The following is a 144,179-nucleotide window of genomic DNA, read 5'->3' on the forward strand; positions in this document are numbered from 1 at the left end:
GCAGGTCATCGTACGGCAGTTGTATATGCTAATGTCTGGGCTATATTAATCTTAACTGGCGGACCTCGGAGAAGGGCTGAGCTGTCGGCTAGTGCTGGATCTGCTTTTACGCCACATCTGTTTCCACTTGGCTGTGGAGGTCTTTGCATCAAGCCTCCAAGTTCAGACGTAACACTGACTTTAAATTACAGTGACCTTAATAACAGTTGCTAAACCATTCAGCACTGGTTAGATTTGTTTCACAGATATTTGTTTTAGCAGATATCGTGTTTCGCAGAGAGAGAGAGAGAAAGCATTCGAGAGAGAATGCAAAATTGCGGCGTAACACAGTGACATACCCGTAACTGTTGAAGGCTGTGTTAGTGTTACATGTGGGAGAGTGGCATTTGTTTGTATAAGCCATTAGTTTTACAGGTCAGTTATTTGACATTTGTGTAATCCAGAAACCTGTGGTCATGAAGGAAGTAGAATGTGAACTTCCTCTGAGGCTTGGGAGTGTTCCTCCCCTTTCTCTCCTGAGTAAACAGTGAAATTGGCGAGGAGACATTTGAGGAGGGGTGGTTTTACTTGATAGCATTTTGAATTTATTTAAAATAGTTTTGGGTGTTTATTGCAACTTTTTCATCTTGTTTCTGTCAAAAGCACTTGGTTTTGTGGTCTGCGTGAATTTCACTTGATTTTAAAACATGGAAAAAAAATTATCATTTTTTTTTCCCCCCACGGAGACAGAAACGGAGGATGGCGCAGAGAACACATTTGATGAGAAATGTTTGAGCTTATTTTGAAATCTCTGACTTTGGGATTTTGGCAAACCCGAGACATGTGCGTGATTTCAACCCGATCTCACGACCAAGTCGTACGAATTCGACGAATGATTAAAAAGTGGCTAATTCGTAACAATTCATACGACCTCACTCGTACGAATTAATACGATTTTGCTAAATCGTACATATTTTACGAATTGGCCAATTCGTATGAATTCGTACGAATGACCTACCCCTTACCCCGCCCCTAAACCTAACCATCACGTGGGTTTAGACAAATCGTACGAATTAGTACGAGTGAGGTCGTACGAATTAGTACGAATTAGCCACTTTTTAATCATGCGTCGAATTCGTACGAATTGGTCGTGAGATAGTGTTGGTGATTTTCATGTCCGAAGCAATTGTTCATAGTTTTATACATCTTAAATTGAATGCCTGCCAACCTCTCTAAAATCATAACGCTCCAAAACAACATCTAATTGTAGTTATAAACATTTCTAAATGGTTTATGCATCTATCTCTCTCTTTCACACACACACACATACAAACACTCTCTCTCTGTAGGCTATCCTGAGGGATAATGCATAAATGACCAAGTTTAACAGACAGTGATCTGGACATGTGCAAAGTCCTGCGAACAGTTGCTTTCTGCTGGTATTGTGAATGTCAAATGAGGCACAATATATTTACTAACATGCATTTATGGTCGCAACCCTCATGTTTACTGCAATAAAATCAGTTTGATGATGAAAAATCTGTTTCCCATATACAAAATGTAGAAACCACAGATTATAAAAACATAGAAATGAGAAAAACACAAGCACAGACCGATGTAAATAAAACATTACAAACAGAAGACTGGGAGGGTTGCTGCTTGATATTTCAGAGGAATGTTTCGAGCTTGGTCTGATGTGACATAGCAAAGACAGCTAAGCGGAGGAAAGCCGGACATTTTCTGATGATCATGATTAGAAGAGTGTTACACAGCTAATACCTGCACTAATCCTTATTTAAGCTACAATCTGCTGTGCTACATAACATAAAGTGCAACTCAAATGAATAGAATTCCTTCCTGAAACGATCAACCAGTCCTATTTTCATTAAGTCAATCCGATTACAATACACCATAGTTCAGCTGAATTCGTATTCATGTGAAAATGACAAATATCTGTCACAGGTTCTCTGCTGCACATATTCATTTTCTTTCAAATCCACATGTGCAAAATTAAGCATGACATTTTATGTTGCTTTCTAGGACGATTATCACTATTATTACTATTATTATTAGCATAATCTCTTCTGCTTTTAAGATTCAATTACATTTCATCGAGATTTAGATTTGTACTGCAACTTGTATTGTATTTTCCTTGTTTGTAAAGTCTACTGGTACTAAAAAAGTTGATTTTCTTTAGTTTAAGATTTTGTTCTGAAGAACTGAAGAAATAAATGCCCTAATGGCAAAAGCATTTAATGAGCTTTTTTTTTTTTTTTTTTTTTTTTGAGGAGACAACCCTTAAATAGATAAAATCAGTGGTGTGTAACAGAACTGATGTGTTATTATGTGTGTGTGAGAGAGAGTGTGAAGTTGTGTAAATGTGATTTTGCTAAAGCCCGTCGCCTTCCTTTGACTGCAAGAATGCAACACACATGTGGTTTTACTTCGGCAAAACTAATGCATAAACATCAGGAAAAAAAAATATCAGAATGACCTTTACCACATCTGTTTTCTCTTTTGTCCCTCAAAATGGATCTATTACTATGTAAAGTTATGCATGTGGAAATATAAGTGTGCACTCTTACACTGAGCTTCACCTGCAGTATGAGTGAAACAGAGAAATGCGCCCTCCGAGTTGCTGTATTTGACTGAAATATTGCTGTAAAGCTTTATTAAAGCCAGGTGTATGGGGGGATGTGATCCAGTTGCACGCTTCCTTACATGGCCTTTTCAACTCATTCTTTAACAGTTCTAGGATGTGCATTGCATTTAAGGGTCACTGACTGTGAGGATGGTCAACAAATGATATAATGGCACGCGGGTTGGTGAAAATGGCATGTATGCCCCTTTGTTCTGTGGATTACTGCTCCAGTTGCAGCATGGCTACAGTCACTTTCTGATTGAGGCCAAGTTGAGGGGAAAAAAAGACGAAAATCTGCACTTTTTCTTTTTGATGCAAGCTAGAATTACAGTGAGAAAACATGTACTGTCATTGGCTGAACAGGCCAGCCTGCCCACAGCATGAGAGGAATCTTTCTCTATGAGGGGCACGTAGAGCAAATCCGATGGATAACGGCCAAAAAGTTGTATATACAAAACAAATAATCTGCTTTGCATTCCTACTCAGCTCTGCGTAATCGTCTTCCACAACAGCCTTTGCTTAAGTTCTACTCACGATAATATGGTTATGCGATCATTTTCTCGCCGACTCCGTATCCGTGTGATCCATGAATCCAGTTCCAGGTTTTAAGTTCTGCCTCTCTCTCTCATCTCGGCTCAGTTCGCACAGAGAGAAATCCCTCAGCCGCGGGCCGCTCTCTCTCCGGCTGGAACGGGACTCAACAAACCCGAAGAAGACGCTCTAAGGACTGAAATAAATAAAGAGGACTGCTTTTGTTTGTTTATTTTTCTTGCGTTCTTTTTTTTGCTCTTTTTTAGTAGTTGCCTTGCGAACAGGTCCGCGTCCTCTCTGTCTCTCTCCTCCAGCAGGACAGACGCACGGAGTCTCTCCGTACTTGCATCTCTTCATCCCGGCACGGACTGCGCGCGGTTCTGCGGGAATGTGAGCGCTCACACTGAGAGAAAGGCTCGGATGAGCGGAGCATGTGTGCGGTGTGCGCTGAGACGCGCTGCTCCTATTCTAAGACCTGCTTGTAATTGCCTCAACTGATTCATTAACTTTCCGTCTGATTTTCTTCAACTCTCCGTTCACTCTCAAAAGGTAAGAAGCTTTTTGTTAAAGATCACAATGCTCGCATACTGCTAAACCCTGTTGCTCTATAATGGATGAATACTAAGTTTGGGTTGGTTAGCCTACTCAAACTTTCTGTGCAAAAATATATTAACGAGGAATTAATTATCCGGGTCATGCATGCTGTAAGGTTAGGCTGTATCAAAGTGAGTATTTTAAATATAAAGGCCTATTACATGTTACACATTAGCTATATATTATTTTATATTAATATTTTTTTCTCATATAGCCTATATATATATATATATATATATATATATATATATATATATAGGCTATATATATATATACGAGGAAAAAAAAAATTGAAAGCATTGAGTTCCAGTCATATGACTCAAAAATAACAAAACTACTCTGTTCAGAGTAATTAAAATGATGGAAAGGGGGACCATGGCTAATTGAGAAATGGTTAATCAAAACACAACCAGATGTGGATTGATTTGGTCGGCTGCCATTTCTCTCTTTGTTTTATTTCTTTCTTTCTTTCTCTCACTCTCTCTTTGAATGGAAACTATTAGTGTGGGAAATGGGGGGGGAGATCTAGGGGTCTTCAAATAAATCCCAGAGATATTTCATTCCATTGAAAATTCTTTAAAGGTGTCGGTGAAGTCTGCACACTTTAATTTATTGTCATTGCCTTTTGCTTCCTACAACAAGCATGTGGTGACCTACATCAACTGTTGAACTCACTAAAGCTTGACTTAGGTCGTTAAATTGAGGTCTTGTGTCTATAATTAAAAGCCATTTCAGGCTCTTTTTGCTGGTTTTTAACTCCTCTGGATGATTAATGTGAAAAGAATGGTTCAGAGTGCACCGACAGCAGTGATAGAGTGCTAACTAGGGGACGGTAAGAACCCAGTGCAGTTTAAATCGTCTGAACCTGACTTTCTCTAAATGTAACATCGGACACTTGTGAGCAGCCGCTGTTAAATTAGATCCTTTAACCCCACATTCATAATTAATCCGCACCCGGGCCCCTGGTGCCAACAGTGAGATGAGCAGAAATCCGGTCGGTGGCACTTCTTTGCCCAAACACACTCTGAACTGCTCTGAAACGAACATCGTCCCGGGGCAAAGAGAAACTGGCAAACTTTGCATTGCAACAGTTACATTGTAATTACACAAGTAATAATATGATAATTAATGTATTATAATTATTTACGGTGCTGATAATTACACACTATTATTGTCATTATTGTAGCAATTAAATATAATAGCATATAATATATGTAGCTGGACACTGCAATTTGAAATGTATTCAAAACACTAGGCAAATCACAATTGTTTTCGGGTAAACATTGCTGTAGTGTGTAAGACCCTACGAGTCAACGCATGAGCGCAGTGTTGCTTGAATTGCGGTGCATGACGTGAGAGACACTAAAAACTGAAGTGCGAAACATATCGAGTCACCTGAATGAAAATCTCGCCTGCTTGTTTCAAATCGGTCTAGTCCTACAGCTCTTTATGTAGATGGGAGCTGCGTTTGAAATTTGAGTTTATGATTCAGTTTTTCTTAATGGCATGTTTTCATTGTTACATTCAGAACATTGAAACATATCTTGTAAAATATATATAACTAGAAAACAAATACTAGGCTTATATTTGATCTCATAAAGCTACAAACACCCTATTTTAAATCCCCAAGTCCTCCGAATTAGAACTTTAGATGAGGATGTGGAGTTTTACCATATGGCATGTGGTTTTTGGTCTGGATTCTTGCATGTCACCATTTGTGCTTTAAATAGACATTCTCTGACCAAAAAATGTTTTGAATTTGTATAAGTGTGAATGGACTCTGTTTGAAGCCGCTCTATTAGCATTTCAAAGTGGCCTGAGCTCTATTTGAGCCCTGTGCTCTATTAGCTTCAGCACAGGGCCGGAGAACAGGAGGGGTAAGAGGGGACCAGGGCTTGTAGTTCATTTCTCCTCGTCTTTGTGTTTGTGTGTGAAAACACTATCCCATCCTTTTCATTTCAAAGGAATATTTTCCTTTGCTCTGTTTCTTTCTGGCCCCCTTCCCTGCATCAGAGAAATGAAAACAGCCAAACATGAGCAGGATTATGAGATCCACCAGAGAACTTGCCTAGGTATTTTCACTCAAAGCGGAGAAGTAGTGTTTTTCTATACATTTCCAGTAATGCAGAGATGAATGAATGCTATAACACCTACACAGAAATTATTGTGCAGCTTTATGTTTATGAGAGTTAATCTCACATAAAGCCCGGCAGAGGTATGATTATTCACGATTCACCTCGTCTTCATAATGCAAACATTTTATCCGAAATATAATGTGGATTTTTTTTTTTTAAAGTCAGCTTTAAAAGTCTGTTTCATTGTCTATCCATATATCAATCTGTTTTAAAAATGAATTTTGTTAGCGAGAATTTTGTAACCTCTATATTATGTGATATATACTGTATATAATCTTCTGTTCTCATTGAATAATATTGAGATTATTTTTTTTTATTTATATATATATATATTTTGGCAATCTATTGATATATTTATTTTTGGAAAATATGATTTGTGGTCTAGTGTGCTCACCATATATCAGACACATGCATTTGAATGGTTAAATGCATAAAATATGAGCATTTTGTCTCGTTAAACTAAGTAAAAAGGAGTGTTTTTTTATCACAGTTATGGATTTTGCTATAAAGCTTTTGTTCAAAATGTGGAATAACTTTTATTAGAGCCTTAGTACATGTTTTTGTGTGCGTGCATGCATGTGTGTGTTTGTGTGTGTGTTTTGCACAACACTGTAATTCCACTGACAGCCATTGTTCTCCGAACATCAGAGCGCTTGCACAGCCAAATCAAATAATCGCACTCACTGAACAACAGATATGCCATGCAGCTTGTAGACTTGAATAGTGTATATATAGTTTTTAATGCCAAAAAATAAATAAATAAAAAAAAAAGAATAAAAAGTTTGCGCTTAAGGATTTTGAGAAAAAAAAAAAAAAACAAAAAACAAGTAGACCACTAGACATGCCATTTGCTCCGTAAGGCAATATTGTTACTTTTGAGACACCGTGAAACTGGCCATATATGCTGTGGTTACCAAGCGTATGAAACCGAAAACACATTCAGTTGTGCAAGAATATCAAAATTTCTTTCTTTCCCTGTTTTTGATTCAGTTGTGTGTTTACAGAGCACCCTGCTGTGCCGATAAACGCTCGCCAATTTGCGGGGAATAAACAGCCCTGTTACACTTGGAGTTTTATGTAAAGTGCTCAACTGCCTTTGGTGGGTCAAATACCTGCATTTTACGGTGGTTTTTATTTTACGATCAGTAATCAGTGGAAGGCAGGGCGCCTTCTCTGCCATTTTGTCAAAGCGTTTGTTTCTGCTTGCGAAAGGTTTTGTGTGACAGTGGGACGGCAGACTTCATACACAGGCTGCCATTTTAATCAGCTGCAGACTGTGGGCAGCACACAGCACTCTGAACACACCCCGACTCCAGTGTGCTCGCTCACACATGCAGTCTCGTTCATTTCAAAATATCTGGATGTCATATAAATCAGTTTTAAACACAAACAAATGTTGATTAAAAAAGTCACTTAGTAAAAAAAAAAATAATAATAATTATAATATTTCAACAAATAATCCACTAATATTGACAGTAAGTCAACAACAAATAAAGTGGTGCCAGAGCGATACGTTCAATCACTTTTTACATCCTATCACTTGCTGAAACTAAATTAACTCTGGTATGTTTATTTTTATTTAAATGTAAATGAAATCCACAGCATGGATCGTGTTATTTCGTTTTCAAATTCAGAACTACACATATTTAGTTTGGTGTACACACAGAAGGCATGACTTACCTATCGCAGAAATGGTATTTAGGGGGAAAAAATGAAAAGAAAAATTCAATTTCTCATCAGAGAGGAGAAGGTAGGAACCCAGGTACAGGGTAAACAGTATCTATGAGCAGAGAGAGAGAGAGAGGGAGGGAGAGAGAGAGGTTTATTAGACGTCTGGTGGTAGGGAGAAGGGTTGTGTCTCGGTTGGCTTACAGGGCCACACTTGAAAGGGCTTTTTAAGCAGACACACCTGTTATTTCAGAACGCCAGGAGAGTTTAAGCTCTAGTGTCATTCTCCTTTTGTTAGTTATCTACAACAAAAACTTCTCCGAATATCAAAGATTATAAAAATGCTAACATTCTGATTTTTTTTTACATTTATTTATCATTTATTTACTTATAATATATCTAATCTCTACCAAATAATATTAATCTTTACAGTTTACTGCATGGTAAAAAAATATATATTTTCAAGATTTGTTATCACAACATTTTTTCTTTTGTCAAATCAACTTAAATCATTTATTTAGTTCAGATAACTTATTTTTTTGAGTTTCTGATGATTAAATCAATCTCCTTCGTTGTATTAACTCGCTTTTCCATTTCAATCAACTTAAAATTTTAAGACAACCAGGTTACTTAATTTTTTAAGTTAAACCAACAATATTTTTTTTACAATGAAATTGCCCATTAAAGGTTTCAAAAATGTCAATGGACATTTGGGAATTATATCTGAATCTAATATTTCGGGTTTTTTTCGGTTAAGTGTCTGAAAATTTCAGTGATGGTGTAAATTCTTATCATAAAATACTGAAATAGAATAATGGTTAAGACATTCCCTGCGGATTCCACTAATCCTCAAATAACTAATCTAATCTGGGGTCAACAGTGAGTTGTTTCTTAAAAACATTCCGGGGTCAGAGGTCAGACTTATCTTGTGTGGTTCACCGGGGCAGATGTAGCCAATCACGAGGGTATTCCTGGATCTCTTGACCTCCTGTTATAGATAATTTTGCTTTAAATTATCTTTCCACATGTTCAAAAACTGCAGCAGGTGCTGATTCAGCTGACAAATGGAGCAGATGTATCAGATGAAAGTGTGTGACAAGATCTGAAATTAAAATATTGGACTTAACAAAAAATGTTTAGCTGTCCAGACAAGAGACCAAAAAAAAACAAACAAACAAAAAAAAAAACTGTGGTCTGTAATTATGCGACGACAGCACAGTGAAGAGTGATGTTTTAGACAATAGGGACGACAGGATTTCTGTTTGGGTTGAGTTGCTGGCCTCCATTGGCTGATATTTGGCTTTTTTTCCCTCCATTGTACTGATTAAGCTCAGGAATTCAAAAAGGATACTGTTCCTAGACCAGCACTTTGGGGTCGTTCCAAATAGAGCAAGCTAGAGAACTCTTCATTACGACAAAATCAATGTTGTTGCTACCATGCATTAATCTAAATTCAGATATAGAGATTAGCAGTTTATTAAGGTGTGAAACCTTTGTGCAAGCCAGAGGTGTACACTGATAATCAGTCTGCGAGTGACACCTGACATCTCCGCTTCCATTGACTTTCCAAAAGAGGCCATTGGCCACATTGCGTAAGATGACACATAATGAGTGGAGAATTTAATTCAGATCAACAGCCAGGTTGCAGAGCTAAGTTAATTACATTATGGTAGCAGTCATTACTCTTTACTCTAGTGCTGATGTGCCCAATACAAACAGCCTTCAAGTGTCTTTCGCTCTGACACACTCACCTGGCCGCTCGGGCTCAAATGTAACTGTCAGCGGCATTGTGTTTTTGTGCTTATTTAATGCATTGCATCAGCCATGCTAGGCTGAGGAATGACAGCTGCAATATTTACTTCCCGAACAAACTGGATTCATGTATATAAATCCCTCTTTTTCTTTTTCTTTCTTTTCTTTTTTTTTTTGTTACCATGACTGACATATTAATACAATACAAGTCATCTGCTGAATGGTATCAGAGATTTTCATCCAACTAGATACTAGATATGTAAGTTGATCTGACACCTCTTCAACATAGTATAAAACCTGAACCAAGTAATTTTCAAACATTACAGATTTTATTGTGAATGTTTATCAGTTCATAATATATATATATATATATATATATATATATATATATATATATATATATATATATATATTATGAACTGATAAATTATGATCATATATATAATTATATATATATAATTTCAAATTTAATGACTTCAGAATCTTTGGGGGGTCCTTAAATGTCATAAATTTAGTTGTATGAAATTTAAGGTAATAAGTCTTACATATCTTAAATGTTTGATTAATCTTCCAAATTTTACAGTTGAATGACATAAGTAGTGCTGCACATTCAGAGTCAGAATGCGGTGCTGTTGCACATTACAGTTTCAGTTTCAGAGCAGTTCTCCATCAGTGAACACTACACGCGTCAAGCGACTGCTTATGATACTACTGTTAATGAATAATGACAATGCTCATGTAAATGGTAAATAGATGAGTGTGAATTTGATCTTTTTGAATGAGTAGTAATGCATACACATTTCAAAGTAAGAGTGCTAAGCTATTTTTGACTTATTTAAAATGAAAGTCCCACATAATGCATAAACATTTATTTTTTTATTTTTTTATTTTATTTTTTTTCTGGTTAGGCATTTTAGTGACACATTCAATGATGTATTTGTAATTTGATTCACCAAAACTGTGTCTGGGCTGCTCAATCTCTCTCTCTCTCTCTCTCTCTGTATATATATATGAAGAGTTCAGATGCAAAAGCCTCTAAATGCCATTTGAAATTTTCTTCTAAAATTATTATTTTTATCAAGCTTGTATATTTAAGTTCAGTAATTTCACTTAAATGGCAATGAAGATTACCTATTAATTGTCATTTAAGTGAAATTACTGAACTTAAATATACAAGCTTGATAAAAACGGTCATTTTAGAAGAAAATTTCAAATGGCATTTAGAGGCTTTTGCATCTGAACTCTTCATATATATATATATATATATATATATATATATATATATACACTGCTCAAAAAAATAAAGTGGACACTAAAATAACACATCATAGATCTGAATGAATGAAATAATCTTATTAAATACTTTTTTCTTGTTTTTACTTTTTAAGTGTTGTTTAAGTGTTCCCTTTATTTGTTTGAGCAGTATATATTCAAATATATTGATACATTGAATTGGTGTTGGTGCTTATATAGCAGTATTTAATTTAGTTAAGCTAAAATAATAAAGTTTTATTAAGTAAACGATTATGAGGTACGTGATTTATAGATTGTTTGGGTTTGTTTGGAATGGACATACACTATCATTTTTTATTTGTGCTGGTCTTAAAAAAAGGGTCTTAAAAAGCGATATTTGTTTCTAAAAAAACAAAAAAAACAAACAAACAAAAAAAAAAACAACAACAACAACATGCAAATACCCTGGACTTGTTTCACCTCGAAAAAGACTTTTGTTTTTGGCTGATGTTACCGAGGCTCCATCCAAAAAGCTATGAACAATTGTTTCAGTATGCTCTTGGTAATCTAACCTTAAATAAATAATAGTAATAGCAAGTAATGATAAGTTTGGTTTAAATGCTCTAAAGGGTGAATTTGACCTTCAGCCCTCATGTCCCAGTCAAAAAAAAAAAAAAAAAAAAAAAGCCTCCTCAAAAGATTTGAGTTTGTATCCGTTGCAAACTCACATTCAGGTCTGGCACCATTCTAATGTGGAACGCTCACTTTCATGCTCCAATGAAATCTCACTGGATTAAATCAAGTCCCACCCCCAATTGAAATAAAAACAAAGAACGGCAGACGAAGACATTATCTTTGAAGAAAAAAAAAAAAGAAAAAAAAACTGAACCAAACAGATTTAATATATATAGAGAAAAATTGATCGTGTTGAAATTTGGTCTTGTTTGAATTGCAATGTCTTCTTTAACATATAGTGTTTTTTATCCTGAGAGACAGGAGTACAGAAGACAGGAAATGATGCGTAAAGAGAGATAGAGTGTGACCACGTCTTCCACAATGAGCGCCAGTGCTCAGTGTGTCTTGAGCACGCGTTCCACCGGCAGGCCGAGGCTCGGATGTAAAGCGCAGGATTAAGCAGCAGACGATATAAGCTGACTTCCTTTATTGTCAGGCTGACCACAATGCATTTTCAATGTGAACTCCTTAAGGAGGGGACACAGGTCACAGACTGTTACAGGCGTAGCATGGACTGACGGAACAAGAGTAGATGAGAAGTCAAAATATATATAAACATGGACTTTTAAGAATACACACCTTATATAACACTACAGATCAAATATGTGTATACAATCTCAACATTTGCTGCCCATCAATGACATTTTAATTATTTAAATATTTTAGCCACATGGCAGTTTTGATATCTTTGGTTTGTCACACCTGCTGAAATGGCTCTGAATGCCATAAAACTGCGAAGTGTCAAACACTTCCTAAAGGCATTTGCATAACTCACACATGCCTGGTGTGAATTTCGCCCCTGTTAACACACAAACAGTGGTGGGGCGTCTTGTCTCGCGGCAAACACAAGAGAGTTATATGAGATAATCATAGATATCTAGCAGATATCTAACTGAATATCTGTAAAGAAATTATTCCAAAGAGGAGATTCAGTTTATACCGCGTTTTAAAACACGAAAAACATCAAACGTGAAACTGTTGAGCAGTGTTTAAAAAAATAATGGCTTCATTAAAAATACATTGTATATATTTTACAATGTGGGAAAAATATAGATAGATAGCACATGCACATTATACACACACACATAGACCTAATGGTTTTTATACTGTACAAACTCTATATTATGTCCTCTTACATAAACCCTAGCCCTAAATCGGGTCACACTTTATATTTAGTGGCTTTAATGTATTTACATCGGAAAAATAAGTACAATGTACTTATTATGTTCAGGTTGTATTGTAAAACACTTTTGCTGCTATTGAGTTGTGATACGGGTAAGTGTGGTGGTATGGGTAAGTTTAAGGGGTAGGTTAAGGTGTAAGTCCTTCCCTTACATCTCCACCTACCCTTCAACCTACCCATAATGTAAAATGTAATTACATAAATTAATTAATTTTCAAAATATAAGCACAATGTAAAAACATGTACACAATAAGTACATTGTATCAAATTATTAATTTCAATGTAAGTGCATAGTACTTAAAGCCACTAAATCTACTCATCACACAAAACTTGCTGCATTTTTATACATTTTCAAAAATGTCATTCTGTATGATTTATAAGCTTGTTTCCTCACGGGGACCTCAATTTAGACACACTCACACACACACATTGGTGCACATTCCATTGACGTAATGGTTTTTTTATACTGTACTAACTGTATATTCCATCCCCTAACCCTAACTGTACCCCTAAACCTACCAATCACAGAAAACTTTCAGGTTTTTTTTTATTTTTTATTATTATTATTTTTTTACATTTTCAATGAAACATTGTTCAGTATGTTTTTTTTAAGGCATTTTAATTACAAGGACTCAGGAAATGTCCTCATGAACCACATGTACGTAATTACAGTGTAACACCCATGTCATTATACAAATATATGTCCTCATAAATCATATAAACAAGCACACACACACACACACACACTTTTTTAATGATAACATATTTATTCAAAAATATTTAAATGTTAAATTCAAAAGTTACATAATGCTGACAAACCGAACAAAATAAAATAATTGCATTTGTAATTAATAGGCATATTTCTAACCGTCATTATCTCCCGGGATGGACAGCGCTGTTTAATCTTACTCTGCGAGTGTGTTTCTGTGAGCCCACGGCCCAACCGGCCCCCTGTCACCGCCATGGCTCCAGAGGCCTCTTTTGTTGTATTCTGATAAGATCTACTCAGTGTTTGCTTCACTAACCTCCAGTGGTGTGTCTGGTTACTTCACTGCAATTAAGAGAAAGGAAAACATGCCCAACCAAAGCGTGGAAACATATTTTGTGTGTGTGCATGTGTGCATGGGCTTTCATTCACAGAGTTTAATGTGATTCATAGATTATGTCACAAAATACATAAGGATGGAAGATGCCTTTTGTGGTGCAGTTGTATTTCCTATTGGACTTTCTGTCCGACGCATGCAGCGAATCGCAAGCCCCATCAAAGCAATTACCTTTGCTAAAGCCATATTAGTCTTATAATTGGATAATCTTGTATTGCTTTGGCTTAATTCATTCTGTTGCACCAAATGGTTTCCTGTCCTCAATAACATTTTAGACTCTCATGTTCTTAGAGAGAAACTCCCTTCATCTCATATTGTATTTTTTTTTTCTGAAAGCACAACAGAAAAACCAGAGAATGTGAATAAACACACTAGAGACTGTGAAATGACTATTACTCTTTTCTAAATCCTATTGTGCTGCCTTGCTATCTACTGCCTACATAGGCAGCGGTCTTCTTAGACAGCTTCTTATACAACAGAATGGAAGCTCATAAGAGCTTTTTGGTGGTGTTGAAGAGCTCACAACAAAGCATTTCTATGACGCCTACGTAGGCAGCTCACTAGGTTTCGGTACACATCTTATTAATTATTAAAGAAGCACAAAAGTTTGAGGTCAGCAATGTTTATACTTTTCAGCAAGAAATCATTAAATGGATCAAAAATGTCAGAAAATACATTTATGTTGTTAAAAACAGATTTCTATTTCATGTAATGATGTCTTTTGAATGTTCTATTCATCAAACAACCCTGAAGAAATTTCTTATGTTTTCTTATGTTAACTGTTTTCAACATTGATAATAACAAGAATTGTTTCTTGAGCATCAAATCAGCAGATTAGAATGACGTGACACTGAAGACTGGAGTCATGACTGCTGCAATTTCAGCTTTGCCATTACAGGAATGACTTTAAAATAGATATTTTAAATTGTGATCTTATTTTACAATATTACTGTTTTTACGTTACGTTTAATATTACGTTTTACGTATGTTTACGTTATTTTGGATTAAATAAATGCAGCCTTGTTGAGCATAAAATACATATTTCAAAAACATGAAACAAACCTCTCAGACACCAAACTTTTTAATTGTAGCGTACAAGTAAAAAATACCGTAGTATACATTTAAGTGAAATGTTGTTTGAGAGTATTTTTTTTTCAATTAATACATAAGCCAATTCGTAAAATTATATATATATATATATAATGTTACAATATGATGTTTATAGGGAATAGGGAAGAAAATTTAGGGAATAGGGAAGAGAATAGGGAAGAAAATTTATTTTGAAGAATTTTGAAGAAAATTTATGTTTTTTTTTTCTTCTAACACTACCCTTGCTCTCTATTAACATTAGTTGTTATCTTTCACTGAAGGGCTAAAGCAAATATATATGCACAATATATGCGCTAGATGGGTGCAAAGACACGGAGCAACACTAAGTCTGCGTGAATGATGGATAAATAATTTAATGGCATCATTTGCATACTGTATGTTCAGCTCTTATTAAAATCTAAACCTACGCCTTGATCAGAGGGAAGCGCTACTTGTTATTTTTGACCTCTTGGAGAAGTAGACTTTCTGAATTGATCCCCGCTTTCATACAGTTGCGCTGTCACCCCCAAGTGTGCTCATGATATCCTCCTTTGGACTCAGATTGTGGAAAATTACACTGAATGGCAGAGACCTTCACAACATACCAGAGCTGAAAGAACACGAATAAAGAGGCTAGCGAGATAAAAACGACAGACAGAGAGAGGTGGAAAAAGGAATTTTCTGCATCTGCAGCCCTTCCGCGGGTGGCAGAAGACAGCTGAAATACTGATAATCTATTTATATCAGGAAGATTCCTCGGGACACTAAAGGCTTTGATTTCTGGACAGGTTCGGAGTCCATTGTAGGGAGGTTGTTTCCCTGGACGCAGGTCACTTATATGACATGACTCCCAAAAGAAAAGCATTCTGGCTCCACAAAAGCCATTTGAGGATTGCATGAAACGCTGCAGGAAAAGTTAGATGACATGAAACCCATCAATGACAAATCCCAGCGCCAGTTTGCTGTCGTATGCTTTTCCGGTGCACCCCAGCTAATTTCTGAGGAATATCTTTGTTCAAGTGTGAGGGAACTTTAACACACCATTATTGAACTGAAATGAGCTTAGAAGCAGCCCTGTATTCCTGCTGGTGTTGAATGTCCTACATTATCATTGTAAGATATTTATACACTCTGTTTAAGAAATAAAAATCCCTTTGAAATACATGAGATAGATAACAGCATCTATGTGACACTGAATTTGTCACATTTGAATTGTAAATAAACAAAATGAGGTTGAGAAACCATTTCGCAACAGTATGGAAAACCTTTCCTGAAAACATTTCACAACTGGTATAAAATTCAAGCTTCAGGCCCTCCAGCAAACTGCTGTTCCCAATCCCATCATGCATTTATTACACTATAAACAGGAAGAAAATAGCAAGAAAACATGGTGTCATATTATGTCACAAATTCTCTGCATGAGTGTTGCCAGCACAGCGTTACGCGTGGGCTTGAAGGACTGACGGAGCACAAGACGACGAAGATACCGTTCATTCAGGCTTATATACTGTAGCATACAAACTCTTCAGTCACTCCAAGCTGTGTCTGATTGACTGCTGTGTTAATGTGTCGATTTAACCTGTGTGAAAAACACAACCGCCATATCTGGTGGTTACATTCTCTGATCTGCTAACTAGCTTCCAAATAAAGACAGTTTTGCTAACGATAACAAACAGCCCTAAAGCGACTTCACAAGCCTGCAAGAATAGCAATTACCAAGTGTCTGGGTTCCAAAAAAAAAAAGATATTTTAGCAACAAAACTTTGGGAAAGGACAGAATTTCTGTGACAACCACTGACATGGACAATAAAGAAGATGCATTGATTTAGGGTGTATTCACACCTGCCTTGTTTGGTTCGATTGAATCGAACTCTAGTTCGTTTGCCCCCTTGGTGCGGACCTTTTGGGCAGGTGTGAATACAGCAATCGAACTCGGGTGCGGACCAAACAACCGAACCGAGACCCAGCTGAAGAGGTGGTCTCGGTACGGTTCCAAACGAACTCTGGTACGGTTCGTTTACGGTGTGAACATGAACCGACCCAATTGCAAGAAGGCAGGGCGTCGAAAGAGAATTGCGCGTCTTTCTGCACGTCTTTCTGCGCGTCGTGTGTGAATGTCTAATCGCGCAAAGATGCAAAAAATATATAATTTGCAGTTCATAAAGCATTTGCAGTTCACCACCTTTTGGTGGTGGTTGACGAGTTTCCCCCTTAAAGCGAGTGCCGAGAAAAATTCTATATAAATGTAATGAATTATTATTATTATTAATGTAAGGATAGTTACAATACAAGGATGATGATGCGTTAATTTACGTTAAACTGGACAAACTTAATCGCAAGCGTTAACATTGACAGCACTTGTTAGTACACAATAAGAATCTCATTATTTGAATGAGTGAACATAGCTATGAATGAAAACGTTATACCTTCTCCGTCTTCTGTGCAGTGCCACTTGTAACGCAAAGTTGAGATGCCCAGAGATAAAAAAAAAAAAACAGAAGGCGGTCGAATGAAAAGATGCACGAGAGACGAGAGTTGTCGTATTTCCCCGCGTTTATAGAGCCACTCAAACGTTACACTCGTTGTCTTCTCAAAATCCGAATTACAGCTTCGTATAGATGACATTGTATCATATGATACTCATTAGTTTCTTCATATTGCGTTTGTACAGAATTAACACAAAATTAGTAAAAGAACAAATATTGCAGTATGAAATATATGGAAATATCTCCATGCTGAGCTTTTTTTGCACTTCCTTTTCCCTTGAGAATACTTGTCCAATGAATGGACGACCTTAGCACACGTGTGGTTTGGTTTACAAATTTTGGTTCACTTGCAAAAAGAGCAATGTGAAAGCGAACCGTACCAAAAAAAAAAAAATAATAATAATTTATTTGGTCCGGACCAAAGCAAGTGAACTATCGGACTTTCCTGGTGTGAATATACCCTTTGTAACATTAGCAACTAGGTACTAATCTGTGAAATATTCTAAATTCACCATGGTAATTATTATTATTATTATTATTATTATTTAGATGTGAAATAATAATTACTATAAATATTGATTATTAATTAATGCTGTCAAATCGATTAATAGCGTGCCATACGATATATTGCATGTAACATAGAAGTTTGTGTTTACATATGTTATAACTATATTTATACTGTATATTAAGTTATATAAATGTCTCTGTGTATATATATATATATATATATATATATATATATATATATATATTAAACACATAACCAACACAGTCTCATGAAAGTGCCTATCTATACCACAAATGCCATTTCTTGTGGCATTTTTACGCCAAAAATGGTTTTTGCGTGCATATGCTACGCACTGAAAACCCCTTGGGTAGGTTTAGGGGGGAGGGGAGTGGGGAGTTAGTGCGTATTATACGCCATAAAGTGCGTATCATATGCACGCGAAAAACGTGTACCATATTCACGCAAAAAAAATTATAAATGTATAAAAACGTATAAATGGCACGAGAAATGACATCCGTGCTACAGATACGTACTTTCATGAGATCGGGCTCCACATAACACACGCATGCACACACACACACACACACACATAACACTTGTCATGTAAATTGGCCTTTTCAATGTTTCGACTGAAATATCCAGAACTGACGATTAGCCCTTCAACTTCCTTTAAAAGTTTAAAAAGTGTAGAGGGTCAAATGAGTTCAGTCTCAATCTAGTGTAGGGACATCTGCGCCTCAGCTCCTCTGCTCACAGTGTTAGTTAACACATGTAAATGAGGCTAACGATCCAGACACAATCTCTCATGGCTTTCTTCTCCTGAGCCTCCAGCCTAACAGCTCAGAATGAGATATCACCAAAGAATCACCACACAAATAAACCAGAGCCATAGAGACTAGGTTTGAGGCTCCTTCCATCCACAGAATTTCCCCCATTCACTACATTTAAAATGACATAGTTTTGCTTTCATAATTATCAATTACTGAAGTTTTGAAACCATAAACCAAAAATTATGAAAAAAAGTTTATAATTTTTAACATATGGGCTAGGCAATTATATTCGCAAGTCAAATATCTTCATCTTTCCACTAGAAAAAAAAATATATAAATATACATAAATATTTTAGAGGTTTGAGAGGAAGATTGAAGTAATATAGCGCTCATTATGATCCAAACTGTAGCTGTGTCTGAAATCGCTCCCTATCCACTATATAGTGCACTATATCGGGTGTCGGCCATTTTGTAGTGGTGTCCGAATTCTGAGTGAACGACATCATTCCCTACATTCATTCACTACTTTTACCCACAATCCTCTCTGAATTCGAGTGTACATTCGATCGGAGGGCGCTCGACGACACGTCATCTGTGAACGTGAGAGTTAATGTACAATTTCAGTCGATGAAACTACAAAGCTGGCACGGAGGTATAATTACAAAATAAAGTTATTATGATTGTTATTGTTGTTAATATTATTTTATAAAGTAGGTAATGTAAGATAAAAGGAGTTTTATCAGTATGCGTGACGAAGCCTTTTCTGCGACAGCTCCAACTCTCCGACGCACAGTGTAAACGTCAGCGTCCGAATTCACTCACTTCATCTCGTTCACTCCTTGCAGATATAGTGAACTCAAATGCCATACACTATATAGGGATTAGTGAATGAGTGAACGAGTGAGCGGTTTCAGACACAGCTTGTGATAAAATGAGATACCTTAATAAGATGGTGATTATGAATGCAAAACGTGAGTTTGTCCTGTTTAATCACAGAAATGTGACTCTTTGCCAAGCATCCGACTGTTCCACTGTGCTTGTGGGAGGCGGGGGACGAAAAATGAAAGTCACTTCTTTCCTAAACGGTTTTGCTTTCTCACTCTTCCACCAAATACACACAGAAACTCGACACAAGAGACACAAATCGGCGGACGGAAGGCTCTGCAACAGTAAAAAATTAGCATTCGTTTTTTTTTTTTTTTTTTCACAAGCAAAAAGCAGCATTAATGGCATTAATTTTTCACGGGCAAAAACAGGTGCAAATTTGAAATCAAAAGTGAATGGCCTTGACGGTTTGAGGCGCCTTTGAAAAAGGTCAATATCGTAGCATCAGGTTTAGCATGAGGCTTTAACTGGTGGTTGCGTTGTCAGGAGAGATTTAGACCTGACACTTGATTTCTCTCCGGGAACAAACTCCGCCCTCCTTATCTGTCTGCCGATTTTTAAACGATTTACTGTCGAGCTTGTTCTCACCCTCACACCAGTATGCTTGTTTTTATCTGGAAGTCACACACACAAGTGTTTTTAAGTGAGGCTTTTGCTATGAATTTATATGTCCAAGAAAACCCATCTCCAGTTTTAGCTTGTTAACTTTAATTAAAGTAAGTGGTCATTAATTAAAAGAGTTTGTGGTTTGTGGAGGAATCCTGAATCATCTCTGTTAGCGTGTGAACTATCAGAGCTCAAATCCTCTACAAATAATTTCCTCTCATAAGAAATCAATCAATCAACCTGCCCAAATCAATCATCAGTAGATTTCTGCACCACCCCGCTTTTAATGTCACCCATTCAAGACGTTCTTTTAATGCCCCTCACTTTATGTTTTGTGTTCACTTCTGCCATCTTAAAAATTAATCATCCTGTTGAATAATGGCTCACGATGGAGCTGAATAATTGATGATCTAGTGCTTAATAGAGGGACAGAGGAGGCGTTACGCTCACACAACTGCTGTTGTCTGAGAGAGACAGGCGAGTTGGATTGTGTGCGTGTGTGTGTGTGTGTGTCTGCATTAAATAATCAATAATCAAATTGCAATGAAGAAAAGACACATAAAAAAACACAAATGAGTGAGAATATTTATCAAAGTTGACATCAAATCAAATTTGATAAACTTTTTTAATACGTGTTCCTGATTTTATTGAGCACCCCATCGGCAAACATTATCCTAAAAAAAAAATAATAATAATAATTTTTTTCTTTGTATTTTTTTTAAACATGATACAAATTTTAATTTTGGCTCCACCTCGTACAAAAAAAAAAAAAAAAAAAAAAAAGAATTAATTTAAAAGAATAATTTTATATCGCATTTACAGTAAACATTTCTTTTTAATAATCCAGTGATTTAAATACTTAAAAATTAAAAAGGTAGTTCATTTATTTATTATTATTTGGAGCGTTCTTAGGTGAGGTCAGTATGAATGTATCTGAACAAATCATGCTGGATGATAGAACATCTTTGTGACTGTCCCTCTGTATACACAAACACATACTGTACACAGAGAGAGAGAGAGAGAGAGAGAGAGAGAGAGAGAGAGAGAGAGAGAGAGAGAGAGATGCACACATTCCCACCTGTGCTTTTGCACCCTTTTTGACAGCACCAGTGCTTTCATTGCTTTTGCTGGGATTAAAAATGTATGCATTTTGTTGAAACTGAGATGATGAGCCTTTGAGAATAGCAGAAACCGTCTTGTTTTTTTCTCCGTCTTGTCTCTCGTGATGTTTTATGACCTCTTACATTCGGTGGCTCTCTCTTTGTAGCATGAACACATAACGTGTTTCCGTTTGCTTTCCTTGTTTCCACAGTGCTGTCACTTTCCATGAAAAATATACTAAATAAGGCCTTCAAAATTATTTTTTTTCTTCCTTTCAGCAAATAGTCAGTAAAAAGAGTACTAAATATTAAACTAAACAAAATATTACATATATAATAAATTAAACAAATTAGCCATTTTTTTGCGGTCATATACAGCCAAAAACAAGGTTGAAATTTAGCCTAACTTAGTAGGAGCTTACTAATCATGAACAAATTTTGGTTTATAGTATTGATCTTTTTATATTTATATTGAATAAAAAAGAAAACATCCTCGTTTTCAATATTTAAAACATGTATTTAACATGGTTGAATGGTGTAGCTCAACTAGTCGGCATTACAAATTGTGTAAATTGTAATGCATTAGATTATTTACATGTTTAGAAATTGCCTCATATGTGTTTATTTCATTGATGTCACAATTTTTAGTAATGTGACATTAAATGCAAAATCGGAATTGGGATTACATTTAAATTGAGATCAAATTATGTATGTCAGACATGTAGATTGCCCAATATATCTAATAGTTTTAATGAATAAATAAATAAACAAACAACCATTTGTGCCGATAATGCTTTTAAAAAGGCATGGAACTCCAAAGTGTACCGTTTTCGTGTGAAGTGCTCTCTGCATTTTGCTGCCAAAGAAAGTCTGTTTCCCTCCCGTATCCCCGTTGCTGAAGGGGAAACATGGAGTGTCAAGGACTTCTTTCTTCTGATTGGCAGGTGCAATCCGTGTAAGATACCTGTATAATGGTGGTCCTCAGAATTTTTTTGACCTTCTCAGACGTCTCCCCATATTAATGTCACTCTATTACCGTTAAAACGGAGGCTTCTCAGGAAAACACGACGGGACTGAATCCTCCTTATCGTCGGCAACCTGAAAGGAGGAATTTGGCGCTATCAGTTAATGGAAATGACATTTTTAAATTTCATTTTCAGATAATCCACTCCTTGTCCACTAAAACATCAAAATTACTGTTAACAATATGTGAAGGCCATATTAAAACTTACTTACTCATAACAGTCGAGTCCTGTTATAATCGTCTTAGAGAGACACCGTGCCGTTTTAATAGGATTCCGGATGCGTTCTGCACGTTATTACGCCAGTCTGCATGTCATTTACTGTTGGAATTAGAATTGTGCGTATCAGAATAATGACTAGATGAGTAAACTACCCCCTTCCTGCAGAGTATGAACGTGGTGTTCGGTATTCTCTTCTGAAAAGGGGCTGTTCAATCTATTTCCAGAAACTTCTCCAGAAGCTCCAGCTTGTACTGAGGAATTTGGTTCTTCACTGTTTCTGAGTCGAGTTCTCGTCTCTTGCTTGTGTGGCAGCATCATAGAGGCCTTGATTACTCTGATTAATGGATCACAAGCATCTTCTTTCAGACAAGGATGAAAAGAAGTTAAAAAGAGTGAGATTTCATTCACGAAGATTGATTACCATATTTCACCACCACTCAAAGCGTTATATACGCCTTTTTACCATGTCTGCATGCTTTCATTAAAGTAGTTATTCAGATTTGACATGGTCATAAGACAGTTTTGTCACACAGGGTTTCATGTATCTTTTCCAAGTCTTAAACACAGAGCTAAATGGCTAGTTAAGATGATACATTTGCCGTTCTTGGCTCTGGTTGTAAGGAATCAACGCAGGAATAGGAACCGCAAAATAATGAACCATTTTGTTTTCTTTCATGATTCAATTCTGATCCGATTCCGGACCATATACATGATTACATGAACAAGCCCTTCAGTCACTTCAATGGAGCTGGTTCATGATTCGTGAGTTGTTTTTGACTGTTTTACTGTTGCTCACGGTCAACTTAACTCACAATGCTTTGGAGAAACAAAGCCCTTAAGTTCATAATTCACATATCAGACTATCTATAACACTCCATGTTTGTTGTTGTGCACAATCAGCGCAAAACACAACAGAAAGCTATATCGTCTATTGATTGTCTTGTAATACTTCACATTGCCCAGGCTTTCTCTCTGATTACGTTTAATTTTGGCAGCAAACTAACAAAAAGATAAAACATAATTTCTTTTGCTGTGTCAATGCAGATTTAATGGTGACAAAGTGTTGAAAAGTGCTGCAGGATACACTGTATTTTAGTAAAGTGTTCCATTTGTATTCATGAAAGACGTTTAAGAGCTAATAACGGGTTAGTTTACCTAAAACTGAAACATCTCTCATTTTTTTATCACCTTAATTTTCCAAACTACCTCTTTCTTTCTTCTGTGTTGCAAAAACAGAGAAATTTAGAAATTGCACTGCTTGCAATTGCAATGAACGAAGACTGAAACTTTGAAGAATGCAAAAAATCCCGTTTCTGTCCCGCACACACAAGAAAGAAAGCCACATTTATTTGATTTGCTTTTCCTGTATTCTACATTCATTTCATGACATATGTTTCCTCATTCATTGCTTGCACAAAAGCATTTTGAGTTTTTTTTGTCATTTGCTCATTTAGTGTTTGACATTGTCGTCCGTCTGACCTTAATACATCCGTCACCCCTGATATTATGATGTTTGTCCTCTGGTTTTGAGATGTACACAAGCTGCAGCGTCCAGATGGCAAAGGTGAATGTGTGACAGTGGAGTCAAATGGGATGTGTTCAGAATGACTCATGTGTTGCTGTGCATTAACTGGCCCACCCCTGGACCGCTGATTGATTTCCTCTAACGTTTCTGGCTCAATGGGACACTGTCATCTGATCACTGACCTGATATTCTAGCACAAATATGCAAACATCGAAAACAAACTCTTCACTGGCAAATGTTCATGAAAGGGTATGTGTTGCTATTACGGGCCATTCTGTAAAACATTTGTAACCCTCATAAAATAATATTAATAACAACAATAAGTTACTTGCAATTCCAATATTTGATTACACTTTATTTTAAGGTTTCCTTGCAGTGAAATTATATATCTACAGAGTAATATTAATTAGGAATAGGTTTAGGGTTAGTTGCATATAATTTACTGTTATTAGTAAGACACAAGGTAAAATTAAGTGTTATCTTTCAATTGTTTTCTTTATTTATTATTAGAAAAAAAAATAGTACTTACTCCAGGTTACAGGTTACACTATTAAATATATATATAACAAATAACTCCGTTACATTAATACTGTTCTATTTTATACAATTAATATTAAAGAAGTGATTACTTTAAGGAGGTGGAGGCTCCTCTTTTATAACTTAACTAATGTTGCCCTGTTACAATGTATTTTTATTATAAACAACTGATAACTGTATACGCATTTGTAGAAATATGACTTTAAATGGTATTTTAGATAGCACCTTGTAATTTCATGGCCTTGGAATGTCACTGTCAAATTGAACTGTAAAACTGGCAACCTTGTTACTCTGTTAGATTTCTGAATACATGATCTATGCCAACATAACAAGTTAGCTAGATCATGAAATGGAAGATTGCAACTTGTTAACACTTAAATATAATCCGTCTGATGGAATGTAACCCCCGCACCCCAAAAATAATATAAAAAAAAAATCACCTTATCTAACTGGAAAAGATATGTTTCAAGAACTCCCCTTTATGAATATTTAGCTTGTCAGCTTGTGTGCTTTGTCCCGACGTTGGTGTGTTTGAGTTCTATTGTCCGAATGCGTGTCCCTGTTTATGGGCCCATTTTTTATACACTTGTCATATTCTTTGACCATCAATCTCATGGCTCTTTTTGTAGTTCATTGAAAGCTTGGGGGTTAATTCAGAGGTCAAGCGAGACTTGCAAGCTGTCAATCTCGCATTGTAAAGTTTGTAAACCCCCCTCCGCCCCCCTTCGGCCTTGCCTCTTGTGCATTATTCCTGCACCCACCCCTCTGAAAGGATGGCTCCTCCTCTATTCTCCGGTGGGTCTCACTCCCGCTTGGGAGAAAGACGGCCGCATAATTACACATCTGCCCTTTGTTTCTCTGTTTTGGCATTAACATCTCAAACTGGCCTTTCAGCTCTGATTTTAACGGCTCTCTTCGCACCCGGAGAAGTGGAATGTTCTTTCAAAGTTCCTCTTTTTATATCATGCAACTGTTTAGTCGAGGAACCCTTAGTGTTGCGGATCTGTTGAAGCAGATGTACACAGCTGTGAAAAAGCCTTCTGGGTCTAGACCTCTCCATCGATCACAGCCCTTGTATAGCTTTGCGAGTTTCTGTGTAAGCAACACGATTCAGTGAAGCTTTCGGCATAAAACGGCAGCCCGGTTTGCTCCATAATCAAAGGAAGTGGCGGTACCAAACCCGGATCCTTTGAAGATGGATAGTTGCTGTCTTAATTTGTCATGATTAGAGTTTTTAATTTGATTTGCGAATACAAAACACACATAATGGCTACAACAGGCTTTCCCGCTGTGCCGCGTCAGCGTTGGAACGGCAGTATTTGTTTGAAGCACTTAACAGGTGTGGATCGGCAGTCTTTTCTGCAGCTTAGGGAGATAAGGCCTCCTGTGGAGGGGAGAGACCTCAACACGTTTAATGAGGAGCGCGGGAGTCAGTCGGGCCGCCTTCGTCCATGGATCAGCTTCTGGAGACTGATCAGCATGTTAACCGCTCACAGCGTGAGACGGAGATATGAAAGTACGGAGCTGTTGTCGTTGATTTAGTCGAACACCCTTTGACTATGTAGGGATCAACCCTCATCCTTTATGCATTTATTTTCCTCACTGCTAACTTCTGTGAGCCGCCACCACAACGGCTTCGCTAGTTTTTGTTTTGTTTTTTTTTTACCTGTGAAAATCCCAGCACAGATGATTTCAGGGAGAATACATACTCACTTTCAGAACATAATGGGGCTCCACAGTATCATACTGTTATTTTGCTAATGCTAATGCTAATGCTGCTACGCCCACCATTTGAGTCTTTCCATGAAAGGCGTGTTGTTGTTGTAGCACAATATTTGATGCTAACCAAACACAAACATAATTTATTAAGTGTTTTGCCAGCTTATCAAAATTAATTATACACTTTCTATTAAAAATATTATTTCATTTGATGATGGTATATATCTTATAGGGCTAGCTGTGGTTGCCAGCATCATACCGTAAAAATATGGTGTGTTACTGTTTTAGAAATGAACACCTAAATAGCTACCGTATTGTCAGCTACAGTATTAAACTTTAATTTAACAGCTATATGCTCTAACACAAAAACAGTAACACACCGTGTAGTTACAGTATGATGCTGGCAACCACAGCTGCCAGTAGTTTACCGGGGTTTTTTTTACAGGATTTTTTTTTTTTTACAGTATGCATGTATATACTGGCTTTTAAAGGGAATGGGAGATGAGACTAAGATTGGTTTATTGCACATAATGCCCAAAACACACCCATTACTCATCAAGAGAATAGGGACAACCCTTTTAGACCATGCGTCGACCATTTTTCCTGTCGGGACTTATAGTGCAAGTGTACTCATGTCATGTTCAAATCCACTTAAACTAGTTTAACGACGAGAAAAATGGTTGACGCATGGTCAAAAAGGGGTCCCTTTTCTCATGATGTATTTTGGGTGTAACATGCAATAAACCAATCAGAGTCTCATCTCCCAGTCAGAACACGAAAAACTGAACTCTTCTCTAGCGAGGAAAGAATCTGTTAAAGCGCAGGGGGAGACCATTTACTAGACAAAATGTATGTGCGTTGTGGACCCGCCTATAGGCGCACATTATTAACACTCTTTTTAAATAACACACACACACAAAAGTCTTTCAACAGCAACAGTACGCCTGAACACACCTCGGTTTTAGACCATTTTGGTGCGTAATAAATGCATTTGCTATTTCAACATTGTGGCGCAGGATTTGAATATGATAACTGCGTCGCGCTGAAACTAGCAAAACATACTTGGGTCGATACATATAAAACAATACACGTGCGTGTGTGTGGTGGTGGTGGTGGGGGGGGGGGCTATTTATTACACACTACACTATTTATAGTCACATTTTTGACTCTTGAATACGAATGATAGGAGGCCTCAACCTTGATATGTTTAATACAATGCATTAGCATTTAGACATTCTTTGTCTGATCATACCGAAATGTACTATTCAGTGAATAGTTTTCTCACCTCATAACCATGTAAATGACAATCCAAGAAGCAAAAAAATCCAACTTTTGTTTAATTTGACTAGACATGAGGAAATGCTATGTAATGCAATGATGTATTAAAGGGTGCAGAGATATATTTAGTGTATCTTCAAGAAACCTAGGGGGTTGCACACACTGTTTTTAATAGGCTCCTAAGTGGCTCGTTACTGGAGTGACGATGTTTCCCATGAGGCTGTGAGTGTGTTTTATGGGAGGCCGGTGGAGGGTGTAAACATGCAGAGAAGGAAAACATTCAAAATATGAGATACTGTATGTGACAGAGTTCTCTTTAGCTGGAGAATATGCGCTGGGGGCTTTTGTGGATGAGGAACCTGCTTCCTCTCAGAAAAGGATGGTAGCGGAACAGGTTTGGGGGAAGAGAGTCAGATAAACGGTAACGACAGGCTTTGAGGTAAATGGCTTGTTTGTAATGCGGGAGGTGCTTTTTCAGGTCTCAGTCACCTTCCAATAGATGGTTTCTACAACTATGTGGAAATCTGTGTGAATTTGCAACTGGGAAAAAAAAAAAAAATCTGTGGAGGAACTGAGTCGAGTGAGACTGGAGCAGTTTAAAGGAGGACGTTTTTATGCCGGAGGCTCTTCATCGACAGCCAAACACTGACAGTCCACTGTGGTTTTCTTGCAGGCTTGGAGGTCAATGATGGTTATCTCTCAGAGTGACTTTCCTGGATCGTTGTGACTACAGTGATTTCGACCCAGACATGTGGAAAGCGGCAAGTCCAGTCAGAGCCAGCATGGGATGTTCAGAATGGAAGTCTTTGGTCCTCTGTGGCCTGGTGTTCGTCTTGACGGTTGTACAGAGTTCTGACGGTAAGACCTTTTTTCCCCCCTTCAAAATATCACATCTTTCGTAAAAGCAACATCTTCCTGTTATCATCCGAATTAGTCATCGGTTTAATGCCGTTCTTGTGTTTATGGTGCTGTTTTTTGTTCTTTTATGAGGTGGATGTTTGAAGCAGACACCAGCTCAGATAAAAAAAAAAACAAAAAAAAATGACGGTTTCCTTCCAGACAGATAGCCTGAGGTTCTTGGGAAGCTGTGTGCATTAACACAGAGATTGCCTTCGTTTTCTTTTTGGTTAAATTAAAAGAAAGACCATACAGTGTTTCCGAGTTTTCCCTCATCTCATCTCCGTCTGTTTACTCTCATGTCCTGTTCTAACTATAGGCCTAAACCCTACAACTGCTCATTATAAACAATATCCTCAAGTAAACACGCCTCATTACACTCTGTCCCTGCCGTAATATCTTTTTAATGCATTTTTATAATTGAATTAAATGGGTTACTGCCATAGCCATGGCTGGAAGTTTCTGCTTGTGCAGAAACTTTGAAAGATTGATTGCTTGAGGGTTTGCTCCCTGTTTCTCTCGAGTATATCCTAGAAACTTCAGATATCATCTTTCTGATTTCATTTCGTGGGCCGAACGCTGTCTATAAGTTCGGATGTAACTCATTTGTATTCCGTGCATCTTCTCAAACTACATTTTCTGGTATTTTATGAAGCTGAAATGCAAAGCAGTGATGAAGTATTGTGGAGCCGTTTTATTGATAGTATGTCTGCCATTGAATGCCATGAAATGTGGCATTGTGCTCTTATAGAAATGAATCAGGTTTGTATATGCTGAATGCTATATTAGTCTGAGCTCATAATGCTTATTTGATAATCGTAGCGATATTACTGCTTTACAAGAGTGAGTCATTTTATGATAAACCTTAAAACTGAAGGAAATGTCATAGTTTTTTTATTACGGGATGGATTTTAAAGGCCTGGAAACACATTGAAACTACATGTTATAAAATAAGCATAGTGATACTTTAAAAACACTGAGAATGACCAACTATCTTACATATTAATAATGTAAAAATATCTTTGCCGTTGTCTTTTCTCCGCTGATAGATATTTGTTTCATTCACATTGACAATCTTAAATTAAGCGTCAAAACATGATTATTAAGTACTGTTGCGTTCTCAAAATGAAAGTGAAATTTTGGCCAAGCATTGTGTCTGTATTTCATAGTAAAGTACTTACTATAAAATACAACAGGACTCATACTGACTCATTCATGTACAGAAATGTGGTGCAGGTTTATTGCCTGATAAATTAACATCATTATTTACCAGCAATTACAGTTTTCTTTGAACACACTGTCACTGGCTTATTTCACGATGGGGCTAAGTAGTTCTGAAAGAAAGCTTTGCTTCAAATGTCTGGACAATTTGCCGGTAAGGATTGTGAGTAATATGAGCTGTTCTTTTTTTTTTTTTAATTATGGAAAGGACTGAATAATATCCGTCCGTGTCCTACTGCCTTGGGCTCATTCAGTAGGAATAGCAGGGAACCATGGCCTCGACCGGTGGCCACCCGCCTGTATTCATAAAAACACTTCATTAACATCTTAATTCATATCAGAACAGCCTCTGTGTGACTTCCAGACAGGAAAATCACACATTTAAGTATTAACAGTATTCTTGGCAGCTGTAGCCTTTTGACAAAATAGAATTAAAGATTGAACTTTTGATTTACGCACAGCTAACTTTCACCTGCCTCTATTAGGAAAATATATAACCCAGTTTTTCTTCGAGTGAATAGTTTCCTTTCATGATGTCCTTTTTTTGTAGAAGCCAATTGAATCTTGACCTATGATGCCTCCATTTCAACTGCGGTTTTTAACTCAGAATTGGAGATTTGGTCAATCTTTTTAGATATTTAAAGGTCTTCCCTATTGATTTTTTTTCCAGATTCGAAACACGATATGCATAAATAGAGGGCATGTAGGTGATTTGCATGTCTCCAAAGCATATGAAAATGTTTGGGATGAAAATTCTCATCATTAGCGAGAGCTGAACGATATACACCGCATAATGTTCGAAATGTACATCAACTGTCTATCTGCATGCTTTTCTGTATAATTTTACAAAACTATCCTTTTATTATTGTTATTATTACTACTACTATTATTTTAAGTTTTTAGTATTGTGAAAGTTTTTTTTTAATAATTTGTTGATTTCCGTTCTAAGTTCTAAAAAATAACATTTTCAGATAATCTCATATTAAAAATATTCCCAACATATACCAAAATTTTCCGAAATAACATAAAAACAAAAACATAGGTACACACATGCACAGTAACCATATTATGAAATTACTTAGACAATGCATTTTTGTTCATGTCACCCACCACAATTCTACAAATCCTTGTTACATTTGAATCATCTCCCAAAGGTTAACACTCTTCCCCATTTAAGTGTAACCTAAAAATCTTATTTTCCACCTCAAATGGGCCCCTTATTTGGACAGCTGTTGTCCCTCTTGCCTTCAAACTCTGACTGAAATGAGCTGTCTGTCTCTCTGTCTGAAACGAGCCGTCTGTATTTCTGGCAGAAATGAGCCATCTGTCTCTCTGACTGAAATGAGCTTTCTGTCTCGACTCTTTAAACACCTCAGTTGAATGTCTGCTGATTAACAGTAAAAATATGTCACTGGGACGTCTAGAATGGCAGTTCTATATATATGTATCTGTATCTGTATATGTATCTGAATGTTTGTGTGCTTGTGTGACTCCACACATATAAGTCGCGTGTTTTTTTTTTGTTTTTTTTTTGTGTGGAAATTCTCATATCAAGGTTTGTTGAGTTGTTTCTGTTGCTGTCTCACTCTCCCGGTCTTTCTCCCACCCACGTGTCTCTCTCTCATCTCGTGTCCTTTTCTCCATTGCTCTGGGCTGTTGGTCTCTCTGAACTCACTCACAGACAGAATTAGAGCTGATCTTTCCAGGTTCTTTGATTGACGAGGTTGTGCATTTGTCTCCTCGTGTCAAGCAAGTATTTTTTATTTTTTAATTTTTTGGAAAAAAAAAGTGTTTTGTATAGTGATTGTATGTCTATTCTGATGAATGTAAGTGAAATAAAAAATAAAATAACTAGCTATTTTTTAATTATTTTCTTGATCTGGGATCTAGATCAATTTTGGTAACGTTAACCCTGCTCAAAAAAAAAAAAAAAAAAAAAAAAACTGCCTAAGGGATTTGCTGGTCTTCACTGGTTCCCAACCATGTCCAGTTAAGAAGTGGCCAAACCCTTCTTGAACCATCAAAATAGACGAGCCTAAGTTGGCTGGTACAAATACAGTGCTGGTTTATATGTAATACAAAATCAGTAAGTAATTGTAATTTATAACATGTTAAATACTCAGACTTGCGTTTTTATTGATTACATGATTACATGTTAGTCTCATAATAGGGATTACGCATTTTTTTTTTGGCTGAACCCCTTTGACGTAATATACTTACTTGAATTACCCCTTGAGATTTAAATCAATAACATAGGTCAATAATACAAGTAAGCCAATAATACGTTCACTGTAATCTGATGTAGGTTAATGGTCACTTGACATGCAGGTAAACATATATTTTTTAATATTTAGTAAGTATGTATTCAATATCCTTTTTTAGTAGTTATGTAGATTTTTTTAGTAGTTCATTTTTATTTATTTAATCAAGCTTTTCATTAAACTCACGATCGCCCAGAGAAACCCTGACATAATTTTTTTGCCTTCATTGTGAAAGGATAGTATAGAGAGGACAGGAAGCGAGATCGGGAAAGGGGCAGGTGCTGGGATTCAGACTTGGGTTGCCCAAAGCACTATAACAGCGCTATATGTCAACAGGTTATCATGCCATGAACGTAATGTAATATTTAATGCACTTCATGTTGTTGATAAAGAATAAAATACATTTTCTTTTTCTTTGTATTTTATATCAATGCAGTACAAGATTATGTGATAATTGAGTTTGGTCAAAAGTAATCTAAAAGTAATCCAAAGTTGTCAAATTACATTACTTTAAATGTGTAATATATTGGATTACAATACTAACTAAAAAAAAAAAAAACATTGTCATATAATTTGGAATAAGCAACCGACTCATTCTACCCAGTGAAAGATTCGTCACAGATTTGTTTCTTACTGAAGGGTCTGATTAAATTATGTGGATCCTGCTGTGAAAAAGCGCCATTCTCTTTAGAGACAGACAAGTGTGGACAAGCCTTTCACATGCCTCAAAATCCCATCTGTGCAGTTACTTTTTGGAAGGAAACATTTAAACTAGCGAAACTGATTATCTTTGAGCGGCTAAAGCCAATTCCCCTCAGCCTCAGCCCTGTGGCTTTTTGTTCATATCGACGTTCCGTCAATATCAATATATCTGAATTCGCCCGTATTAAGCTTCTTTATTAAGATCTTGAAACCAGATCTCGGATTCCTTTGTTTTCGGTTTTATACCTCAGACTACACAGCTCTCTTTGTGCCTTTCTTCTTCTTGTCTCCTGCTTTTTGTTTTTCCTCTTACCCAGGGGTTTTCTATCAGACTGAGGGATCAGACTTCCCATAATGCCGAGCGGCCGGGGGGTCAATATGCCCGCATTCGTCTTCACCGTCTTTCATCAGCCCTCCTCCTGATCTTTATGATAAGAAAGGAGAATAGTGGGTCGGGGGCAGACTGCTCAGCAAGGTGTGTCTGTTGTCCGACGGCCCCCTGCAGCCGAGCTCTTTAAATCCTCATTAGGATTTAACCGGGAGGAGACGCTGGTTTTAATGGATTAAGCCTCATCACAGCTGCCTCCTGATTGGTGTTTGTCATGCAAAAATCAAACAGTTTCCTGTTCTTCCCGCAAGGTTTGGATGATCCCAAACATTGTGTTGTTGGTCTCTGTTAGTGTTTGTGAGCTTGCAGCATGGTTTTGGGATAATAGACTTCTGGGTGTGGATGAATCCAGAGAGAGAAAGTGACTGAAACTCTTTCACGTTGTCAATTCATTTGCATTGTTTTGCATTTTACCCTGATCACCTGCATAAAGCAGATTAACATAAGGAAGGCCTTTTTTTAAACAGACTAAAATTCTTCGGGTGGCATTCAGTTGGGGAACACCTAACTAAAATAGGCAGCAGTAAAAACTTAACAACATTTTTTGAGTCGTGTGATAGTGATAGCTGTTTTTCTATAATAGTTCTGGGCTTTTGTTTTTTTTTAAAGCTGTTAAAACTCTGTGGTAATGTTTTCTATCATACGTTATTTTAAGCCTAAACTAAAACGTCCTACAAATGTTGCAGTTTGGGGATGCTTTTGTTTTTGTGGTAAAAATACTGCAAATGGCATTTAAAGAAAAACAAGGTGGTTGTTTGGAAGCTTGTTTCTGCCACACAATAAAAAAAAATAAAAAAAGTTTTTATCTCACAATTATGACTTTTTTCCTCGCAATTGTAAGTTCACATCTGGCAATTATTACTTTTTTTTCAAAATTGTAAGATATAAACTTGCAATTGATAAAAAAGTCATAATTGCGTAATATAAAGTCACAATTGAGTTATACAATTGTGCGATATAAAGTTGCAATTATGAGTTATAAAGTTAGAATTGACAGTTTATATCTTGCAATTCTGACTTTATAACCAACACATTCTCATCCCAAGACGTCAACTAACTGACGGTTTTGACCATACGTCAACATCCGAAGTTTTAGGGTACCCTTTAACGTGAGTTAGATGACGCTATCCTTGGGCGTCATCTAACTGACGTTTTACCTTTAGCGTCAGTTATATGACGCGGGTAGGTTTAGGTCTGGGGTAGGGTTAGGATTAGATAGCATCATCTAACTGACGTTAAAGGGTACACTAAAACGTCGGATGTTGACGTATGGTAAAAAGCATCAGTTAGATGACGTCTTGGGCTGAGAATGGGCTCTTATAACTTGTAATTGGAAGTTTATATATTGCGAAATGTAAACTTGCAATTCTGTAATTAAAAGTCACAACTATCTTTTAAAATGTTTATTCTCAGAGGCAAGCTTCCATAGTTTACAGAAGGTCTTATTGAAGTATAAGTTAGACATTCTACTAACTATAAGTAACTTTGCAGGTACATGTCAACTAACTGTCTTTAGAGGATTAGTTGACTGTCTGCTTAATATCTAAGACTTCATTTTGTTGGTCACCCCACAGATATTCTGCTGACTATAAGTAACTTGTTGACTACAAGTAAACTTATTCTACTAACCCGAACCCTAACACCTAACCTTAATCTAACAGTAACACTCTACTACAGTCTATTAATACTCTAATGAGAGTTAGTTGACATGTACGGTAGTTGCTAATAGTTGGTATAATGTCTAAAGTGGAATATCAAAATAAATTGGAACCTAAGTTTCTCAAAGTTGCAGTTTGGTACTGATCATTTTAGTAGTTCAAATATATCATTCTCATTGGTATGTTCAAGGTAAACATTGCATGAATAAAATTAGTCATCACATGTCATTTCAAGCATTTATACCTTACATTTTTAGACAACCAACACTGCAGCATTTTTTTTTTTTCAGGTAAATTAAAATTGAGCTTCATGTAATAACATTTAATTTTTTTAGTCGTATTCAAGTCCAAATTGTATCATAAAAAATTAGCAGCAAATCAGCAACAATTTCTGATTTATTCAGTGAATATTCCGTCACTATATGCAGGTAGATAATAAGCAGATTCAGTGTAGTGAGTTGCCTTTTGTTAGTTATATAGGAGAAGCTTGACTGCAAATTTAAGTACTTCAAATTATTTGCAGTTTGGCAAGCTGCAGTTTCAAAAGTTGCTTCCTCAACACTGATGGCATTAAGAGGGAAATGCCTGCTCTTTCATGGACAGTTTCAGCTGAGAAGACAACTATGCATTGCTTAATTTGACAGTGATGAAGACCATCTCTTATTACACGTTCCTGAGTGTTTGCAGGTTTTCAGTGGATGTAGCCCACATGAGTCTCTGTGTGTTATGTCTCTGGCTCTGGCTCTCTCTTATCTTGTTTGGTGTCAAGCTGGTTGGTGAAATGATGGGTACAGCAGCAGGAGGTCACAGCAGACCCACTGAAATCAGACCTTACACCTTATCTTCTTGTTAAAGCGCATATCGAATCTAAACAGAATTGTGCTCTGGAATATTTACGATTCGGCTCTCTTGCACTCCTTGGACTGTTTCTCTGTAATGTGGTTGTTTAGGAGATCTTGAGGGGGTGATATCGTGACGAGAAACAGGCCCCCATTATAACCATCTTTGTTTCACTTCTCTTGATTTTGTTTCGAGTCTGAAAGATTCGATCAGGCTGATGGATGTAGGAGAGCGATGGGGTTGTGGATTCGCCTCTGAGATGTTCTAGTCTCGGATCTTTGAAAACAAAGATGAAAAGATGCATCACTCTTACTCATCTCCTTTCTTCTGTTTTAGTCCTGAAACTCTGATCATCGTCGTAGATCTAAATTAAAGATGGCGGTAGAGTGGTGATGCTAATCACACAGACTACGTCTTTCCCACGTTGACTTAGATAAGAGGGCTCTCTTTCACTTACTGGAACTGAAGCAGTTTTACCACTGACATGGATAATTCACCCCACAAAATAAAATGCTGTTGCTATTAACCAAACTTAATGTTATTCTAAACTCATATGCCATAAAGCGCAAAAGTGCCTTCCCCCTTTCGGGAGTATTTTTTCCATTAATTTTTCCCATTGGGATTTTTTTTTTTTTTTTAATTCTTCTCCACTACAAATAGGAAAAAGAGGCTCACCAAAATTGGACAGTTGAAGACTGGAAAAAAATGTTGCGTCGTCTGATGAGTCTCGATTTCTGCTGAGACATTCAGATGGTAGAGTCAGAATTTGGCGTAAACAGAATGAGAACATGGCTCCATCATGTGTTGTTACCACTCTGCAGGATGGTGGTGGTGCTATAATGTTGTGGGGGATGTTTTCTTGGCACACTTTAGGCCCCTTAGTGCCAATTGGGCATCGTTTAAATGGTACTACCTGAGCATTGTTTCTGACCATGTTCGTCCCTTAATGGCCACCAAGTACCCATCCTTTGATGGCTACTTCCAGCAGGATAATGCATCTCGAATCATTTCAAATTAGTTTCTTGAACATAACAATGAGTTCAAATGAGTTCAAATGGCTAAAATGGCCTCCACAGTCACCAGATCTCAACCCAATAGAGCATCTTTGGGATGTGGTTGAACGGGAGCTTTGTGCCCTGAATGTGCATCCCATAAATCTCCATCAACTGCAAGATGCTTTCCTATCAATATGGGCCAACATTTCTAAAGAATGCTTTCAGCACCTTGTTGAATCAATGCCACATAGAATTAAGGCAGTTCTGAAGGCGAAAGGGGGTCAAACAATTGCAATTTTCTGTACAGCATCATGAGTTTTGTAGTTTTCACTAGGAATTCCCAATTATTTTCCCCAATTATTTAAAAAAAATTCAAATAATGCAGGCTGACGGCTTCAGCAGAAGCAAATACCACGGATTAACAACCTCGTGTCATAGTAGGTCTGTCTTTAAAGGTTACATTTATTGTTCAAAATCAACTAACCTATATGGAGAAATTGAAGTGTTTTCTTCCAGAACCCAGCTGTTGCACTCTATTCTGTCTTCTGTCTTTTTTTTTTGTTATAAAAGTTGAATGATGCGAGTGTGAGTAAATAAAAAAAAAATGATGAACTATTAATATGACAACAAATATAACATGAAAGTTGTCTTTTGAATAGCTTCATTATCAAAGTGAGTATTAAAAGACTAGCTAAGCAATCCTCAGTTTCTTGCTATATAAATTAGGACAGTTCCCATTTGTGTGGCCGTCACAGCAGATGTTGCAGTCGTTCTTCAGCAGAGAGTGTATCAGTGATGTCATCTCAAAGATCGATGGCTGAAAATGTGCAGCAGATTCTGTTACTCACAGGGAGGTTTGTTCTCGCTAGTCCTACTAAATGAACTGTATCCTGTTGTAGTTTAAAAAAATGCTTTGAGATAGACACCCAGACAAAGAAACATTCCCAAGAACAAGATTAATCTAAAGGTCGGAAAGCTGGTGTCGTTAAGTTTTACTTTGTGCCTTGGAATTGAGCTTTTTACAAAAGGTTGATGCTGGTATTTGGGGTATTCTGTAAAATCAGTACCTTTTGTGTTTCTCATTAACATATGTGTAAATAATACAATATTAAAACTTTTTAAAATAAGTGGGTGACTAACCATTTAAGTTTTAAGAAAGGTCATTTTATATACAGTAGAATTTCATGCACAATTATAATTCACTTTACATGTATCATGAGCACATACTTTATATCAACCCTGCTCCATCATAAATATTCAATTAAGCAAATATAAAATAGGCATAATCATTATATGTTTTCTTTTTTTAACTCGACAAGAACAAATACGTACATGCACCCCTCTTTCACTTTATCATATATTTTGTGAGAGGACGAAAACCTAACCAGTCAACCCCATTACTATATATATATATATATATATATATATATATATATATATAGTATTGGTATGGTTCTCTTTGTTAAAAATATATTGAAGGAATTGAAATGACCTTAAACGCAGACTAGTAAATTAACTGTTAACTTTTTAATGTAGATTATCGTTCATTTCAATTAATTGAGATGTATATTAACACAAACATATTTCTTAAATGAATTTTTAAAATGAGATTTTCAAAATGGAAAAGGAAAGTCTTTTTTATTGATGCAAATTGGGATGCAAAATTGATTTATGAGAACTGCACTTTTGAATGACCGAGCAAAATGTCCATCTTTCAGATGAAAAAAATTAAAAAATAAATAAACAAATCTCTGTAGGAGACAACCTTCAATTCCTTCAATATATTTTTTTTAACAAACTGTGGGTTTCAATACAAGGTTTTTACAGAGCATTCCAAATGATTAAAAAAGGTTCTGTTTTACTTAGTTTAAAGCTCAAAATTGGTGCTTAAATCCCATTGCAATATTTGAAACTATATTTTAAAAGAAACACCTTGAATCTGGTTTATATCCGCATGATATAATCTTTCCTATAACAATAATTATTGAATATGACATTTTAATGTGGAAAAACTCCACATTTTACACAGCACAGTTTAGACACTCCAAAACAACTTTACACAGCATTCCATGCTAGTGCATATATATATATATATATATATATATATATATATATACACACACACACACATTGGAAATAGTTAAGCCTTTTGTTCAGTCAATTTTCCTTTTGCTGTAGCATCTCAAGCATTCCGGGCCATCTGCGCCTCGTCTCCGCAGTCTGCAGAGTGACTGACTACATTCTGATATTTTTCAGACAGCGTCAGACACGTTTTCAAACACACTCATCCTTTCAGCCGGACTACAGCGGGCTGTTATGTGCTGAAGAGTCTGGGTGCATGTGCGTTTACAGAAAAGTGCTCCAAAAGTTAAGAACCTCACATTCATACATTTAAAGTAATGTTGTCCAAAGCCAATTCCCAAGAAGTTTGTAAAACAGAGGCTCAAGTGCTTTCTTGTACCATTCAGACTGCAAACACGAGTTCTTGAATTTGATGGAGAGCCAATTAATCAACCCAGAGGATTATTTCTTTATTTGTTTTACTTTTATAGCTCACTTGAGTTCTTATTAACTTTGTCTCCAATGCCAGTGAATTCCCATGACTTTTCTAGTTGTCTGTAATAGTAATAATAGTAACCCTTTAGTTTAGGATTGAATTCTCATGATTGATCATTTGTTTATTAGCATGCATATTACTAGGATATTGTCTATATTTATTACTTATATAGCACATTTTAATGCCTTATTCTGCCTGACCTTATTCTACATCCCTTAATCTTACCCAATACCTAAACTTAAAATTAGAATGAATAGTTAGTTAACTACGTTACTAACTATTCATAAGCAGTGATTAGGAGTTTATTGAGGCAAAAGTTGTAGTTAATAGTAAGTTAATAGTGAGAATTCAACCCTGGTATAAATTGTGAAAATGATAATAAAATACTTTAGATGTAATATCCATTTAGGGCCAATCCCAATTCTACCCCTTACCCCTTCCCTTTCCCCTAGCCCTACCCCTTCGCCTTCCCCTTGACCCTTGAAACAGAGTGGCAATGCGTAGGGGTGAAAATATTCCCCTAAGAAATGGGACACCACTACGCCTCCGTTAAACGTCATTATAAGTTGTCGCTAGCGCCTACGTCACAGGAGATGCGCCGATGTTTATCACAACTTCCAAGATGCCGTCGACAGCTGCAGTTATCTCAGTCGCGTGGGTTACAGCTATTTTCTTGCATCTTGTGAAGTTCGCAGGAAACAACGGAGACGACGAAAATATGTTGCGGGACTATCGTTAGCAAACTACAGTAATTTTAGCGATTTTTTTTTTTTTTTACAAACGTTTCTGTGAAGAAACTGACCGTAAATATGAACACAATATTGAATGTAACATAAAGCAAATCATTATTTGTCGTTATAATACTTATTAAAGCCACAAATACTTAAATTTATGGGTCTCCTTTGTCGCTTGGGCAGCCAGCCTGGGTTAGCAGTGACGCTTCTCATACCCCTTCGTTTGAAGTGTGCTCCCGAAAAATCTTCGTTTGAAGGGCTATCTGGCCCTTCACCCTAGCCCTCCCCCTCCAACCAAAAGAGAATTGGGGCAGCCCTACCCCTTCACGTGGACGCGCAAAACGGAGGGGAAGGGGAAAGTGAAGGGGTAAGGGGTAGAATTGGGATTGGCCCTTAGTATCCCAGCTTTTTTAAAGTCCCCCTAGTCAATAATTGTATCCCATAAAACTCATCTTTGTTCACCAAAATGGCAAACGTTTTTTTTTTCTTTTAAAAAAAATAATTCATGCCTCAAAAAGCTTGAATGTAACTCTACACCCTTGCCTCATTTAGTATATGCAGTCCTATGAATATGCAAATTAGCCACGCCTCCACTCACTCACACCAGTTCAGAGATTCACTTTTTGACAATCACATGTAGACATGATTGGTTACAAGGTTGTCGCCAGAAACACCAGGGATTTCAAAACGTGTTTTTGAGACAATAGAGAAAACACTCACCAATGGTGTGATTTGTCTTAAATCATATTAAAAACACCACATAGACTTATTAAATGCATAAAGCTCGGGAAATAATCCTCTCTGAAGTGACAGTAACTTGTGTGATAGGTTTCCTGCATTAATAAGTAATGGTATCAGGAGAGATGTACAAATATTATATATCATGAGCCATGGACACACAGTGGGCCAAATAACCTGGATGCATCTTGAATGTAGCGTTTTAGGTCAGAAATCCATGCAGCAACACATTATAGGTCAGAACAGTAATCCAGCACATATTTTGTCTGTTTCTTTCTCACATTCATGTATTAGCACATTTTAGCCTTGGAAGTGCTTTGGAGGAATTTTATTTTGTACCGGAGGTGGTGTCATCTGTTTCTAAAGCACATTTCTTGAACCTCAAGGTCAAGAGTATTCAAACGACATGCAAAGAGCTTCAAGCCTTAACTGAAGTTCACTTTGTTATTTACTAAGCAATTGACATTTCTGAGAGAAAAAGGTTTTGCATAATAAAACGCATTACTTAAAATAAATCACATTTTATTGAAGGATAATATAGCTAGAGCACTGCAAAAGCCTCTACGATTTTAGGGTGTTGTGGGTTGATGTCAGGGAGTTGCAATGTGGTTGCTTAAGTCTTTGAGGTGTTTTTTTTTTTTTTTTTTGCCGTTCCCAGCATGTTTTGGGTGATTGTTAAGTAGTTACTGTCACAAATCAACAGAGCCTATCCCAACTCTTTATTTTGGACCCTTTTTTACGTTAGTCTCTTGGATATTCCATGCAAAGGTTTGTTCTAATTCCAAACTATTTATATTAATAGTAATGGTTCACTTGGCAAACACCACAATTTCCTCCCAAGTATATGGTTTTCCTAACTTTACTACATTTTATTTAATATGGCATCTGTAAGCCTCCATGGATGTGGTAACTCAGTTTTCCATTTGATTTTCAGTTTAACTAGGCAGGGTGAGGACTTAATTTGTGAGGACTTAAAATTTGTTTTTACGTACATAGGATACACATGGGTTGGTTAGGGTAGGTTTAGTAGTTGTGTGGGGTATACGCTTGGCTAGAATTAGTGGTGTGGGTTGCGTGTGTATTACACGCAAATGAGCTGCGTATCATAGAGACGCATGCATGAGAACAGGCTTTGATTAGATGGAAAAGGTTTATTAGGACATCATGGACCATTAACTGCGTGTTACCCAAAAATAGAATTTTCCAACATGTCTCTGTAAATGTCAGCAAACTCTTTGCCCTGGGTCTTTCTCTTCTGGTGTAGTTAAATGAGAATTCGAACAAGGCATACGCGCTAATTTCTGTCAGTGTGAGCAATTTAAGAGAAGCTGATAGATTCCAGGGTGGAATTATCTCACCGTATATCTTGCTAATGAATACCCATAGCTTGTGAACTTAAAACCATACAGCACAAGTGTCATATGGGCCTTTTTATTCTAGGTTGTCCTTGCATTTTTAGTGTCCCCTCGAGGGTTTTCAGATATGAAGCCGGGTGTGGAAACCAGACGCTGGCGGTGCAGTTGATGCTTCGTCAATAGACGACTATAAAGGAAGAATTCATGACCTTGATACGGCCCATTGTGCTTAATTAAGTGTAAAGGTTGATTTACATGTGTGAGTCAGTGTGGAGGTTGTTGGTCTCGCTTGTGCCACTTAACAGCACTGAAGAACACAAAGACCTCCGAAATATGGATGACATCTTATCCAATAGCTGGACTTACTCATTAAAATGTGATAATAACTGTATATATTTATTTTTTTCATTGTAAAACCGCTTAGTTTCAAGAATATTGGATGCCTGTTTTAAGATATGTATATTATTTATCACAAAGGTCTTTGGAATAAGTAAAAAACATGCAAAAGAAAACAACGCTTATCCTCAGTCATCCGGTGAAAGTGACAGAGATAAAGTGTAGAGTTATTGACTGGCCATGTGATCTGAACAATTTAGTCTTCATTAGGTGACCCGCTCCATGTAAAATAAAATGGCTACTAATATTAATCTCATGTAGCCACTATTAATTTATCTATATTTAAAATTTCTTTATAGTTAAAATTTACTAAGTGCACTTAGTAAAATGTTTTGAAAATATTTTTTTTTTTTTTTTTTTTTTTTTAAATGCTTTATTTAAACATTCAGTTTACAGAGTAAAACAACATAATAATAACATCAACAACATAATAGCACAAAAAAGAAATTAGACAACGATAAACAGGAAAAAAAAATAAAATAAAATAAAATAAAAAAAATAAAAATAAAAAGAGGGCAATACATAGATGAAAATAAATCTAAACATTTAATAAAGTAAAAAGTTTGTAGGACTTACAAATTTTACATGTTTTGAGTGCTTTTGGGTTAAGAGAGGAAGAAATTGTAGTGAAGTAATGTTTTATCTCATGCAAGAACACCAGAAAAATTGGTTTACAATTTGAAAACTTACACTTGTGAATATAAAATCTACACAAGAAAATAAGTAGATTTATAATAAAGCAGGCATTTGAATCAGCTTCAAAAAAACCAAAAATAACAGTTTTGGGATTCATGGAGAAATTCTTCAAGATATTGCTTGAGATAAAACCACTAACATCTTTCCAAAGTTGCCGAGTAAAATTGCATGACCAAAATAAGTGAAGAAGAGTTTCAGTGTCATTCTGACAGAAAGAGCAATTTGTGTCAAAATGAGATCTAAATTTTTTCTTTAGGAAATTTTTAACTGGGTAAATATTATGAGTTAATTTAAAGGATATTTCTTTGATTTTATTTGTGAGGAGAAACCTATGTTGCATGGACCATATTTTTTGCCAATTTAAGTTATCAAAAAGTCCATTCCAATATGGCATTGCAGGAGGGACAGAAATAATGTTCTCAAGGAATAGAACTCTTACTTTATAATTTCTTCCTTTTTTTTCAGTGAAACATATCTCGACAAATCTTTTTAAAAGCTAGCATGCCAATCTAACTACAAATGTAGACGTTGCTTTCATTTGGTTTTCGGGGGAAAAGATACACCATTTGTAAACAGTTTAAAATCAACTGACTTGTGAGTTGGATTTTTTTATTTTTATTTTTTGTCATAATAAAGTAAAAAAATAAAAATAAAAAAATAGGAGCATCCTCATTTAAATTAAATAAATAATTAATAGATAGACCAAAAAAATAGCGTCACACCACGCATTAGTCTGTAAAACGAAATTTAAAAAATGTTCTCGGCAGAGTTACATAAAACAACAACAAAAAAAAGGAGGCGGGCTGGACCTCATGCAAATGATAACAAGCTTGAAGCCAGTTTTACAAATATGTCTCTTAACAATGCGAGAAGCAGCAGGACGTGTTTTATAGTCCTACCCCAAACTAAATGACATAGTGTTTTTTTTTTTTTTTCTTTACCAGCATGTACCTATATCAAAGAACCTCCTGATAGCCTGCCTGCATGCTGTTGCCATGGAAGAGAAGGATGCAGATGAATTGGGGCAAATAGTGGTGTTGAATACCAATGAGTCGAGGAGCTGGTAGCTCACAAACACGTTTAATGCTTTTTTTGCTAAACTACTGACACTGTGATTTTTATTGACCCAATAATGGGTCAGGAGAACAGAAGTGGTCAGTAAGAGTGGGCGTGTTGTACGCAATCTCATTGAAACTCAATATATGGATTAATACCAGGTTTTAGTTTCCACTGTAGGCATTTGCCTAGTTAATAAAGTTATAAGGCTAAGATTTGGCCACAGAATAGCGAAGATGTTTGCTTTGACCCACGCTGAGGGTTGAATCCTTATCGTAGCTTACCGAGCTTCAATAAAAACATTTTTTTGTTGTTCCCCACACAAATCTCATTCAGCCTTAGAGCGTCTCCCCTGTAGAGGATATTTGCATTGCCCTGTTGTTCTCCCTCTGGTGAGACCTGACTTCTAAAGACAACATGCCCTTATAAAGGATATTGCGGGATTATGGAAACCGCTCTGTGGGAGGAAGAGTCGTCTCCTCATTGGTGTCTTCGCCTTCCATAGATTTCTCTAGTATTTGGCTAGCAGGGAGCAAGAAAGCAACAAAAAATTGCAGGTATCAAGCTGCGTCTCCAGTGGCTGCAAGCTGATTCGGGGTATTATGGGTCCCTTTCCTCCTTTAAAACTCCCCCAGTAAGCAACGTCTTCAACCGCAAGTGTGTAATAATAGTGGCCAGCTTTGAAACTGCGAGCTCATTTACAAACAGCTGTAGCCATTGACAGGACAAAGCACAGTTGAAACTACATTAACAGGGCTTGGCAAGCATGATGAGGTCCGGAGTCTTTTCGGTTCTCGGTGGGACAGCATGCCGTGTCAAGCTTGAATAACCATATTAAAACTCTTTGCAGTCAGCCCCAGTGGCTGTTCCCGGAAGACCACGCGAGCAGTTTAGATCACTCCTCGGCCTTATTGCAAATGCCGAAACCGCTGCATTCTATTATCATACACGGAAATCGCAGAGCATAAGGGACTCTTCTGTGGGCTGTTTTTCTTGAGTCTGGTAATATTTCTATATTAGGTGACATGGTGACGTGACTCATCTGTTTGTCATCTGGCTCCTCGGCGGTCGGTACGAGGGAGCTTACAGCAGACCGATGATGGTGATCTTTATCACTCGCGCTCTGTTCATTACCCCTTTGCAGTGACACTCATATCCTGGCAGATGGTCACTTTCCGATTGATTTGCCACGTTGGGGAGATTAAAATATTATGGCTCCGAAGAGACCGTCCGCTGTCCTCGTCAAATTAGCATTTTTGCCTGGCTGTTGCTCACAGAATGGGTCAATGTCACTCCAAAGGTGATGACGGAATTAGAGTAGGATCATGGGAATTGGGCAGCAGAGATGCAGGAACTCCTGATTTACCGTCACAGAAACAAAAGCTGATCCGGATGTTTCCGGTAAGGATGCCTAGGACTACTAGCTTGTTTAACTAGCATATAAACATGTTCATACTTTTATACATTTCTAAGGACCCACCTTTTTTTAATAAACAATCATTATATGGGGGGGAGGGGGGGGGGGGTACTTAAGACCAAGCCAAATAACCTGATTGCATCAGTAGTGAACTGAACAAGCAACCATGTCATTTAGTACTACATCACAGTACTAAGACCAGCATCTAACTATATCTGTTTACCCCTGTTCACCTTTCATCAAATTATTTAGCGCTATTAGGCATACCAATAAATAAATATTCTATCAATAAATATTCTTGAGCAAAGCTTGTACGTTTTGTATTGTGTCAGCCTCGCTTTTCTGATCATCCCTGTACTTCCAGTGTGCTAACACTTTACTTAAAGCCTTTATGTATAATGCATTATAAACATATTACATTATTCATAATGTATGTTATATAATGCCATACTATTTTTTTTTATATAAATAATTGTATCCAATGATAAAATGTTTTCCTACTTTAGAGATTCCTGGTATTCCTACAGAGATTCCTACATCTGCTATTGGTTGTTTGTCATGCATTTTAATGCATCATACTTTTATAAAGGCTAGTAATATAATGTATTTTAACTGTGATTACAGTTATTCATCATACGGTGCATTATAATTTGCATTACAAAGCATAATTAATGCATTAAAAATACTTTTAAAAAAGGCTTTAAGCAAAGTGTTACCACCAGTGCTATAGCATTGTTTCCATACTGTTTTATACTGGTTGGTGTTTTAAACCGAGTGGCGACTCAATACTCTACCAGCTATTTTGCACAAAACAACACAGAAATGTCCTCCATTTCGAAAGTTAATAAACCTTTTTATTTTGCTATCCTAACTGGGCATAATTATACGGTTAGTGATTTTATTATTTTTATTTTACTCTTGCAGATTAACTGCAAATTACTAGTTGAGAAGCACAGGATGTAGGAATTAAACTACTATCGGCATGTTTTTAATGCAGTGTAATAAGATGCATTATCGAAACCCCTTTGCCCCGACATTGTACAAAATCTTGTGTAATTAAAAACACACGTATCGGTTTTCCACAACGAATCTCGGTGGTACAAAAGGACCTTGTATGTATAAAAACATTTACACGGTAACAGAGCTCGACAAGGTTAAATGGGAGGTGTATTTGAGCCCTGATTAAAAGGCTCTCCCACCAGTTGCACCAAGCAGATCTGCGGAGTCGTGTACAGCAGTGCAACTGATAAGGTATGGCTCTGAAAGGATTCCATTGTTTGTCGACGTGGGGCCTGTTCGCTGGAGTTCAGAGTTGGCTACCTATCTACCTGAAAGGAATTGAAAAGCGACCCTTGTGGTGACTGACCAGAATGACTGATAAGCCTCAGGGGGAGATTATAGCGATTATAGCACTGCTGGAGAGGTTACCATGGTGATGAAATCGAGCATTCTCTTTAATATATTATTTACTGCCTCCGTTCCTGACCCACGTCATTTAATCAGGAGAGCTGGAGACCCATTCACTTTTAAAAGCACCGGTTCATGCACAGGAAGTTCTCACACCTATGCCTGGGTTTCGCACAGCATAATACAGCTGTAAAAAAAAAAAAAAAAAAAGGACCAGGCTGATCATAAACTATACATGAAAACCAGCCCAACAGCCAGTTTACGCATCGCCGCAGGAAAAGCACAAGAGGCAGTCCACAGGCTGTTTCTCTAAAACCAAACCAAACAATACAAAACACTGGATGACTCAGAATTACTCCACAAAGTCAATGCATACGAAAAAGCAAAAATGTTTTGACATGTCCAGACTATCATTTGACGAGTCAAATACATGTGAAGCACTTCAAATGGCAAATGAGTGAGTAGTTGATTGAAGTTTGAAGACATTTGAATATTACGTTTGAATGAGCAAACTCATAACATTGGGAGTAGAATGGCCGACCCATCGCTCAGTTGACTTTGGTCATGTTAAACAGGGCTGAACATGTCAAATTCAAGTAGTTAGTGGACATCACTAAAGCTTCTATAGAGGGAACTTTGGCTCCATGTCATTGAGGTGCAAATTTCTTTCAAATGGACTTTGTCCTTCCTGCTGTCTGACCACGAATGCTCATTGACCCTGACCGGCTAAAACCAGAGCGGAAATTATATAAACGCTCAACTTTGAGACAAAGGAGACGGTGGATCCTTGGCTTTATTGAGATAATAAAGGAAATTAAGCAAGAAACGAGGATCTGACTTCCAAATCTCTCTATGCAGCATAATACGTAAAATCCATCTTTTTTTTTTCTTGAAAGAATTATAATCCATTTACAAACACTATTTGGTGCTTTAATCTAAATTACTTTTCTTTCTCTTGAGCAAAATGCCAAATGTGGTTTCTTTAGTGATGTCACTGTTTTTACACCCCTTAATACAACGTCTCTTTATTTTCTAAGATTAAAAACAGAGGATTTGTGCCCTGTGTCTTAAAATAGTCATGTGCAGTCATGAGCCTTAATATAATATTATCTTTAATAAAACTGACTTTTTGCATTTTCTGAAGAAAATGTGAAAGGTGCTTGCCCATCCAAAACCCGCCGCTACAATTCTAGTATGTTTTGGTTGGTCGTCAAGGTGTTCATATTGCTACAGAGTTGCTATGGTGTTATTGTCGGTTGATGGGGTGTTATAGGCAAAAATCAAAGTATAATAACTTAGAAAAGTGTAAAGAAACCAGATTAAATAGTTATGTAGATTGACACTTTTAGACCCGGTTTCACAGACAGGGTTAAGATTAAGCCCGGGTTAGGCATTAGTTCAATTAGGGCATTTAAGTAGCTTTTATTTTCGTGCCTTAGAAACATTACTGGTGTGCATCTTGAGACACAACAATAGAACTGACATATTTTAAGATTTGTCAGTGCAAACTGCTTTCGGCTAAAACAGCACAAACATCCATTTTAGTCTGGGACTAGGTTTAAGCTTTGTTTTTGAAACCTGGGAAATAATAAAATATGTATTCATCAAATTGGCACAATCCTCCTAAGTTATGTGGTAAACTTAAGATAAGCAAAGTGCAGAATTCAGTTTCTTCATCATTGTGTAATTTCTTCACCCTTTGAACAATTTTATATGAAACAAAAAGGTTAATGTTTTCTATAATATAATCATAATTTCTCTTTAGTCGTGGTCATATTAACTCTCTTTAGAGAATCGGGCAGATTTTGGGACCAGTACTTCCCTCCCGATAATCCTAGGTAAAGTCCCGATTATCTTGATGATTCTACAGATTATTACATAGTGTTTTCCTGTAGCGTGAGGCATGTAAAGAGTGATTGTATCTGCTTGGAAGAATGTTTTGAATGGTAATATCCAAAATGCTGAATATTTCTGATCAGAAATCCTGTTGTGTGAAGGGAACCCTGAGGACAAACGAAACGATACCCAATAAGAAAGTGAGCTGACGGAAGACTCAACACAAACCTTTTTCCCCCTGAAAATGTGCGGTAAAAAGCAGTCCAAACATTATAGTCGCCATTTCTTCTGGCTCTTCGTCCGCCATGTTTGTTTATTCTAAAGTCACATTTGACTTTACAGTTGAATTTGTTAGATTTCCCACATTTACTGTAGGGAATCTGGTTGTTTGTGAAGAGAATGTGTTAGTGTGTGTTTTGCTGTCTTGGTCACATCGTGGAGCTTTCTCTACTGGGACATATCCACTATTGGAATAAATCTGTTAAATCTATGTTTTATTTCTATCGTAATGTTTGTTGTTTGTGGTCTCTGACATTTTGAAGATTTGAAAAATATTTTAGCATGGGCCAGCCTTTAAGCAGGTCATGAAGGACACATTTATCTACTAGAATTGAATAATCATTGACCTTTAGACTTTATCTGATGGTTTAATAGACTGGTTGTTGGGGGGCGTTTGTCTTACACGTCAGGAGTAATGTGTCCTATATTTGCCCCACACAAAAATCATTAACTCTGTTCATTAGTTAATCAACTGTTTCAAATCTGCAGGAAGAAGCTCCTTTACCTTCAGAAAATGTTAGACAGACTGTAACAGTGAGAGATGTAAGGAGCGCTTTCAAAGGCGTTCGGTTAACGTGTTTGAATGGTAAAAAAATATTTTAAATTTAAAAGCTGAGACGGCAATAAATTTGTTGTGATATATATTTCATTAACTTATATAACGCTAATGTTCCAGCCTACTTGAACTACTTTAATCTGCTTTGTAACATTTTTACAGTATGAAATCCCTCTTCAGAGAATGAAGTCTTTTCTCCTTAATTAGATTCGAAAGTCTGTCCCATTTTTATTTCCCCCTCTCTCTCTACTGTATAGATTTGACCGTGTCCTGAAATATCTTCATAACAGCGTGAGTCAGCAGTGACTCCAGGCCTAATCAATTGTCCTGCTTTTGGAAAGCTGTTTATGAAGCAGGCTCCAGCAGACTACATGATGCATGAACTGCGCTGGTGGGTGTTTCGGGGATCTGGCAATGGGAATGTGTTTTAATGTAATTCCCAGACACTCGAGAAGTACCGCGTGTTGTAAACTTGTCATGCCAGGCCACAGAAACACGTTGAAGTTTCTCATTATCGTCCCTTCCACGCCCTCAACATACTCTGGTTTTCCTGGCGTTCTGGTGAAATGAAAGAATGGAGTGTGGTTGAGAGGATCAAATCTGCTGCCATGTGGTGGAACCGCAGCTCAGGAAAACGAAGAGTTTTAGCAGAGCCGATCGGATGAGGTGAAAAGGGGGCGGGTTCGGTTGTGCTATTCCTGTGTAGTTGGAGTCAGAAAGGAAACGGGCCGAGTGAGATAATGCAGGGCGGTCTGATGGACACCGCCGCAGCCCCATTGATCCGCTCAAACACCATTGTGACCTCAGAATCGAGTTGCATTAGAGTTCGGTTCAATGTAGGCCAGGGGAAAGGGAGCATGACTTTAAATGTTAAAGCAAAAACACAGCAAAAGATCATGATCAAATTTAATCATTTTATCTATGTCAATTTCTGTTTGCTTCAAATAAGCCAGCTCAGCCGACACACGACATTTAAAAAAAATATGCACATGATAAAAAAATGTTGGTAACACTTTATTTTACGACCCGCAAACAACTGTGTAAGTACACTGAAATTACGGTGTACGTTTCTGTAATTATAATGTACTTCTGTGTAGTTATAAGGGAACACTATGTTAAGTTTGGGGTAATAAAGGGGTAACAAACAGATGCAAATAATTTTCTAAGTACACTGAAATTACGGTGTACGTTTCTGTAATTTTAGTGTACTTCCGTGTAGTTACAAGGGAACAATATGTTAAGTTTGGGGTAATAAAGGGGTAACAAGCAGATATACAAGCAAATTATTTAATTAGTTAAAAAAATAAAAGGTAACTATTCTGTTAATATATTCCAGGCAAACATTGTACGTCTGTTGTATAAAACATATCACATTTCTGACAAAATATGTTCTTGTGCAATGTTACAGGGTAATTTTGACATCTGTGGGTTAAAAATTAAACAAACACACACACACACACACACACACACGCGCGCGCGCACACACACACACACACACACACACATATATTATATATATATATATATATATATATATATAGGCATATATATATATATATATATATATATATATATATATATATATATATATATATATATATGCGTTGATATATATATATATATATATATATATACTGTGATAAAAATTATATTTATTGGCATTTCTTACTAGATTACTTAATGTTAAGTCAAAATAATTTGTTTTTGCTATGATTTTAATTTAGACCTTACCATGTGGTAATAAGTACTTACCTTATCCCATTGAATTGCAATGACACTTAAATGTCATGGCAAATATACTGTGTAATTAAAAAGGTTTTTTTTTGTTTGTTTGTTTGCTTTTGATAACAGTACCTTTCTCTGTAATAATTACAGTGCAAATAGTGTTGTGTCGTATTGTTACATAGTAAGTAGCGTTTGTTACCCCCTTGTTCTGTGTAGTTACACGGTAAGTGTAACTCCTGCGGGCTGTAAATTAAAGTGGTGCTTGTTACCCTATTTATTACCCAAAACTTAACATATTGTTCCCTTATACCTACACGGAAGTACACTATAATTACAGAAACGTACACCGTAATTTCATTGTACTTACACAGTTGTTTGCGGGTCGTAAAATAAAGTGTTACCAAAATGTTTCTTGGTGTTTTAAAATTAGTCTCTTACAGTCGCGTCTGTTCGTTCATGTTGTCAAAGTTACCCGCCAAATTGACAACACGCTGACGTCAGACACACGTCCATTTACTAAACCAATGTCAAGATGCAACCCACATAGATAATGATGTATGTCGTGTTAAGATAATTGCAGTGTGAAACCAAACCAAAACTTTTTGAAAATATAAAATATATCAAAACGTGAACTTTGGTTTGGACCTTGTTTCAGGTGTGAAAACGCCCTTAGGTGTGAAAGGGCCCTAAAATAGCTTTTTTTTTTTGTGTGTGTGTGTGTGTGTGTGACGATTTTAAAGTCTTTACTGTCACTTTTGATCAATTGAATGCATTATTGCAGACTAAAAAACAACAATGGATTGATTCAAAACTTTTGAACAGTAGTGTTTTTAGAGAGAAACAAAGTTGTTGTTGTTGTTTTTTTGTATAAAATGTTGACAAGAGAAAAACAATACCAATATACAAGTAATAATAATGATAAAATGAATAATACTTCTGTAATTTTTTAGTTACGTCGCAACTAGTTTATTGCCATTTTACAATGGTTTTGAATGCTGTTCATCCAATCGTAGTGCAGATTCGAAACTATCAGTTAGCATTTCATGAAGCTTTACCTCTCACTGGTGGTTTTACAGAGTCACAAAGTGAATTGCATGTTGTTGGGCCACACGCACTATAAAATGACATATGTGAGGCGGCAAACACCTGTCATCAGTCAAAACTTGCTGCTGTGTTTCGTTTCCAATGGTCACAAGGAATGACTAAAGATTTGAAAAAACCCAGTGATAAATCTTGGTTCAACAGCCCTAGATTTGATTTCCACTGAATGGACTTTTTAAAGTCATTTGAATCCATTTTGCTGTCAGTGTCTTTGAGAACATCTCAGCATGTCAAACTCAGGGGGAAATGCTGTGTATAAAACGTGCAGTGACTGTGTTCTGACTGAATAATTACAGGAGAAGCTTCTCAGCAGACAGATTATTTTCCTCTTCATTTGAAAACATGAATGGAAAAAAACATTCAGAGCCATGTTGACTTTATAATTTTACTTACGTGAATAAATCAATCGTACTGACTGATTTTAGATGGATTTCTACTTAATGTGGCCTCGTTTATACCCATTGCTGGAGGAAATATAGATTAAACAGCAGTCTTTCTCTCACATATGAATCTTTCTAATAAATTATGTAATTTTTAACAAGACACATTTTAACACCATTTGCAGTACAATCTGAGGAGGTGTGTAATGCAGCAGGCAAATAAGAATTATGCACCTAAGAAATAAACATTACCTCTACTGTAAGTTGTTTTCATTTTTTTGTTTTTTTGAAAAATTATATATATATATATATATATAGTGCTTCTTAAATACACCTTCCAGGCAGATGGATATGTGTAATTCTCAGACATAGCACTTAATTGATTTTTTTTATTCGTATTTTCTGGTGCATCCGTGCTGTGTTTTGCATGTGAGATTAATTTCTAAAAATAGAGCTATATTTAAGGTCAGGGCCTGTGATTGGCTGAATGTATATTATATGTGTGTTTGCTGCTCTGAGCTCAGTACCAGATTTCACTCTCAACATTATTTGATGTTCTTCACATTAGCAGAACATGACATATTTTTCTCTTGTTGTCTGGCATTTCTTACCCTTCCCTAAAATGAAGAGAAAAACTATATACAGTAGTAACATGGATTGTTAGCATTGTTGCATCTGTCATTCATTATTTAAACTATATAGCATGGATTGTTAGCACTGTTGCATCTGTCATTCATTATCTATTTAAATTAATATAAAAAAAGTGCTTTGGATTTCACTGATGTGTATTTTTTGGTAAACTATATATATCATTATTATTATAAATATAGTTCGAATATAGTTTTATTTTCCTTCAAATGATCAATTATCTTTCTCCTACTGTGGTGTATAAAGATTTTTATTTCAATAATATAATCTAATCACATTTTTTATTTCCACATTGCAGTTATGAGAATGTTATACTGTTATACTGAATGCTATACTAATTTACCTTTTTCAGTAAAAAAAAAAAATAAAGTTTCTCTCTATCTTTCAGGGTTTAGCCGGGCAGCTATGCCGTTTGGTCTGGTGAGGCGGGAACTGTCTTGCGAGGGTTATCCCATTGACCTACGCTGTCCAGGAAGTGATGTCATCATGATTGAGACTGCCAATTACGGCCGGACAGACGACAAGATCTGCGATGCTGACCCCTTTCAAATGGAGAACATCAACTGTTATCTGCCCGATGCATTCAAGATCATGTCTCAAAGGCAAGTTCTGTCATGCAAACGCATTTCCATGCTAAGATCTGTCACATTTCACCCTCCGTTCCAAAATCTCTCTCCTCCTCTCTCATTTGGCCGTCTTTGATTACACAGTGCCTGAATACGAGCATCTTCAGTGGCATGAAGAACATTTCTCTCCTCAATCTACACGAGCAAACCAAACAGATCTCAATACACTCATATCCGTTTTTCTTTTGAGCTTAGACAGCGTCGTACATCTGGAGGCTTGTGCTAAAGAAACAGGAAGTGATGTGTGAGCCTGGCTTTGATACGTAGGCTATTGCTGCGGGAGTGGCATACAGTTCCGCTCGGCTTATTATAAGAATGTCGTGATTCGTGGGGGAAAAGGTTTGAAAATGTGGCGTCTCAATTAGTCCTTTCAGCTGCAGGCAATTAGGCGTCTCAAGTGGGTGTTAATCTACACAGGAACTCTAGGCAGGGATTTGCCTCCGCAGGTCTGCAGAAGTCCAGATGTGAAATTGCATTGTTGTGCACTTTTCATCCTGATAGTTTTTTGGTCAATAATGAATCACCAACAAGTTCACAATCTGTCATTGCTACAGTTGCATTAATAATATATTACTACTTAATAATGGAAGCTTTCACTCAGTGCTACTTCATTTCTTTCTCTCTTTGATTTTACTGTTGATTTATATAAGCGTATATTAAATTAATTGATATAAACACCTCATGTCCCGTGGGTTTTTTTTTGTTTTTTTTTTGTCGCCTGTTAACTTTTTTAATAATCTGGACTTAAATGAGGATTCGAGCAACTTGAAGCACTTTCTACATTTTGTGTTGGGCTTTTATTGGTCTTTTTGTGTTTTGTTTTAAACAGTAGACAATTGAGATATCGTTGAGAGCAGGATCCAAAATAAATATCTGGCAACAGAGTGCACTCGAAGTCCACAGTAGTCGATTGTCGAGGTTGCACGCAGTGTTGTAGTACTCGAAACTCGAACTCGTCTCGGACTCGGTCTCGAGACCATATTTTAATGGTCTTGGTCTTGTCATGGACTCGTGTGCATTTCGACTCGGAATTGACTCGTACTCGAATTTTTTTTTTTTAGGACTCGGACTTATTCCCGAGTCCACTCGAGTTCAATTCAAAATATTTTTCATGATTATTAATGTATGTTAATAAAATATTTCTTTAAATTGATTGACACGCCCAGTGATTGGTGATTTTCTAGTGCACAACTGCGCATGAAAATTCAGTAAAATAAAAAAAGGATTTCTCTAAGTAAATAAAAGTAAATTAGGTAATCAACCCTCACTGATCTCGGTCTCGACTCGGACTCGACCATCTCTGGTCTTGGACTCGACTTGGACTCGACGCTCTATGGACTCGGTCTTGACTCGGACTCGACTCTCTCTGGTCTCTGTCTCGACTCGGACTCGAGTGAGGTGGTCTCGACTACAACACTGGTTGCGCGTGTGACCATTAGCTAAGCAACAGTGGAGACATAAGCTGTGTCTGAAATCGCTCCCTATCCACTATATAGTGCACTATATTGGGTGTCGGCCATTTTGTAGTGGTGTCCGAATTCTGAGTGAACGACATCATTCCCTACATTCATTTACTACTTTTACCCACAATCCTCTCTGAATTCGAGTGTACATTCGATGTACACTTACTATTTCCCACAATCCAATGCGGAGAGAACTGAGCGCGCATGAAAGTGCGGCACGGGCAAGTTTAAACCAGAGATTACATTACATCCAGTGGAGGATTTGAAAAATATCCGTTAATCGTCGTTAGGAATCGGATATAATAACGGTCGCCGGAGGGCGCTCGACGACACGTCATCTATGTGCGTGAGAGTTACAATTTCAGTCAGACAAAGCTGGCACGGAGGTATATATAATTACAAAATAAAGTCATTATGATTGTTGTTGTTGTTAATATTATTTTATAAAGTAAGTAACGTAAGATAAAAGGAGTTTTATCAGTACGTGTGATAAAGCCTTTTCTGCGACAGCTCCAACTCTCCGATGCACAGTGTAACACGTCAGCGTCCGAATTCACTCACTTCATCTCGTTCACTCCTTGCAGATATAGTGCACTCAAATGCCATACACTATTTAGGGATTAGTGAATGAGTGAACGAGTGAGCGGTTTCAGACACAGCTAGACTGTCAGCTGTCGGCCAATGACGGTGCTGTGTGGTGTTCTGAGATTATCAGCTAAAAATGGATAGTTCATCCGAATCAAATGTTGAACATGGGGGGAGGTTTTTGAGTGTATTTTTACCAATGATCGCGCGTGCGCGAACTCAACAATCGACTACTGTGGACTTCGACCGCAAACAGGAAGTAAATATGTGAGCTGCAGTGGCGGCTGGTGAAAATTATAGTAGGGGGGGCTGAATAAGAGGGGGGTCTGGGGGTTCCCCCCCAGAAAATTTTGAATTTAGTAGATGTGATTTCCTGCATTCTGGTGCATTTTAGGCCTTAGGCCATGCCCTTACCTATACCAATAAAATAACTTAAACCAGTCAATACCAATGGTCAAATAATACAATAATAATAATAACAGTTTGACAGTTAATGATAATGAACAAGTTGAATGTTTATTATGCTCTGTGTGCTGACAGAAAAAGTGCAAACGCATAATATTGATAAATTATAATATAGGTAATACAAAAAATAATAAGTAATACAACAATCTAGTTTAATCAATCCCCAGCTGTAGACTATATATTTTTGACAATTGGATAATGGATAACAATGTGTTGATACTAGAGAAAGAGAGAGAGAAAAGGCTCTGAAAAAGAGGGTGGGACAACGTTCTTGATTGTAACACCCAAGTATGAGAAGAAAGTTGATTTTAACTAGTATTAAACACAGTAATCTAGCTCAGAACTTAAAAACATCAAAAACAAAGCAAACACACAGGTATTAATATTCCTATAACTATTTTAATATCAAATGTGTGTGAAACAGTGTTTATGTGTGTGTGAGTGAGTGAGTGAGTGAGTGACAGAGACAGACAGATCAATTCCCACGACTAACTTTACATTATTTCCACTCGACGTCACTGGCGCTGCCATTCTGCTCTCATCTGAGGTAAAAAAATGTCCCGTGGTGCGCGTGCACGGTGCACGAGCTCCCCTAATCTGATACTGTGGGCGATATTTTCAGCGCCCCCAAACCATAAAATTTGACGGCGCTGATTGGCGAAATATAAACTTTTTTGCATAGCAACCGGGGAACCATTGGCTTAAATTCCAGCACTGTGGGGCTGAGCGAACTGGCGCCCTGACAAGACAGCCTATTGGCTATACTACTACACCAACATGATAAAAGTAACGAAAGTGAATGCAAATATCATTCTGGTGAGTTCAAAACACTTTTAAAAGTAAAACCATTATTAGCATATAATTAACACAGATTATTTTTCAAAATGATAAATTATAATATATATTAAAAAAAACAGACAAACAGGTCGGAGGGAGGGCGGCGCCCCAGCGCCCTCTATGGGCGAGCCGCCCCTGGTGAGCTGCCTGAATTAACATCATTTTTATTAATATCTTTCACATCTACTGCAGTCAGATTGACCGTGGTCACTCTTAATAACACCACTCACAAGGCTGTGCACTCGTAATGACAAATCAAGGATGTTAAGAGGCTAAAAGCAGGTTTAGAACTTGCCCAATTGAAGTCAACATGTGCGAATTTTAAAAAGAGGATAACACGGTGTAGTCAAGACCGATTTTTGTCATATTTGTCTGTACTGACAGCACTGCAAATGTACAAAAAAATGAGTTCTCCTTTAACTAAATACCGCCTTTAGTAGGCGACATTTTTTAGCAAACATACTGTAGCAAATCATAATGGTGTCAACTTCTAGTCGTCCCAGGTGAAATAATTCAAAGTGTAAAGTTTAGTTTTATTTTATTAAAGCTGCTGTCCGTAACTTTTTAAAGTTAAAAATAATCCAAAATAATTATTTAAAGAAAAGCATATTCTGCCGGTGGTCAAAACCATTGCTTGCCAATAGCTAGATTCAAAACAGTTAGCTTGTAATAATGATTTAAATTCCAGTGGTACTGGTGGGTTTTTGCGGGAAATTCGAGCATGTCTTTGAGTCATTACGTCACACCTGTACACATAAAGAAGGAGTTTCGGCCAGCTGCGCGTGAGGAGATGTATAGGCTTTTCTCGCAGCACTTTACATAATTAAACTTATAGCATCCAGAAAGATTCAAACAACAATCATCGGTGTCAACTGGAGATTCAGCAGTTATAAAACCCCAAAGACTTTGTACTTTGGATTTGAGGTGGCTAGAGAAAGAGAAAGAAACCGTCTCATTTGAACACATGGATTTAAACACCGGCGAGGCTTTTGAAAAGTGCGTGAACTCCATGTTCAAAATGATAGAAGAAGAGACGGCTTTTTTCTGCTGAACAAGTAAGATATTTCAATAGTTCAATCGTGTAACAGGATGTTTTCTTAATTCACACAGTTATAGAGTTTCCTTTGTTGTGCCTTTCTCGTTTTGCTATTATGGAGTATATGAATTCGTAACTACACAGGTAACCATAACACACATTAAATTTAACATTATCAGTCACGCAGTACTGATGTTGTTAACATGAACAATTTGAGAACAAAGCTGCTATAATTTGCACGGTTGCTGTAAATCACGTTGATTAAATCTAACGAAGCTTATCATGTCGAATGCTTTTTCCCCCTTAGTTGATCAGAATAAAAGTGGATGTTACTTACTTGTTCAGAAGACATTTTCCCACAAAATTCTTATGTTGGTCAAACTTTCAAAAAGTGAATCTGGGATTCTGAATGACAATATCCACACAGCGCGGTGATTGACTGCAGCACTCGCCTCGAAACACGGTGTTTATCCGCGCTGTTTCATGCCGATTTACAACCTACGTAAAGATGATAATGCCGCAAATAACTGCAATTGCAGATTTCGAACAGAGATGGTGACAACGAGGAAAAGTTGCGGACTGCAGCTTTAAATATGAGCGTCACCATGGCAAATCTGAGAAACCTGCCTGTTTTTAGTCAACATTTCAGACTTTCTGACTACAAACACAGTGTTTTAAGTCAAACGAAGGGGTAAACTGAAATAAATGTGGTTTTGTCAGTTTCGTTTAACCCCCAAAACAAAACCCCGTCGCATACAGGTAAGAAAGCTTTTCCATTTTACACAGTGGTGGAATGTAACGCAGTACAAATACTTCGTTACTTTACTTAAGTACATTTTTCACGTATCTTTACTTTACTTAAGTGGAGTAAATAGTGCTTACTTTTTACTTTTACTTTGTTACATTTTGCAGCAATTATTATACTTTCTACTCCACTACATTTCTACAACTTACATTTTCATTACATTTTCTGATAAATTTTTCCCCTGCCAAAACACAATGTGACCGTCCGTCCGTTGCACGTTTGTCTCACCAGTGATGTTTGGTTGCCATAGATATATCAACCCGGTCACACTAAATGCGTCTCGCACGCAGTTCGTTTATCGTGCAATTTATCCACAAGTTTCCAAGGGGCGCTCCTGTAAAAAATAAAGTGGGTGAAACTTCCGGTGAGGCGGCGGAAGTAGCATTCCAATGGTATTTTGTGTGTTAGTTAGCGAAGAGGCTAGCTGTGTTTTGGAGAATTATTTTACTATTTAAAGACGCAAATCTTTATGAGAGATGTCGTTACGGAGCTCAGGGACAACATGTGCTGTTCGCGGTTGTATGTATAACCGGACTAAACTAATTCAGTGGCTTAAACGGGATTGTTTTGAACATAAGCTGAAAACGAAATCTGAGTAATCCTACCAGAGCCCGTCTCTGATCCTGCCAACGACTGTAGTTTCCATCACCTCCCAAAAGACGACGAATCTTCCTGTGTACATTTGTTTAAATTCTTAATATTCTATAAACTCTCTCAGCATGTGATTGGCTGTTCGCTACTGATGTTACAGCTAAACTCAGGATCAAAGCCTGTGTTGACAGAATACCAAATGTGCCAGTTAATGTATTCAAGTAGCACATTCATTTATAATTTTGAATAAACTCCAAAGCACAATGACTAAGTGTATTTTTTTATTTTAATTGTTTGTCAGCTCGCACAACTGTCTGTCACCATGCCTTGTCTTGATGAGTATTGATAATTAATGTTATTATAATACTCCCAATTAACTACTGCGGAGGGTAAAGGTACTGTTATTTCACCCTTTTGAATTTCGTTGAGGTTGTGTTCCCACATCGTTAGCTAGTTTGGATCGCTATAACTTGAATGACTGTCAACTGTTGAATGAACGAGTGTCAAGCATGTCAAATCGCGCTTTGTTTACTTCCAACCGGAAGTCGCGCCCACTTTTGACGCAAGGCCTCATGGGGCGTAGGAAACTTGTTTTTTTTTTTTACGCGAAAATGAGTTTTTATGTGCATAGGAAACGCACCGTGTGTAATATATGTTTGGTTAGGATTATGGCAAGCCAAGAGGTTCAGAATTACACCATAAATTAATTGCATTTACTGCCATAGTTATTAACATATAAGGATCAGCATGATGTGTATATTGCCTAATTGCAAGTTTCAGAAATGGTGACGTTTTTTTTTTCTATCATTATTGAACATCATTATGAGTATTAGGTTGAATGAGTTAGAATTAAATATTTTATTGATCATTAGAAATAGACATTAAGAAAATAATTATGCAAGTACTTTTACTTTTAATACTTAAAGTACATTTAAAATCAGGTACTTTTGACTTTTTACTTAAGTATGGTTGTCATTGTGTTACTTCTACTTTTACTTTTACTAAAGTAAATATTTATCTGGTTATTTGTATTTTTACTTAAGTACTGAGATTCAGTACTTCCTCCACCACTGATTTTACAACAAAGTATAATCTATAGTTGTCACCAAATCCCTGGAGCTGACAAATGTTGTGTGTTTTATCAAATAATAATTTCTCGGTCCAAGTAACACAGAGAATGGTTAAACATTGTTAATTTGCATATACTACCAATATTGTAACAATACAAAGCAGGTTGAAAATCGGTGAAGTTGCTCATTAATGCAAGGAATATGAATTTTCATTTTATAATAAAATTCCTGTAGTTCTTGCAATTGGCATTCTGTGAGTGTTGAGAGAAACAGAAAATTATTGGGAAGACTGAGGAGGAATGCAATTGTAAAATGTTGCAGAGTGGATCACTCTCATAGGAATTATGGCTCAACAAGTTAAAAATATGTGTGCTGTGCTCCCAACACCCCCCCAAATCAACGTGGCTAATAAACTTATTATTTAACTTATAAGCACACCTGTGCTCAAATTACTATTCAAGTTTTTTGCATTAGTCCTTCCTTTAGCAACACATCGGAAACAAAAGTTTTGTTGCAGGAATTCTCTTGTTCCTGTCGTCCTTGCTCTGCTAAGTACCCTGCTTTGGGGAACATGAGGGAATGGCTGCAGTGCTGTACAGGGGAAATTTGTTCTCTATTCACACCATTAATATCCGTGACAGAGGCGTCCGCATGGCTCTCAGAAGACCAGCACAGCCGTGTACGGCACTCCCACTGTACATATGGTATTAGTGAATACTTCGAGCATTGCAGATTAAGCTTTCATAAGTCACCGTAAATACAGGCTTCTAGAAACAACAGCTACACCTGTTTAAGAATTCAGAGCATTGGGAATTTGTTGGCCTGGTAATAAAGTATTAAATAAAGCCCCTGATTCCTGATTGAATTAGATATGTGAGGTTCGGGCTGCTTTAATGCTGTGAATAGAGGAAGTAAGGTTTTGTTCAGAACAGACAATAGAAATCGTGTTTGTTTTTTAAATATCAAAGTACTGCAATTATACTGCAATCACTTTGATTACATTTGATTTCATTTTGGTTTGTTTTAATTTGAATTGGATGCATGATGATCTATTCTTCGGTCCTTTTCAGTTTGAATGTTTTTTCGGATTAATGTTTAATTATTTCAAACAAATCTGGTTCTTTCGAAACTAAATATTCAAACAACAAGTGGTCATGTTTTTTTGTGGCATAAGTGAATGACTAGCTTATCTGCCATTACACTGCATATATTCAGAGAACAGATACAATATAATACATAGGTATAATGATAATATAGATCAATTTGTTTTATATTCAGATATGAAATTTTGAATACTGAGCATTTATATTCTTCCAGGCATCATCATGTTTTTTTTCTTTTACTTTGTCATGTTACAGTGACAAACACAAAATGTGCTCGGCATCATCTTAGAAGTGCTTTATTATATATTGTCATAATGTTTTTTTATAGATCAGCCAAGAACTGTATCACTGCATCACTCAGATCACCAATCAAAGCTGCCTCCTGTAATGTAATGAGTTTGATCGATAAAGTCAAGTCACCTTTATTTATATAGCGATTTTTACAATACAGACTGTATCAAAGCAGCTTCACAGTGATAATGTGAAAATAATACAAAGATAAAACATATAGTCTACGTTATGGGGACATCCAACAAAGAAGGCAATATATGAAACTCAAGATTTTCTTTTCTGTCTCCATTTCCTAGGCTCCTTAACTAAAACTTTTTAGATTATTTTCTATCTAGTTTCAACTATTGTTTATATACACATCAGCTAATTTGCTTGAAATAACTTATATATCAAAGAATATCATTTGTAATATAGATATTTTTTATATTATATTGGCGAAGTCCAGATTTCCTGACTGAAACGTTTCCTCCAACTTACCACACTATTGTGAAATTTCTACTGTAAATGTTGTGATATCTTGAAAGCATTGCTTCTGTGAGTTTTCAGAGTTTAGGAGCGAGAGATCTGTCTAATGAGGGGCGTCCTGTGAAACAGCTTAATGTGTGACTGTGGTGTGAAGAGCAAACACCAACTGTCGGCTAACAGGAACATTACGAGAAAGGGAATTTAGCATACAGTAGCCCCAAACAGTATTTGAACAGTTTATCCACATATTACAATTTATAAATGGCATTATATTAGATAAAAGAAAATATCGAATCAAGTGGAGTTTATTTAAGGCCGTTTTCAGACCTGTAGGTCGTTTGCTTTGTTCCGGAACAGGAACTTCTTAGTTTGATTTGCTTTCACAAGGCAATAAATGGACCAAAATGTGTTTATGCATGCCACATCATGTGAGTAAAGAATTTCCTCTGTGTCACATGCGAACAATGCGAATGTAGCCATCATTCCCAATGATTATATATATATATATACAGTATATATATATACAGTATATATATATATATATATATATATATATATATATATATATAAATTAAAATTATGACAAGAGCACAGGTGCAGAAAGGTTGATTTGATTTGTTTTTAATCAAACATTAGAAAAAAACATGTGCAAACTATTAATCAGCATACGATGATTAATCCCATGTTAAAGCAAAATAAAAGGTGCGACCAAATCACTACTGAGAAAGTTGGTAGCACCAGCGGACCATTACCATTGCCAGCACCAGTAAAACCAGTGGAAAAGTTATATATGAAGAGTTCAGATGCAAAAGCCTCTAAATGCCATTTGAAATTTTCTTCTTTAATGATGATTTTTATCAAGCTTGTATATTTAAGTTCAGTGATTTCACTTAAATGGCAATGATAATTCCCTATTAATTGTTATTTAAGTGAAATTACTGAACTTAAATATACAAGTTCGATAAAAATCATCATTAAAGAAGAAAATTTCAAATGGCATTTAGAGGCTTTTGCATCTGAACTCTTCATATATAGTTAAGTTATTTATATATATATATATATATATATATATATATATATATATATATATATATATATAGATATAGATATAGATATAGATATATGGACACTTTGTGGTTGTCAAACGTGGGAATGGATGTAATGAGTCACACCTGTGTGGCCTGGATGGGAATGAATCCAATAAACTGGTATTGAAAGCATAAAAGTAATTTCAAAAATGGCATGAAGAATGACATTTTAACACTACAAGAAATATAGTACCAAAAACTAAAACATTAAAATACAATTAAAAAAAAAAAATCAATTCCATCTATATTGTATCAAGGCAAGTTTTCTACAATAATAAAATGTTGTTAGGCTTGTTATGCCATAATGTTGACTCAATAAGTTATTATTAATCTTTTTCCTCTTTTAAGATAATTTGTGATCATTATTTATTCACATGGCACATTATGCAAATGAACAACACAGTGTGACTGAATGAAATATGAACAGGAACAGTCTCCCTATAATACAACTACAAATAACCAAACAACCAATCGCCACATTATGGCACCAGCTTTGGCCGTGTGTTATAATTTTAGATCTATAATTCATTTATATGGGTAAACATGCTGAAATTCTCATCTGTTACCACATATGAGTGCTCGTTAATAAAGAAACTCCCATATGAGGGACGTGTTTTTTTTCGGCAAAGCTCGTGTCTATGTATAAATTTTCATCTTCAAACATTACCTGTGGGAATTCACAGCTGTGGACGGAGCAGCACTCAATTCCACGTGCTTCGCTGCTTTTACAAGGAAAAAAAAAAGTGTTCACTTGTTTATTAGCAAATAGAACATAAGACAAATGAATTGTCAGGGTCGCGTGCTGAGGTAAAGAGAAATTACTGCGGAAAGAGATGCTGCCCCAAGGCCAGGTCAGAAAAACGCCAGCAGGATAATTCACCCCGTGCTGCGCTTACAGGAAAACATGCTCTCTATTCCCAAACCAATAGACCTTTGTTTCCAGATTCTTTTCCTCTATCTTAGGACAATAACCCTACATTATTCTCAGAAATTGGGAGACACAGCATACATTGTTTTTTTATGTTAAAATATACAATAACATGGTTCTGCCCAACAAACACCACTAAAAATATGTATTAGTGGGTCTCTTCTAAAGGACCAATAATTCATTGTTTTTGAGTTGCTATATTCTTTTGGAGATAAAAAAAAAATGATGTTACATTTACACTTTACCATTCAAAAGTTTGAAATCTTGAAGAGTTGTAATACTTTTTAAATAAGTATTTTATTCACCAAGAATGCATTCGTTTGATTAAATTCGTAAGGATTTAAAAATGTGAAATATTGCAATTTAAATTTGGTTGTAATGTTTTTAGTTGGCGTTACTTCAGTCATTTGAACCTTGAGAAATCATTGTAAAATGCTGATTTGGTGCAACAAAAGCTGTTTTTAACAAAGGAATTAATAGAAGAAATTCTTGAGCAGTAAATCAGCATATTAGAAGGATTTCTGATGGATCAGGTGATTGCTTTGCCGTAACAGGAATGGTTAACATGAAAACACACACACACACACACACATATAAAAAGTTATTTGTGGAACTAAAACAACAGTATTTAAAGCTGTTTTTGGTTTTAAATTGAACCATTATTTTTTATTGGGTAATAATTTTATATATATATTTTTTTAACCAAGTATATTGATGGTCAATAAAGAACTATTTGTAGTTATTTGAAGAAATTGGGGAGGGGAAACAAGCACATTTAAGGCTTTAAAGCCTTTTTAGTTCTAAACCATTATTTTTCAGGGAAATATGTAGTTGCTTGGAAGATTTAGCGAGTGGACTGCATAGATGCAGACCTCAGGAACAACGTGGCGCAGATTGATGGACTATTCCTGCCGCTACTTTTTCAGCATCTTGCTGTATACGTGTCTCTAAGCCATGAGATCATTTCTGCACTTTATCTTTTATTGATGTGCTTAATTTTAGTTCCTAGAACCCACATAAACCACCTTCTGCATGACTTCCTGTTAAACAGGCAGTGGAGGGATGGTTAGTTCATTCTGAGTGAAATGGCATATAGGGAAAATGAATCCATCATAGGTACAATCAGCCTGGCCTCAGGGGGGATTCATACAGATGTATAACTCATGTGCTGGCAGGTATGAACACTCATAGATGAGGCTGTTTATCTCTGTCGTTGGGCTGAAAAGGTCCACTTTGGCATCTATCCGCTCCGCTAATTCCCGCCGTCTTTTTTCTGGTTCCTGCTCTGGGCCACCATCCCTCCGTCCATCAGCTCTGTCTGCAGGGTTCCTCTTGGTTTGACATGAGCCTCAAAAGCAGCAATTGTATTCACAGCTGATTGATACAGGAATGTTCCGGGTTCAATACAAGTTAAGCTTAACACAAATATCATTTAGGGTACGTTTACACCACAACGATGCACTTAGTCTTTTGCGTTTTTCGTGTACAGACAATAATATTGTCAAAACGCTTCACATGAATCCGCGAAAACATCTAAAACGGCTGAATTTTGCATGCCAGGGAAGTAGTTTGTGATAAAGAAACACTAGAATGCACGTGGTGGAACCCTTTGCACAAATTCAAGGTTTTGTAGTTTACAGACAGTGTTGGGTAAGTTACTCTAAAAAAGTAATTAATTACTAGTTACTAATTACCTCTTCAACAGTGTAATTCGATTACTGTACTAATTACTCTCTCTAAAAAGTATTTAATTACTTTGAATTATTAATTACTTTCAAAATCCCATATCAATCTCAACCAGTTGAATAATACAAGGGTAGACATGATTCTGTTTTAATTCTTTCAAATAAATACTATAAAATTGCATGAATTATCCTTAAACTGACCAAGGTGGAGAAGGTTACATTATAAAAACATACTTTTTAACATCAGACAATACATTTTGATGTTAAACCCACTATTGTTTTATGTCTGATCTCATGACATTTCACACTTTTTTCAGACATATTTTACAATAATTCATACGAATTTGTGCGGTCGTACAATTTAGACACCTCATAAAATGCAAACGAATCGCTGTGAGATCGGATTGATCTATACACAGTATTTACCTCAATTACATCAGAAGTAACTGTAATTAAATTACTGATAAATGAAGAGTAATCCCTTACTTTACATTTTCAAGGGAAAAGTAACTAAATTACAGTAACTAATTACTTAGTAATTACTTACACCCAACACTGTTTACAGAACACTATCGGTTTCAAAAATGAGGCCCAAAAAACGCTGTTGTCATGTAAATTAATGGCCAGGTACACAACGGTGTTGTGTAAACAAGTTAAAAAAGTTACTGTAACATAATGCAGCAATTATTCAAAATTGTAATTTTCCATTGTTATACTCTAAAAATGCTGTTGCTAGAGCAAACTCCAGAACATTCCTTGAAACTGGTGTGTGTGTGTGTGTGTGTGTTTCACTCGTCTAATTTCTTTGTATATTTCTCTTGCTCCGTTCAGGTGTAACAACAGAACGCAGTGCATCGTCATCACTGGACCAGATGTTTTTCCTGACCCCTGCCCAGGAACGTATAAGTACCTTGAAGTCCAGTATGAATGTGTTCCCTACAGTAAGTATAAGCCATCTTTTTAAATCTATATATATATATATATATATATATATACATATATATATATGTGTGTGTGTATGTATGTTTACGACTAAAAGCCTTTTTATGATTTGTGCCTTCAAATGTTTTTCTACAGGATACAGTTTTTGTCCTTGATAATACAGTGTTTATAAAATATACAGTTTGCGCTTTTATAGGTTTTGTCATTTTACAGCATTTGTCACTGATCAACTAAAAAAGAGACTTTTTCTAGTCAAAAGTAAATTTGTTTAAAACACACACACAGAAAAAAAAAATATCACACTCTCTAAAATGACACACATTGATAATCATGTTCTCTGAAGTAATTGTTAAAGGGATACTCCCCCCAAAATTGAAAATTCTGTCATTTACTCACCCTCAAGTTGTTACAAACCTGTATACGTTTCTTTCTTCTGCTGAACACAAAGGAAGATATTTTGAAGAACGATTGGAACATACCATTGACTTCCATAGTAGAAAAAAAAATAAATACTGTGGAAGTCAATGGTGCCAAAGTTCCAATCGTTCATCAAAATATCTTCCTTTGTGTTCCGCAGAAGAAAGAAACGTATACAGGTTTGCAACAACTTGAGGGTGAGTAAATGATGACATAATTCTCATTTTGTTTGGTGGAGTATCCCTTTAAAAATATCACTTGTAAGTCGTTAAGTAGTTTTGTTTGATTGTAGAATAAACACAGCTCTATATAGAAGGCTCAACTTCAGGTGAGTCATTATTGCAGAAGTTTCAGACTCCAAACAGTGAAAGTGAAATGTAATTGAAAAGCACAAGGCAGCGGATGGATACAAGAAAATGTCCCAAGTCACTGAATATCCCTTGGGGTACAGTTAAAGCAACAATTAAGAAATGGAAAGAGTATGGCACAGCTGTAAATCTACCTAGAGCGTCCTCAATAACTGAGTGACCGTGTAAGACTGGTGAGAGAGACCACCAAGAGACCAATGATTTACAAGCTTCAGTGGCTGAGATTGGAGACTGTGCATACAACAACTGTTGCCTGGGTGCTTCTCCAGTCAGGGCTTTATAAGAGAGACTGCCAAAGATAAAGCTACTGTTGTTAAAAATAAGTCATTTGGCATTTTGACTACAATTTGCAAGAAGGCATGAGGTCTCAAAACAGGTGGAAGAAGGTTGTGTGGTCTCAGTTTTTGAATTATATTCGTTAAAATAGCCGAAATACATTTTTGTATAAATATGTATATATATATATATATATATATATATATATATATATATACTTTAAAAAATGCTGGGTTGTTTTAACCCAATTTTGGGTAAAATGTGGACAAACCCAGCCATTGGGTAAAAAATGTAATTTAAAAATGTAACCCTATGGCTGGGTTTGTCCATATTTTACCCAAAATTGGGTTAAAACAACCCAGCATTTTTTAGAGTGTATATATATATACATGTACTGTATACAACTTTTTATAGGCACTGTATTATCAATATCAGTGTTTGCAAGACTGTAATGATCTGTAGTGATTTAATGACAATGATGGCATATTTGCCGAGTTTATTCTCATTTAGTCGTCTTGCATTTATTTACTGGACATACATGTAACCTGATTGATCGTATTGTTTTTCGATTTAAATATATATATATATATATATAGATGCTTTTGTCTTTGCAAAATAAAACGAGCACACAGTGTCTTTGATGCAGCATTTCATTTGCATTTACAAGATTAAAACTTAAAACACTATTCGTTTGCTGCCTTGCAAGCACTGCTGCTTCTTTCAGGATAGAAATAGTTATTCATGATTTCTTGTGTTTTTAGTGTTTGATTTGTATCATAAAACCTTAAGAGTGGATTAGATGTGATTGCAGCGCACAGAGCTTGGTGCAAAATGCTTTTTGCTGTCTTGTTTAAATTTGACAAAAACTCAAATGTAAGCAGTTAAATGTAAATCCATTTCAATGTGCTTTTCTCCCTTTGAAAAGTTTGTTTTTAGCAGTCTGTAAACTCTCAGGATCATCACAGCAATGCATGAAAGCAAAGCAGCAGTCTCTGACGTCCAGTAATATAATCGCTCAGAGACAGACCAGCATGATTTCTTTGGCCTCAAAAATATGATTTGGCTAAGCATAGACATGCCGGTTTTACGCCAACTAATAAACAGACCTAAGATATTTTACGTTAGTGCTTGATTATTGTGTTTGCTTGTAAGAAACCGCAACTATACGACTGTCAGAAAAGACAAATGACTGCACATGGATCTAACATGAGCAAACTCCAAACAAACGCCTCACTTCTATTCTCAGATTTCCCATTACATTAAGAGTATGGATTGTTTTGCTCCATTAAACAATTAGATAGTAATATTATTCTCTGATTGAATTGTCTCGTCTTCTCAGAGAATGTTTCCAGAGACTTCACATACCAGACGGGGTCCTCTGCCGCACATTTCCCACCAAGATAACAAAGGGATTTTAGTGCTCAATATTAGTTTAGTCTACATCCGTATCTATGGGTTATTGAAGTCAAAATTCCACACGAAATTTTGAAAACTGTTTTTTTCATAAAGTTTCATGTTTTTCTCCTGGAATATCTGTGATTGTTCACCTTTTCTTTGCTGATATGAAAGCACCTTCGCAGAATATGTGTTTGTGTTGTGTTGTCTGTTTTGTCTTAATGTCTTAATGTTTTTGCATTACCTCCTCTAGGCATTTGCAGGCGGTTCGGAACAGTTTTATTTACTAATCACAGTTTGACTCCATAGGGCGGCAGAGCCCTCATGTCACCCTCAGGCTGCTGAATGCTGTTTTTTCGACTTTATTATTTTCTTGTCTTGTTTGGTTGCAACAGTGGAATGTTCATGGTATCCCAGAGAACAGGATTTGACTCAGTAGTGGACAAATTGTATTGGCTGACTAAACTATAAATGATTTGCCTCATAGATGGATGTTGCCATGCCTTTCTTTTTTCCCCATTAGTTGTAACCTACCTCATTAGTAACCCGGAACTATAGTAGTATAGAGTAAAGGCTCACTTTATTTACTTACGTGTTTGTTTGTTTGTTTGTTTGTTTAACTATCCTTTCATTCATTCATTCATTCATCCATTCATTCAAGCCCTTTTTGTTGTTATAATATTAAAAAAACCTAAACCAATTTTATGGACCATTAAGATTTTTTTTTTATTTTTTTTTTTTGCATTGATATTATTTTCAGGACAATTAAGCAAATTTCCAATAAAAATATTATACTGTAATGCATCCAATCAAAAATATTATACTGTAATGCATCCAGATGGGAGTTTTTTTCTTTGCAATTTTTATTATTCTCAATTGTGATTTACATTATACATCAGTACTACAATAATTAATTTTTATTACAGCATTTATTTGTTAAATCAGCATAAATTAAAGGCAGCACAACAACAAATACTATTAAAGCTATCATACAACATGACACGTTGCAAAAGAGTTAAATATACGTACAGTATACGTATTATTATCAATGATATACTACAAACAAATAGAATTTATTTCTGCTAAATGTATTGTGGTATACCCTGTTTGTCTCTTTTCTGTGTTCTGTAAAGGTTTATGAGATTCATTTAATTGCTTAAAAGAGCTCATGTACAAAATGGTGACTTCAATAAAAAAGAACACCATGCTCAGTCTCATGGACAGTGTGCTCAGGGAATGGACACCTTTAGTAGATCGATCATAATAATACAATAAGGAAATCTGAGAAATGTAGCTTTATATTGTTTTAAATGTTCACGTTTTGGATTTTGAATACTGCTGCTGAGGAGATAAAACTCCTGAAGACTGTCAAGATTCTATTTGTATGTCTGTCTGCATTCTGTCTTTCTGTCTGTCTATATGTCTCTTTTTATCTGATGCTATGGACTAATTTGGAAGGACAGTGTATTGGCCCGTACAAAACAATGACGATAAGCATTGATCTTGAATTGAATTGATCGTACTAGTATTATATTCTTCTTGGCTAGTAAAGTAGTTATTTGAAAATTATGCAAACACACACACACACACAAAAAAAAAAAAACTATTTTAAACATGCATTATTGTTCCAGCCAAAAAGATCAGAACAATCTAAATAAGCTGTATAAGCTAATTATTCGTTTAATGTTTAGAAAAATATGTTTAAGAACATTATTATCCGTGGAAAAAGCTGTCAGTGAAACAGGCACACACACACACACAAATCAATTTAAATGTTATAATTACAAATAATAAAAATGACACTTTCAGATGAAACATTCACCCTCATGATGTTCCAAGCCCATTTGAATTTATAATATGGGTATTATAATTATATTAATATTAACCCATATAAAAAGTTACCCGTTTTTGGTCTATCATTTCAATGTTATGAAAGTGAAAATACTATGAATATATTATTATTATTATTTTTTTTTTTTTTTTTTGAGGGTGAGAAAATATTTTACATTTGGCTCCATAGTCTTTCATTATAAAAACTAACCCTAGAAAATGAAAAAAATATGATTTCCAAAGTAAGAAGCACCAGCCCACCAATCGCCATTTGACACTCTAATCTGGTCGAAAGAAAAATAAAAAGGGCTTTTTATGGCTTTTTAAAAAGTACGACTATATTTGACAAACTTTTTGTGAATGTTGGAAATCCAAACAGCAAGTGTTCGCCTAGAAGGGCTGACAAAAACTCTGTGGTTGGAGAAGATCTGTAGAGATGAGGAATAGCTTTATTTTTCTGGTTTTGAGTTTCCCTCCAGCACAACTTACCATCTGTCCACCTGGAATTCAGATTTCCCTGGTCGATGTCCCTGAGTTCTTATGAAAATCTATATGGCGCTATCTAGTATTCAGCCCGTGTATTTCCCCGCAGCTTTCCCCCGACAACAGCAGATTGATTCGTCTTCAATGCCACATACGCTGTCCTTTTGTACTGTGACAGAACACCCTTTAACCTGCCTCTCTTTCATGTTTAAGGTGTCTAACTGCATTTTCTTCCTCCTCTGACAGCTGTAGCTCTGTGCATTTTGCCCGTAACCTCATGACATGTTAACTGCATGTGATCATGGACATGATGGTTAATTCATTTTAATCTCTTTTTCCCCTTGCACTCCTTTCATTCTCTCTTCCAACGCTTAAAATAGAAGTGGAGCAAAAAGGTAAATCACTGACACAATCAGCTCCTTGTTTTTTTTTTCTTTCTTTCTTTCTTTACTATATATTTTTATTTATATATTTATATATATATATATATTTTTTTTGTGGTTGTAAAATCTTCCTGTGCCCACTCTTGCTGTTCTGATAGCAGGCAGTAGCAGAAAGGGTCTTGTATATTGTAGTAAAGGTCAGTGCACGAGCTGCAGTTGGAGGGAAGCTTTAAAAGAAAATGATCAAGCACAAGTTAAATGTTAGCGGTAATGCTGAGGGTAAAAAAAATGCCCCGTTTCCCCCTCCTCTTCCTTTCCTCCACACTCTTTTATTGCCTGTTCGAACCCCAGTCCCACTCCACACTCCCAGCATGCTCTGGTAACAGATTTACTCTTAACTTTACACTGCCTCTACTGTTTCTCGCTTTCCCTTCCTCTAATTGTCTGCCTTTCTACCTCCCTCTCCTTCTTTCGATCTCTATCTCTCTTGCTTTCTCACTTTACCCTTTCTACATGTTTGATTATTATGGCTTTGTTAAGAAGAAAGGAAATGCTTTATGCTGTAAAATCATTGCAACATTAGGCCCGTAGGAAAGATGTAAAAGCTGTGGAAAAACTTGTCTCAGGACACAGACTGTCTGTATGCTGCTCTTCTCTGCGTCTTTCTCAAGCCTTATTTAGTCGTCTGCTTTTATTTGCAGGGCAGATTTGTCGTATTCCTTCCTTTTTTTCCCTTTGTGTTTGGTTGTGGTTTGATTTTTCCATCACTCCCCTTCAGTATGTCCAAGCAGCAGTGAGCCGAAACTGTTTGCTTATGGACACAGAAAAACTGTGTTTGCTTCCGTTTAAGCCTCAATAACCTTCAGATGCAGATTCTTCGCACCTTTTACTGCTTGTGAATGTGGGTAGCTGTTAGACCTCTTAGTGTGTTTTTTTTTTCTGTTTTCACCGACTACCCAGTTATCAAGAGTGATGTAGAGTCAGAAGGCACTTTGCCCTCTGCTTTCAACTACAGTAGTTTGATCTGTGTAAGCTTACGTTTGACTGTTTTCTGCTCTGTTCTTCCCATCACTAGTTTTTGTTTGTCCCGGAACTCTGAAAGCGGTTGGAGATCCGTCGTTTCTGTACGAGGCGGAACAACAAGCGGGGTCATGGTGCAAAGACCCCCTCCAAGCAGGAGACAAGGTTTATTTCATGCCCTGGACCCCTTACAGAACAGACACACTCATTGAGTACAACTCGCTCGACGACTTTCAAAACTCTCGGCAGACCACGACGTATAAACTCCCCCATCGGGTCGACGGCACAGGATTTGTTGTATACGATGGCGCGGTGTTTTTCAACAAGGAGAGGACTCGTAACATTGTCAAATTTGACCTTCGGACCAGAATCAAAAGTGGGGAGGCTATCATAAATAATGCAAATTATCATGACACCTCGCCTTACAAGTGGGGTGGGAAAACAGACATCGACTTGGCGGTGGATGAAAATGGTCTTTGGGTGATCTATGCCACTGAGCAGAACAACGGTATGATGGTGATCAGTCAGCTCAACCCCTACACCCTTCGCTTCGAGGCGACCTGGGAGACCACCTACGACAAGCGATCAGCCTCCAATGCTTTCATGATCTGCGGGGTTCTGTACGTTGTCCGATCCACCTATGAAGACAACGAGAGCGAGGTTAGTAAGAGCCTGATCGACTACATGTACAACACCAAACAGAACCGAGGCGAATACGTCGACATCCACTTCCCCAACCAGTACCAGTACATCGCCGCTGTGGAATACAACCCCCGAGACAACCAGCTCTATGTGTGGAATAACTTCTACATCCTGCGGTACAATCTGGTGTTTGGACCACCTGATCCAGCTCACGGTAAGCTCCGTCTTGAATCCGTCTTGACAAACACACACACACACACACACACATACACACAGTCCCTCTGGATATCTGTTTAAGTGGTCGTGAGATTTCAGCCACTGAGTTGGTATTCCTCTGGCACCCGAGTCTGTGTGTCAAATGTCACGGATGACTGATTTTTAATTTCAGATTTAATATGTGCTTGATGTATTCCGGAAACCTTTCCCGAGTGCAAGCAACATCTCAGAGTGAAGTGGTGGGTCTCAGCAGTAAACAACATCATAGGCGTTGTTAGCATATAATAAGAGACGCATCCCTTGGGGTTTAAGACAGAGCCATCCCTCCCCGGTGTTTAGACACTTGGGGCTAAACTCCCTCTCACTCTCTCACTGAGAAGGGTTCCACTTCCCTCATTGGTAAAGGGTTACCTGTCTGGACAGGTACGTCGGCAGCCTTGCGGCAACAGTGGCTCGCCCCCAACAGAGCGCATCCCGTTCCCTAACCAGCTCAAAACAAACAACTTACACATTTGCTCGCAGGCCTCTCAATGTGTCTGAGCTGAGAGATGAGAGATGGCTCTCCATTGAGACCGGATCAGTCCCGAAGGTCACGTCACCACAGCCTGCTTTTAATTTAGCTGTCAAGAGCTGGGAGAAGATGGCCACACTATGTGTCAGATCATCTTTACATTGAAGAAATAATAACTGTAATTACCATAATCCCGTCTCAGTCTAGAGGCCGAGATTCTTGCATTGCTCCAGAAAGACTTGGCTAAGCATAGAGGTCAAACAACTTTACGCAGATTAAGATTAAGGGCTTAAGAATTTAAAATATGAGTGTCTTTCTTCAGCTGAGACCAGCGGTGTTTACCTTACTGATGAATCTGCTTGTGCTGACACTGAACGCAGTAACTGTACCCAGGGCAATTGTGAAACTATAGGTGAAACTTCCAAGTGTACTTTGCAAAAAAGTATTTAAAAAAAAACAAACAAACAAACAAAAAAAAAAACATTGTTGGCTGCTTATAGCATCCAAAAGAACTTAAAAGGTGCATCAATAACCAGCCATCATAGGTGTGCTTCTGGTTTGAAGGCTGCAGTTTTTTTAACTGACACAAATGTCAAGGCAGCATCAAGCTTTATGAAAAAAAAAAAAAAAAAAATCAATAAAAAAAGATAATGTATGAATTGACGGAAATGTTTTATTATATAAATTATAAATTGTTAATTATTATTATAAATTATAAATACACACAGTTTTAGTTTATTGACTCAACACCAGAGTCGAAAAAATAAAACATAAAACAAATAACAGAATAAAACAAATTTTACCCAACAATAAAATAGTAAATAGTAAAGTATTATACAGCAAATTACTCCAGCCCATTGACTGTTTTAAAAAGATACGTGTCTAATAAGATTGCTTAAATGATTTAAAAACCTGAAGTGAATTAGCAGATTGTATATACAACTGCAAATTATTCCATATTCTCGGTTCTACCACAGAAAATGTTAGATTGGCCTTGAGTTTCAAGCATTGGTATCAACAACAGCAAAGTATTCGATGACTTTAAAGACCTATTGGTCTGATGGTAGGGCAGAAGATCAATCAAGTATATTTATATAGCGCTTTTCACAATATAGATTGCATCAAGGCAGCTTCACAGTATCAATCAAAACATAACAATGTTCGTTTCTTAGTGGAAAAACTTCCACATTTGGTAGAGATGATCAATGGTATTAATGATTTGTTAATTAATTTGAATATCCCCAACTATCAGACAGGTAGGATGGTGTCAAGCCTACCAGTGACCTCTACACAAACAACAATACCTTAAACTGAATTCTAAACTCAATAGGAAGCCAATGCAAACGAATCAAAACAGGAGTAATACTTTCCCTCGTTCTAGTCCCATTTAAGAGTCTGGCTGCCACATTTTACAAGGCGAGTGAAACTAGATTAAACAACAATACCTTAAATGAATTCTAAACTCAAAAGGAAGCCAATGCAAACGAATCAAAACAGGAGTAATACTTTCCCTCGTTCTAGTCCCAGTTAAGAGTCTGGCTGCCACATTTTACAAGGCGAGTGAAACTAGATTAAATAATCGCTAAAAACAATGAGTTTCAGTAGTACAGTCCAGTCAATAAATTCATTAATAGAATATTTTATTTTAACAATCAGCCTGAACTAATTGTTTATTTATATTTTAAATGTAAGAGCCGTGTCAAAAAAGATGGATAGATTCCGTGCATGAGTACCAACAAAGTTGGTCACAGGAATAAGACATTTTGAGAAGATGTTTGCACATTCATGCCAGCAAAAAAACATCATAAAGTCATTTGATTGAAAAAAATAATTTAATATAATAAAACTTCACCCAAACAATCCAACTGTGACTGAAGAGATATTTCATCTGGTTTCTTTGGAAGATAAATCTGTATAACATTTGCATAAAAAAATATATATAAAAGCTCATGCTTATGAAATATCTTGGCCAAAGGAAGAAGATAGAGGGAAAACAAGACAGGGCCTAAAACGGAACCCTGATGTACACCACATGTTCATGCAACAGAGAAAGAAGTATAGTTTTCAATGGCTAAAGAAAAAAAAATCTCCCCTAAAGTTAGGATGAGAACCAAATTAAGCTTAGTTCCCTAAGCCTAAGTCCATAAAAAATATTGCCCAAAGTACTGTGTTAAATGAAGCGATTTTCTTGTGTTTTGATTTCGTTTTTGATTTACCCGTATTTTGAGATATGTATTGCATTGTGCTGTGTTGTGTTTTAGGGTTAAATAAAATGTCCATAAACCTAACGGATAATGACTGTTCATTGTATATTTAATTGATTTTTGAGAAAAAAAGTTATATTAAAAAGTTATATCAATTTAATTTACCCAATATTTGTAAGTGATGTTTATTTTTGTGCATTATTGCATTAGAACATTAACTACAAACTATATAGAAATGAATTGTAAATTGAGTCTTACATGCGCCTCACATGAGGAATGCTATTTTTTTTTTCCCTCGCAGATCGTTCACTTATGAGCTTCAATTTCAGTTAAGACACTGCTTTAAAATGTGTCTATATAGACCGTATACAGAAAGGCTTTGGAACAGAGCCAAAACACCTATTGGAAGGCTGTTATGACATTTGTAATCATATTACTATCTGCACTACTTAATATATAAGACTTATTTTGGGGATCAGTATACCATCTGAATCATTTCCAGCATGTGCTAGCAGCTTTGCTTTAGCCTGAAGCAATTGCTAACACTGAATTAAAACCAACGAAGAAATTCATCCCTGCACAAGCAAGCAATTAAGTAAGAAATATCAACTCAATATCACTTCAGGTTCAAAGTATTAGGGGCTTAAATATGAAATTCATTGAACATTTCTCTAGGGTGTTACCTTGGAGGGTTCAAATCTTTCATTAAGGAAATGTTATCACATTGTTACCACAATGTATCCACTTGTGGTTCACACTTATGCGATGTGGCTGATTGAATATGCCCGTGTATGTTCTGCCTCTCTTTTTTAGCGGCCTGTAAAGGAAGTAATTAGCTCTACAATCAGTGCTGATGAAGGACAAAAACATGCTAATTTCACTAGCATTAGCTCCTGTGCGGTGCGCGGGTTGAATAATACCCCACCTTCCCCCCCATACCCACTTGAATCTAATCTGCCATCATTTGTATACTGATGTGTTTTCTCTATTTTAGATGTGGTTATTATCTCATCATCTCAATAATCAGCTCACTCACACAGCCGTCAGAGTTGAGCTCTGTAGAGTTGATGTTTGCTCCACTTTACTTTGATAGCTGTGAAATTACCTTGATTTTGACACACTGGTACAACGGACCATTAGAGTATACAACATGATAAGGCCTCTCCTTTATGGAGCGATTCTGAGATTAATTGTCTGGCTATTTAGAGAAAATCACATTCCTGGCTTATACAGTCTTGACGTTTGAAATTTGGAATAAAATCTAGTCCACTTTGCAATTTATTCAAGAACTGCCTATTTCGAAAGGAAGAGACAATATCAAAATGTAAAGCCAACAACATTTTTTTGTTTGTTTTTATGTTCTATTTAGGGACAGGTTAATTTTAAATAACTATTACCTTTATAATAGATTAATTTGAAATAAATAAATAACTAGAAAAACAAAAGAAAAACTCTACAGAGTGTGCTGAAAAATATATCAGATTTATAACAGATCAGATTATGCCATTAGATGTATTTGATTCAGAAAACCATAATTCCAGTTCTGCTTGTGTACAGTATATATCTAGTTTACTTGATGCAACTAGCAGAAATACTCCAATATCACATCTGTAACTACATCAATGACAGAAGAAGGTCAGTATTAACTGTCGCTTATTCGTTTGTCGCTGTTTGGCTTAATTAGTGTTATTAATTTAGAAATTAAACTCTTTCGTTTTGCTCAGACCGTAATGATCGCATTATTCTGGCTGGTTTTTTAAGCTGTGCGTGAAAGGATAGCTCTCCTATGCTTCTCTATATTTGTTAGAAAAGTCAAAAATAACATTTTGTTGAATGACCAGTGAAAGAAGCACTTTAACCTTCTGAAAATGTTGGTCGGCTATCTCAGGAGATCAAACACAATATTATAAGTTTAATTTTCTGTAAATTTTCAATGGAATATTCTATTTAATTTTATTATTGTTGTGTATTTTACTTTCTGGCAATAAATATTAAATATAATGTTTAAATGTATAAAATATTATGTATTTGTTCAATGTATACCACACACCTGCCAGAATACTTGATTGGTTGCTTGTTTGCTGGCTTGATAGATTGTTGCTTCATGTTGAATGCACGCATAACATATTAGTGTGATATCTCATAAAAAATCTAAATGGCATCATATGTGCCATTTGTTGAAAGATAAAATGATTAAAACTAGCAGCATATTCACACTGGGATCATAATAGGGAATCATCTTGATTTGAAAGAGACAGACAGCATTTATATTTGCCATCTGAATCGGGGTGGAAAACGCACATTACCCTGCTTGCCACTTAATCTCATTTTTGCTCGTCATTAATGGAATTAGTTTGACACTGATTGTGATAATTGCCATGTGATATTACACTGCTGATGGTTTGCAAAATGTATGCAGAGCCTGCTCTACTCCCGCCTGCAAAAATCCTGTTTTGTGTTTAGAAGACCACTAATGGATTTGGCTTTATTTTAGGCTCACTTCTACTTGCAACTGGAGAGATTGTTCTGTGGCCTCTATTTTTGTTAAAGACCTAGTTAAAAATGATCACTTTTGATATCACTGCTACAAAATCTATTAGATGCCAATTTTCACCTTGCGAGCTTCACCTTCTCTCTTTGCCCACACACCTCAATCTGTGTCTAGCCCATTTACTCTTGTCACCAGCCCTCCCACATTTAGCTCCTCCCAAGATAATCAAATCCCACCCCTCCCCCAGTTAATTCTCATTTAGCCCCTCCCACATGCATATTATAACTTCATTAAGCCCATTTCCTTTATTAGTCTCCCTCTCTCTCTCTCTCTCTCTCTCTCTCTTTATTTTTTTTTTCTTCTCACGCTGAAAATTTTGTCTGGTAAGTGTGTGTTTTCTGAATTTGCCTACATTTTCAGGACCGGCCAACACATTTTAATAAACATAGAAATGTTTATTTGGGTGTTTGGGTTAGGGAAAGGTTTAAGAAAGTATTACTAGCTCAATGTAAAAAACAAAATAAGTTACTGGAAATTGCCCACCATAGTAGAGCTAGTACGTGGGGACTTATTAGCACAACTTAATTTTAATATTTGGTTTGAAATTGTTCTTCGCTCTGTTGCAAAGATAATATTTCTTCTTTTTTGACATTGAACTGAAGGTTCCTTTGAGCTTAATGGGAGTCAGACACATTTCCATTACAGCACTGCAGACGTACTTATCTTAAGAGAAACTGCATTTGTCACAACAAAGAGAAAATTAATACCGCTACCCATAAATCAGATTTCAAAGGTGTTCTGTAAAATAATAACATACATCTAAGGTGCTATGAGACAGCTGATTAAGTATTCATTTACTCCTTGCATGTTCAGTGTTGAAGGACACAGCACAATCCACACTGAAATTAAACCTGAAGCACAAAGGACAATAGTGTCATATATCTTTCACAAAAAAGTGCCATTGTACTAAGATGCTTTCCCCCAAGCATAGTGTGATACTACTGTTTCTATGCATTACATTATTTGGACATATGTACCAATATTCCTTGAAGTACCATGCACACCATGGTACATATGTTAATCATTCAGTATTATGGTACATGCAAAGTATATCTAAGTACTATCAGCCCGTTCTCATCCTTTATGCAAAAACGGCGCTATACTACACACATGGCACCCTTTATCGTTAATATAACACGCGAACCCAAGACGTCATAAATCCTTTAGCGTGAATATGACACGCAGACCCTACCCCACACCTAAACTTAGCCCTCACAGCGCGTGTTAACAATAACGGGTGCCATGTGTGTAGTATAGCGCCGTTTTTGCATATAGCGTTCTATATGACGTTAAAGGATGATAATGCGTTGATGGTTCTATAGCAACGACAGCCATGGGAAAATTGGTACGAATTTTACTATTAATAATAAAAGATAAGCTGTGCATTATAAATGTCAGGAATGTATCTTTATTGACTCATTCTTTTTATAGATATGATTTAAATGCTGAAATATGAGGTTTATCTTTATATAAAACTTTTTTGTGTTAACCTTTTTTAAAGTTTAGTAGGTAAGATGAAAGACACTCCTTTAAAACAAATCTTTAATGTTATTAACTTGGTGAATTGACACTGTGTATTAAGCTTTTTGAACAAGATTCTGTGATCATTTTGGTCACTATATTCTATATTATTTAATGCTTTTCATAATGATCAACTAAAATCAACTTTAATTATGAGTTTTTACAGTAGCCTATAATATGCAAAGTATTTTTTTTCAGGGGGGCGCTCGAAGGGGGTCTCGCCCTGGGTGTAATTCAAAGTAGAACCGCCACTAGTTGGTACTATCTGATATCTAAAGACACCTATAAAGATTCTAAAATGCTTTATAGAACAGTCTCGGCTTTTTAGTACTTACTACAAATTATAGTAAAGTATAATAAATGAAGTGTGTATTAGATCAAAAATACTTGCACATAGCTGTATTAATGATGTCTTCTTTTGGAATGATCAGTGGGTCTGACTGGTCTGATCAGTTGGCAAATTGTCTGTTCTCTTTCTTAATATTCTCAGTACACATTATTCTGCATGAACAACTTTTTTTGGATCACATAACCTGAGCATTAATAATGTTACCTAATAGGCAAATAGTTATGGCTACAGATATAGTAAAATGGGTTGCAAATTTGGTTTCCTGTTGACTTTAACAGGCTTCTATCACGTAGTTTAATTCTGGAAGATTGAGCTAAAGCTTGTTTTACAGCCATCATGACAAACTGACAGAATCTGAAGTGAAAACCCAACGATAGCATGCCAGTCATGCCAACCGTGTCAAAACTCGCACACATGGATGAAAGCAGTAAAGATGGGGGGTCTACAGGTAGAGACATTGCAATTGTTTGTGCTCAGTTTTTATCTGAACCTGAGCTCTGGCTGGCCAGTTGAGACTAATTCTCAGTAGGTCACATCTAACCTCAAAAAGAATGCCAATGCAAAAGAACCAATGCAAGGTTCTTCTAAAGGAAAAAAAACAATGCAAACTGCAAATAATTTTGAGTTATCTGGGACTCTTTAGTTCACATATGAATGTCTTTCTGGTTACCATTATGTAACTTTCTAGGCAGAAAAAATTTAATAACGTTTTGTTAAATGTGGCCTGCAAACTTTCCCCAGTTTACTCTGATATGTGTACCATGTTTTTTCTCGACTGTGGCAAGATTATGAAATATAGAGACAGGAAAAAAGAAAGAGAGGGTGAGAGAAAATATACTGTATGTTCAAACAACTAAGTGATTCAGCTTTTAAATAAGCTCTTGAGATATCAGAGTTTAAAGGTTGTGTAGGCAAGCTGAATATTTTATTTCATAATTAATTATATTTCATTAAGCGTTATACAGTGAGAATTATATATCAGGATAAAAAAAATATGCTGTATTTTTCTCCAGGTTTGATAAGACAACAAATGTTCAAGCAATAATAAACACAACAACCAAAACATCATAATTTGTGCCAAAATAAACAAATTTTACTCATTATTCTTTTTAGCACCACCCAGCCCAGAAGCATCCACAACACCAAAGTTACTAAAACCAACAACCACTACAACAACCACTACTCAGCCGAGAGGTCAAGTGACTACTGTTACCACTACAGGGACCAGAGCTGTTAATAAGACACCCAAATCACCAGCTGTACTTCCCCAAACCACCACACCACCGTCTCTGGAGTCTTTCCCTCCACCTGAGCGCTTCTGTGAGAGCGTAGAGCTTAGGGAGATACTGTGGCCGCAGACGCAGAGGGGCATGCTTGTGGAACGACCCTGCCCCAAAGGAACTCGAGGTGGGTGCATGTACCTGGTGAAGTGTAACACACTGCAGTTCTCTGCTCGGGGCTCTTTGAATTGCTATAAGTCACCCACAAGTTATTTTGATAAGCGTTTTTGCCGATAGGCAAAGAGAAATGTGTCTATTCTCTTAGGATCGACTTCATCCACATTTAAATAAAGCGAGAAAGCCTTGAGAGGCCAAGCGTTACTGTGATTTTACCGCATCTGGTTAACAAATGTGTTTACTACAATTATATGTTGATAATAATAATCAACAATAGTTAATGTCCATGTATTTATTTATTGGTAAGTAGCCACGTAATAATCAAAATGATACAGTCAGTTGGTCCTTATTGATAATTTCAAATTGGAAAGATAAAAAAACAAATACTATTTCAGAGCTTGAGCAATATTGTAATTGCATACAAAAGACTATTAGTGTAAATGCATGTCCTTTTTTTAAACAGGCACTGCATCCTACCTATGTGTTCTCTCCACCGGGACCTGGAACCCAAAAGGCCCAGATCTGAGCAACTGTACTTCCCACTGGGTGAATCAAGTTGCTCAAAAGGTTTGTAGTTCCAGAACATTTCTGTCCTCGCAGAATGAGGAGGCAATTTTTTAGAGCATAACATCATAAAAATAAAATACCCTCCAGTGCCATATTTTGGAGCTCATTCTTTCTGTTATCACTTGTTAAGACGAAGACTCACAGCTTTCAAACATCCAAGAGGGATCCTACAGATTGATCTGGTGCACATTTCAGTGTGTTCTTTTGTGTTAATGTGAGATGCTACCTGTAAATAGAATGGATGTGCACAATGGGACGTCAAACTTCCTACAGTACACCCACAAAAAAAATTATAATAATAATAAATATATAAATAAAATGAACTAAAGTTGCAGAAATGCCTTATAGCCATTGAAACGCAGGAAGTGTTTCCAAATGCTCTTCCAAAGTGTTAGCTGCTATTACTCGCGGGGGCTGTTGCTGAATCAGCATGGTGATGTCATAATGGGAGTCAAGAGTCTCGTAGATACAAAATGATATTTTTCAGAGCCATGCTGTGAGGTTAATTTGTGTAATCTCTCAGATCCGGAGTGGGGAAAATGCAGCCAACCTGGCGAACGAGCTGGCCAAACATACCAAAGGACCCATTTTTGCCGGTGACATTAGCTCTACCATGAGGCTCATGGAGCAGCTGGTGGATATTCTAGACGCTCAGTTACAGGAACTGCGACCCAGCGAGAAAGACTCCACCGGCCGCAGCTTCAATAAGGTATTAACAAGATTTCATTTTCAACATGATTTTTTTAATAAGCGGCAGCATGCCTTGGTCTCTTTCAGAGGCACTTTGCTTTAAGGACACTTGACTGTTAAACAGCATCAAACTCATTTTGTCACACCCCATTGTGCTTTTAGAGAATCAAAAATAGAATAAATGCACTGACCGAAGCGAATCCCTCCCAAGCCATCCGAAATAGTTTGTCTAATTAGAATTAGTGTGTCTCAAATCACATGTGTGCATCCGTACATGAATTTGTAACTAATATAACTTGTTGTGTAACAGAAGATGACGTGTTTGAAGCTGCCGCAGCAGTTTTTAAATGCATAAAATGTATGACAAGGTAGAAATGAGAGAGGGATAAAAAGATTAAGAAATAATGAATATTTAGGCAATGTATTTAGATGCAAACACAAACGGTACGTGACGAGGCTGTGGTTTCACGGCACAATTATATAACGTGGCAATATGTCCTAATATTAACGCACCGACTTAACGCACACTTGTATTTTCACTTCACCAGAATAGTACATATTTTAGTGCATTTTACAAGTATGCTAATTAGAATGCAGCCACAGCAACTTTCTGAAAGTAGGTCACAAGGAAATGAATGAAGCCAGTTATCAGTTTAAAAAAAAAAAAGATCACTGGATTTATATAAAACCTTTGTATTGCTTTTAAAATCCATATGTAAGACCACTTTATGTTCTTAACCCTTCTGGTTACTGGCCGATATGGAACATTTACTTCAATCACAAGTGATCAGCTTTGGGCATACATTCATCAAACATGAGTTTTAAAGATGCATGGCTCTATTCAGCAAGGCTTCTGAGCTTATATTTAATAGAAATCACTTGTTGGGGTTTGATATTAGTTGTTAAATGAATCATTTATTCAGAAACCCATTCCAAATCCATAAAACTTTTGTTCACAAATAAAGATACGTTAATAAAAACAAAGATTTCTGTCCTTCCATTGAACTAAATTACAGATGAATCTAGTCCTCTGAAGGGACATGGCCACTTTATAAGATGACCATCTTTAATTTAGGATTTTATTCACATATAAACATTGATCAGTGGACATAAATAGAGGACATTAAATATGACCAATCGCAGCTCAACATGCAACATTGGTTCTTGCACACCAAGCAAGTATATTTGAACTTAAGTTAATCATATTTCATGTGATATTTGTATATATTTATGTATGTAGCATACATTTTTTATCTAGCATGTATTTTTAATAAAACTTAAGACATTTCTGTTTCCCTTTCAAAGTGGAACTCTACACTGCATCTGATCAGATGCAATGGGGAACACCATCAGCGTGACTGAGGCACGTGTTTAAACATGACATTTTTACTGGCGGACGACAGTCCATGACAGTCCGTTTGTTTGTGTTAGCACGTGTGAAGGGGATTATTTTGGAAATGCACTCAGGCAAGCATTTTAGGTCCTAGTTTTTTTTGACACCAGATGACACATGACCTTTAGGTTTTCTGTTTGGGTGAGGAGAGTGCATATTCAATTCTTGAGGGTGGTAAATGTGCCCATTGTGAGAAATCCGAGATGAAGAAGCTCCATTTGTGCCTCTTTTTTTTCGAGGGAAAAGGGACAAGCATCTGTACCCCTTAGCTTGGTTCCGGACGTTGGTGAATCGGACGTTGGTGACATGGTGAGCTTGTTGGGATCGCAGGTTCGAGTTGACTGAGAAATACCATAGAGGCATGTAGTTATGGCTCACTATTAGACTAGATCTGGTTTGGAGTTACAAAAGGCAGTAAGTCACTCATGGATAACTCAATGAGTGATTCTTCTCAGGCCATAAACGTCTTGCTCCAATGAGCCTTCCATTTCTACCCAATCTTCACGCTGAGGTGGAGAGTTCTTGGAAGAGACATATGAAGAGCATGTTCCTTGATGCACCGATCTCGCCTTCAAAGATTTTTTCGGCATGTCGGTTGGCGGGCTTTTAGGAAAATTAGGTGCAAGTCCAAATCTCCTCCTCCTTCAAGGATTAGAGGGGGCTAGACGCTAGGTATGAGAAGGCAAGATCTGAGGGAAGTAATTGAAAGAAGAGTTAGTCGACAATGTCGAATCACTGAGGAGAAAAAAAAAACACGTTTCCTCCTTTCCTGTTCCCCTCCCTTCTTTTTCTGTCTTTAACTGTGGACTGCGCTAATTGTCTTAGTACAGGCTGTAGAAGGTCCTAGATGAGTATGGTGAGGGTTGAAGCAGCCTTGCTTAGCTTCCTTATGGCTACCTTTAAGACGCTTAACAGCTCCCATTGGTATGCTGTTCTTCGGGGTTTAGCGTAGACAGAAACCTCAACCATTTCTGAGGGTCTTAAAGTAGGGTATTTGACCGATCTTTAAGAACTGACATGACAATTCTGTGACCCAGTGTGCGTCACAGTGTGAGTCATTTAGGCTATGCTCATTGTGGTAGTGCATAGACACCGAATTTGTTCCCTATAGTCTCTGTTTAAATGCAGTGTAGCGTTCCACTTCGAAAGTGAATGACAGGTTGCGACTGTAACCATGGTTATCTGGGAAGGGGAACGAGACATTGCATCTCATTGCCATGTTTTAGCCTTGCCTGCACATCTCCTGAAGACAAAGAAATTGATGACGTACATTGCAGGCTCCATCTTGTACTCACGGGTGCTCTGGAAGTGACGTCATAGACTGTCGTCTGCTAATACAATTGTTGTGTTTAAACGTATGCTTGAGACACTGGAATACCCTATAGCATCTGATAAGACACAGTGTCTCGTTGCCCTTCTCAGAGAACCTTGGTTACAGTCACAACCCATCCTTCTCCATTAAAAGTTTCAAGCTTTAAGTTTACCATATATTTTTCTTAATACAAAGAAAAATCTAAGAAATGGGTGAAGGTGAGAGCATATGAAGAGTTCAGATGCAAAAGCCTCTAAATGCCATTTAAAATTTTCTTCTAGAATGATAATTTTTATCAAGCTTGTATATTTAAGTTCAGTGATTTCACTTAAATGGCAATGATAATTACCTATTAATTGTTATTTAAGTGAAATTACTGAACTTAAATATACAAGTTTGATAAAAAATCATCATTGAAGAAGAAAATTTCAAATGGCATTTAGAGGCTTTTGCATCTGAACTCTTCATATGTCAACTCAAGTAGCTAAAACAAAGGCTGTACTCACTAGGGGAACATATTTTGCATATCCCCTATTTCTGAACTCAAGCCCTAACCATATCCTGAAGTTCCTGCATTAAATCATAACCTAAACCACTATTCATTACGCCAACACTAATGCAAACTTTGAAATACTAAACCTAAACTTTACTTTTAACTTTTTTTTATTTTTTGCTTCTAACCTCCAACTCTATCCAACCCCAACCCCTTCTTTTAGTTCAGATTTAGTTCAACTTTGATCCACAATCACCAGCCCATTTTTTTTTTTTTTCCTGACCATAAACTCTGTTATCTAACCTGGATATTAACCTTTGGCTCTAACAAAGCTTTTCAAGCCCAACCACTATTTCTAACCCTCAGCTTTACTCCTAACCTACAACCCTATCCAATCCCAACCCCTTCTCTTAGCTAAGCTTCCAACTCCAAATGCCAACCCCGATCTCGATCTTATTGAGTTGAACCACACCTTGATTTAGACAATATGCATGTGCATATTGTTTAGCATATGTTTTGCATAGGACTCATCTACCTTTTAATTTCTATTACTAACCATCACCTTTACTCGCAACCTCTACCTCAGCTTTCACATTCATTCCCCAACCCTGATCAATCCACACAGTGTGTAAACCACACATTGATTTAGGCAATCTATGTCTGCATATTGTTTTGCATATGTTTCATTTCCATACTTCAGATGGTTAATGAGTTGCGGATTCTTTTTTTAACTTGGCAAGTTTTGAAATCACCAGACTATATTGATGTTCTCAAAGCAATGCCACTCTGTACACCCTTACATTCATTCGTTACATGATTTCATCATAGCAGATCCAACTGCTATACTGTGTTTCTGAAGTTTTTGTGCATTGGAGAACCCATTAGTATACCATCAACCTTTCTAACTGTGTTTCTTTGGTCTGTTTTTGTTCTTGTGTATGTCCTCTCTCTCAAATGAAAAAGCTTCAAAAGCGAGAAAGGACGTGCAGGGCGTATATGAAGGTATATCTGTGCTACGCTACTATGGTCTTCACTTGTTTCTGTACTCTCTTCTCTTCTTTTTCTGCTATTGTTTCTCAGCATGGTCCTGTGTCCCTTCATTCTCACTGTTGCCACAGCATTTCACTCCGCCAGTGTCTGTCTTCATTCCTGGGGGTTGAATATTTCAGTGGACTGGAAATTATGTGGCTGCCCAGTTCATTAGTTTTATGTGTTTGTTGTTGGTCTTTTTATTTATTTTTCAGTTTATTTAGTGTTAAAGTCAAGTGTTAATATTTGTTGCCGTGTGCTTGATTTGCAGGTTGGCGGTGCATGTGTTGTTGATGCGCTCAACTTGCTCTTATTTGTTGAAAAGGGTAGATGTAAATTTGTGGTGCTTGAAATCAATGGATTGCTACATTGGTTTTTCCACACCATCTTGAGCTGCTAAAAATTTTAGACCTACCAAACAGAAAAGATTATGTAGAGATCAGATGAAAGGCATGACTCTGTTTTGGAAAGGCAAATCTGTTTAATTAAGCAACTGTGAATACCTGGACTGTGACAACGCATATATCATCTTTTTAATTTTATTAGTGTGCGGGAGCAAAAAAAAAAAAGCTGTAAATGCACTTTATTATCATATGAGTCAGGGCGGCAAAACCAATCGCATGAACAATAATTATCAAAGAGGCGACAAGTATGAATCGATATTTTAGTCTGGTGGGCACTAGCTCTGATTGATCAGTGTGAGAATGTGAGTCTGTGAGGTGTAATTTTTGTGTGTGTGTGTGTGTGTGTGTGTGTGTGTGTGTTTGTGTCTGTGTTTTGTTAGTTCTTCTGTATAATAGAACCAAACTTTTGGGGAAGCTGTTTTATTGATATTATATGATATATTATGGAAAATATTAAGTATATCCAGCATACAGCCATTATCTTGAAGTTTTTTTATTTTTTTTAAAAGTTTTTTAGATGAAATATGTCATTTCTCTGTCATTATTTGAACCAAACTGAATTGCCTAGCGAAGGGCCTCATTGTATCAAACAGATTGTGATTCAGCTTTGTGTCACTAATGGTGCAAAAAAAAAGTCACCTCACTGTGTTAACAAGTGGCTATTTTCTTCATTTCAGATTTGTCCGTCATATTATCAAGACCTAGAGACATTATTGTGTTTTCATATTCAAAGCATGATCAAATGGATGCTCTTTGAAAATAGTGGTCTTTGCCTTCAGTTCTGATGACACAGAACAATGGTGTCTTTATCTTAAAACACACATTTATAAGGTGTCACGACTGGCAGTCTTTCTTTACAGCATATGTGTCCGTTTATGAGCTCGAAGAGCCTTTGACATTCAACCCTGCACTCCTGAGACAGACAGAGCATGTCGGGCACATTTCTGCAGTCTGTTTTTATGTGTGTCACCTGATAACTGACCTAAAACAAAGTGTGCATGTTTGCTTTCATTTGGGCACAGGCAGACAGCTGCTGATAAAGTCAAGGCTTTGACATTTGACCTTATTACAGTGGTTAGTGCTGACACAAGCGTCTCATTGGGCTGCAGGCTATCGTGGATACCGTCGACAACCTCCTCAGACCGGAGGCTCTGAAATCGTGGCGAGATATGAATACCACGGAGCAGACGCACGCCGCAACTATGTTACTGGACACCCTGGAGGAAGGAGCCTTTGTCCTTGCTGACAATTTAATGGAACCGGCCATCGTGAAAGTACCAGCCAATAATATAAGTGAGTATGAGAGATGTGCAAAACTAAGAGAACTGACAACATAAAAGGCTTATTTTGCTGCTGATCAGTTTGATTCAGCCGTGAAATTTTAATAACAGCATCCACTAACACATGGGTAGTTGACACAAAATACTTTTGGGAAGTTGACGTGTCCTGCAGTGTGGCATGCTAAACTCCATCTCGTACTATTTTAAACAGCATTTTCCTAATTCCTTTATTACTGTTATGCATGCAGCTTTTACGGCCTCATATTAATTGAGACTCTACACGGAATATTTCTACTTCATTCATTTGCCACGCCGCAGGACCTTTTAAAAATGAAGTGAAGGCAAAAATATGATTAAAAATGGTGTATAGAGACATTTTGACCAATTACACTTTCCAGGACCTATACACTTTCCCGTATACACTTTTATTTCGTATATACCTCTAGGAATAATAAAGACCAAGGACCTACCAATAAGCACTTAAATTTAGGCTTACATGAAAATAGGTCATGGGGGGAATTCGTATATACGTTACACCATATTTCAAAGTCATTATATTCAGCACAAACATGCCTCCCTCCTATATAAATGAGGTGCATTACATATTGTGCCTTATTTAGAAAAGTTATTTACAGACGATAATCGGGAATTTTTGTTGATCATGAGATCACTCATGAAGATGTGGTGTTGACAAGCTTTGAAACTTTAAAAAAAAAATAATAATAAAATGCAAGTAAAGTAAGTCATATTGCGGTAGTCTGCACTTAAAATTCAGAGTAACGTTATGCAAATTGCGTTCAGCACAGATTTTGTGGGTGCGCTTTCATTGCTAACTAATTTGCATAATTCCATTAGTGAATCGAACAACTGAGATAGTCCATGCAAATAAACCACCCCCCCCCCCCCCCCTTATTTTTTTCTCTGTTTCCACTTCGTGAACTAACATTTTGAAACATTTCTCTCTGCAGTTCTGGATGTTTACGTGCTGAGCACAGATGGGCAGGTTCAAGATTTCAGGTTTCCCCAGAGCGGCAGGGGTGGTATTTCTATCCAATTGTCTTCCAATACTGTGAAACTCAACAGTCGTAATGGTACGTTCCAGCCTACGCACACATATACGGTCATTGAACTGCGTTAGTCCAGGGAGAATAAGAACATATTAGGTCCAATTGCTCCTGTCACTATGGAGATAGAAATGTTCTCATGGTCAGAGAAAGATCTGAACATTGATGTGAACATACTGCTCAACATATGTTGTTTTCGAAAAACATAACTGGGTCTACTGTTTTTTTGTTTTTGTTTTTACTGAGGTTAGAAACTTTTGTGGGGTTTATACCTTTATGGGACTATTATGTTTCCTGGTTTACTTGGGTGAATGCAAAATTCACCACAAAATCAAATTTAAGATCATTAAAATTGAAATTTACTTTTCTTTTTTTTTATTATTTACAATAGGCAACTGAGAACTGATATTTTAAATGTCATAAGAATAATCTCACAATGCAAAATCCTACTCTCAATAAGCTTAATTATGCAAAACATTAATTTAGGGCTGAAGTAAAACCCAGATTTCTTCTTGACAGTTTTTGTGAGGCTGACTGACATAATAGACTGTAACGAGAAGTAAGGTGTGCCGTTTTCTCATTGCAGGTGTTGCCAAGTTGGTTTTTGCCCTTTATAAGAACCTGGGGCAGTTTCTAAGCACGGAGAATGCAACAATGAAGCTCGGCCACGAGGCTAACGGACGCAACCTCTCAGTGGCTGTGAATTCCGACGTCATTGCCGCCTCCATAAACAAAGAATCCAGTCGTGTATTTATATCGGAGCCTGTGATTTTCACCCTGGAGCACATCGATGTGAGTGCAAGCAATAAACAAACAAAGGGGTCGTAAAAGCAGCAGGAAAGCAAAGCAAGACAGCGAATAAAATAAAATAAAAGCAGTCTCAATTCAAACACCCTACAAGGTCACAGAGGGGTTTATTTAAGCCATCGAACATGAAATTAACAAAGTCTGAACCAATGATTATTACCAGCCTAGACCAAATTCTTAATGAAAACTAATTCGTTTGTCGACATTAGGATGTAAATGATGCAATTTCCTTTTTTTGGAGTGGAAAATTAACTCCCAGATTAGCTATACAATGCAGGATGAAATTACCAGAGGACCAATTATCATCTCGCTCTCTTTTAAAGTGTCAGGAACACTCCCAGAGGAGACCCGGCTTGATTTTTGCTCTCTATCAAAGTAATTGTGTGATTTCCACAGACATGCCTTCAAACCATTCTGCCCCCTGTTAGCACCTCATATAATCAATGGTCCCATGCTAGATTTCGCAGTCATTTAACCTTATTAGATTCTTTAGTCGTTTATGTGAGAACACACACTGCGCATTCAAAAGAGTGTTTGATATGGCCACCGTATCATTTGCGAAAGAATGAACGCCAACAGTCAGAGTGAATTACAATGCTGTTTCTCATATGTTTATGGGCGGGTGCCATTATCAGAGGGACATCTACTAAATATCAATTTATTATCATCTGCTAACTCATGAGGAATGTTTCTGTCTCCTCCTGTCGATTACAGATGCAGCATTACTATAACTCCAACTGCTCTTTCTGGAACTACTCCGAGAGAACCATGATGGGATACTGGTCCACTCAGGGTTGCAAACTCATCCACGCCAATAAAAGTCACACCACCTGCTCCTGTAGTCATCTCACCAACTTTGCGGTGCTCATGGCTCATCGAGAGCTGCTGGTAAGATGTGATCTTCATAAATATTTAAGCTTTTGTCCGTGCGTTACTGTGAAACCCAGCTGTTATAATAGACACCGCCAACACTCATTTGCTTCTCTAAGCCAAACGCTATACGAACGGATAACTTGCTGGGTTGCAGACAGCTGAAAACCGCCCTATTTAAAAGTTTTTAGTTCACTTTTAGTATTACTACATGTTTTTTCAAACAAAAACAGTTAGAATTAGTTTTAAACTGTTAAAGGTTTAAAACTGACATTTTTGTTCCACTAGTGTTGCCAAATGGAATCGCAAAATCAAAACCATATAAAGTTGTCTCATCATGAAAACCAAATGTAATGTAATTGCCAATGTGTCTCGCTGTATTATCACTTGATTTATTTTTTTTTTTTTACTTGTTTATTTTTTGGTTGTTACGTACATTATATTTTGTATATCTTCTAGACATCAAAGCCTCTTTATTTCAAAAGAGAAAGAAAAATTCTGTAACACTTTATTTTAAGGTGGCATAATTACACATTACTACACGTACTTACTATAGTAATAACAGTACATTATGCATAATTACAAGTAATTAACCCCAAGATAAACCCTAACCGTAACTCTCTAGTAAGGATATGTAGTTAATAGTACTTTATGTCAGATAATACTACTCATCTGAGTTAGTACAATGTAACTACGTCACCTCAAAATAAAGTATAACTGAAAATTGTTTTCATTAGATGCCCTTAGAGGTGATCTGCATCTAAATTTTCTCACTCCATCTCTGTTTGTTTGTTACTTAGGGTACAGATGCAGTGCAGGAGCTGTTGTTGAGCGTCATTAGTCGTGTGGGTATCGTGGTATCCCTCATCTGTCTGGCTATGAGCATCTTCACCTTCTGTTTCTTCCGTGGGCTACAGAGCGACAGGAACACAATCCACAAGAACCTATGCATCAACCTTTTCATTGCTGAGCTCATCTTCCTGATCGGAATCGACATGACGGAGCCCAGGGTAACCTTACCTTGAATGGATGTGATGTTTTCAGCTAGTCTCATGGAAATGTCTTGAGTCGTGTCCACAACATCCAAAACATTTTTTTGAAGTTCCATAGAATTGTAGCTGCATTTTGACACAATTATAGTTTTTCCGGCTTACTGGATGTTTGTGAGTCAGTAACCTGACACTTTTTGTCCAGAATTTGTTTATTTATTTACACAAAAAAATGTCAAGGTTGTTTATATATATATATATATATATATATATATATATATATATATATATATATATATATCATTAATAGTTTCATTCATATTTTTGAATACTACTAACAAGGTCCTCCCTTTTCATTTGGGCTTTACACATTTTTTTGAACATAACATCTGGGGGGATTTTCCCCCATTTAAACATAAAAGCTATACTATTACTATACATTGGCCTGGTTTCACACGCAGGGCTTAGAATAAGCCAGGATTAGGCCTTAGTTTAATTAGGACATTTAAGTAGCTTTTACAAACATGCCCTAGGATAAACAAACACATTACTAGTGTGCATCTTATGACAAAACAATGGCACAGACATATTTTTAGATATGCCAGTGGAAGTTGTGTTTGGTTAAAACAGCTCAAACATGCATTGCGGTCTAGGACTAGGCTTAAGCCTTCTTTGTGAAACCAGGGGATAATGTGTTCAGTAGGGTTCAGGTCTGGGCTTTGTTTAAGACAGTCAAATTCTTCCACACAAGTAAACCATTTCTCGTCAATTTATTTGCAAGGAGCATTATCATCCTGGAACAGAAAAGATCCCAAACTTTTGCCAAAAAGTTGGAAGCACACAATTCAGAAGCACACAAGACTGTCATTTTATGCCATAGATTTAAGATTTGTCTTCATTGGTATTAAGGGGCTCAGCCAAAGCCATTCATTAGACGGTGGTCCACATACTTTTGGCTGTGTACTTGCTGGTTACATTATGTGATATTTTTAGAGCCACTAAATCAAAACTGTCATTGAAAGTGTTATAAATATACATTGACAGTTTTTGTCTGGAATTTAGTAAAAGAAAAAAATGCATTTCACATATACTGTACAATGATTATATTTTAAATGTGTGAATTGAGATCATTTTTATAAACCCGTTGTGGGGCTTAAACTTTAAAATGTACATGTCAAAATGTAATTTAACAGTACAAAACAGAAAGCCATTGCATCAAAACATTTCATAAAAATGTTCTAAAATTTGAACAAAAATGCATTTCAGACTAGATTTTCTAGTTTATTTGTCTTTGACCCTTGTGTTTGTCCCACAGATGGCCTGCTCCATAATTGCAGGAATACTGCACTACTTCTTTCTGGCGTCTTTCGCCTGGATGTGTTTGGAGGGGGTTCAGCTCTATCTGATGCTGGTGGAGGTCTTTGAGAGCGAATATTCACGCAGGAAGTATTTCTACATGGCGGGATACCTCCTCCCCGCTGTGGTTGTGGGCGTGTCGGCTGCTGTAGACTATAGGAGCTACGGGACCAAGAAAGTGTAAGTGAACATTTTCTTTGATTTTTTTCTTTAAATGCAATGCTGTCTGCGGGAGTGTACCACAATCTAACGGTGCCATAGGTACCACACACACACACACACACACACAAAAGTCTTCAGAGGATGCCTTACACTACAAAATGCGGTTTCCAGGCAAGGCTGCATGCGTTAGTGTCTTTTGTTCAAAGAGTCTCTGGTGACCTGTTGTTTGTAAATGCTCTCTAACGGAGACGAGGGCCGCATGAGAAAGAGGCTTTTACGCAGATTAATGGCAGTGCTTCAGCCCTGCATGGGCTCTTGGGTTGCTGCTTATAACACATAAACAGGTGGAAGTGTGCTGGCCCTGGCTGCCACGTCACTGTCTTATAATTCTGAGCGCAGTGGTTTGCTTTAGGTTAGTTTATATTGGTATGGAAGTGATGCTTGCAGCATTGCATTTGTCTCAGACGTGTCTTTGGTTTCTTAGAGCGCTGTAACATCGACAATTTATATGATCAGTGTTTCCTGCTGGAAGTCGCACTCTAGAGAAACTGGATCCATTACAGGAAATTACGGTCTTTGAGCAACGTTTAATAAACTAATGCAGAATCAACCCATTTACAACATTGTAACGTAACCCACACAAGCCTGTCTCAGTAACATATATTATCCTCAGTGTGCATGTTTATTCCCACTGTTTTCAAAGGCAAGCATCTCTAATATGATAATAAAGGTGAGGTTTTGAAGTCCTAACCGTAAGGCCCGAAATATTCTCTATGCAAGAACATGAATGCGAAAACTGCTTGATGTCATGCGTTTATACATTCCAAGATGTGTCAGAATTTCTCATTATGATGCCATTATGCTTATTAAGTTTGATGTCATGCGTCACAGATTCCAGGTCCCAATGCTCTATCAGTTTTGTGACTATATATATATATATATATATATATATATATATATGAAGAGTTCAGATGCAAAGATTGAAATGTTCTTCTTTAATGATGATTTTTATCAAACTTGTATATTTAAGTTCAGTAATTTCACTTAAATAACAATTAATAGGTAATTATTATTGCCATTTAAGTGAAATCACTGAACTTAAATATACAAGCTTGATAAAAATGATCATTCTAGAAGAAAATTTCAAATGGCACTTAGAGGCTTTTGCATCTGAACTCTCTCTCTCTCTCTCTCTCTCTCTCTCTCTATATATATATATATATATATATATATATATATATACCCACTTTTCTAGTCCAGTCTGATCTAATTGGTCAGCTGGCTCAGAAAACCACTTAGGCTATAGTGTGTCAGATATGTAACGTCACTTGCCATAAACTATTATATTTATATTATCTATGGCATTGGTATTGAAAGTCCACCCATGTAAGTGTGTTTTGCTCGATATAGCGGGCCAAAGCCGCCAATACATGGGCATTATAACTGGCTAAACAGTCTTCTTCTATAGTAATTTTTCTCTATTGTCAATTCTCTCAAAAGATAATTTTGCTCAATAGTTGATCAGCCTTCCATGTCTTTACCTGGTGAATGATAAGACAGAAGAAAAAATAAATAAAATAAAAAATAAACCAATAATACATTTACATAATGCAAAATGATGAGTTGCATCTAGAAAGGATGGGCTCTTTTGACCTGACCCAATAAGCAACCACCAAGAACACCCTAGCAACCACATGGCAACATCTTGGGTTTGACCCACAACAATCCACTGGTTATGAGTTTTGCGTTAGCAAGTTTCTTTTGTTAAAAACAACATGTTTAAAATCTAGGTTTTGTCTTAAATAACAGGATTACTTGGACATGTTTTTGTTTTTGTAAACTGCTTGCTTTTGTTGCATTCCTTTACTGTGAACATGTCTTCATTGCAGATGCTGGCTCAGGATGGACAATCACTTTATCTGGAGTTTCATTGGACCCGTCACCTTCATTATAATGGTGTGTTCAGTATCTACTGACCTTTTCATGGCTTAAGATTGTATATGGCATGTGTGTGTGTGTGTGTGTGTGTGATAGACTGCTGAATGCATGTGTCAGGTGAAAGAACAAGAAAGAGAATATTTCTGTGCAGTGCAAGACTGTCTCCCAGTTTAAAGAGTAATTGACAGAATCCTCCTGTGCAAAAAAGAAAAAAAACCATAGAGCTTCCTTTGTTTCTTCAGTCTTATTCAACAGATTGCAGCCCATTGATTTCTGCTTAGATCGGTTCAGTCTCGGCAGACCCAGTCTATGCGGCCTGCAGAGAGGTTCGGAAATGCTGCTCTTCTAAGGAATCGTTTTGATACGATGCAGCTTTTTAAACGTGGCATTAAAGCACAACATTATCCTCAAATGATACTCAGCAGGGTGCTTTCAAGCTACAGGGTTGAGACTGCCACCCCTCGGGATGCATATAAAAAAAAAAAACGGCAATATCAAATAATGCAAATATAAAATCTATAGTTTTTTTCCTGACCTCAACCTTTTAAAGAGGTAGCTGATGACCCTCACTGACACTACAAAATCGACGCATCTGCAGTTTAAACGTGCTGTTATTTTCGAACTAAGAGAGAAGAGAGCCTCAGATTGGGGAGGAAGTAGGCCTGAGAGAGTCTGCATGATGGAAAGACCAGCAGGTGGCATTCACATCTGTCTGGCTGTTTGTTTGCCCTCTAATCTCTGGATGAAGAAAATATCATCTTCCTGAAAATGGAAGGACAAGTAGAGATGTTTGTGGAGGGTTGACTTTATTATATCCTTTATGGTTATATACACAGACCTGGTGATACCTTCCTGCCGGGGTGAACGGTGATGGAAGCTCTGTTTATTGGAAAGCCTTTAGGTTTTAGTTGAAAACAGATTCAAAGACACACAGACGGTTCAAACACAGGTCCGTGCCGCAATCAGATTTGAAAGGCAATTAGAGAAGTGGCCTGAAACAATTGTAGAGGAAACATCCATGTCTGCTTTTAATAGTCAAACACTATAAAATAATCTAGCAGTAATGTGAATTTTACAAACATTGATTTTTTTTCTCTCTCCATGGTGTTTAAATGGAGTTTGTTTAATGGCATCCTAACCATAGAGTAAATTTAAAAGCAGACTAGGAATAGAAAAAAATAAATTTGCAGAGCTTGATCAATGTGATCAGTGCAATTTAGTGGTCAGCCAAGGCCGCACATTTACAAAAACAATCTGACAAAATGAAATGTGATTTGCCACTTAAACAAATTGGAATAAGTACCATTTTACATTGAATAGTTAACTAAAAAAAAATTCTGGAGTGACAAATATTTAATATTTTCTCTCAATTAATATGCGGTTGCAAAAGCGTAATATTTATAAAGCATGGATACTATTTTAAAAATAATTATCAATTGCCTGTTAAGTAGTTGTAAAGGGAATTTAACATGTCTGGACATGTTCATCTGACTTTAAAGATGCTGACAGGCTGTAGAATACTACAAACAATGTATGTTTTTTGCAGCCACTCTTAGAGGAAGTCCTACAAAGATCTGCTTAGTTAGTTGCTACAGCATTGGATGAAGCGTGATGTATGTGTTTGCGGTGTTGCTGATAATCAGAATACGTGTTCCAGCCATCAGCGGCAGGGCGCTTGTGACCCTTTATGAAGCTGATTTATTGTTGCGTGCTCTGCTCGGACAGCAAGCAAGACTCGTAGTCCTCAGGCTGCTTGACAATGCTAGATAAAGCACAAAGACCAGAGTCTCTCAAGGGAACGCGGGACCAAGGTTTCCCCTGACCTTCGACCCCTGATTCTCAGCAGATTGGCTTTGTCCTTGTCAATGAGAGAGCCAGCGCGAGTCTCATTATTCAGAGTTTCACCCATTTTCGCTGTGCAGAGGGAAAGAATGGTGTGATTCTGTTCAATTAGTTGAAGCCCATTGTGGTTCTCATTATACCACATCTATTTTCAGCGTCCTCATGCCGATCCTGCAGCGATGTAGAGCTTCATGAATTTCACAGCTAATCTAGTTCCTTTTTCCACCAATAGGGTCCATGAGCTGGTGTCTAATATGGGAGCGTTGTACAATTTTCCACCACAGAAAAGGCAATTCTGAGCCAGAAATGTTGGATTTTCACATGCTTTTAAAAACTGCTGCTCTCAAACAACATGTGTGCGGTTGTATAGCTTAACCAGCAAGACTATCTTCAACCCAGGTGCATTATAAATATGTGCCTTTGACGTCATTTCTAAATACTGATATTATATTGCCTCTTACACTTTCATTGTCAAGTGAGTGAAATGTCCAATGAACGAGTGGCGGCAATAGCATGTTCAGTTTTATCCAGAAAATTCTGTCAGTATTTACGCACCCTCATGTTGTTCCAACCCCGTAAGACCTTCGTTCATTTTTCGGGACACAAATTAAGACATTTTTGATGAAATCTGAGAGCTGGATCACTCCTTGAGGGATTTAAACTTTCCGGCCTCGAAAAGTTATTAAAGACATCGTTAAAATAGTCCAAGTGACTACAGTGTCTCAATCTCAAGATTATCAAACGATGAGAACACATTTTGTGCGCAAAAAAAAAAAACCAACAAAAATAACGACTTTATTTGAATGAAGGTCTTAAGGGGTTGCAACATGGGTGAGTAAATACTGACAGAATTTTCATTTTAAGGTGAACTACTAACCCTTTAATTGTTGAACATTTCACAGCAGTTCAGAAATTAAATGTCCAGTGAGCAGTGTTGTGCCTGAATGTGTTCATGTTTTGAGTGAACGTGAACTGAACGTACTGTATTACTGCCTGATGAACGTTACCATGAACTCGTTCATTCTGGTGTCTGTGAACGCACGCTCTCTCAGTTTAACTTCGTACAATAGGGTGCTAGATTTCTATGGAGCCTTCCAGGAGAAAACCCGGCTAAAACACACATAAACAGGCCATAATATGTAGCGAAAAAAAACCAAAAAAAACAATTTGGCGACACCAGCCACCAGTGTCACACCGCAACCACCGTTGACAAAGCAACGAACGAGGAGGCGTTGTATGATCATTTAAACGGGTTTTATGACGAGGCCGGTAAGGATGGGAAAAATCTTACATTTCCGTGCAAAATTTACCCGTCGATAAAATAAATGTTGTCTCTGGTTGTATATGGGCTGTGGCAATAATTAAAAAAAAAACAATGAGGAGGCTCGCAACATATGGAAAAAAGAACTATGAACTAGTTAATTTTTTGAAGTATAAAGTATGAACTGAACTAGTTCATTTTAAAATGTGTGAACTGATCTTTAAACTAGTTCATGTATAAAGTCAACTTTCCCAACACTGCCAGTGAGAGATGTCAAAATTGCACTTAAAAAAAATATATATATATATACACCTAACATTATCTTATACCTAGCCGAACAAAGCAAAATATGAGATAAAAACACATTTGTTGAAGCAACCGTGCCATTTTTTTTTTTTTTTTTTTTAATCCTGACTCGAGTTGCACAAGACTTGTTGTGTGATGGAAACATTAAAATGTATTAGTTTACAAACCATATGCTACTGTAACAAAGTTTGTCAAATCATCATTTGAGTCTGTGAAAACCTGCTGGAAAATTCAGGCAGTTGCACTGAGAAAAGTTTGCGTATTCACCAGTCCAGATAGGAGAGCCACCACCATTTTGGTAGAAAAGTGGTTTCTCGGCTCTGGGGCACCAGGCATATGAGATCCATGAAAACCAGGACATTGAGCTAATGAGTGGTCGGGAACCATTAGTGCGTGTGAGTGACGTTAAAACACGCTTGGACTGTGACACGTTTGCATCATGCAGACAGTTCCATCTGCACCTTAAATATTTAATCTGGTTCAATCGGAGTTCAAGACGCACACACACTCACGTACGGACTCACACATACATCTAACTCCAGCATCCCAGAGTGGAGTTGAGGGTCTTCTGCTTGGCTAGCAGTGATGATTCTGGAATTGGGGGGTTCAGGAAAAGCTCTTTCCGAAATGGAGGAAGCCCATGGGACAGGCTGGAACAAGGAGCTTTAGGAGTGTAGTGGCTGCCTTGCTAGGTTACCTCTCCCTCTGGTGAGCGTCCTTACTTCCTCTCGTCTCATCAGATCACTGTCAGCGCTCTAGCGGCGTGAGAGGCCTTTTATAGCTCTGTGCTCATAAATTTGGGCGCAGGGGCCACAAAATCCAGATATAATCCCACCACCCCCTCCTCTCTCTCTATCTCTATCTCTGTCTCTCTCTCTCGCCGCGCTGTCTCTGAGAAGCCGCGGTGCTTGATTGCACGAGCAGCGCGTTATTGATCGCCATCGCTGTTTTGATGGCAGAATGATGAGCTTGTGCACCCGAACAAGGAGCCGAACTGAAGAGCTTGTTTGAGCTGGTGACACCGCCACTTATGAGAGCGGCCACAAATGATAGACTGCTACGTCCTCGTCTGTCTATGCTCCAGAAAATGGATTATACCAGAAAATGTTCCGTCACCACATAGTTGTCCCACATGGTTGTAGCTATTGGGAAGTCATTTTACACAGTACGTGACAAAGTATGACCAATGTATTACTTAAGGTTGTTACAAAGCCCTTCTCACAGTGTGTGTTTGTGTGTGTGTGTGTGTGTTTGTCTTCAGTGTCCCTGAATGTTTTAACATTCGCAGATGAGGCAGATATACAGGAGACTTTTGTTTATTTAACTAAAAGTTTGGATAGAATTTAAAGTCAGAAATTTGACACTTTGTAGATCTAGCTAAACACATACTAATTTCTCCTAAACCTTCTTTGCTGAGCAAAAATCAAAATCATTTTAAGTAGTATTCTTCATTATTTATAGTGCAAACAGGCAATTGCTAATAAACAATTATGCAGCTATCTTAAAAATGTATTAAATAAAGTGACTTTATTTGTGTAAATAAATGGAAAATGCTTAGCTTCTCATCTTTTGACATGAAACAGACGTATGGGAGATTATTTACTCGCCTAAACATTCTTGGACATTTTTGTTAATTTATCTCAAGGTGTCTTTTTTTGTTCTACACTGAGCAAAGAATGAATTCATTTTGTCTGGCTTATTTACTATTAAAAATATTCAATTAACAACTAATTTAAGACTGAATAAGACTGTGTTTATAGCAGGTAGCCTACAATTGTAAGTCTAGCAGACAATTGTCAATAAACATTTATACAACTGAAGAGTTCAGATGCAAAAGCCTCTAAATGCCATTTGAAATTTTCTTCTTTAATGATGATTTTTATCAAACTTGTATATTTAAGTTCAGTAATTTCACTTAAATAACAATTAATATACAAGCAATTAAATATACAAGCTTGATAAAAAAAATATCATTCTAGAAGAAAATTTCAAATGGCACTTAGAGGCTTTTGCATCTGAACTCTTCAACTATCCTATTTAGCAGATAAAATCATTTCAGTTTGTTTAATAGTTTTAAAAAGTGAGTTGTCCACACTTTGGACATTTCTATTCATTTATCTTATAATGTATTTTCTTGTACACTGAGCCAAGATTAAACATAATTGTTCTAGGTTATTTACTATTTGAATATAATATATTTACTAAATAATATATTTACTTTAATAGCCTAATATACATAGACATAATATGTGGAATGCATGTGGTCGACAACCACAGAAAAAAAAAATAAACGTAAACCAAATGTCCAGAACAGAAATATAATCAATTCACAAAACAACCGGTCAAACTAAAAAACATGCATGTCTCTGGATGCTGCGTGCAATAAAACAGTTATACTCTCGCAACAGTGATAGTTGTGTATTTTACATGTATTTGCAGTGCTGAATGATTCCCTGCTAAGCTTCCACTGTGTAACACAGTAAACATGCATTTGAGGGAGGTTTTCCCTCTGATGTTTTGCCACAAATGCGGTCCGTAGATGTTTGTATACGTAATAACCCAGAATATTCCTTAAAGTTATATTTTTTTCCCCCTGAGGAAATCTCAAATATCCGTTTCTCCATGTGTGGTCTCTGAGGTTCTTTGAACTGTTTGTGTTTTCATTCTGCAGTTAAACGGTTTTATTGCGTTTTTGTATTCTAGTATTGATATATAGTGACACTGCATTTGGCGCCAGTCATCTTGGCTTTGTCTCGCAATATGCCAGATGGTTATTCTATTAGGCACTGGCTGAAGGGATGCTTAGATGGCTGTTTTCAATTAATGTTCCCAATAAAACTACACTTATCTAATCTTTTATGTTTAGTTTTTTGTTTATTAACAAATGTGTTTTTTTTTTTTTTTTTTTTGCACAGCTCAATCTCATCTTCCTTCTCATCACGATGTACAAAATGATGAAACACTCCACATCGCTGAAACCTGATTCCAGCCGGCTGGAGAACATCAAGTAAGTCTCATTGTTTTCCCCACGAAATTTCAGCTCATGTGGAGTCAAAGTGTGCCGCCACACACTAAGAAGTAGCACCACTGCTAATATAATATTCAGAATGGGAACAGACATTGTTCCTTGCTCACATCGAATGTAGCGTCTACAACACTGTCGTTTTTGCTTGGATGAATTTAAGTGCATCGACTAAAGGGATTCAGATGGACTCTAGACAGATGTTATTCTCTTCAGGTGCACAGCGTCTATTAATGTGAGCGATGGCCAGAGAGGCACGTAATGATTGAGACAGGCTCAGTGCTGTTCCTCCTTTACAGTGACCACAAAACTCTTTTTGGAACAACTCCCTGTATTCAGTGCCTGCTTGTGGAGTGAATTCAGATGTGTGTGTGTGTGTGTGTGTAAAGACAGTGAAAGCACTTCCATCTGTTTCCTGTTGCCAAGAGGGAGATGTCTTTCTGTAGCGGAAAAGAACAGAAAAAGTGTGCTGGTTGACCACACAACTCTTTTGGTTCTTTTTGCTGGCATGGCAATGCATGTCTTACTGGTTCTATTTGATAATGTATGACATATTTTTATTGTTTTGAAATTGTGATTCAGACATTTTAGTATTTTCTCAATGTGTTTCCAATGATTATGGCACTTTCCATGAAAAAGCTTGTAATACAATTAGATGTTAAAATATTTTAAAATGTTAATTGTCTTTATCCTCTTTTATGGTTGAACATTTGCTAGTTTTTTTTTTTTTAAGTAATATTTAGCTGTACTTATATAATTAATATTTACCACACAATTTACAAAAATGTTACATTGTTTAAGGTCCGGCAAGAAGTAACATAATCTGGGCCGGTTTTACTGAATGGAGGCAAGATCAATTTGTTACCCTTAAATTTGTGTATTGATCAAGCTCAACTATTCAATCTTGTTAATAAAAGATCAAATATAATTGGTATTTGGTAACACTTTACAAATAAGGTCTCATTTGATAACATTATTAATACATAAAATAACAAATTAACAATATAGTATATTTTAAGGCATTTATTAATTATTGTATTAATTGTATTAGCAAAAAAATAGAATTGTTCATTGTTACTAATTTTCAAGAAATACAACTTTTAAAAATATATTAGTGAATGTTGAAAATAACATCTAACAATAACAACTGATGTATTGTTCATTAATATAGTTAAACAATATTAAGAAATTTAACCTTATATTGTTAAGGATTTTAACTGTTTAAAACCAAGACCAAAACCAAGCCACGTCCCGAATTTTGGTAACATTTTTTTTTTTTACAACCCTTGGACCCTGTTCATGGAACTAGCCTTTATATGTTTTGGATTTGATTTATGCCATTTACTTCATTTAATGTGATCTTTCAAACTTAACACACAGCCATTGGGGCAATATGCATATATTATTAGATTTAACAATGATGTAAACATGACATTAGACAAATATATTGCTCACAGGCATTGTGTCAGCCATATGCTGTCTAAATTTCCCTCCACCCATCACCACAGGGCGAGACGAAACAAGCCGCTAAACTCTGGGCTCATTGCAGCATGTTGCATGTTCAGCAAGCTAATCTGCAGCATTTTGTTTCATTTCTCTGTTTCCCATTTCCCCCTTTTTTTTTCTCTGTCCTGTTTTCTCTTTCTCTGTTCTCTATCTGTTCTCTTACCCTAACCAGTAATTATCGCGTCTGTGATGGCTATTATAATTCTGATTTGCCTGGGTAAGATTCACAGCACACCGTAACTTATGTCGCTCATAAAACATTACTGCCATATTAAATAGTGTAAAAAGCAGAGTACTGGCACATTTGGCCTGAGAGAACAATCTATAGTCCCTTTACAATCCGAGACAGGGCAATGCAGCATCCGTAAATTAAACATACTTGGGTGTCTGTGAAGAAAAAAAAAAGAAAGAACGTTGTGGCGGTAAAGTTTTATGAAAATTCTTGTCATGTAATCATCAAGTGTGTTAAAGACAACATGAAATCAAAAACTGATTTTTTTTTTTTCAATTATTATTATTATTATTATTATTATGGAAGTTAAGAAACATTGTGATGCAGTTTCATGTTGTCTTTCGGAATTTCTAACCTGGGCAGGTACATTTATTCAGATCATTTTGTTTTGTACACAGCTGAGAACATAATATAACACTTTTTTTAATCTTTTTTTTCCAACCTCATTTGCATTTTGCATTTTAACTTCAGAATTCTTACATTTGGACTTTTATGGTAATCCAACTGATTTGCCTGATCTAATGTTGTCTCTCTCCTCTGCTGGCCATGCTCTCTAGCTATGAAGATAATAAACCATTTATCAAGTAAGAGTGTTAGCTAGACATCTATGCCACAGCTTCATGGTTGCTCCCCTTGTCATTTTCTTGTCTGTTTGCTGGGCTCTTCCAGAAGCGTCGTCTCTCTCTCTGTGCTTCTCATGCGCGCTTATCTGTTTGTCTGTCTTTCTGTGGCTTAACTTTCTTCATTTTTATTCCGCCTGGACCGTCTTAAATTGATGTACATCTTAATTTGATACCCCCATATGCTCAAAATCTTAATTCCCAAAACATTATTTACCCTCCTGTTACTCACCCTTCATGTTATCCCCTCATCATACCCTCCAACTCTTAGACCTCTTCACACCGACTCATACACTTCATATTGCCAACCTGATATATTCCTATTCGTATAACCCTTATATGCCAAACCACTCATGCCACTCATTATCCATCCATCCATCCATATTCCAAATTGTATTTAATGACAAGTATTGCATATTAAACTGCTGATTTTGACATATATTTTACATTTAGATGACATACTGTCATCTAGCACTCACTTAAAGTTGATCTTTAATAACACTAATCAGTTAATAACACTATAGCTTTTGGCAAAATGTATATGCATCATTTATATTTCTACTAATGCACTATAATATTGTTACTTCAAAATTTGCTTTTGCATTTAAAGCTTTTAAAATAATATATTATATTTAATAGTATTATTTTATAAATTCTCTCTAGTGTGTCCTTTTTTCTTTCTTCATTTTTAGACAATCGTATTTTAGGCTACATGTTATTTTAAGGTCTATTTGTTATAGTTTAATCAAATATTTATAAAGTAATATTAATTAACAACTTGTACTTACTATAGGGTAAGGGTAGGATTCGAATTTGGTTGAGGGTTAGTTTTTATGTAATTATGCATAAGTTACTGTTATTACTATGGTATGTGCATGTACCATATGTAACAAGACACTGTAAAATAAAGTGTTACCGTATTTTATTATTTATCAGTTTGCCGGCCATACCATAAGAATAACTATTGGTTTATCCGTATTGGACACAATTTTATAATCAAAGCATCTCTAGCTCTATCCATTACACTCCTCATTTATAGATCTCAATGCGCTTATCCCGACGTACCCTCAAAAAAAAAAAAAAAAATCATTATACCCCAAAGCCCTCCTATTCCTCATCACTTAAAATCTTCATATTTTGTTTTCTCGTTTCATCTCTCATTTCTCCTCTGATGAAAGCAAGCTCTATCTCTTTGGTTCTTTAGCCAGCCGAGACCTGTTGTCAGCACCTCCTCCACTAAAATGGACCAATCAGAGATGATTACTGCTCTTTCTCTTTCCCCTCCGTCTGAATGCAGCCCAGTATCATGCGTCTTTACCCAGTAGTGTGGCATGCAAAAAATATCTCCACACTCCACTGCCTCAATACTGATTAAACCTTCTTTATGATAATCCCCCTTTCATATGGGATTGATTAACCTCTCAATGATATGTTCCACTGCATTTCCCATCTACTTGTGCCTAAGATGTCAGTCCAAATGATTTTCAGGACCTGTGTTTGATTTGTACTATTTTGCTAATGTTGTAGAATGCAATGCTGTAATGATTTTTTGCTCCCTGCTGGATGGAAATGTCCCTCTCTCATGCCTCATTGTTTCTCTCTCTTTTTTTTTTTTTTTTTTTTGCTCTTCAAGGTCGTGGGTCATGGGCGGCTTTGCTCTGCTGTGTCTCTTGGGCCTGACCTGGTCATTTGGTTTGTTCTTCATCAGCGAGTCATCCGTTGTCTTAGCGTACCTCTTCACCATCTTCAACACTTTACAGGGCATGTTTATCTTCACCTTCCACTGCCTGCTTCAGAAGAAAGTAAGCGTTCCCTGATACACGTTGTTCCACCAGAGCCGTGGCAGCAGATGGTTTTAACGAGAAGTGCATGTTGAAAGTTCACTTGAAAAAAAGAAACGTTCCTTTTAAACTGCAGGTTCGGAGAGAGTACAGCAAGTGCCTCCGACACACGTACTGCTGTAGCGGGATCACGACAGAGAGCTCGCACAGCTCCACAAAGACCTCAACAACGCGGACAAGCGCTCGCTATTCCTCTGGTACCCAGGTACAAACACTACTGACCCAATTTCCATTGTTTTCAGCGGCTTTTAATGTGACGCTCAGTTATAAGACACATTTCCTATTGGAATGAATTGAAACTCTCTGAGTGCTTCAGCAGTACTACAGCACAGATCTTTTAAGTATGCATTTTTTTCTTCTTGTTTTGCAGAGATATTTGAGAGATTTTATATCAAAGTCTTTATGATGGATTGTATCATATAGTGAATCATACCGATAATATTTGTGTGCAGTGTTTAGATAGGGTTCTGGTATAGACTAATATTTACTTTCTAAGCTGCATTATTATGTGCTAGCATCTTATTAACATTTATGTTTAAAATACTCCCTTTTTAGTCTGAAACTATGTACTTTTTGGAAACATATGCTTGTCTACATTTTTAAATAATATAGTCTTTAACTTTTCACATTATTACAAAATACTGTGTCCACAAAGTCGCCATCCAACAAAAAAAACTTTTTTTGATATCAAACAATAACAGATAGATAGATAGATAGATAGATAGATAGATAGATAGATAGATAGATAGATAGATAGATAGATAGATAGATAGATAGATTATTTATTTATTTTTTTATTTACTGTTTATTTGAATAGGGACAGATACAAAAAAAAAACATAGATTATTACATAAAGAACAATCCGATGCCTGTATAATAGTGTTTATAGCCAAGGCTAATTCGCAACACCTGTCCCTAGAAGGGCTTTTAACAATCAAGAAAAACAAAGGAATAAAAAAAAATGAAAAAAATGACAGTGAATAAAATAAAATGTCAAGAAACCAGTTAACACCAATACAAATGAGCAAATAAACACATTTACTCAAACTCACACAGATGCCCAACTCACATACACAACAATATACAATTTTATATATATATATATATATATACTGTATATATATATATATATATATATATATATATATATATATATATATATACTGCTGCTGTATGAACCAGGCTTTTGTTAGTTTTTTGATGGTGGACAGTTGCAGATTCCAGTTTCAGAAGTCTTTATATTTGTTGGAAGACGGTCACACAGATTGGCTCCTTTCACAGAAAAAAAAAAAAAAATTGGGCAAAAGAAGTTTTAAAAAATGGAACTTTACAGTCTCCATGTGTAGCAGCTCTTGTTGATCTGGAGGGTTCGAGCCTGTTCACAAATTTACAGAGTGGCTCAGGTGCAAGTCCAGTTAAACATTTACTAAACACATTAATATGTCTGAAAATAATAAATGTGACAAAATTAAAAATTTTATATTTACTTAAAATATAGCAGTGATGGGCTTTTCATCTAAAATATTTAGGGCACGGTTATAAAGCCTCTCTACCGGCTTTAGGGTAGTTTGGCTGGTCTGCGACCAAACGGTGGTGCGGTGCGACAGGTGGGACAGAATCATTGTGTTCAGAAATACATGAGCACATTCCAATGTTAGACAGCTCCTGATCATTCTGAAACAGTTCATACTGGCCTTCATTTTTCTTGAGATGTTTTTGATATGACTTTTAAAATTTAGCTGAGAATCTAAAATCACTCTTAAATATTTTTCTTGTTCCACCTGGTCGATTAGTTCGCCATTCATTTTAATGTTAAAGTCATTTATTGTCCGAGCTCTTATCGAAAAACACATAGACTTAGTTTTCCACAGGTTAAGTGTTAAACATGATTTGTTTAACCAATTAGACACTTTCTCAAGACTTTTGGTCAGTGTACTGTCGGTAACAGCAGGGCTTTTGCCAGATAGATTTTTATAGATGAGAAACAAGAAGAAAAAAAAAAAAAACATGATGTCACATGCAATTTTTCCCTCCCAAAGATAATGATCAATGTTTCACGGCTGTTTGTTCATCCAACAGAGTCGAATCAGAAGAATGTGGAATGACACAGTAAGAAAACAGTCTGAATCGTCTTTCATCTCAGGAGACATCAACAGCACATCAACCCTCAACCAAGGTCAGTCATCCAAACTCATTTCATCTCTGTTTCATGGAAACTTAACTAACAGACTGAGACTAAACCAATCAGTCATTCATGTTTAATTAAATTTATTTGACCATATTTAATAATATTTAATTTTACAACCAATTTAATCAAATTGCTTAGCATCCAAAATTTTGGAAGTGCTGCACTAATGAACTCGCCATTTTCAATTTGAATAAAATATCGAATGCTTTTAGTGAATTTGTATTTGATATATTTTATCTCTTTCCAACTCTAACATTTTATTTTAAATATGATTGATATTTATGTTAAACAAGATGTTAATTTAAATAAGCTTGAGAAGAGCATGATGATAATTACACATGCTCGAGTATCTATTTTAAACCACTCATATGTGATTTTAGTTAAAGTCAACATGAAACAGTGTCCGCAACCCTTTTACTAATGTGATGTGACATATTTGTCCGATAGCGAATTAATTGGATGGTGAAAATGGGTCTCTGAATGACAGGTGGTGGGAAGGGAGGGAGTGAAAAATAAGTGGGATTGGTGTCGTCAGGTATAAAGGAAAGTCGTTTCAGAAGCAATGCAAGTTATTACATTTTGATGAAAGCTTATGATGCCAAACATTTCCTTTTTTCTTTTACATGGGCCAATGAATCGTTTACAAAACCTTTAGGAACTGATGTATTGAGAATGTAAATATCGTCAACTTTGATTTCATGTTGACTTTAACAGAAAATGAAACAACTAATGCTCATTTTAAGAAACAGAAAGTCCTTTTTGGGCCTGTTTTACACAGCTATAGTAGAAAATGTGCCCTCGGTCAGCTATTTCAAGGATTTAGGAAAAAAAAAAAAAAAAACCTTTCATTTATTATTTAGCCAGGGCTGAAATGCATGTGATGAGAAGATGATGTTCAACTCTAGCTGACCTGCGGTAAGGTTGTATTATTCAGAGCCGTTTGCTTTGGCTTGCTCTAAAACACTCCGCATGCTTTTAATGCACGCGTTCAAGCACAAAACACAAAGGTGGAGAAAAAAAAAAAAACAGCTATTTGTCTTTCTGTGCTTCAGTGTCTCTCTTCAGAAACAAACACAACAATGACAGTTTTACTTGCAATATTCATATCACACAAAAAAAATGAATATTTATTTTGATAAGTTATAATAGTAATAATGTTTAGCATAGAATATCTTGAATTAGTAAGAAGTTCTGCCCAGTATAGTAGTTATTTCGAAAACATTTTTACCTTTTTTTAAACATTAACAAATAGTCATCCATCCATTTTCAGAACTGCTTGATTGTATGTAGGATGATGAAGCCTATCATTAACAAATGTTGTTAATATTTACAATCAGTGATGTGCATTTCTCAAAATTAGTTTTATAACACTTTACAATAAGGTTCAAACATTAATTAACTACCTCAACATGAACTAAGAATGAACAATACTTCTACAGCATTTATTAATCTTAGTTAATAATAATCTCAACATTCACTAATACATCATTAAAATCACAAGCTCGTATTTGTTAACATTAGTTAATATGCTGTGAACTAATATGAATAAACAATGAACAGCTGTATTTTTATTAACTAATATTAACAAAGATTAAGTAATATAATAACAAATGTATTGCTCATTGTTAGTACATATTAGTTAATGCATTAACTAATGTTAACTAATTAACCTTTTTTGTAAAATGACACCATTTGTTACCATTTTATATTAGTAAATTAGCAAATAATAAATTAGTAAATAAAATAAACATGCTTCCAGATAAAACACATCCATTTATTTCATCAATACTTTTATCTTTAGGACAAATTAAATAGACGTCTTAGAGGTCATAATCTTATGTGTCCTCTTCTGTTTTTGTCGCTTTAGGAATGACGGGCAATTATCTTCTTACTAACCCTCTTCTGAGACCACAAGGCACTAATAACCCCTACAACACCTTACTGGCTGAAACTATCGTATGTAACACACCAACGGTGCCAGTCTTTCACTCTCCAGGTGTGACTACTAATACACTGCTCTTTTTTTGCCCTTTTGTTCATGTGGTACTATGTAGCACTATGAGTATTATCAGAGATAGTATCAGACCCTCTGTGATGAGAAAACATTTCAATATATCAGACCATTTAATATTTACACACAAATACCAAAGATGTACCTTCTTGCAAACAGTTCCTCTTCTACAGGAATTGATCCATTGCTCAGAGATTAAAATTGTAGTTCGCACTTTGTGTTTTTACAGCACAGAGTAAAGCAATTTTTCCCTCACTACGAGACAATTGTGATACACACAAGATTATTTCATTTAATTATTTTTTTTTTTCGAGTGACATGACACTGTTAACTGTTTGTGTCTTGTTTTCTCTTTCCCTTTCCTGCACACACTCAGTGACCTACAGAGAGACAAGTATGCAATACGTTTTAAATTTGCCCATCAAATGTAATTGTTTTACCATGATTTTATCAACTCTTGCACACTCAGTGGCCATTAACAGATCATCCGCATATTGTCAGCACATGTTTTAGAAATCATTAAAATGAGGAAATGTTGCTCTCAATGAAACAATTTCATCATCTCTGCATTAACAACTTTGGGATGCTGACACCATGCATGTACATTGCACACACAATTAATATATTTTTTATTTTTTTCAAAGTTTAAATGTACACATCATTCTGAATGGAGATTTTACTGAAAGCAGTCGCCTTCTCTCTTTGTTAAATACGGTCTCGTTGGACATTAGGTTGGATTTATTAGAAGAAAAAAATCTGGCTACAGATGTTGAGGCCAGTCTGTATAATGTGCAGTTAATGGCTTTCTCTGGGTCAAAAGCAGCGAACACAAATTTGAAAGTTCTGATGTGATTTTGTCAAAGGTTTAAAAGACACAGGAGAATCGCTGTCATTTGGGAATAAGATCGCATGGATTTGAATCGAGATTGTGATCATTTAAACCATTAATCATGCAGCTCTAATTCAAATTCATTTCGTATTTTATTTACTTAATTTGTTAGCTAAAGTGTCCAAATAGTGTCCTTTTGGGGGCCACTGTGTATTCTCTGTTATCCTCCACATCTCTCTGCCTGTTTACGAGTTTGGTGAAAAATTCTGTCAGAGAAAAACCCTCATGTTACTTTAGCCCTTCTGTCTCAATATCCAGCAGAAATCTCTTTTAAACTCCCTTTCCTCAAATTACTGTCCCTCTTCTCTTCCCATCTGCCATCCGCTTCCTTTGTCTTGTCATTTCTGTGGAGAGGTTCTGAGAATGGCTGTGTCCAAACCGCCCACCGGTGGGCTCTGATAAGATTCAGTTAAAGATTGTCGTAGCTCTTGCAGACGGCCACCCATTTACCAGTGCTCAAATGAGCTCAAATTACCACATAAACTCCAGTCCAGCAAACAAACCCAACTGTGACATTTAACAGAGGGAAAAGGCCTTAATTGTGATGTTAATTTAATTTGCTAAACCCTTCGCTTGCGCTAACGTTGCAGTTTTTTTTTGTTTTTTGTTTTTTTCTGTTAGTGATAACTCATCATGTTTTACAATAAATCATTTTCCTTTTTGTTTTGTGTTCTTTTTGTTCATCAGCAGCGCTCAGGTCTGCTGGCCTGAACAGACAGACTTGATGTGAGTTGTTCAGAGTGAGTTTTCTCTCTCCTGTCTGTTGGATGCTTTCGCTTTCATTCACTCTCTGTCGTGTGAAAAAATGGCTGTTTGTGTTTTGTTTTTGTTTTTTGGGGGGGGCTTTTTTCCGTTATACTTTCAAACTCTTCACCCCACCGCTTTAACCGTTTCAATACAAGCTGATGTTGATGAATTCTGTGACTGTCATTGCTCTTTCATCTGTGAATATACATCTGTCATTCTTGTCTGTGATGTTTGAAGCCTACTGACTGATGTTAATGTTGTTTAGGATGTAGTTAAAACAAAAATGTTTCGAAATTGGTCATTGTAAAAAAATAAATAAATAAATAAATAAATGTTTATTGAGGAAAAATTCAGAAATTCAAATTGGGAGGAATTCACAAAGAATTAAGTTGTCCCTCTGCCTGTCCATTCAGTACAGAAATTATGAAAATCAGGTATTGTGGGTCAGGCAAAACTAGATGAAGTGGATCTGGTATAGATTGCTGGGGTTGTAGAACTGCTGCTCCACAACTTTTATCCAAGCACTTAAAAATACCAGAACTAAACGCATTTAGCAGCTAGTTAAACTAGATTCTGAGTCATTCGCATAGATGTGCTACACTTATTCTGTATTTTTGTCTTGTTTTTCAGTACAAATATATAAACATTCTCAAATCAAGATACATTTACTTGAAAGGCAAAATGACATGATATATAATCTTGTTTTCTGAAAAACTATCAAGATTAAGTGAGTTTATGCTTAAAACAAGAAAAAAATCTTCTAACATAACACAGTCTCATCCCAAAAAGTCATATAACTGACGTCTTGGGACGTCTTTTGACCATACGTCAATTTCCGCCTTTTTAGGGCCCCCTTAAACGTCGGTAGATGGCGATCCCGGGCCGTCATACAACTGACGCTTTACCTTTAACGTCAGTTAGGTGACGGGTTAGGTTTAGGGTTAGGTTTAGGTCTGGGGTAGAGTTAGGATCTAATTTTGGATCTAAATTTAGGATCTAAATTTGACTCAAATGCAGGTCCTAAACAGCTTTAAACATTTAGATTTAGTTTGTTTCGATTATTGCGAGACCTAATGTTTTTCTTCCTCTTGTGTTGCTGCAGGACACTCGGTGACCAGCGGCAGAGATACGAACACGTTCGGTACTCTACCACTCAACGGCAACTTTAATAACAGCTACTCTCTTCATAACTACACGGATGGCGTGCAGGTGGTGGATTGCGGGCTCAGTCTCAATGACACGGCCTTCGAGAAGATGATCATCTCAGAGCTTGTTCACAACAACCTCAGGGCTGCCGAGTCCCATATCGGCACCAAAAAGGGGGCGGGGATCATCAGAGAACCTGTGTTTCCCGAGACATCGTCCCTGGTGCAGGTGGGTGGGGACAGCGAGATGGACGGTCTGGGACTGCACCACACGCATCCCCGCACGCTCGGTGCCCCTCTTATCCCCCAGCGAACTCACTCGCTCCTGTACCACACGCAGGAGAGAGCGAGGGCCGACATGGAAGCTTCTCAACCACACAGCTTCATCGACCAGCTCCCTCCTCCGGCCGAAACCGCCTTGCCCTCCCCCAACAGAGACTCGGTGTACACCAGCATGCCAAACCTTAGAGACTCGCCGTTCTCAGAGAGCAGCCTAGACATTTGCCAGGACCTCTCGCCATCCAAACACAGTCCGAACGAAGACGTTTACTATAAAAGCATGCCCAACCTGGGGTCAGGCCAACAGCTGCACGCGTATTATCAGATGAGCAGAGACAGTACCGAGGGCCTCATCATCCCCGTCTCTAAAGACGCTTGTGTCCCCGAGGGGGACGTACGAGAGGGACAAATGCAGCTGGTCACAAGCCTTTAAAACAAACTGTAAGCACCGCCCACCATGTACACAGCCCCGTCCATCCACCCATGGCAGAGTGGTCTTCCTTTTTTTAGCCTCCCACATAACTGCACACATAATGGAGAAGTGCCGCTGCTGTCCAACGAGTTACAGGCCGGCCCAGACGGAATCTGCAGACGACTTGTCACATTTTCTGTGCTGATTCGTGGCAGAAATTTGCAGCGAGAGATGCACACAAATCTTATGCCTTGTTTTCAGTAAAAAATATTGAAATATCTTTAAAACAGGATCAATTTACTTGAGCAGCAAACATTGGGATTCATTGAGAATTTTGTTTTGAAACAATATTTATTGAATATTTGTTAGTGCTTAAAAGAAGAAATACAAATCTTCATTTGAGACATTCTCTCGAATATGTTTTTACTGGAAACAAGACAAAAAACATTAATACGGAAATATTTTTTTGCAATTATTACCCTATTATTTGAAGCAGAATGTAATCAAAATAGCCACAATTATTTAATAAACATACATACAAGGGTCACGTGATGTGTACAGTAGAACTTTGTGAATGAGGGTTTTATGCGAAAATCTGCGGGTTCTTGGGTTGCAGATTCCATGTGGGCCTGGTAATAAGAATACAGTTTCACATAAAAAAAAAGAAAATGAAGCCAAAAAAAAAAAAAAAAATCTTTCTTGTTCCAGTGCATACGTTTCTCAAAGGATGTACATATATGTTCACACATTTCTCTTTTGAATGCAGTTCTGAATTTTCTTTATTATTATATACAAAAATGGAATTCCCAGGACCTTAAGACATGCAGAGATTGTCCTGATTGAACTAAAGGAGTTCTAATCGCCCTTTACAATCATCAACAAAATCCAATATGACCACTAGAAAACAAACCCTAGGCCTTATATTTTCGCAATCATACTCGGAACTGTCAAGGGTAATGCTATAAAATAGAACAATATATTTTGTTGTATTGATTGTGTAAAATAAATTGCTATAAAAAAAAAAATAGCAACCCTAAGTATAAAGCAAATGAAGAGATTTTGAAAATGAGATGACTATGTAAAAATTTCAGAAGGTTGTTTATGATGTTGCAGTTGGTGGATGACCTCGTGTACGCTGCAAAAGACTTTGAGATCCCTCTATCCTGTTCATGAAAATGGGTTTACCACTTTAGATCAATTCGATTCTAATGTTCTCGTGCCTTGCACAAATTTATTTTGTACAAATCTGTGCAATGCATGAAAAATGTAGTGACTAAAGGTCGCAGCTGAGCTTGGAGAAAAACCTTCTTCTTTAAGGACTATTACTGCAGCTGGGGTTGGATATTTATTTATTAAATTATTCTTTAAAAATGATACTTTTGTGAATATTTTAAAGCACTGGTCGGCATAGTTCATCTGCATAAACATAATTAAGAAACCCATCTCTGATAAACATGTTAAAGAGCCCATCTCTACAAAGGATGTAAAGTTCTACACTTGTTTAACAATAAATAAATGTGAATTTTTGTCTAACTGAATGTTTTAACTGTTTTTTTTTTTTTTTTTTACACACCAGTGATTAAAAATATCAGTGTGTATTTACTTGTTTGTGTAAATATGGAAACAGAAATATTTCCACTCCATTTTAAAACTGAGAAAGGATTTCATTGCTCTTTTATCTCAGTGTTTTGGCATGTTTATACTATAGAAGCTGGTGATGCACATCAAAGTGAAAAGCACTGTAAGCTTATACATAAACTGCAATATGAGCCCTCATAAACAGCCTGAGAACAGTTTGCTGCATTATACCTAGAGGGTAGTGCACTGAGGAACAACAGGTTCATTTACTGGAGAAAACTAGTTTAAAAACTTTAGAACCTGTCCCTCTCAGGTCCTCTCGTAGCCTACTACACCTGCTGACGTAACCTCTAAATTTTCTTAAATTTACTGACTAAATTTTGTGTGATAATGTTACTTTTTCGGAGTAACACAGATCAAATAGAGATGGTAAAAGCATGACTGACGGCTAGTTCCTTCATTACAGCTAAAACAAATCTGCATTGCATTATGGGAAACAATGTTGCACACTGTCGTCTGTTGTATATTGCTTGGTTTGACAAATGTTGTAGATCAAAGTTAGGTAGAATTAATGTAGGGAAATAAAAAGTAAAGTAGACATGTCTAGATTTAAAGGTTGTAACAGTGCACAAAAATCATGGTATACATACCTCGGGCAGGTTCTGTATGTCACAGTTCAGTATGTTTTGGTACGGTAGTGGTGGGGACGTCTCAGGTTACTGTAATCATGGTTCTCTCAGAAGCTGTGAGCCTGTGGGGCTGTTACAGTACATATGGACATTATCACAAGTGGTTATAAGAATTACACAAATCAACACAATATAACACTCCATGTCATCATGAAAAAGTAAAGGTTCCTTAAAGAGACTCAAGGATGATATATGTTTTTGAAGTCTATGTGTTCAAAGGCTTTGACATTTTCTTAAAGGACGAGAAAATTGACTTTTTATCAGATTGTCAGTGAATCATTGGTGTAGCCAGTATTGGGCCAGGGCGGCACTGGCCCGCCCACGTTACTCACTGGCCCGCCCAGGCAAGTTTGATAAAAAAATACATTTTAGTTTATTTTTATTATTCAAATGTATTTAAGAAAATATATTAATATATACCTGATTTATTGTTGACTGCTGTGTGTGTTTAATTCGTTTCCCAAATACAACTGAACTGTCGAAGCAAGTTATAGAAAGCCTCCCTCCGGAACGTTATTGGTTGCTATGGTTGCTGAGGGTTCCGACAGGAAAACTCTCACTGGCACCGGCGCCACAATAATGGCTAAACAACTTTCTTTAATGTGCTATTTGTAAAAAGTGAGAGTTGAGGAAGAAGACACGCCACGGCCTTCATCTACCGAGTCCACACAGCCCAGTTCTTCAGACGCATTAACCCACAAGAAGGTTAGTCAGGTGCTGGCGGCGGCCGCTTCTCTCTCCCTCTCTCGCGGGTTTACCCGCTGATCTAACTGCGATATTATTATTATTATTTTAGCTTATTTTACTTTTGGGTGAACTGTCTTTACACTGCTGATTAGCCTGAATAAAATAGACAGGTTATTGTCTACTGGTTTATCCAGCCTTTATAGAGCTCTGTTGGTTGAACATGATGATTTGCCGAATACAAATATACTGGTTTTGCAGTTTGTCTATTAATTTTTCTACTTTCTAAGGTTAATTATTATTGAAGTCATTTTTTTTTTCTATGAAAAACGTCTCTGGTTACGTATGTAACCTTAGTTCCCTGAAGGGAACGAGACGCTGCGTGTAAACGCCGTGGGAACGCCTCTGCGTGACGAGTCATGAAGCACGTATGAAATCTGTCCAATGGCGAGACGGAACGTCATAGGCGGGGTGACGTATCGACCAGGAAACTATAAAGCATCCCCGAAACACAAGCGCAACAGCTTCTGATAGGCTGAAGCAAGCGCTCACGGGCATGCTGGGAGTATGGCATAGACACGCAGCGTCTCGTTCCCTTCAGGGAACTAAGGTTACATACGTAACCAGAGACGTTCCCATTCAGGGAACTTCGAGCTGCGTGTAAACGCCGTGGGAACGCTAATACCAACGCCGCCATGCGAGCAGGTGTCCGTTGTATGAATATCAGGGTGCACATTCTGACGAAAGCATCTGAGCCCCAGGGGTGGAGCTGAAGTCCAGATGGTAAAACTTCACAAATGTGTGAGGTGAAGACCATCCTGCCGCCTCACAGATGTCACACAAGGGAACTCCTGATAAAAATGCCTTAGAGGCAGCCATACTCCGGGTTGAATGAGCCCGGACAGCCAAGGGAGAAGGCTGACCAGAGGACTCATAAGCAAGTGAAATGGCCTCGACCACCCACTTACTCATTCTCTGCTTAGACGCCGCAGAACCTCTATTAGGAGGCCCAAAGCAGACAAATAATTGTTCTGATTCCCTCCACAGGGCAGCTCTGTGGACATATGCGTCTAAGGCCCTCACCGGGCAGAGCAGATTTAGTTTCTCCTGGTCTGGTGTCCGAAACGGAGGAGGACAGAAGGCCTGTAGCACTATAGGTTTGACAACCGTAGTTGGAACCTTCGGAACATACCCCGGTCTAGGGAGGATGAAAGCCTTCGCCATACCGGGAGCAAATTCCAAGCACGAGGGGGAAACCGACAGCGCCTGAATATCTCCAATCCTCTTTAGTGAAGAGATGGCTAGGAGAAAGATGGTTTTGAGAGTAAGAAACTTCTCAGGCACCTCATCAATGGGCTCGAAAGGGGCTAAACAGAGCCCCTCCAACACAACCGCTAGATCCCAGGTCGGTACCCTCGTACGCACTACCGGCCTCAGCCTCAGGATACCACGAAGGAAACGGGTTACCAGGGGATGTCTCCCAAGAGAAGCTCCACTCAAAGGGACATGGTAAGCGGATAAGGCCGCCACGTACACCTTTAGTGTGGAGTACGATAACCCTGTGGAGAAGCGTTCCTGAAGGAATTCCAGCACTGCCGGCAACGGGCAGTTAACTGGATCCAACTGTCGCTCTCCACACCAAGAGGTGAACAGTTTCCACCTCGAGGCATACAACTTCCTCGTGGATGGGGCTCTGGACTGGAGGATGGTCTCCACGACCTCAGTCGAGAGACCTGAATCTATGAGCTGGGCCCCCTCAGAGGCCAAGCCCACAACCTCCACAGTTCCGGACGGGGGTGGAGTATCCCCCCGTCCGCTTGAGACAGAAGGTCCCTCCTGACCGGAATCTCCAGAGGAGGGCCCTCGAGAAGGGAAATCAGGTCCGCAAACCATACCCTGGTTGGCCAACGGGGGGCCACCAGAAGTACACTGGCCCCCTCCTGGCGAATCCTTTCCAGAACCCCTGGGAGCAGAGCAATCGGGGGAAAAGCGTACAGGGGTGCCCTCGGCCACTCCTGTACCAACGCATCCAGCCCCAATGGAGCTGGAGGACTCAGGGAAAACCACAGCGGGCAGTGTGAGTTCTCCCTGGACGCAAAGAGGTCCACTTCGGCCTGACCGAAGTGTCTCCAAAGGAGCTCCACCACCTCGGGGTGAAGTCTCCACTCCCCGGGCCTCGGCCCCTGCCTCGACAGGATGTCCGCTCCCCGATTTAAGTATCCTGGGATATAAATCGCTCTCAGCGACCGAAGTTTCCCCTGGGACCACAACAGGATCTGGCGCGCCAGCTTGTACAATGGACGTGAGCGCAGACCCCCCTGGTGGTTTATGTAAGAGACCACAGACATGTTGTCTGACCGGACAAGAACATGATGATCTCTGAGGTCTGGGAGAAAGTGTTTCAAAGCCTGAAACACCGCCATCATCTCTAGACAATTTATATGCCATCGGAGATGATGGTCTTGCCACAGCCCGCGGGCCGAGCGACCACTCATGATCGCTCCCCAGCCCGTGAGAGAGGCATCCGTCGTCACCGTTACCCGGCGACACGGGGCTCCCAGCGCAGGTCCCAGGGACAGGAACCAAGGTTCTTTCCACATAGCCAGGGCACGGAGACCACGTCGCGTGACCTTGATCTTGCGGAGCGGGTTTCCCCTCGGGGAGAACCCCTTGGTCCTGAGCCACCACTGTAGTGGTCTCATGTACAGCAGGCCGCACGGTAACACGTTGGATGCTGCTGCCATCAGACCCAGAATTCTCTGGAATTCCTTTACAGTGAGTGACTGGCCTAGCTTCACTTGCGTGACAGTCGAGATAATCGAGGCTATACGAGCCGGCGACAGACGTGCCTGCATCGTCGTCGAATCCCATACCACGCCTAGAAAAGTGGTCCGCTGAACTGGCGAAAGCACACTCTTCTTGGCGTTGAGTCTCAACCCCAACCTTCTGATGTGGGCGAGGACGGCATCTCGATGCCGAATCGCCTGATGCTCTGATTGAGCCAGAATCAACCAATCGTCGATATAATTTAAAATGCGAATGCCCTGGAGACGCAGCGGAGCCAAGGCCGCGTCCATGCATTTCGTGAAGGTTCGAGGAGATAACGCTAGGCCGAATGGAAGGACCCGATATTGGTACGCTTCGCCCCCAAAAGCGAACCTCAGGAACTTCCGATGTTGCGGAAAGATGGAGATATGGAAGTACGCGTCTTTTAGGTCTATCGTGACAAACCAGTCCTCGGACCTGATCTGTGACACGATCTGCTTGAGAGTCAGCATTTTGAACTTGAGCTTCCCTACTGACCGATTTAAGAGGCGCAGGTCTAAAATCGGACGCAGCCCCCCATCCTTCTTCGGAACAATGAAGTACCGGCTGTAATACCCCAGCTCTCTGTCGGGAGGAAGAACTCGTTCTATCGCCCCCTTCATTAGCAGAGCTTTCACTTCTTGTTCCATAACCAGAGCCTGCTCGGGGGTCACCACTGTGGGCAAAACCCCCCGAAAACGAGGTGGACGCGACCTGAACTGGATCGCGTACCCGCGTTCGATAGTCTGCAGGACCCAACGAGATATATTTGGAAGACTTCCCCATTCTACCAGAAATTCTACTAAGGGTACCAGCCTCTCGAGACTGGCCTCTGGAGTAGTTTTTAAAACAGAAACAGCGCCCTGTGACCGCGCACAGGCAGGGTTCAACGACCGTTCTGTATCGCTCCTCGGAGCAAACGAGCGTCCCTCGGGAAATCGCTCGCTGGGACCGTCTGCACCCCCCATTACAGGCAGGGTTGGCAGAACGAACCCCTGAGGGCACCGAGAGAGAGCGGGCGCCGGATTCAGCGGCGAACACCTCTGTCTCACGGTGGGGACCACCCTCAGTAGCCTGACACCAGTGGCGTCAGGACTTCTTCGACGAAGCCTTCCTGGCGACAATAACCGTCCTCAGATCGGTTCTATCCCGGGAAGACCTCGCCTGAGAACGCCGCGTCTCAGCCCAGTTTTGCTGGGGAGGAGCCCGAGACGCGACGCTCTTCTTCTGCTGCGCCCTATGCGAGGAACCCGACGGGCGGGGCTGCTCTCGCCCAGCAGCCCCCGAAGGATGAGTACGGACGGGGAGACATTTCTGGAGCGCCGCTGCCTGCTTTTTTCCCTCTTGGAATCTCTCAATCACTGCGTTCACAGAACCACCAAAAAGACCTTCGGTCGACAGCGGCGCATCCAGGAGAAAAGCTTTATCTTTCTCCTTCATATTAGCCAGATTTAGCCATAAATGCCTCTCCGTGGCCACCAGGGCTGCCATAGAGCGGCCGACTGATCTGGCCGTCTCCTTGGTGGCACGGAGAGAAATATCTGCCGCCTGACGCAGCTCATTAATCACGTCAGTGCTGACGACCTCCCCCTCGCTCATATCCTTCAACAGATCTGCTTGATACGCCTGGAGGATGGCCATCGTATGCAAGCAAGATGCTGCCTGTCCCGCCGCTGAATAAGCTTTGCCCACCAAAACCGAAGTATTTCTGAGTGGCTTGGTGGGCAACGCCGGTGTTTTAAAAGACGATGCCGTCTCAGGAGAAAGATGGCTCGCCAAAACTTCCTCCATCCTCGGCATCGCCCCATAACCGTGTCCCCTAGACCCAGCAATATTAGCGTACATAGAGGTCTGTTGTGTCAAAATTCTAGCTGACACTGGTTTGTTCCACGATCTACACACCTCGGTGTGTAGATCGGGAAAAAAGGGCAAACACCGGCGTGGAGGTAGTGAGTGTGATTTTAAAAATCTCTCATCCATTTTACTTTTTACTCTCGACTCTTGTTTTTCAACTGGCCATTCAATGGTTAATTTTTCCACAGCCCGAGTCAAAACCTCCATCAGCTCTACATTCGCGGGAGACTGGGATGGCGAGTCCCCGATCTCCACTGAGTCCATAGACTCTGCATCCACACTTTCAACATCCAGCTCCTCAGAACTGGATAATTGAAGTGATGGCGCCTCAGCCCGGGCAGGAGAAACCGCAACGCGGACCCCCGCAGCGAGAACTGAGGCACTGGATCTACCAGGTAAGGGCAGAGAAAGGGCGGGGCCCGTCTCAATCCCCGCTGATAGATCCATCTGCGAACCCCACGACGCAAGCCTTCGCTGTGCCTCGGCAGCAGCGGGACCCGAGCCGCGGGGAGCGCGCACCGAACCACTCTCCTCGAAGAGTGCCCGGCGGGAGCGAAGTGTCTTCATGGACAGACACTCGCAGTGCTCACAGCCGGCCCCCTCGAGAGCCGACTGAGCATGCTGCACTCCCAAACAAACAACACACAGATCGTGTGTGTCCCCACCCGTGATGAAGCGAGGGCAGGGATGAACACACTTTCTGAAATTCTGCTGTTGTTTGCTCGCCATATTTTCCAATATATATATATATACAATATCAGACAGACAGACAATATTCATACATAGAGCGCTTGTGAAGACTCAGAAAGCTGTTGCGCTTGTGTTTCGGGGATGCTTTATAGTTTCCTGGTCGATACGTCACCCCGCCTATGACGTTCCGTCTCGCCATTGGACAGATTTCATACGTGCTTCATGACTCGTCACGCAGAGGCGTTCCCACGGCGTTTACACGCAGCTCGAAGTTCCCTGAATGGGAACTATAGGCACACTCACATTTTCACTGAACCACCCAAAATTAAATTTCTGCCTACGCCACTGCAGTGAATGTTCCTGACTTTGTGAAGATGATTAGAATGAAAATTGGATAAAATATTATAGGTTATGTAATTTGTGTTTTGTGCATGTGTGTTCGGCTTGTAGTGATATTTATTGATCCCAATCTTGATTCCACCGTCAGGTGAGGTCACAGGCATGCAGGGAGGATATAAAAGGGCAGCTAAAGAGAACAACTTCAACTTTGTATTGTCTAAAGGAAGACATACAGGCATGCCAGAAGTATGGCAACACAACATAGTGTCTCGTTCCCATTTTCAGAAAAAAACATGGTTAAATGCATTACCTGAGACATTCCCTTTCAAATTGGAACTCAACAATAGTACAGGCACGGTGCGGCGCACTTTGGCGCTTTTCCACTGCATGGTACGGTACGGCTCGGCTTGGAACGGCCATCACTTGTGGCGCTTTTCCACTGCATGGTACGGTATGGCTCAGTACGGCTCGCTTCGGCTCACTTTGGCTTGCTTTAAATGGTCCCACTCCTTTTGAGGATTCCAAGCGTACCGTACCGATACTAACATGTGACGTGAACACACTGCAGACCACTGATTGGTCAGTCAGACAGAATCGTCACTACCAGCATCATTGTATTTGTGAGACATCAAACCCGCTAGATTTAAATAGCCAGTAACAGCCACCACTGTAGCACCTGTTTTTAAAACTACTTGCTTGACTTGTTTGAAGAAAATAGAAAGAAAGAAAACTTCCAAAAAAAAAAAGAAATGGCTGAATTGTGGTCAGTAGACGAAGTGCAGACGTTCCTCTCATTGTTTGCAGAGGAGCGGATAAACTATAACAGACTTTAATCTCACCCAATTTGAAGCGGTACTAACTGCAGTGGAAAAGCGAGCCGAACCGTGACGCATCGAGCCGAACCGTACTGGGCCGTACCGAGCCATACCAGCAGTTGAAAAGCGCCACTACTCTGGAGCAAGCTTACACTTACGCTTATCAGAGAAGTGATAGCTTACACTTCTGCACTACTAGTGCCGGAGGGGGAAGGGTGACCAATTATAGTGTGGGACGCAACATGCATTGTTTGGCCATAATCCACATTTATCACAACTAATTGTTATAGAAGGAGCATATTGCTACCACCTCTGATCTCCCGGCACCCAGAAATAACACGGAGAAGGCATGGATAACAGAATTTCCCTTTCTTCTTCTCCATCTGATCATATAAAACATTAAGGATACTGAAACTGCCTCTATACCCAATTCACTTCAGGGCACCAGATGAAAGAGTGGGACGCAATAGCATGAATGGGCAATCTCTTCACCTGGGTCCGCTATTCATGTGCCATCAGGGAAGCGCATCAATACAACCCCATGCTTCTACTGCATCAACCCTATTGCACTAGGAAGGACAGCAGGTAGAAGAGGGGTACATGACAGTGTTAGAGCTCTTAACTTGCCACACTACACCATGGACAATGTCCATTAAATCTCCATAACTCAAGCTTCTGGAGCGGGTTCATATAATGCCATTTTTGTGCAAGTTAATATCAATATTTAGGGTCTAAATGAAAACTTTGTAATATACTTTTATTAAAAATTTGCATTAGTGTTGTAAAAAAAAAAAACACTAATTTTACCTGGTCAAAAACAACTGTTTTGATAAAGCTGTTTCAGTGCATTCATTTGCCTTTAAAAAATAATGAGCTTAGCTCACTCCACCCCTTTGCTCTGTGGGGCATTTTGCACAATGCACATGGAGTGTTGCCTTGACAACAGTTGACGATATATTTCAGAGAAAAAATGGCAGAACAAGTTTCTGGGGACACATCTGTGCAACCATATACGTTGAAGTGGAGCCAGACCTGGAGCAAGATGACGGCCGCAAAGAAGTTTGACAATTAAGGCTCAAACAGGACGTTTCTGAATGGTTGGTTAACGTAATGTCACTTTGATCTATCTTTGTATGTACTGACTGGGTAGAGTAGTGAGATACGAACACTATGTGTACATTAATGTATAGGTTAGTTTGTTGAGAGATTGATGTTATAGTTCATGGTCATGAACAACCTTTTTTTGTGATTTGCAAAGATTAATATACAGATTAATAAAACTTTACACTCACTGCTTCTGAAGGTGCAGCAGGAACATGAATAGTTGGTACCGATTCTTTTTTCAGAAGCAGCTTCTTAGAAAAAACAGCTTTACACTGACCCTCATTTACAAAACAGTCTGTTGAGAAATTATTTGCGCAAACATGAAAGCATTGACGTTGCTCGTGGGGAGTATTCCCTTTGAATACAAAACTCTGCCACTGTATTTTCAGCGGTTCTGATTTAGGAACATCAAAAGGACTGCTGTGTTCGTTTTTACACCCAAGAACAGAACACCACAATCGCTTAGACGCCATTCTGCTTCAGTGTATCAACAATGACGGATTATGACAGCTCGCTTAGGGCAGGGATGTGTTGAAATGCTGCTGTCAGTCAACAATCGTGGGAGAGGCGTCTGATTTAGTGACGTCACAAAATTTGAATGGCTCAATTTGAGGCAGGGGAAAACAAATAAGGAGATTAAAACAAAAACACTAGATGGATTTTTATCGTTATAGGTTGGTTGTGTTCAGGCACTGCCAACACACATTCCAGTGCAATCAACTTGAAAAAGTGCATGTACCATTACATGACCCCTTTAAGGGAGTAACTGTAACAATCACTCTACCTCCTCTACAATAGACTAGCCTTATGAGACATATGGATGCCCATAGTGTTCCAGGGCACAACAGACAAATGGGTGAGGTGCTCTTGAAATTGATCAATGGAAGCTTAGCCCCTGCAACAGACATATTGAATTTCTTAGTCAATATTTGGAGGTGCGAAATATTGTTAAATGCCCGATATTAACCTCCTACAGGGAGAGTGGGTTCTCATCCCTAGGAGATGTTTACTCCGCTTAGTTTTTTTGGGTAGAGTGGCACAAAGATGGATCTAAAGGATCTCATTTGGAGGTGGGGCATGGGCAGCAACACTCTCTTTCTGACCCTGTCTCTTTCTGAAGCTGGGGCCAGCAACAGGGTCAGAAGACACATTCTCATCCCAAAAAGTCATATAACTGACGTCTTGGGACGTATTTTGACCATACGTCAATATCCGGCTTTTTAGGGCCCCCTTAAACGTCGGTAGATGGCGATCCCGGGCCGTCATACAACTGACGCTTTACCTTTAACGTCAGTTAGGTGACGGGTTAGGTTTAGGCTTAGGTTTAGGTCTGGGGTAGAGTTAGGATCCCATAACCTCATCTACCGACGTTTAAGGGGGCCCTAAAAAGGCGAATATAGACGTATGGTCAAAAGACGTCCCAAAACGTCAGTTATATGACTTTTTGGGATGAGATTGCGTTGGACGTAGGGACTGCGATTATGAATCTACAGTGCAAATGCCGCTAATGTAACACTAGACTCCTTTAACTTACGGATCATTCTCTAAACAGCTATGGCAAAAAATTCCAGTAGGCGACACCGGCCATCAAGAAGAAAGCTCTTTCCTTCTTTATGAGCCTCGAGAGGTTAAGCCTTAAACATCTCTCAATATCTACCATGGCGGCAATCAAGCGACACACACTTCAGTTGCACAGAGGGCAAGATCTGTCATGCGGCAGAGCTCCAGGACTGCGTCCTGATGTGCTCCGTCACCTAAATTGAGATCCTATAGAAGGTCGGATTGATAAGTCTTCAACACAGTCATCGTGTGCAGGTCTCCGCCAGACTAGCCCGCTGCCACATATGGACACCTTGTCCATGTGTTTACGTGTCATTTGGTAAGGCCTGGATGGCAAAGTTTGAGCCTTCAACAAGGATGCTGCACCAGGTATGACATAGCTCGCAATGCATTCATACCCACATAGCCATGTTCAACAAGCCCCTTCGCATTAGAATAACTGGTTGCTAGACAGGCATGAACCCGCACTGAAAATGATTTATCTGTCAATCTCATAAACACATCATGGAGATCGTGGATAAAACGAAAGCTCACTAGAGTTGGGCCAATATGTGATCCGCTCATCCAGTCTGCTTGGGGCAATCTTTTTCTTCACTAGCCAGTCTAACTTTAATTTGGCCATGGTATGGGTCATTTCATCTACCAGCCCTTTACACTGAGGGAGTGGACAGATTCACTCATACTGTTGTCTCACAGCAAGGACGTCTCAGGTTCGAATCCCGGCTGAGCAAAGCTTTGAACATACAGAAGTCTGCCTGCATATTCAAGAGTCTCTTACAATCCAAAAAAAAAAGTCACTTATGAATTAATAAATGTAACATAAGTTGTACAGTGAGGAAAAACGTCTCTCAAATGCATTGAACAACATAAGCCTCTGACAGTAGGACAAGCTATGACGGTTTAGTTTGAAGCGGTTAAAATAAAACATATCAATTTTAAGACAACTTAGATTGTGCACCTGAAGTAGCTCACTCGTTTGTTATTTTATTATTATTATTTTTTAGCTGTTTTACAACATCAAAGTAACACCAATAAACTAAATTGTCTTATCCTGGGGCAGGAAAACCGAGTTTGAAAATACAGAACTGCACCTGCAGCGGCTAAAATAACACATGTATTCATTTGGGTACAGGAAAAAAAAAATCAAAATGAAAGAAACAAAAGGAATTTGACACAATCTTATCATTTCTTAAACAATCTAAATCCCGCAGTAAAGTAAAATGTCTGTAACTGTCTGTTTGAGCATGGAACACAGGGGGGAAAAGTTTAAATGTTTTAGAGGTAGAAAAAAAAAAGATTACTTAAACTATCAGTAACTATCAGTAATTCACTTTTGTTATAAAATGTTAATATATTTTTTTAATATGTTGTCTCCCCAACTAATTTTTGTTTTCACGTGGCTTTTCAATGTGTATTTTTAAATGGGTCATAATGTAGAGGAAATGTGAAATTATTTTTGAATTTGGAGCTTTCTAAAGCCTGAAAATTTATTTTTGGCTCATGCAGATGAAAGACAACAACTCCCAGAATGCACAGGCTTCGCTGCCCTAGGAGGCCACGCCTACTGGTAACAAGTCTTAAGTTACTCGTGATTCTCCGGGATGAGTCTGCCCGAAAATGTGTTTCGAGATTGCCCAAAATGTCAGAGATTCGCCTTTTGCGTTCTACAGTCGCCATTCATTATGTTTACTGTGGCGATCAGGACGAGTGAGGGGCGCGGGAGAACGGCGCGAGGCCGGTGGCGTAATTACCAATGAGCGACACCCGTGAGACGCACCGGTCTCATATCGCTCACACAGAAGCAGGAATATTCTTAGCGATGTTAAAATGCACATAAACCGATCACAACCAACTGATTGTTTAGCGTTCATGTATAAAATATAAAATATTCATAAAAATATTTAACACATTAAATCATTGTGGTGTCCATGAAGAAAAAAAAATTAGGCCTAAATTTAGCTTACACATTTACCCAAATTTTTCAGGCTAATTGTATTAATGACGGATCAGACTTATCTGCCCAATAGTGGCAAGACACATATGTATATAATGTTTAACCGACGCTGATTTGCGTGGGTTTCTCCCATCCCCATACAATGCCACTTCTGTCTTTCATTGCCCTGACAAGAACGTCCGTGTCCTCGCCTGTGAACCGCTCCTTGCACCTGATAAATTCGCCATAATAAATCCGCCATGCAACCTGCGCACCTGCTCTTACAGGGTATGTAGCATGATGCTCTGATTGGTTTATTTCATGTTCCGCCCAAACCACACCAATGAATATTGAAGCTATTTCAGACCAACCTCTTTTGAACCTGCTTTGGTCGCAAAAGTCTTTTATCCTGCCAGTAAAATAGCAACATTGCCCATGACCCGCCCACAAAGTTACTTGTGCTTCGCACTTGATACTTGCTTTTCAGATCATTAAAATAGGACCTTATGTGTACATCCTGTGAGTGAGATCGTACCCTCTATGGGAGGGGGTTGAGAATATGCAGAACAGCCCCAACTACTGACTGTAGTCTTTAGTTTCTGGCCAAAAAATCCTCTGATGGCGTAAAATGACGATTTTTGCGTCATCTGAGGAGTTTTTCCAGACAAAAAAATACATACAAATCTCAGGAGGATATGATGTCACAGTCTTAGTCTGCACCATTCTGTCTTCGTCATCTTCACTACACTTCCCAGGATCCTCTTGTTTCCACACCTCTTCTCACTCCCTCAATCATCTCATCCTTTAACGTCACATAAAGCCAAGTTCACACTACATGATTTTAAGCCCGATTTATGCCCGATTTATGCCCGATTTGCAAATCGTTGAGTCACCGACAGGTCACGGTGTTATCGCCTGCAAATCGCGGGAGATTAGCGGACGATGAACTCTTGCCAATCTGTTAGTATGAAAGAACCAACAACGCAGCGAAAACGCTCGGCCAGAAAAATATCTAGCCTGCTAGATATCCAGAGCAGTCGCGCGACTCAAACTCAGTGATGTCATGAGGCCAATCATAGCAACGCATGGGTTGAGGACACCAGGTAAATCTTAGTTTTTCTCTCTTTTTTTGCATTTTTTCCCTCAGAGCAGATCGTCGAGCAAACAGTGTGCAGCACTAGTTTCTGTCTGACGTTCATATTCACGTGACGTGTTGTGTTCTCTTCTTCACTTGGTATTGGCGCAATATTTATTTATTTATTGCGTGTTTTTTTCGTGACAAAACGTGGTTTGTTGACAAGATAGAATCGTTGGGTGACAGAGTTGTTGTCAACTTGTTATTTATTTGATTATTTTCAGGATTTAGACCGTACCATAGTACTAAAACAGCTCTTATTGAGTCACAAATGATTTGCTCTTATCATCCGATCGTGGTTGTATCTCTATGCAGTGCGTTGTCAACTCGTGTAGTGAGTTACCTCCTGTTGTGGATCAATCACGTTGTGTTGTGTGGTGTGAACAGTTAACAACTTGAACACTCCTGATTTCACTGAGAGCAAGTCATGTAGTGTGAACCGCACAGTTCAGGCCGACGTTTTAAAATCATGTAGTGTGAACAAGGCATAAAACGCTATATGACAAAACGGCGCTATACTACGCACATGGCACCCTTTATCGTTAATATAACACGCGAACCCAAGACGTCATAAATCCTTTAGCGTGAATATGACACGCAGACCCTACCCCACACCTAAGTTAGCCCTCACAGCACGTGTTATATTAACGATAACGGGTGCCATGTGCGTAGTATAGCGCTGTTTTGTCATATAGCGTTCTATATGACGCTAAAGGATGAGAGCGCGTTGCAATCATCCACCTGTTCAGCGTCATTATCATCTGTGTCACCTGTCTTCACCTTGTTAGTGTTCATTTGCATCTGAATAGTATGACAACACATAGAGATAGACAACAGAACTGCTCTACTCTCATGTAAAAATTAACCACTGTGGCCCAGCCCACAAATACACTCCTTCTAAAACAGTCTTAAAGAATGCAATTTATTCTGGGTGCGAAAGTGACAAGGCTGTAATACGCCAAAAAACTGACGGAGAATAAGAAGTGACAGGCAGAGTGTACAGAGTAGTAGACAGAGTAAAAATGAAGCAAAGCTACAGCTACCCAAGCGGTGCTGAAAAAGCAGGACGCGGGAGGGAAGCAAAAGAAGAAGGCAACAAACTTTTTTGTGATGCCCGCTGACAATGACAACAATGCTAACAATAAAGTCCATGGCGAAGTCCGGATTTTTTACATTCAAAAATAAAATGTCAAGCTCTCTAAATGATTAATCAGCCGTTTAAACCACCTCATATGAGTGCGGTGCATGAGGGCGCGTTGTGAGTGAGGGCGCGGATACAGTCTCCGTGTTGCCAAATCCACCTAATGGAAAGGTGCAGTTGTCTTCTGGACCTGTTTTTCTGGTTTAATGTGAGACTTTAGGAAGTTATAAAGTGGAAAGTTATATGTTAGGCTTAGTGATATATTAATCTTATTTTCAAAACGCAAGCTTTGAACTTCTTTCGGATTATTATTATTAATTTGTTTTGTTTTTCTTGTTTTTCGTAGCAATATCTGGCAACATTTTACTGTCGGCATTACATAAAAAAAGCTTATGGACAAACTGTAATTGCATAAAGTTACCACATCTGTGTCTACCACACAGAGTCTAGTCACGCCGAGACAGCCCCGCCAGAGTCTCGTCCTGCCGAGACAGACCCGCCAGAGTCTCGTCCCGATGAGACAGCCCCGCCAGAGACTGTTCGTGCCCCGTCTGCCCCTAATCCGGGGATTCACCCCAAATATTTTTTTTCTTTTGGGGGGGGGGGGGGGGGGGGGGGGCAGAGTCTCGTCCCGCCGAGACGGACCCGCCAGAGTCTCGTCCCACTGAGACAGCCCCGCCAGAGACTGTTTGTGTGTTCGTGCCCCGTCTGCCCCTAATCCAGGGATTCACCCAAAATATTTTTTTTTTTGGCTGGGGGGTCTCTAACTACACCAAAAATCGTGACATATGAGAGATTTTTCGTAGCAATATCTGGCAACATTTTACTGTCGGCATTACATAAAAAAAGCTTATGGACAAACTGTAATTGCATAAAGTTACCACATTCGGTAAGACAAACGCAATGATCATCGTGATTATCTGGAAGAAATGTATAACACTATCAAAAATTATAGCATAATATACAGATCTAATGAAATTTGCCAAAATACTGGCCAGCTGGAAGACGTCTCATGCTGTTTAGTTAACCTTTCACAAAGTCATCATAAATAATTAAAGAAGTGTTTCTCAACTAGCAATCTATTCAGTCAGCCTATTTTTGTTTTGATCTGTGTGAAATACAGAAATATAAGACTTGTTAGACCTAATGTTTTCTATATTTCTTTGCACAAAACTCTCCAGAAAGTGCCTTTAATGGTTTATTTTTCCTTTTTTTTTTTCTTTTTTTTGTTCTCTTTTAAAGATTGGATGGGGGGCCCCATACTACCTTCGCCTTGGGCCCCCAATTTGCTAAATCCGCCACTGGATCCGTCAGCCTGCTGCTTCATACTGCTGCTCGGGGACCTAAACCTGCCATTCTCAGAGTTTCTGGACAGGGCACTTTGGGCCTGTGGTTCATCCCTTACGGTAACACCAGTCTAGCCCGAGACCGTCCAGCCCGAGACCATCCAGCCAGAGTCTTGTCCCGCCGAGACAGCCCTGCCAGAGTCTCGTCCCGCCAAGACAGCCCCACCAGAGTCTAGTCCCGCCGAGACAGCCCCGCCAGAGTCTAGTCCCGCCGAGACAGCCCCGCCAGAGTCTCGTCCCGATGAGACAGCCCCGCCAGAGACTGTTCGTGCCCCGTCTGCCCGTAATCCGGGGATTCACCCCAAATATTTTTTTTTGGGGGGGGCAGAGTCTCGTCCCGCCGAGACGGACCCGCCAGAGTCTCGTCCCACTGAGACAGCCCCGCCAGAGACTGTTCGTGCCCCGTCTGCCCCTAATCCGGGGATTCAGACAAAATATTTTTTTTTTTTGGGGGGTGGCAATGTCCCAGCCGCGGCCGCCTGAAGGGTCTTCACCGCCGTGGCCACCTATAGGGTCTTCACCACCGAGGCCGCCTGAAGGGTCTTCACCGCCCTGGCCACGCCCTCAGCCTGCTCCGCCCTGGCCGCGCTCCCTCAGCCTGCTCCGCCCTGGCCACGCCCTCAGCCTGCTCCGCCCTAGAGGCTTCCTGCGCCGGATCGGCCTCGCCCTTGTCAGCCTTCAGGGCGCCCACCCTCCCACCCCACTGATGTTCTACGGTGCGAGGTCGCGCCTTTGTAAAGGGGGGTGTTCTGTTACAGTCTTAGTCTGCACCATTCTGTCTTCGTCATCTTCACTACACTTCCCAGGATCCTCTTGTTTCCACACCTGTTCTCACTCTCTCAATTATCCACCTGTGCAGCGTCATTATCATCTGTGTTACCTGTCTTAACCTTGTTAGTGTTCATCTGTACAGTTAGTGTTGTATCTGTATTTAGTTCTCTCTGTTAAGGCAGTCCTTGTTGGTTCTCGTATTTTATGTTTGGTGTGTGTACCCTCTGCCTGCCTGTAGCCTACCTGTTTGATTTTGAGTAAACCTTTGCATTGGAGCTTTTTGTGTCTGCCTGTCTCTATCTAGCATGGTAATGCGAAAACACTACAGGTTTTCTACTAATACTTAGCTTAATGCTAAATCCTGAGGTATCCCTTTCAGAACATGATAATGATTAGAGCTTTCTTTCGATCTTTAATGTTATTCTGGTTGTGAAATATCATTATGAAATCAACCGGGACACAACAATGCATCATTAATTAATAAGGCTTGCAGCACAACCTTGGATGCAGGTGTGCTTTCTGGGTGAATATTGATTATGAATTGCCTTGCTGATGGCAAGAGAGTGTCAGGCGACTAAACGAACAGGTGATCGGGGCAAATAATTTCTCTGTTGTTTATTTGGCCTTGTTGAGATTCAGGGCGAGTGTTGCATGTAGGGTTATAACAGTGCACCAGGGATTGCTCAATGTGACTGGAGTTATGAAAAACATGCATTTGAATAATCTTTTTTATTTCAAAATTATAGGAAGAAATTCAAACACTGGAAATTACTTCAGGGTGAATCGAACATTCACAGGGGTAACAAAGCTCAGATTTTTTTTTCCTTTCAAATATTTACTCAGCAAATAAATATTTTTTTTAGTCTGTTCATTGATCGCAGTGTTGAGATAAAAGACAGCTCTAAATTAGAACATCATCAAAGCAAAATATTCACGCTATATGGGTACAACAAGTCACCTTGTGTTTTCTTTACCTTGAATATCATCATCCCTTACCTGTCAAGAAAAGCAATTTAGCTGTGATGCATCCAATAGAATAGAAAATCAAAGATGAGATTTGTCTCTCAATTGTTACAGCACTGAGATTAAATGGACAGTAAATAGAGATTTTGAAAATTTTCACCTTCCTCATTCTATCTTTTTTTTTTTTTTACTTGTCTCACGTCCCACGTTTGACATCATTGATGCAGAATTAAGGAGGGCAAAATGTTATGTGAATAATGATTTAAATTTAATTTATAAAATTATAAAATTATTTTTGGCAAACCTTACGTAATGCTCTTGAGAAACAAACCATAGGAATTTTACCTCTTGAATTTCAGAACCATGTCTCACAATGCAGTGTACCGAAGTGTGCAATCAATAGAAAGAGATTTCAATATGAATGCATGCCATTCATATCATACCCCTCTAATACACTATGGTATTCTCTTACTGTATTATAACTACTGACTAATTTTGTTTTTTTACTTAAAACAACTCACAAAGCAGTAAAAAAAAACACTGTGGGTATACAGTTTACAATACTGTACAGTACACCCACAATGCAATTATAATGGGATTATGGCAATATTACAATTAAACTCATGTAAACACAATACTTCGATCAAACTAATGTGATTAAGCTCATAATTTTTGTATTAACATTAAAACCTCCTCCCATTTTTACCTCAAAATTGTGGATAGGCTGTGTCTCCCGTGCCTCCCCTGACGAGCCATCACTGATAGTTTTATTGTTTCACACAAGATTGTAATATGTACGCTCCAGTGTAGTTTTGAACTCTATGTGGTCTTGATGATTCAAATTAGCCTCTCAATAAATGTTAGGGATGCACCGATACCGATACCGGTATCTGGTATCGGCCTCGATACCACATTTTCTAAAGTACTCGTACTCGTTAAAAGTCCCCCGATACCGGGGACCGATACCATGTTCTGAGAAATGGGTTAATCACAGGCGCCGAGTGCCCACCCCCAGGCTCCGGCTGCAGCTCAGAGCGGGGAGATGGGGAGACATGTCAGCCGTGTGGAACAGTGATGCGCGGGTCAATGTATAAACAACCCGCACACTACCAACGTTTTCAACTACCCGCCCGCTACTCGGACCGCAAAAAAAGTAAGAAAATATTGTACCCGACCCTCTTCCTGACCGTATTTTTTAAAAGTAGTAGCGCTACATGCTCATCGTAGCGTCAATGGGCCATAACGTGTAACAACAGAGCATCGCAAGAAGACGTAGCCTACATATAACAAAGGCAGCACTTTGGTCATCATCTTTCATTATTTCGGTAAATGTCTCCCACACTTACTCTTTTTATTTGTGTATTTGCGGAGCTTCCACTCCCCAGTCTTCACCTTTTCTCTTGCCGCCTCCATCTCTCTGCAGACTAGTGATCATAGACATGGCCGGTTCGTAAACGAATCGGTTCTTTTTAATGAACCGGTTAAACCAGTACGCTAAATCGAACTGAATCATTCGCATCAGTTCACGTCTTGCGTCAGTGCTGATCCACAAGGTACTACAGTTACTCACTTTCAGACATGCCTGACAGTCCCTCCGAGTTGAAATAAACCAATATCCCGAATTATATTTTACTCCAGTAACTCTAACAGTTCACTGAACTGAGACATGTTGTTGATACTGCTGATACTGCGCATCCGCGTATAGTAACGAACGCAGAGGTACAGCGGTTCTCGGATCACACCAGTACAGAACTGAGAACTGTTTAGACTGAGCTTGTGTGTCATCTTCGTGCCAGTTATTCAGCCAATAAATAAATTCGGCCTATATATTTCATAGAAAATTCTATCTAGTACTATATAAATACAAAGGTTTAATTGGCATTTTTTTCCAAACGACCTGACCGACCGCGACCCGAATATCATTAAAAATATTTTTGGATGACCCGTAACTGCGGGTGACCGCGGCGCAGGCACCCGCTCATTTTGGATCAACCCGTGCACCACTGGTGTGGAACAATTTCGTGAATGGCTTTGGATTAGGAGAATAAGTTTACTTGTAGTCGCCAAGTTACTTATAGTCAGTTGAATGTCTGTTGGGGGACCAAATAAATAAAGTGTTATCAGATATTTAGCTGATTGTACTAATACTCTAGTCTACTAATAGCCTACTCTAATGACAGTTAGTTGACATGTAATTGAAAAGTTACTTATAGTTAGTAAAGTGGACTATCGAAATAAAGTGTTACCCAAGTAATTTAATCAAGGACCTAAAAACCCGTATATAAAAATATTTAAATCATGTTTTTTTTGTTTTTTTATTAAGTACTTGGTATCGGTATCGGCGAGTACTAAAATGCAAGTACTCGTACTCGTACTCGTTTTCCAAAAAAGTGGTATCGGTGCATCCCTAATAAATGTCATGTCTGGATTTCACTATGTCACAACACAGCTGTGAATGATCATCGAAAATTGACTGGACTTGCTGAGATTTGTTCACGATTTTGATTTCATGGCTGCCCTTTAGGTGATGCTTTAAAAGAGCTTATTAATGTAAGTAATGACATTCTGAGCTCCCAAAAATAGTATCTTACACAATGTGTTACATCTTTTATACAATTCAATTATATATGGGCTACAACAGGATTTATCATTTCAGTAATGCCACATGTCTTCTAATGGAATTGGGGGAATGATTTGCTGGGTTAGCGTTACATATACACTTCATTACATTATTTTTTTGGCAAATGTAAAGGCCCTTTCTGTAAAGGCCCTTTCTTTCACGGATCCTGATTACCACTGTTCACCACTGATCTCTTTCACACTAAAAGTGATATGAATAAGTCTCAGGCTAAAGGAAATATAAACTCAAGCCTGTACAGTTGTGGGCAGAGCTTAAACAAACCTTTCAGCTGTGCTGCTATTCTAGATTGCCGAATAATAGGAGAAAATTCAATGAAACAATAAAAACAAAAGATTAAACACATCATCATCGAAGGTCAGCAGCAAATACATTGGTTGAAAAAGTGATATTAAATACATTACCCTACACTCACATACCAGGCTGAAGCCAAGTCCCAGACCAAAAGGCAAGTTTGAGCAGTTTTATGCCTGGTTCAGATTACACAATTTTAGCCCGATTTTGGCACGATCCGTTTGACGTAGAGTGACGTGGGTATTCGTAAACGACAACGGGCATCGGGACAGAAGATTCGATCGTATCATCTCGTGTAGTGTCTTGATGACATCATCATGATGTTAAAAACGGCATGCAATAACTGGTAAGGAAGCAACATGTAGTCTGGCATGGGTCTTGTCCACAACAAGATTTTAGAAGTGAAAAATCTGAACCAGGCATTACCTGATAGACACTTGTACTGACTTATCTTAAAATATGCCACTGCCATTGTTTTGTCTCAATTGTCTCTTTTTTTCTAAGTTACGTTTATAATTGATACGTGTGTGTTCTAATTGAACTATATTCTAATCCTGGCTTAAACTAAGACACGTGTGAAACCAGGCCAAAGTATACTTGTGTAAATTAACATTAATATATTACGCAGCATTGCAATAATTGAGTTTACATTTCACTGTTTTTATTTATTTTTAAAAATACTGAATCTCCTTTTGTGCAAGTGAAGTGAGTAAATGCATGCTTACATTTAGTCTAGAACTACAATAATCATTGTTGCTTACACAGTCCACAGCCACACAAAACCTCTGGACCTTAGTGCCGATTTCTCTCAACATGGGGACAGGAAAGATGTCAGTCAATAAATAAGAAAAAAAAGTTCCCTTTCGTTGTCATTCCGAGTTACGTCGCATGACGACAAATGGGGGTTTGCTTAGAAAGCCCATCAACTTCGAGCAATACAAAACGAGCCAATGGCAAAGAAATGCCATGGGTCTGCAGAATTTGCAATGGCGCAACTCCGCCCCACCTCGTGGATATAAAGGAGGACACCGGCAACATGCAAATATGTTTTCGCTTCAGAGCTAAGTTTATTCTTCTCTCCACAAGCCATCTCTGAACTGTCAGCTTTTACACACGAGCAAGATTTTTCGGTGACGGCGATCTCACAGCGAATGCACACTTCCTGCTTATCTGTGCAGTGTTTTGCCAGTGAATGTGTTTATCTCTCAGTGCTTCAACACTGAGTTTCCTCTCACAAAAGAGCTTGCACATCTTTTTAAAGATGCCTCGCCCGTGCACTTCTGGTTGCGGTAGACTCGTGTCCAACTCTGATGGGCACGACCACTGCCTAGTGTGTTTGGGCACTGATCACGCTAGAGCAGCGCTCTTTCTGTGGGAACACGACCATTGCGTCACTACTGTCGAGACTCCATGATCTCTCAAGAGTGAGAGTCCCCTCATTAACACCCCTATCTACTTCCTCTAAATCTAGAGCTACTACTTCGGCTGGTGGTCAGGCTGACCTGAGGGTGACAGTGTGGAACAAGGTGCTGACTATTTGTCCGTGCCCCTCACCTCCCCCTCCAGTGATGGTGCCAGTTAGTGTTCAGGGAATTCCCACGGGTCCATCTTCGGATGCCCCGCGAGTTTCCTTTGGCGCTACAGAGGAGGATGCAATGTGTATCACTGCATCACAAGGTGGCCAAGATTCATCGAGTGAAGATCCCGATCACCGAGCCTGATCCCGAGATGATGGCCATGCTTTCCCGGGCGGCCGCGACTATCAGGTTAGAGTGGACCCCTCCACCCTGTCCCAAGTGCTCGTGTCTAGATGATTGGTTTTTGGGTTCGGCCACTGACTCTCGTCCGCAGCCAACCCCAATACCTTTCTTACTGGATGTGCATGATGAGATCTTGAAGTCCTGGGCAGGTGCCTAAGTCTACTTGCCACCGAGGGCGCCCTCCTGCGGCTCCCACCCCTCCCGCCTGGCCCAAGCAGCAGCCTTCATCAGGGCCCGGTCGTGGAGGAGGCTGCAAGAAGGCGCTCCTGAGACAGGCTGCTCAGGGATGACTGTCACTTCTCAGGAGATGGAAGTAGGCCACTCCTTCCCCCGGGGAGGATATTTTGTTCTCCACTCCCCACTGCTCATCCTCAGGTAGGGAGCACCCTAATGTGGTTAAATAAAGAAATGACCCCTTCCCCTTCTGGAACATGGGCTATGCATCCTGAACTATCTCGATGACTGGCTGATACTAGCTCACTCTCGAGATCAGGTTTGCGAACACAGGGACCTAGTGGGACACAGGGACACTTAGCCCGTCTGGGCCTGAGAGAAGAGCAAACTTTTCCCTGTGCAGAGGATCTATTTTCTCAGTATGGACATCGACGTCATGTCTGTGCAGCTTACGAGCTAGTGTGCGCAGTAATTGCTGACTTGCCTGAGACAATTAGAAGGCAAGAGTGTGGTTCCACTAATACTATTTCAGAGGCTCCTGGGACAAATGACATCTGCAGCCGTGGCAGCTCGGATTGCTTCATATGAGACCACTTCAGCTTTGGCTTCGCAGCCGAGTCCTGAGGTGGGCATGGCAACACGGCATCCTCCGAGTACCAGTTACTCCGACCTGCTATCAGACCTTCTCCCTGTGGTTGAACCTCAGTTCCCTTTCGAGGGAACTCTACACTGCGTCGAGAATCGACACTTTGGGGACGCTCCCTAAGCGTGCGCCTCTGAAGTATGAATGAAACTAATCCAATCCTGATTGGTGTTGCGTCGTGACGTAACATGTGACGGCATACCCGGAAGTATAAAAGTGACGTTGTCACAACACACACTAGCTTTCGCTCTTCAGCAAGCGCTTTATGTTGAAACTGTCTGTCTTATTTGGTGTTGTTTGTCACTCAGTTTGAACTGGAAATGGCCAGCGAGCAATTTAAAAAGTGTGCATCTCTGCCCTCGTTATGTCACAGGTGGGGACGCACATGCTTTGTGTGTAAATTGTTTGGGAGCGCAGCATGACTTGTGCAGACTGTAAAGCACTTCCTATTAGAGTGCTGCGCTCCCGGCTGGCGTGCTTTGATGAGCACGGTCAGGCTTGCGTTTCCTACGTTTCTGGTCCCGCGTCCGTTGAGGCGGCGCGGCGATTGAGATCGTGGGGTTCACAGCGGGATCTTGCAGACGAGAATGAGACTGCTGAGGCACTTTCTCATTCATCGTCTGATGATCCCGTAGCCCCTGTGAGTGGCGCAGAAGTCCGCGCCGCGGCTTCTTCTGACCACGATCAGGTTCCGATACTCAGGCTCTCTGCTTCCAAGGAAGTAGACGTGCTCAGTATCGATACGGATGACCGTGAGTTAGGCGCGCCAGTTCACGGCCAAGCATATGAGGAACTGGTGAGGTTGTGACTCGTGCTGTGGCCAGACTGAACTTCAGCTGGCCACAAAATGAGGAGGGAACGCAAGTTTAAATAAATTGCGTTTCATGCGGCGCGGGTCACAGCCTCAGCGCCGGAGTTTGCCGTTTTTCCCCGATCTCCACTAAAAGATCATGAGATCGGGGGATGAACCGCATTCGTCCCTTGTTTCCAAACCCAGTGTCCTAAATTCTTGCGTTTGCCGAGGCAGCGTGTAGATTACGAGTCTACTCTGCAATAAAGATTCTGTGACTGCAGCGCGTAGATTTAAGGTCTGCATTGCAATACGGAAACTTTGACTCGGATCTCTCGTTTGTCGAGGCAAATTTTCTCTCGTGAAAATTACGAGTCTACTTTCCAATAAGGGAAACTGGCCTGTTCTCCGGCGCTGTAACTTCAATCGTCGACAGGTTTAGGAATAAATAAATAATATATATATATATATATATATATATAGTAAATAAATAAATATATATAAGATATATATATAAAATATATATGTTGTCCCGCCGTTTTGAACGTTTCGGGCTACATCGATTTCCAGCGAACGCACACTGTGGCGTTCACCCCGACTGTGGTCACAAAATGTTTCTCGACTTTTTCCTGCCGGTCATCCGCTTCAGGGACTCGAAAGACACCCGAAGTCGGTCTCAAGGGGCTGGTTCCCTTAGTAGATTTTGCAGAATGGCTACACCTTCCAATATATCTATATGGGGCCTGAATATTTTTAAACAGGAAACGATGTATGTTGCCCGCCGTCAGCGACGCTTCGGGCCACATCGGTTTCCACCGAAAATATTATAACGAAGCATCGTTTATGGTCAAAACATCCATATCGACTACAGCCTGCCGGTATTCCGCTTCAGGAAGTCGAGAAAGATGCTCTCGAAAGACAAAACGGAGGAAAAAAAAAAAAAAAAACCAGAGGCCAGTCTCCAGAGGCTGGTACCCCTAGTATATTTTGTAGAGGCATGGTATCATCTTCCCAACATATCTGCATGGGTCCTACATATAATAGAATCAGGGTACAGACTGCAGTTTGCACACCGCCCCCCAAGTTCTCTGGGGTGGTACAGACTACAGTGGTCCCAGAGCAGGCTCAGGTGATGGAACAAGAAGTTCAAACTCTGCTGCTAAAGGAAGCCATAGAACGTGTTCTTCCTTCAGACAGGGGGTCCGCGTTTTACACCCGGTACTTTATAGTTCCAAAGAAGGATTGGGGGTTAAGGCCAATTCTAGATCTCGGGGTTTTGTACCGATCTCTGAATAGGGAGGTGCAGGTTCGAACGGTTAACTCCAGTAATCGTGAGTCAGATCAGAGGACTGATTTGTCACGATAGATCTAAAAGACGCCTATTTTCACTCCATCCTTCCATGTCACAGGAGATACCTGAGGTTCGCTTTCGAAGCTTACCAATATCGGGTTCTTCCGTTCGGCCTAGCACGCTCTCCCTGCACATTCACCAAATTTATGGATGTAGCCCTTGCTCCACTGAGACTTCAAGACATCCATATATTGATTTATCTCGACGACTGGCTCATTCTGGCTCAGTCTCGGGAAATGGCAGTTCGGCATCGAAATGTCGTCCTTGGCCACATTCTGAAATTGGGGTTGAGACTCAATGCAAAGAGGAGTGTGCTAGAACCATCCCACTGTACGACATTTTTGGGAGTCATATGGAACTCGATTACGATGTAGGCACGCATGTCTCCCGCACGTATCGAGTCAATTTTGACGATGGTATCCAGGGTAAAGCTAGGCCAGGCCATCACTGTGAAGCAATTTCAAAGAATGCTGGGCCTCATGGCAGTGACATCCAACATCATTCCTTTGGGGCCTGCTACACATGAGGCCCCTTCAGTGGTGGTTAAAAACCAAGGGGTTTTCTCCCGAGGGGAATCCGCTTCGTATGATCAGAGTAACGCGCAGATGCCTTTGTTCTCTGAGAATATGGAAGAGACCTTGGGCCAGTGTTGGGAGTGTCATGTCGCCGGGAAACCGTTTCGACAGACGCCTCCCTCACTGGCTGGGGCGCGGTCATGGACGACCGTTTGCCAGGGGTCTATGGCAGGACCATCATCTTTCTTGGCATATAAACTGCCTAGAGATGATGGCTGTGTTCAGGGCTTTGAGGAGCTTCCTCCCAGACATCAAAGGTCACCACGTCCTAGTACGGTCAGTGGTAGCCTATCTGAACCGACAAGGGGGAATCAGATCGCGCCCTCTGTGCAGACTGACGCATCAGATTATCCTTTGGTCCCAAGGGAAAATACTCTCTATAAGAGCAATGTATATTCCGGGGGTTCAGAATCAGGGGGCAGACATCCTGTTGAGAAAACCATACTTAGCTCTTGGGCTCCATCCACCAGGAGATTATATGACCTCAAGTGGAATGTGTTTGTCACTTGGTGTAGAGAACTTGGGTTAAATCCAGTAAACTGCCCGGTGGCTTCAGTTCTGGGATTTCTCCAAGATCGTTTCTCTAAGGGTCTCTCCCCGTCCACGCGTAGGGTGTACGTGGCTGCCATTGCGGTTTTCCACGCACCGTTAAGTGATGGGCCTCTGGGGAGGCACCAGTTGGTCATTCGGTTTCTCCTTGGTACTTGGAGGATGAGGCCGGCAGCCAGGTCCAGGGTTCCTGCCTAGGACCTGGCAATAGTTCTGGAGGGGTTATCCCTGCCCCCTTCGAACCTTTAGAGTCGGCTTCGCCTAAGGACTTAACACTGAAAATGGCTTTTCGCTTAGCAATTACCTCACTTAAGAGGGTGGGAGATTTCCAAGCCCTGGCAGTAATGCCAGCTTGCTTGGAGTTTGCCCCTGGCAGAGTGAAGGCCTTTTTACACCCGAGTCCGGGCTACGTGCCTAAAGTTCCATCGAATACGGCTCATTCTATAGTCCCTCAGGCATTCCATCCTCCACCTCATGTGTCGGCGGAAGTGGAGAGGCTTCACTTGCTCTGCCCAGTCAGAGCTTGAGCTTGTACCTTGAGGGGTCCTCTTCTTGGAGAAGGTTGGAACAATTGGACTAGTATGTTCTGGGTCACCTAAGAGGGGGCTCCCGGCAACCAAACAAACTATTAGCAACTGGATCGTCCAGGCTATTAC

The 144,179-nt window shown here is 38.4% G+C and overlaps 1 protein-coding gene across 33 annotated transcripts; it reads left to right on the top strand.

Moving 5' to 3' along the window:
• The first annotated feature begins 3,043 nt into the window (after positions 1 to 3,043).
• adgrl2a (adhesion G protein-coupled receptor L2a) lies at positions 3,044 to 116,875 on the top strand. Of its 33 annotated transcripts, none has more exons than XM_039653566.2 (27): positions 3,044 to 3,700; positions 27,975 to 28,159; positions 53,533 to 53,746; positions 67,014 to 67,123; positions 72,274 to 72,288; positions 73,352 to 74,152; positions 82,404 to 82,697; positions 83,151 to 83,254; positions 83,778 to 83,963; positions 88,106 to 88,144; positions 89,685 to 89,868; positions 90,824 to 90,946; positions 91,506 to 91,711; positions 92,441 to 92,614; positions 93,397 to 93,606; positions 94,901 to 95,121; positions 96,993 to 97,059; positions 103,366 to 103,457; positions 105,151 to 105,195; positions 105,768 to 105,794; positions 107,464 to 107,632; positions 107,748 to 107,876; positions 109,751 to 109,847; positions 111,727 to 111,855; positions 112,247 to 112,264; positions 113,447 to 113,485; positions 114,609 to 114,749. In XM_039653566.2, the coding sequence occupies exons 2-26, from the start codon at positions 28,051 to 28,053 to the stop codon at positions 113,482 to 113,484; spliced, it is 3,801 nt and encodes a 1,266-aa protein (XP_039509500.2). In that variant the 5' UTR covers positions 3,044 to 3,700; positions 27,975 to 28,050; the 3' UTR covers position 113,485; positions 114,609 to 114,749. The 33 variants fall into 33 exon arrangements, 29 of the variants coding, with proteins under 29 accessions (XP_039509500.2, XP_039509502.2, XP_039509501.2 ...); XM_039653568.2 differs by having other exon boundaries at positions 113,450 to 113,485; XM_039653567.2 differs by having other exon boundaries at positions 113,447 to 113,499; positions 114,609 to 114,743.
• Positions 116,876 to 144,179: the final 27,304 nt, after the last annotated feature.

Source organism: Pimephales promelas, chromosome 21, assembly GCF_988280905.1.
Source record: "Pimephales promelas chromosome 21, fPimPro1.hap1.1, whole genome shotgun sequence".
NCBI classification, from domain to species: Eukaryota; Metazoa; Chordata; class Actinopteri; order Cypriniformes; family Leuciscidae; genus Pimephales; species Pimephales promelas.

Excerpts from the sequence above, each read along its gene's own strand:
- adgrl2a (XM_039653551.2), top strand. The coding sequence starts at position 28,051 with ATGTGGAAAGCGGCAAGTCCAGTCAGAGCCAGCATGGGATGTTCAGAA. Across the intron at positions 93,607-94,900 it reads TCGACATGACGGAGCCCAGG|ATGGCCTGCTCCATAATTGC; the intron begins GTAACCTTACCT and ends TTTGTCCCACAG. Across the intron at positions 105,795-107,463 it reads GATAATAAACCATTTATCAA|GTCGTGGGTCATGGGCGGCT; the intron begins GTAAGAGTGTTA and ends TTGCTCTTCAAG.